The following is a 144179-nucleotide window of genomic DNA, read 5'->3' on the forward strand; positions in this document are numbered from 1 at the left end:
GTCAATATGACTTCAAAAACAGATCATCCCTTTTTGACCCAATTATTAGACTGGCAGAGGAAGTAAATGCGGTAATTTATCTAGATTCAAAGGATGTGGCAAAGTCTTTCATGTTATTTTTATGTAAAAGAAAGATGTGTCTTATGGTAGTAAAGTTAGGTGGATTCAGAATTAACTCTGTGACTAGACCTAAAGAGGGGTCATTACTGGTTTGATGTCATCTTAAGAAAAGGTCTCTGGTAAAATACCCAGGGAATTTAGGCCCTGTGGTGGTGGTGGTGGTTGTTCTTGTTTTAACACTTTTATCAGTGACTTTGACAAAGGAATATATAATATATTTATCATATTTGTCAGTGACATAAAACTAGTATGATACCTAACACTATGGCTAACAGTCAAGATGAAAAATATCTTGAAAGGTTAATAATAGGAAGAAACATAATAGGAATAAATGGAAAGAATTATACTTGGCTTAAAAATTACCTGCTGTACCAGGTGGAGGAGGCATGGCTGCAGAGTAGTTAATCTGGAAATATCTTAAGGGTTTTGTTGTGCTACAAGCTCAGTGTCAGTCAGTAGAATGACATGATACCCCAAAAAGCTAATTCAGTCTCAGGTTGCATTAAAAAAGCTATTATGGCCAGGACTAGGGAGGGCAGTGTTAGTTTTAACCTCATCAAACCATATCCAGAATATTCTATTCTGTGTTGGACACATTTCAGGAAGGACATCAACAAGATGGTGTGTGACCAGGTTGATAAATGGCTATAAAATCATGTAATATATAGAATGAAGTAACTGAGAATTATCTGTAGAAAATATGGGGGGAATGGTTGCCTAGACTGTACCTATCTTCAACATGGGAAAAGGGGATTAGACTTGAGACTTGTTCATCTTGGCCTTAGAAGGCTGAATTATGAACAATGAGAAGGAAGTTAGAAGCAAAATTTGGGCTTGATATAAGGAAAAACTGGAGCTATTAAAAAATGGAATAGAATGTCTCTTAAGGTATTATATTTCCCTTCAAGGGAGGTCTTTTATTTTTTAAGCTGGATGTTTATTTTTCAGGTATGTTGTAGAAAGGATTCTTATTTAGGAACAGTTTGGGCTAGATTAGATGGGCTCTAGGGGTTCCCTTCCCACTGAATTTCTGACTTTGAGTCACTCTACCTCTTCTAAAGACAAGCAGTGGATATGGAAATCACTACTTCCTGAGGCAGCATGCTCCACTGTTGGCCAGCTGTTAGAAAGTTGTTCTTTTTACTAAAACAAAGTCTCCTTTCCCTTAACTTCCACCTATTGCTGCTAGTTATGCCTTCTGAGATAGCATAGGATAACATACATATGCAATATGCTTAGGAAAAAAAATCTTAATTTGGATTTGCAAAGCATGCATAGACAATTACCTATTTTTAGTTCAATCATAGTTCTAAAAGGGACCTTAGAGTCAAGATACAGATTTTGGCTTGAGGTAAGGAAAAACTTCTTTAAAATTACAAAAATAGAATGATTTACCACAGGAGGTAGTAAATTCCTCAATCCTGGAGACCTTCGAGTACAAGTTAATCTTAGAGGTGGGTTAAACTAATTGACTTCTGATGTGGCTTCCAACTTTGAGATTCTATATTCTAAACTGTAAAGAGGTATGATTCCCCTATGACATTTCTAGTTTTACAAACACACGCGCATGCACATACACAAAGAGCTATTTTCTCCAAAGATACTAGCTGAAACTCTGATGAACAAAAATGGCAGACAACTCTTGAAAATTTTGAAACAATTTATTTTAAATGACCTTAAGGAACCAAGAGAGACAAGGGGGAAAATCAGTCATGTTTCATGACTCATGATATTAACTATTTAATAATGAATCAAATAAAACCAACTGAGCTTCAAAAGATAATGCACACAATGCTTCATCACATCACCACACTCAAACTTCTGATTTATACATATGTATTGCTAAAAGACATGCAAGAGGTAGGGGGTAGAAAAATCAGGGAAAGGAGGTATAAGAGAAACATTTTGTAGCAAGGTCAAGGAAAATTCATTTCAAACCCTGACCATTGTACAGGAATGTTATAAAGGTATTTATTGCCTCATGTACAGGTTATACTATCATGATCTCTATGAGGCCATTCTGACCCTGGGATTCTAAGATAGTATGTCTCAAATGCTGTTGAGGCAGTTTAACAACTTAGTGTAGCTTCAGATTAAAAACATATGCCTTTTAACAAGCTGGCCAATACATATGAATGGTTTGCTAAACCATCTTGGGTTGTTGGGAGGAAGAAGGAGAGAAGCCTGGCACACAGATGCAAAATACATATAAATGAACATTCAGGTTCCCATAATCTCTATTTTTTTTTATAAAACTACAGGGACATTGATGAGTAGGACTTACTATTGGTTGGGTCATGATCAACTGAGTCATCCTGACAGAGCCCTAGGGAAAAAGAAAAAAGAAAAATGAAAAACAGCACTTATGATCTCTGAGTTACTTCTAATCTGCCTTCAAACAGAAAATATTTAGTCACCTGCAAATCTAATGAATGTCAGTAATCCATTCAAGGCTGCTTATGTGTTACCAAAATCAATCTACCCTAAAAGATGTCATGATGGTATAGAAAGGACACTGGGCTTAGAGTTAGGAGCTGCTATCTGGAATCTTGGTTTCCAAATTGTATTAGTTATGTGACCTGGGATGAGTTACATCACCTCTCTGAAGCTCAGTACCTTTGATCTCTAAAATGGGGGCAATCATACTTACACTTCTTGCCTCACAAAGTTTTGAGAAAAGAATGTTGCATTTTCACCAGATTCCTCCATACCTGGAATTCTTGCCCTCCTCATCTTTGCCTCCAAGCTGCCCTGGCTTCTCAAGACTCAGCTGAAATTCTGCCTTCTCCAATAAGCCTTTCCCAGTACCCTTTAATGCAAATGGCCTTTCTTCTGAGACTACCACCAGTTTATACTACATATATCTTGTTTACACACAGTAGTTTGCATTTTGTCTCCCCCATTAGTATGAGCTCCTTGAAGGCAGGGATTACTTTTGTCTTTCTTTGCATCTCCAGCACTTAGTGCCTGGCACTTAATAAAGGCTTGAAGACAGGGCAGTGGAGAGAGCTCCAGCCTTGGAGTCAAGAGAACCTGGGTTCAAATGCAGCCTCAGACACTTGACACTTACTAGCAACAATGTGACCCTGGGCAAGTCACTTAACCCTGACTGCCTAAGCAAAGAGTTTAAAAAAAAAAAATTTAATTAAAAAAAATGCTTACTGACTTGACAAGTGTGAACTATTATTACTTTATAAACAACTTTTCTTATATTAAGTGTAGTATTCAAAATGATCATAGAAGTGTTGAAGAACATGTCTGGTATAACAAATTCAAGATACAGGTATCTCTTATCATATCAAAACAGAGATAGAATCAAGGGCATCAGGCTACTTAGAATACTGCAACTTCCCAAAAAGTCAGCTCAAGTGGCATCTCCTAGAAGAGGCCAAACTTGACCATGCAAGTTACTAATGCCTTTTCCCCTTCCAAAATTACTATGTACTTACTTATCTAGGTATATGTTGGACTGTTTTCTTTTGGGTCTTTGTATCCTCAGCAACTAATATAGTGCTTGGCACATTAATAGGTTCCTAATAAATGCTTGTTGGACAAATATCTTAGCAGTATGATCTGTATGTCTGAATAATCTAGGAGCTAGATAACGTATAAGCTATGATGAACATTTCTGGAGCCTTTCTTGATCTTCTGCCCCACCCCAGTTGAAAGTAACCTTACCTAAATAGAAGTATATTACTTGTTCATGGATAGGTCAAGTAAATACAATAAAAATGACAATACCATCTGAACCAATTTACTTACTCAGTGCCATACAAACTACCAAAGGATTAATATTATATATTGTTGTTTTTGTTGTTATTTAGTCATTTTCTGTAATGGCCAATTCTTTGTAACCTAATTTGGGATTTTCTTGGCAAAGATACTGGAGTGGTTTGCCATTTCCTTCTTTAGCTCATTTTACAGATAAGGAAACTGAGGCAAACAGGGTTAAGTGACTGCCTAGGGTCACACAGTTTAGTAAGTATCTGAGGCCAAATTTGAATTCATGAAGATGAATCTTCCCGACTTCAGGCCCAGCAATCTAGCCATTGTGCCACCTAGCTACATGGATGCATATAGATGTATGCATATATACACGCACATTCTCATACACACATATATGTATGCATATATAACAAAATTCATTTGGAGAAACTAAAAGTCAAGAATCTCAAGGGAAATAAATTTTTTTACAGGTAACAAAGGGGCTTACCAGTACCAGATCTCAAACTATACTACAAAGCAATAATCATCAAAATTATTTGGCATTAATTAAAAAAGAGAGGTCAATGAGTGGAACAGAATGAGGACACAGTATACAGAAGAAAACTAACCTAGTAGTCTAATGTTCAATAAATCCTGGGTCGTCTTCTCTTCTCCCTCTCTACTGCTTTACTTTGCAATCTTATCAGCTCTGAAGGATTTAATTATCATCTTTATGCTGATGATTAATAATCTACCTTCCCTGCCTGCCCCAGTCTCTCTCCAACTCCCATCTCACATTTCCAACTCATTTCAGACACCTACAATTAGATGTCCAATAGTTATCTTAAACTCAATATGTCCAAAACCAAACTCATTATCTTTCCCCCCAAACCATCCCCTCCCCCTAACTTCCTTATTAGAAGGCAACACTACCCCCTCCCAGCCCCTCAGGTTCACAACCTAGGAGTCATCCTGGGCTCCTCACTATCTCTCACCCTGTATCCCTATCCACGCTGTTGCCAAGGTCTGCTGACTTCACCTTTGCAGCATTTCTGGTATATGCCCCCTTCTCTCCTCTGACACTTCCACAATTCTAGCACAGCCCCTCATCATCTCACATCTTGATTACTGCAATAGTCTACTGGTGGGTCTACCTGCCTCAAGTCTTTCCCTACTCCAATCTATTCTCCATTTCAGCCACTAAAGTGATTTTCCTAAAACCCAGGTCTGATCATCAATTAATTCCAGAGGTTCCCTACTTCCTCCAAGAGCAAATATGAAGTACTGCATTTGGCATTCAAAGCCCTTCACATCCTAGCCCACTCCCACCTTTCCAGTGTTCTTACACTTTCACTCCTTAACATGCATTCTTCTGTCCAATACTGGCCTCCTGGTTGTTCCATGAATGAACAGGGCACTCCTTATCTCTCAACTCCAGGCATTTTCTTTGGCTGTCCCCATGCCTGGAATGCTCTCTCTCTTCTGTCTGTTCTGACTACTGACCTCCCTGACTTCCTTACTAAAATCCCGCGTTCTATAAGAAGTCTTCCCTGACCCCTCTTAATTCCAGTGCTTTCCTCTCTATTTATCCGGCACATAACTTGCTTTGTATATACAGTGTTTGCATATTGTCTCCCCCATTAGATTTTAAGCTCCTTGAGGAAAGGAGCTGTCTTTTCCCCTCTTTTTGTATTCACTGAGCTTGGTATAGTGCCTGGTACACAGTGGGAACCTAATAAATATTTAACTGGGAAGCTGGCCCAACCATTCTGAGAATCAATTTGGAATTATGCTCAAAATGTACTACTGTGCATATCCTTTAATGCAGCAAGACCACTACTAAGCCTATACATCAAGGAGATTCTAACAGGAAAAGGACCAATAGGGATAACAAATGTTTATAGTAGCTCTTTTATAGTGGGAAAGAACTGGAAACTAAAGAGGCACACATCAGCTGAAGAGTAGCAGAACAGATTACAGTCTATGATTGTAATTGAACATTAGAGTGTTCTAAGAAATGGTGAAAAGGATGGTTTTCAAAGAAAATTGGGAAGATTTGTATGAAGTGATGTAGGATAAAGTGAATAGAACCATGAGAACAATTTATATAAAAACAATAATTCTGTTAAGAATATTGATCAATGCAATAACCAAACATGATTACAGAGGACTGATGATGATATGTGATCCCCACCTCCTGACAGAGAGATGATAGACTCAAGATGCAGATGCAGAATGAGACATTCAGTTGTGAACATGGCCAATGTGGGAATTTGTTTTGCTTGACTATACATGTTTCTTACAAGGGGTTTTATCTATTCTACTTTTTCTATGGGGGAAAGGGAGAGAAAAGGTGAGAAGCAGAAAAAGAAATGCTTATTAATTTAAAAAAATTTTTGAAATTTTAAAAAAGTAATCTTTTCCTCCTCCTAAAGGAGAAAGAACTCCTAAAGCACTGGCACTGTATCCACATTGAGACACCAGCTGTGTGACACTGAGCAAGTCACCTAACCTCTGTCTGCCTCACTTTCCTCAACTATAAAATGGGGATAATAACAGCACCTACCTCTCCGGGCTTTTATGAGGATCAAATGAAATGATATCTGTAAAGCATCTTAGTACAGTGCATGGCACTATGGTAGGCACTTAAAAGTTTGTTCACTTCCCAATCAAATTCTATTTTGCATTCTACCCACCTTTATATGGTATGTTCCCACCATTAGATGATAAACTGCCAAGCACAGCAATTTTTTCATTTTTTATCTCTTTCTTCACCGCACCGGCAACAGTACTTCCCTGATCATAGTAGGCGTTTAATAAATACTTGTTAACATGAAATTGGTCAGACATACCCTGATCTGAAATGTTATGGTTTTGACAGATTTCTCCAAAAGTCAGGATATCCCAAGTTATGTAAGCTCCTTGAAGGCAGGGACTGTTTTGCTCATCTTTGTATTACCACCACCTAGAACAGTGCTTTGGCTCTTCTCCATTAAAAAACGCTTGCTGAATTAAACTGCTATGGTTCTACATCCAAAAAGTTACCTAAGTCTTTCTTGAACTGCTTTACATTTTCAGCTCATAAATTTCTTGAAGGTAACTAGTCTCACATGTTAGCAGCCCATGACATAAGTACTTCCTTTCATTTGATCTCAAACCATTTTCTTTCAGCTTTACTGGGTGGCCCTCCGAACTGAACATTCTGGGATTTCTGGAACCAGTTTGGGTTCATCCTTTTTAGGCCCCACTTTTTTTTTTTTTTTTTTGGACTCCATCTTCCTTTCAGTTCCATGCTTATTGTCAAGAATTCGGGAAGCCCAAAGGAGACTGGCAGAAAGTAATTACATTTGACTTACATATGGACTTACAAGCTTACATATGGACAACAGTAGGTCAAATGCAATATACCACAATCTAGCTCTTCTTCTTAACAAAACCACAGGCAGATGTTCAACAGCAGAAAGAACTTAAAACTTCAGTTACAAAATTACTTTAACTGCCAAAAGTTAAGTAATCATTATGTTCTAGTAGGTGGTGAGATTTTGGCAGGTGGATTCAATATTAAAAAAAACAAAATGCCAAAATCAAATGTCATTTGATTTATTGAAAGTAGAAGCCAAAACCTTATAAGATTTCCCAAAACAACATCATAAGGGCCACGGACAAATATCCTAAGCCATCAAATCAAAACATGAAATAATCTGAGTAACAATATTGTTACCTTAGAATTTCTGGTTAATCATTAAGTCAGAAAGGAATATAAACAGACTGTATACACCTTCTGCCCTAGACTATATATAGCTTCTGAAATGTAATAACTACTCACAAAATTGAAGGGGTTTTTAGACCTTTTTTTTTTTTTAAATTAACAAAGCTGGAAAAGACCCTAGGATCAAAATGCTGAAACTAGAAGAAAGCTTAGAGATCATCTAGTCCAATTCCCTTATTTGACAAATAAGGAAACTGAGGACCAGTTAGAGGAAGGGGCTTGCCCAAAGTCATCTAAGAAAGAAAATGGAACAAATGTCACCTCATTCCTTCAGGGCATTTTGCACAACACCAGGCTTTACCCCAGCAAAAGGTTCTAGCTTACCCCACTCAGCTGGCAAAGTTCCCTTTTCCTCCTGGGGCTAAGGGGGAGGTGCTCTACACCATTAAGTTCATACAATAGTAGCAGTAAACTTCTCTAGTATTTTCAGAGCACTGTCATCACAATTATCCTCTGAGACCCATAGTCCAAGCATCCTATTGAACAGATGAAGCTCAGAAAAAAACCTGATTTGCCCCCAAAATCTTTGCCCAAACAGCAAAGGAGCCAGGAATGGGAATCAGGTCATATTAAATGTCTTCACTCCATTTTGATTTTCATGACAACAAGGTAGGTCCTAATACAATTCAGCATCCACAAGTTCTTGAATACACAGCACCCACTAGTGATGACTTGGGGGGGGCGGGAAACGAAGTTCATTTGTTGTAAATGCTCTGGTTTCTTGAGTCCTTTTCTTTAAGTCAAAAGCAGAATCTGCCTCAGGTACACACTTCTCAGTTCACTGGGCAAGAAAGAACAGTCAGGGACTCCTGCTCCTGGGATTGGTTGTAGTGATTGTTGTAAAAAATTCAATTTTTTTTTTCCTACAACAGGTTTCATGGAGTGTCATGTCCCTCTTAAGTCAACATCTTAGGGCTATAAAGAGTACAGTTGTTCAGATGATTCTAACTGTAGACACTGCTTGAATGCACAACTGACTCGGAAAAAGTCATACCAATATGTTTTATTTCTACTTTTGTATTAGGGATGTTATTTATTAGGTTCTCTTGGGAGACAGTTAAATGACTGAATCAAACTATTTAGGTTCTGGGCCCAGTTCATTCATTAAGTCATTATATGACTACAGGCAAGTTGCCTTCCTTTTCTAGCCTTAAGTTTCATCTGAAGTGACTGAACCCCTTAGATAATCTTTAAATGTCCCCTTCAGCTATCGCTGTCTTTTTCAAATTATATATTCCAAGGTCCCTTCAAGAGACAACATTTTATATCTATGGGACCCTGCTCCTGACTGTTCTCTCCTCTCCACCTAGGATGAACCCTATTAAGACTAGAATTCTAAGAGGTTACTCCCCTTTATTACTCTCAGGGAAGAATTCCACCTCCTGATTCTCCAGACTTCTTTCTCTACCAATTCCAGCGGCCTTCTCACCCTGGAAAATCCCCTGCAACCCCTTCTTCAACTTGGCCAGTTCCTCCTGGAACCTCCATTTTAAGGAAGTACCTAGGTCAACTATATTCACTTTCATTCCTCTCTGGACTCTGCTCCTAATACTGGCCTTAGTTCTCCACTAAGCCCCTATGTAGGTGACTTCCTACTCCCCCCACCTTCCCTGTCCACTCCCCCTCAGCACTGTTTTATGTATGGTCTTCCCCCATTAGAATGTGAGCTCCTTGTGAGGAAAAAATGTCTCTTTTTGCTCTTATTTGTAACCCCCAGTGTTTAGCAAAGTCCCTGGAACATAGTAAGAGTTTAATAAATGCTTATTAACTTGTTGACTAGGATCACATTCCCACCCAAATTGAAATTCTAACTACAAAGTGGCTAAATGATCTCTTTCCTCATCTTGGGAAGGCAACATGAGCACAAGTCTTCCAAAATTATATAAACAGGGAAGGTGGAGGCACTGTGATTCTTCTCCATCAATTTCTCTGTAATGACATCTTCATTTGCCTAGAATACTGGGGAGGTCAAGTGATACAGGCAACATGGCAGAGTGGATAAAACAGGCATTAAGAAGAGCAGCAGTCTTGGGTTCATGACATATGCATAAATAATCATGTTTCAAAGGCAGATGGGACAGGAACCAAGGAGACAATCAAAGTTCAACAGGAAAATTAGAAGACATTACCTTTGGGGAAGGGAGTTGGAGCATCTGGAAAGACTAAGCTGGACACTATGTGATGAAAAGGATTTTTAACAGAGACACCTTTCCTTAAAACATTACTTTATCTTTGTTTTGTATATGCCTACATATGTATTTGTCTTCCTCAAGAAAATGTAAACATCTTAAGAACAGGGCACGTTTCACTTGTCTTCATATCTGAAACACCTAGCATGATACCTAGGCCCATAAAAGGCATTTAATAATCATTAATCAATTGAGAAGGGAATATGTTCCAACCTCCAAGAATAGTCTGAGAAAATGCAGGGGAATGATACAGACCTAAGCATTGGAAGATAGACCTGTGCATTTAATATCTAATTCCCTCATCTACAGATGAGGACAACTAATGTCCAGAGAAGTGAATGACGTCACAAAACTGGTCAAACAATCATGCGGTATTAAAGGACCGTTATAATAAACATCATTGAATGTTGTAGCTCAGAGACCCAAAAGATGCCCAACTTTCTTAAAAGGATATTTATCTGGTCCAAGTGCCTCCATTCCTACAATATTATGTGCCCCTCCCCTTTTCGCCTTCCAGACATTCACAACAATCTCAGTTGCCAGTTATAGCCAATTATGGGCTTTCAAGAATTCAGAGAAAAAGCTGTACCAGATCCTCTCCATTAAGACCAACTTGGCAGTGTTCACGGTCTTTGGCTGGAAAAGATTTTAACCTCAAAACAGAAATAGTGGAATAATAAAAGCAAGGCACCTGACTTACTTTATCAGCTGAACTCATAGGAACAAGGCAGTGGACTCCCTGGGGCCAACCTTATACACATGCAAAATCATCTCTGACTTGCAGATATGATGGGAGTAATTTTGCCATTTGCCGCCCTAGGAGAGAGATCCTTTGTTCCAGGGAGCAGCATAGGTAAAGAATTTCACTACCTTAGAATGGAACTGCAGGTGGGAAAAGGGGTTAAGAAGGTAATAAAACAAAACAAAACTAATCCTTTTGCTTGTTTGCTCTTTCAAGATCTTTACTAGAATTAATTCATCCTGGAAATGAAGTTCAAAATCATGTAATTTGGGGACTGAAAGGTCATCTAGGACCACGGGATTTAGACTGGACAGATTTTTCAAGATCTAGTCCAACCCCTTTACAATTGAGGAAACTGAGGCCCTGGAAGGTTAAGTGACTTGCACAGCTAGTAAGGTGCAATCAAGATTCAGATCTGAGTTTCATGTGGCCAAATTCAGAGCTTTTTCCACATCACATTATCTCCCTAGTCCAGACAGTTCTGAACCAGAATCTCCTCTATACCATCCCTTAATATCCAGGGATTAGAAGGGGAGGAAAAGAGAATAAGTATATAGTACCTACTATGTACCAGGCACTGTGCTAAGCGCTTTTTACAAACATTTTCTCATTTTATGGAAAACTCATTTCATTTCTCTGAATAAGTCTCTTTCCTCTCTGCATCTACTCTCTCCTCTGTAAAGGCGGTCTGAGTCCTAAATAGTAGCTCCAGTTCCTGCAGATGATCCTGGAGACTTGGTTTCAAGGTTCTTCACTATAAACCAAGATATTAAGAGACAGACAAACACACACACACACACACACCCCACACCCCCTCTGAAATAGTGGAGTACTGGTTTAATTTATTCATTTAGGGAAGGATGTTGGTGAGATAGCTTAGTATAGTGAAAAGAGCACTAGATTTGTGGTTAAAGGACTGAGGTATAAATCCTGGCTCTTCTATTTGCTGAGTGACTGGATCTGGGTAAGTCACTTAACTATTCTCGGCCTTCATTTGCTCATCTGTAAAATGAGAGGGTTAAACAAAAGATTTTTAAAATCTCCCAGAACTAACTCTTGTGATTCCACATAAAGTGACTAGGTCACATAGTTACATAAACTAAGAATTATCGGAGGCAGGTCTAGGGTCTTCAGATTCTGTCCCAATATCAGTTATCAGTGTATTTAATCTTACCCCTTCTACTAGAGTGTAAGTAAGCTCCCTGAGGGCACAGACTGCCAAATTTCATCTTATTCCCAGCCTGAGCACAAAGCCTTCCTGGCACACAGTAGGCTATTAAAAATGTTTGCTTAATCTCCGCTGAATTAAACTCCCATCAGCCTCCTACTAGTCCCTACAGTGAGTAGACTCTTAACGCCTTAATGACTCTTAATGCCATTAACTTTTGTTTTCCATTAGCCAACCTGACAAACAGCACTTTAAAAAGATCAGAAAATGCTTTTAAATGCAGGGACTCAAGGATCAGCCTGGCAGAGCTTCAAGCCACGTTTGACTTCTACCACCTACAAATGTCAAGGTCACATGTTTTGAAAGCCTTGACAAAAACAAGATGTCCTTTTTGTTGAGAACACTTATGTGGTTTTTTTCCCCTAATGCAGTCTTCTCAACTGGAAGATTGTGGGCAAAAGCAAGAGGCTTCTCCATTCTGTTCGCTATTATGTGCCACCAACTTGCTCAGCTTTTCGAGGCCTTTCTCTGAGAAGGGCCTTCATTTCTATAGAAACATTAATCACTGTTACATCACCAACCCACATCCCCCTTCATGCAGTTTTCATGGTCTACCAATTTTGTAGCCACAGCCTTGAAAACAGGTTCCTGGCAGAAAAGTCAGTCTAAGATGAAGGACCTCATTTCAAATTTTTATTAAGAGTAGGAATGCAGAGCAAAATTGCTCATAGCTACAAGGCTGGGGCAACAAAACCAGCAAGCACTGTGATAGAGGGCCTGGGGTAGAGAAGATGGAGTTCATTAATGTTTTTTCTATATAGCAGGAAAGAGGTACTTTTCAGAAAGCTAGGTAGGAAATTAAACCTATGACACTTTTGCATTTACATCCAATCTCTTCTTTCTTTGAAGAGGAAGTAGGAGGTTTTATTGTTGCTTTTTAATAGAAGTTTTAGAAATTTCAAATATGACATAAGAAAATATAAAGTTTCAAAATCTAGGTGTCACGTAGATCATAGAAGGGATCTAAGAACACAGACTGTTAGAGCTGAGAGGAACCAGGAGCCATTGTGTTCGGCCTGCTCATCTTACAAACGAGAAAATTGAGACCCAGAACAGGGTAGTGATTAGTTTAAAAGTTCATGGCAGGACTAGAACTAATGTTTACAGATTCCTAACTCAACGCTTCTTCCACTACACCAAATTAATTATTAAGCAGCAAAATTGACATTCACAAGACAGCTAGCTATAAAAGCAAAGCCAAAATATGATCTATTCAGAAGCTATAAAGTATTTGATCATGGGTACAAGGGTCTCAAGGGTGCCTAGAGATGTCTAAAAAACCCATTTCTATCATTTAAATTCCAAATATAAATCTCAACAAAGTAAGTGTTATAGGATACTTCAGGAAAAATGTGTCAGAATATCATTTCCATTCTTTTCCCCACAGGTCCTCTGACTTTAAATCCAATGTTATTTCCACTACACTAGGCAGCCCTCAGAGATCTCTTCCAATTCTGTTATTTCTATTATTTTGTGAAGAAAAACTAGGTAAGAAGAAAAGGTAACATGCTGTAGTAGAAAAGCACTGACTTAAGAGTCAGAGGATATGGGTTGGGAATCCTCGATCTAACACTAACCATGGAACCGTGAGCAAGGAATTTAACTGCTGAGCCAGTTTCCTAATCAATGAAATGGGAACAATTAGGCCTTCAGTATCTACCTCACTTGGCAGATGTGAGTAAAGTGTTTTATAAAACTTAAAGCATTACAGTAATGGAAATCTACGTAGCAGCAGCAACAAATAAAACAAATAGAACAATGAAGAAACTATGGATGCCAACAAAACCGTTATGGACCAAAAGTACTCAGTCAAGAAAATTTCCCCAGTTGTTAGGGGATTAGCGATTTTTCTCCTTATCATCCCAAACAGATGGTTTACCAGAACAGCTGAATCCAACACACTGGAAATCCATTAGCCAGGTGCTGACACAACGATTTTTAAAGAAAAGCCCCAGGTGACCAGCAGATCTGCCTCTCCATTCAATTCAAAAATATCCTACACAAAATGGTTTTCCTATTTTGTATAGTGGAAAGACATGAGATCAGAAGCCCTAGTTCTGTCATTTCCTAGCACTGTGATCTTGGACAAATCACTTGCCTTGATGGAGAGCCTTAGTTCATTTCTAAAATGGAGAGAACAATCTTTGCGACTAACCTCTTTCCTTCACAAGACTGTAATGAACAAAATATTTTGTAAACCTTAAAACTTTATATGTGGAAGAGACATTATCAGTAAGTAAAGCCCTGTGTAACCACCTCTCTATGGCCACCTTAAGAAATCAACTGTAGAGCAACAAAGAAATACTGCATCTATAACCCTCTACCCCAGGAGAATTAAGGCAGAAGCCAAACAAATTAATCACATTTCAATATTTCAAGAGATCCATGATCTCATCAGTGTGGCGATCCCCTTAGTCAGTACAAAGTGTGCCCCCCCCCCCATGCTTTTTCATCTCATGAAGATTTTTGGCTAGAACATAACCTCCATAAATTCACCCAAAGTGTTGGAGGGAGGTCTTCTAAGTCACCCAAACACTGTTCAAACAAGTTCAGTGCCTCCCTATCACCTCCAGGATAAAATATCAACTCAGTCTGGCACTTAAGACTATCTATAATCTGGCTCCAACCTACCTTTCCAATGTTATTTCACATTACTCCTCTCCTCACACACTCTCCATTTCAGCCAAATCTGACCAATCTTATACAATCTGTTGCTAAATCTTGTAATTTTTCTCTACAAGACTTCTCCAGTATATCTCTTAATCTCCCTTCACAAGTCACCACCCTTTTATACATGTTGTCTCTTCCATTAGAATGTGAACTCTGAGGGCAGGGATCATATTTTTCCTTTTCTTTTGTATTCTTAACACTTAGCATAGTGCCTGACACTCAGTAAGTGCTTAATAAATGCTTGTTAACTGACTGACCACTAACCTGAGTTACTGCAATTCCAAACTGGACTCCCTGCCTTAAATTTATCCCCAATCCATTCACCACACAGCTGCCAAAGTGATATTCCAAAAGCACAGGTCTGACTCTGATAACCTCAACCTTACCAAGCCACTTGATATACTGCAATGGTCCCCCCATTAACTCTAGGATCAACTATAAACTCCATTTGGCATATAGACTCTTCACAACCCCCTTCATACCTTTCCAGTCTTTTTATAAATTATTCCCTTCTACACACTGTTCTATTTTGGTCTATTTGCTGTGTCTCCTCACCTTTGCACTAACTTTACTCCATGTCTGGAATGTTCTTGCTTCTCAACTCTGCTTGCCAGAATTCCTGGCTTACTTGAATACTTAGCTCAAAAGCCAAATTCCGTAGGAGGCCTTTCCTGTTCTCCAAGCTGCTAGTCCTCTCTAAAGTACTATCTACTCTGTATGTGAAGGTACATGTTGTCTCCCCCATTAGAATGTAAGCTCCTGGAAGGCAGGAATTATTTTTGTTTTTCTTTCTATCACCAGTGCTTAGCACACAGTGCCTGGCATACAGTAAGCACTTAAAGGCTTCTGGTTATTTGATTATTCTGTTCTTTCTAGCCTCTATCCATTCACAAAGGCTTATTGGGAAAGCATTAGTCTATTACTAGTCCTTCCTTCCAGATCTAGCTCAGATACTACCAATTTTGTGAAGCATTGCATGAATCATGTGCCAAGTAAGTCAAATCACTGTCACCACTTCAGAATAGCTCAGGACCTTAAGCCCAAGAGTCCTAGGAAGAGTGTACTCCCTAAAACAGGCAGCTTCCAGCCTCCCCACCAAAGCCATCATAAAGAAGAACAACCCTTTTGGGAAAAAGGATCCACTGCCATTGCCACCATCAATTGCTGACCAGCTGCTACAGATGAGCACGTAAGCCCAAGAGCCTCAAGGATAGCAATGACCTCCAGATTACCAGCCTGGACCCCACCACCATTGTCCAGAGAAAGAATCCTTGTGGAAATGAGAACTGTAATTGTCTCTGAAAGGGCTGAATCCCTGGCCTCATCCACGTCCACAGGTACTCAAGATTGGGAAAAGAAAAGTTTTTTATACCAAAGTCTGACAGCATAAAATGGTTTAATGATGCATGGCCATCAGTTTTTGTTAATGCATCCTAAGGATCACTGGGGCTTTTCTACCTAACTTGCAGCTGGAAGCTCCTATATTTGTTGTCTCCCCCCATTAATTAGAATGTGAGCTCCTTGAGAACAAGGACTGTTTGCTTTATTGTTTAATATCTCCAGTGCTTAGCACAGAGTAATCATTTAAGAAATGCTTTTTCATTTATTCAATCACTGATCTCCCACAACTAAAAATTCTCTTTCCCTCTTCAGATTTTCCTAGAGAACTTAAAATGTCTCCTTTGCAACTAATCCCAATATTGTTTTATATTTATCTGTGGGGTACATGTCACATTCCTTTAGTACAATGTAAGCTCCTTAAGGGTAAAGCCAGATTGTATAATTTTTCATCTTTGTTTCTCCAGTCTTAAGCACGGTGTGTGACACCAAGTAAATACTATTTAATAGGCTGTATATTTTTAAAATTTTAATATTTTGTGGATAGCCACTCTGGCTATAGGGCTAAAATATCTTGTCCAGTCATATATGTTAAAAGGCAATGTTGTACAGTGGAAAGAACATTGGATTTAGAGACAGAGAATACAAGTTCTGCTGCCACTGTTTGACTTTGGTTAAGTCACTTATGCTTCCTAGACCCCACTTTCCTCATCATGAAAAATAAGAGGATTGCACTGGAAGATCCCCTAAGCTCCCTTCCAAATCTAAATTCTGTCTTGGATAAAATTGTTTACATCATTTTTTATTCACAAGTCACTGTTAATAATATTCCGCAGCCAGGCTACTTAAATCCATGCCTATGAAATAATCCCAAGATAGATAAAAAAAAAATGTATCTGACAGTAGCATGAAGTCAGGGACGGTATGATACAACAGGAAGAATACTGAATTTAAAGTTAGAGGACCTTGAGATTCAAAAATCCTGTTCCTGTTATTCACTAACTGTATGGCCCTGGGCAAACCACTTAACCTCTTGGGGCCTCAGTTTCCTCCTTTATAAAATGAGGTCAGACTAGATTGTGTAAGGTCACTTCAAGACTCAGTACTAAATCCTGATACTATAAAATATATCAAGGATGGAAGATTTTTTTTTTTGAGTCAAAATGTACAAATAAATTTCCATTTGCTTTTCTACATCCAACATCTAAATCTACTGATGCATCCAAAAGCACTTGGGTTTGTTATGAGTGATAGAATGTAAACACCTAGAGGGCAGATGCTGATTCATTTTTGTCTTTGTATCCTGAGTGTCTTAATAAAAAGCTTGTAGATTAAAAGCTTGTAGATTGATTGGTAATAGCACTGAATTTGGAGTAAACAAACAAAAAACAACCTTAGTGTTCAAGTTCTGTCCCAGACTCAAGCCTCAGGAACCCAGCTACAAATTAGCAAGTGAAAAGTGGAGTTAGAGCATATTCTTTAGAAGAATAAGGCACAAAACCTTAGCAGCTGACAGAAATGGAGGGCAACATCTAACTACCTAAGGTGTTAAGTTTTCGTTTTAACATCCCTGACAAGTGATCTTTTACTACAGCTTGAAGACCTCAGTGAAGATGAACTCACTAATCCTTCCTAGACAGCCCATTCCACTTTGGTACAACTCTCTCAGGGTCTCTTTCTAACCTAACCCCCTACCTCCTATCCCACAGCACCCAATTCTGTTTTGTGGAGCCAAGAAGAATAATTCTAATCCCTCTTTCAAGTGAATGGTCTTCAGAAGCCTACTGAATGGAGTATAAGCTCTGGAATCTGTTGATCAAGGCCCTACCAATCTAGAAGGCCCTAACAATCTAGTTCCAATCCACTTTTCCAGACCCTTCTCATACTATTCCCTCTCCTCTCATATGCTAACCAGACAAGTACCTTTCTCTTCAACCTTTCATGATTTTACCTTTGCCTACTAATAATGATCATCACAATCTACTCCATCCTTTTATCCTGATATCAAAGTATAGCCAAAATTTTTAAACAAAGGAAGTTTTCCCAAAATCAATTAAGATAGATTACAAGTATAAAAGTAATATAAGCAAGGAAGCAGCCATAGTATAGTGGAAGGAGTACTAGCTCTGTCCCTTATTACCTATGTGAATCCAAGCAAGCAATTTCCCCCTCTTTAAAAAGAGATGTTCAAATGACCTCAAGTACCTTCCCACTATCTAAAGAATGCTAAGAATTACAAGTTAAAATTGAAACAGACCTCAGAACAAAGAACTGTATAATTCACTATTAATATTAGTTTCAATGCTAATGCATTATACTTATTTCCACAATGCCATTACAGTGTATAAGAATTACCAAGCAGTCTCCTCCCAATATGGCAAAGGAAGTCTTGACAGAATGTTAAATTTTAGAACATGTAATATTTTGTTATTTACAAGCACTTACATCTATGATCTCATTTGATCCTCACAACAATGGTGGTGGTACAAGTGTCATTACACCCAAAGTGATTTGCCCAGGGTCATAGAGATTGTGAATGCTGCAAGCCTGAGGTTTGAATCCTGGTGTCTCCAATTCCAGTACCAGAGCATAGATCTAGGAGGCAAACCTCAGAACACAGAATGTCAGGGCTGAAAGGATTCTTAGAATACAGAAAGTTAGAGTTTAACTTTAGAAGTTAAGATGTTAAGACTAGATGACCTTGGAAGTCATCCAGTCTAACTTTACTCATTTTAACAAAAGAGAAGACTAAGGGAATGGCTCTCCATTTGCACCACTTTTTAGAAAGTGGTATCTATTCAACTGTTTGTATCACTTCTTTGTTAATTTATCCAGATCATTTTCAAAATAATTCTTATTTCAGGAAGCACTGTCTTGATTTAAATATATAACTGTTTTGAAAAAACTATGGTATTACTAGTCTAAGCCAGGCACACATATGGCATAGGGCCTTATTAAGCCATCACTCAGTGCAATCATTAAGATGTTTCCTTCTCTATGAAGCAGCCCTATTCATGTGAAAATTGACCTTGGGTCAACCATTCAGGCTTCAGATGACAGGACCAAAGTAGTAAATGACTCAGGCATGTTTATTAACAGCTACAAGACACTCTCCCAGGCCCACCCTACCCCCAAACAAATTTAAATTACAATTCTTCCTTTAAAGTAATAATAGCAGCTCACACTCAGATAGCACTTTGAAGGTTACAAAGGCTTTACACATGCATTATCTCATTTGATCCTATCCCCAGGGTAGCTCAAGTATTATCCTTATTTTTACAGATGGGGAAAATGAGTTAGAAAGAGGTAGAATGACTTGCCCAGGGTCCCACTAAGCTAGTAAATGTGGAGTCTAGAATCAAACTCAACCAAGTCTTCTAACTCCAAGGCCAGAGCTGTTTCTACCACAGCACAATTATCTCCATTTTACAGGAGAAAACTGAGACTGAGATAAAGGATCTTGCTAGGAAACAAGGTAGAATCAGGGTCAAATCCTGGTCCTCTGACACCAACAAAGTACCCTGCATTATAAAGACCTCCCCCCAGATGATGATTAGATCTTATATTCTACAAGCCCAGAAGAAGCACAAAAGACCTCCTGACCCTTACTAAACACCATTTCCAATCATGGGGGGGGGGGGGGGAGAAATAGGGGTTGGAATGTTAGCTTCTAGTTTTCCTTTCTTTTCATCATGGAATTTAAAAGGATATTGAGCAAGAGTTTAGGGTTTGGGCTCCCTGGGTGGAAGGCCATTGTTCAGTTAGTCATCTCTTTGATAAGCCTCACATTCTTGCCATCTTACAGTACAGTCTAGAGCATCTCCCCTCCTCCCTGCAATTTCCTCCAGGTTTATTACATGAAAGGAGTTAGATTAATCACTTTAAAGATAAAAAATCTTAAGACTGCCTTTCTTTCCTACTACCCATTGTGAATCTTCTCAGAGGCAGCCTATGATTACAAAACAAGTACTAGATTTGGAGTCAAAGAACCTGGGTTCAAATCCATGCTCCATTTTGTGATCTCAAGACAAAGCACTTCATCTCTACGGGTCTCAATTGTATAATCTGTAAAAAGAGGGGGAAAAGAAAAAATGAACCAAATTTCTAAAGTCCCTTCTAGATATAAATCCTAAGGATCTATGATTTTCTCTCCCAAATATATGGTAGAATAAGAAAGGTTTTTTTCTTGAAACTGTGGCCTATATATCCCCTTCACCCGCCTGACCACAAACTGGGGCCTAACCTGGAGCATCATTGTCCAGCAATTGAATGGGACCAACAAAGAAAACAAGACAATGAAGTCAAGAAATAGAAGGACTCACAAGTTTGCCAGCTAGACAGAAGGAGGTGAAAGGCCTGTTGAAATGTTCAATTCAATTTTGCAAAACTATGTTAAGTGTCTACCAGTGCTTTGTTCTGGTAATACAAAGATGACAGTTCTTGCCCTCAAGGATCTAATAGGGTGAATACTACAAGGACACAAATATGTATGAGACAAGGTAAAATATGACAGGAGCAAAGGGGAGGTATACAAAGGGTTGTAGGAAAACTCTTAGATAGGGCTAACATTTCTCCTGGGAGGGAACAAGGGGACCAGGGAAGGTGGCTCCTAAGCTGTTGACTAGGAAAAAGAAGAGATTTTTGGCAGGTAGAGATGATAAGGAAATGTGGTCTAGGCATGGGGGATGACCTGTAAGAATGTAAGGAGGCAGGAAAGAACAGGACCAGATTGGACAATATCAAGTAGTTTAGTTTGGCTGAAACGTACCATACATATGGCACCTACAAATCTTTGGCTGAAAGGATAATGCATAAATAGGAGTATGTGAAATAAGACTGCTAAGCACACTGGAATTAGATTGTGGAGGCACTTAAGTACCAGGCCAAGAAACATTTATTTTATCCTATGGCCAAAAGGAAAGCAATTTTCTTTTAATTAAAGCAAGGAAGTGACATATGTATTCTTGCATTACAGGATTGGAGAGTGGAAAGACTAGAGGCAGAAAAACCAGTTTTCACCAAATAATCTTCTCAGATTTCTATTTTGAACACAAACTACCACTCCCATCCACAATGCCTTCAGAATAAAATCTAAATTGAGCCTAGAATTCAAGGCCCACCATGGCCTTGTTTTATTTTAGTTCTCAGCACATACTCCATCGTCCATATTCTACTGCTCAGACAGCCTAAACTGCTAGCAGCTCCTGCTCTCTCCCACCTTGGTGGGATCACTTTTTGGTCTTAGGAAAGTCATTTAACTTCTCTGAGTCTTAGTTTCCTCATCTGTACAAATGATGGGGTTGTTCCAGTCTTAAATATATAACACTATAATTCCTCCATGAAGTCTTCCTTTCCTTGACATCCCCTAACTCTGACCCAGCTCAAGTGATCTCTCCCTTCCCAAATCTCACAAGCCAGTGGCCTAAAGCCTCCCCTTGGCATTCACACTTTCCCTCAGAATACAGTGATTTGTAATCTTTTTGATGGTGGAGGGTCTTGCCTCAATGTTTATGGCTGCTAACTGATTGGGGTGCTGGTTGCTGAAGGCTGGGGTGGCTGCAGCAGTTTCTTAAAATTAAGATAACATAGAGCACCAGCCCTGGAGTCAGGAGGACCTAAGTTCAAATCAGCCCTCAAGACAGACACTTACTAGCTGTGTGGCCCTGGGCAAGTCACTTAACCTCACTGCCTAGCCCAAGGGGGGAAAAAAGGAACAATGAAGTTTGAAGCATCAATTGACTCTTCCTTTTACAAAAGATTTTTCTGTAGCATGTGATGCTGCTTGATAACATTTTACCTACAGCAGAACTTCTTTCAAAATTAAAATCAATCCTCTCAAACCCCCTGCCACCACTTTATCAACTAAGTTTATGTAATATTCTTCAGTATTGTTATGTCTCAGGAAATAGAGAGGCCCATGGAGAGGGAGAGAAGACAGGGGAAATGCTATTTAGATGGAGTAGTCAGAATACACACATTTATCAATTAGGTTCACCATCTTATGTGGACCCAATGCATGGTGCCCCAAAACAATTACAATAGTAACATCAAAGATCATTGATCACAGATTACCATTAAACGATGATAATAATGAAAAAGTTTGAAATATTGTGAGAATTACCAAAATTCGACAGACATGATGTGAGCACATACTGTTGGAAAAATGGCTCCATAAACTTGCTTGATGTAACATTGCCACAAACCTTCAATTTGTAAGCAAAACAAAATGCAGTTATCTTCGAAGAACAATGAGGTCTGCCTGTATATATTATTGTTCCTCCCCCATTGGAATGTAGGTTCCGAGAGAGCAGATACAGTTTTACAGTTTTACGTAACTATAGACAGCTTCCTGCATATAATAAGCACTTCATGTTTATTCAGTTGAATTGAACATTACATGGATTATGAAGAAAGAGAGTTCTGGAAAAAAATCTACTTCTGCTTCATTGACTACAGTAAAACCTTTGTGTGGATAACAACAAAATGTGGCAAGTCCTCAAAAAGATGGGAGTACCAGCTCATGTTACTTGTCTCCTGAGGAACCTGTATGTGGGCCAAGAAGTAATGGTTAGAACCAAACATGGAACAACTGATTGGTTTAAGATTGGAAAAGAAGAATGACAAGGTTGTATATTGTCACATTATTTATTGCAAAGTGTATAATGAGAAATCCCAGGCTGGATGAATCAAAAATTGAAATTAAGGTTGCTGGGGAAAAATATCAAATTCTCAGATATGCAGGTGATATATACCACTCTGATGGCAGAAAGTGAAGAGGAATTAAAAAGCCTCTTGATGAGGGTGAAAGAGGAGGGTGAAAGAGGAGAGTGGAAAAGCTGGCTTGAAGCTTACCATCAAAAAAAAACTAAGATCTTGGCAATTTCCTGGAAAAGAGAGGGAGAAGAAATGGAAGCAGTATCAGATTTTATATTCTTGGGCTCAAAGATCAGTGTGGATGGCAACCACAGCCAAGAAATTAAAATATACTTGCTCCTTGGAAGGAAAGCTATGGCAAATCTAGATAGCATACTGAAAAAAAGCAGAGATATCACCTTGGTGACAAAGGTCCATACAGTCAAAGCTATGGCTTTTTCAGTTGCAATGTATGACTATAAGAGTTGGACTATCAGGAAAGCTCAGCATTGTAGAATCATGGTGCTGAAGAAGACCTTTGAGAGTCCCTTGGACAGTAAGGAGATCAAATCAATCAATATTTAAAGAAATTAATTCAGGAGCTTCTCTAGGTCAAATACTGAAGCTGAAGCTTACCTACTTTGGCTGCATAATGAAAAGTTGGGACTCATTGTAAAAGACACTGATGTTGGGAAAGATTGAGGGCAAAAAGGAAAGGGTACTGCAGGAGTGAAGTGAGCAGAACCAGGAGGATATTGTACACAGTTAACAGCTACACTGTGCGATGCCTAACTTTGATAGACTTAGCTCTTCTCAGTAACACAAGGATCTAAGACAACTCCAAAAGACTCATGATGGAAAATGCTATCCACATCCAGAAAAAAAAGAACTATGGCGTATGACTGCAGATCAAAGCATACTATTTGTGCTTTTTTTTTTTGTTTCTTCTCTCTCATGGTTTCTCCCATTGGTTTTAATTCTTCTTTACAACATGACTAATGTGAAAATGTTTAATATGAATGTATATGTAGAGCATATATCAGATTACATGTGTCTTGGGGAAGAGGGAGAAGAAGAAAATTTAGAACTCAGAATCTTAGGGAAGTGAATGTTGAAAACCAGAAATAAATAAATGAAGCAAAAAAAAAAGGGTACAGCAGAGAATGAGATGGATAGATAGTATCATGAAAACAACAAACATGAACTTGGGCAGACTTCAAGAGATAGTGTAGGATAGAACGGTCTGATCATATGGTCCACGTGGTCACTAAAAGTCAAATATGACTGAACAACAAAAATAAGAAAAATGAAATAGTAGGGCAGGAGCTCTTAAGCTGGGATCCATAAACTTTTTTTTTCCAGTATTTTGATAACTAATATAATTAGATTCCTTTATAATTCTGTGTAGTTTATTGTAAAATTTAAATGTGAAACAACAAAAAGGAGAAATGCATATGAAATCATAAACTTCTGTTACATATAGTTTGGGGAGGTTTTTTACCTATATATTAAATTTAAACTGGTAGTAACAAAATTTCTGTTTTCCTCCTCTCTTATTTTACTATCTTCTTCTGCATATTTACTATCTTAATCAAACTCTTTTCTTTCTTTCTGCATATCAATCACCACTCACCAACTTCCCCAATAGAAGAAGCCCTCCTTGTAACAAATAAGCACTAGTAATTAAAATAGATACATGGGCTGTTTCTAAAATGTCCCATATTCTGCATCCTCTGGTTCATCACCTCTCTGCCAAGAGGTGGGAGCAATACTTGGTTAATTGTCTTCTAAAGCCTTAACTGGTCACAGTTCTGTAGACCTTCTGTTTTCCTTTACAGCACTGTGGTCACAGTATAAATTATTCTGCTCACTTAACTAACTTTGTCAGTTTGTATAAATACTCCTAGGTTTCTCTGACTCCACCATATCTGTCACTTCTTACCACATGATAATTTTCCATTACATTCATATACCACAATTTCTTTAGCTATTTTTCAACTGATGAGCCCCTTTCTTTTCCAGATCCCATTTTTTTTGGTAGGCAATGGGGTTAAGTGACTTGACCAAGGTCACACAACTAGTAAGTGCTATGTGTCTGAGACTGGATTTGAACTCAGGTCCTCCTGACTCCAGGGCCACTACTCTATCCACTGCACCACCTAGCTGCCCCAGATCCCATATTTTTCAAAGATGTCACTTTTTATGCAAGTGAAGATAAGGAAGGTCTTCTTTTCAAATTGTTTTCAATTATTGTCTCTATCATTAAGACAAAATTCCAGTTATGTCTCTTGCAAAAATACTTGTACAGACTTTTAAGTACTACGTAAATGACACAGGCCTGTCTTTGGTTACTTTCCAAGTTCCTAGGTGCTAAGATTCTTCAAAATATAATAGTATAGAATGAAACCTGTCTCTACTAGTTATATGATGGTGGAAGAAAGCCCCTTCCCTTACTCCTCTATGAATCTCATCTGCAAAATGGGGAGAAAAAAATTAAGGATCATAGGATTTAGGGCTGGAAGGAACGGAAGGAGCCCCCTAAAGATCATCTAATCCAACTCACTCATTTTGCAGATGAGGACACTAGGACCCAGAGAAATTAAGGGACTTGTTTGAGGTCACAAATGTATATAGCAAGCAGCAGACCTTGCACTGGAATTCCAGTCTTCAGTCTCCAAAGTGTACAACCTCCTCCTTCAAGGCTTTTGTCAAGATTGAATGATCAAATGCGTGTGAAATGTAGTATAATGGAAAGGAACACCAACCTTAGAATCCCAAAGCCTGCATTAGGGTCTTGGCTCTATCATTTACTAGCAGTTGTGACTTTGGATAAGTCACTTAACCTCTCTGGGCCTCAGTTTCCTCAAGTGTAAAATGGGGGAGTTAAAATAGATCCCTAAGATCCCTTTCAGCTCTAAATCTTAATATCAACTATGATTCTTCTATTAATATTTCCCCTCTGATACCTTATCATGGTATGTAGAAGACCCTGCCTGAGCTTTTATAAATTTATGCTGGCAGACTACAAGCTCTGGCCAGTCCAACCAAGCCGAAAAGATTTTTGGAAGATAGAAGCCCGGCAATGGACTGCATCTGTTGAATAAGGACTAGCTTAGTTAAATCCTTAAAATCCAGAGGGTCCACATAAAGAGATGAATGTATGTTGGAGACCAATTAGCATCACATCAGTGGAAGGAATGCCCATCCTAATAAAAACACATATCCTTGTAATCTGAGGTATTATTACCATAACAAAATATACATTGAATATATACAAATATAGAGACAAGCAATAAATAAATTTCCCTTTCAAAGAAAAATGGCCTCTGAGGATTATCAAGGCTTTATCAGCTTCATTTAGAGTAAAAGATGGAAGACGGTACTTAATAAAAGACCTGACAAATGAATCTTAAACAAGATATCCATTCAGAAATGAAGCTTTATTTTTAAAAAAATCACCAGACTTGTTTGATCAGAAAAAAACTGGAAAGTTTAGACCTGAAATGCTCCTTAAGAAGGTTTATCAGATTACGAAGTACCCTCTTAGCACAGGTTCTTCCATGTAGAAGGGCCTTAAATGAATTGTTGAATTTAACATTGATTATCCTTCAGGCTCTATAGCATTACAAAGCATTGAGCTGGAGGGAATCTCATTGTCTTCCTTTACTCTAAATTTACCACAGAATATTCAGTTCAACATATCTTAAATCATTCAGAATGTAACATAGAACACAATGTGGGATTAAGAATTCAACTCGATTCAACATTTATTACATGCCTACTGTATATAGTGCAAGGGGTTAGGTGCTAGGGAAGCTGTAAAATTTAATTATATACAGAGTATATCAGTGTAGCAGGGGAATATAATATACACAGATAACTGCAATACACAAAAATAAGGGTACAAAGTGCTAATGTAAGCTCTGAGGGAGGGAAAAGATTATTGTGCTGAGTAGGCATTAAAAATGAGGGCAGGCTTTCTGGAGGAAAATACTCAAGATTTTAAAAGATGAATAGGAATCCTTATTAAGCACTTAACAAATGCTAGCTGACTACTTGAAAGAAGAGAACAATGGATATATGACATAAGAACAACATTAGCAAAAGCACAGAGGCAGTAGAAGACTCTTTTTATGGACACAAAGTAACCCTTTTTGGTTGAAGAACAAAATAGAAGGGGAGTAAGTAGAAAGAGGTAAGGCTGAAAGGTTAGTATACCAAGCTGTGCAGAGCCTTGAATGCCAGGAAGAAGAGGAGTTTGAATGTTATTTCACAGGACTGAAAGAGGCACTGAATATTTTTAAGCAGAGGAATTGGTATTATGTTGTGTTTTTAAAAAAAAATTTTTTTTTAATAATCTACCCACTACCAATAAGACAAAGTTTGCTACTTACTGGGTAATATGGAGGATAGACAGTATTATTCTTCATGTACAGATGAGGAAACAAGTTCAAAGAGAGATGTGACTTGGCAAAAGTCACACAGATATCAAGTACCAGAGATCTGAGCAGAATTGGAAGGGACCTCAGAATCATCTATAATAACCACCTAATTTTATAAATAAGGAAATTCAGGGCCCAATGTCAAACAGATAGTGGGCCAGGATTTAAACCTAGGTTTTTTTGTCTCCCAGTTCACTGCTATGCACTGTTTATGCAATCAGTTCTACTGAATTTCCTCTTTAGATAGGTTATAGACCCAAAAGCATGACAGAGCACTACAGTTGTCCTAACTATTTAGGCCTGTCCCAATATTATACCTGTGAATTTTAATGACAAAACTTCCTTTAATTTCTTTCTAAATAGTAAATATTTCCATGGGAAGAATATTTAAAGGTAAAAATGAATCACAATCTGCAAACAGAGAAAATCATACAATTCAATGTTGTTCAATAAGAATTTTTAATTCATCACTTTCTAATTCTATAAAAAATATAGGTGCCTTCTATGTGCAAGAAAATGTATATAGCCAAATGTTCAGTCTTTTAGTTAGATCCATTTGTCCTAAATCAGGTTGGTTTACATCCAGTGACCTGTTTAGAATTGCAAGGGAAAAAGGCAAAACCTACATATCTGAACTATGGGTATTCAGAGGGAATTGGTATTGTAGACGTGAGGTTCAAGGCCTAGTTCTTACACTCACACGTTGTCTGATCTCGGGCAAAAGTCATTTTTCCCCTCTCTAAGTCTCTACTTTCTCATTGGATCAATCTTTAAGGTCTCGTCTTGCTCTGGTGTTCTATGGCCTATGTATGCAAAGGAAAGAACCCTAAACTTGGCTTCAAGAGAAACTTGGGTTGGAATTCAAGCTCTGACACTTAACTGGCTCAGTGATTGTAGGTCCTTCAACATCTCTGCATCTCCATTTCCATATCTATAAAATAAGGGTGACCTGTACTACCTACTTCATAAGGTTCTTGTAAATAAATCACATTATAAATCTTAAGTAGCTACAGGTATGTGACTTATTATAAAATATCCTATAATCTAAGTTTCCTTCCATCTCTGATATTCAATGTTTCTATCCCCAAGAGGAACTTTATCATATTAGGGCCTCTTTCTAGTTGCTTCTTTGATCCATCTAAAAACTCATCTGAGAAGCTATCTTCCTATTTGCTCTGTTCACCCTACAAAAAACCTTTGCACTCTAAGCTTAGGGGGAAAAAAATATAACCACCATGATTGTAATAAGACCAATAAAAAATAAATTGGAGTACTTATAAATATTCCATAAATAAATAGAAGTATCATTTCCTTAATGATTAACTTAAGGCAAATAATAGGCAAAACTATAAGAACAATGGAATAACTTCAACTGCATTTAAGAGAAGCAATTTTGCCCTAAGGTAAATAATTAAAAAAGACAGTAATGGAAAATGTTTTTCATTGTTACTAACATTTAAAAAAAAAACAAAAACTGATTACTATTAAAACCATTTTTGATTAAAAAATTAAAAGATAAAATGCTAAGTCAATTTCTATCTAAAATTAGGAGGGGATTTTAATAATTCAAACTATAATATAGCTTAGATTCCATAATCTGACGTAGTTCTACCAGATTATCATGGTCCCCATTCGTTAACAAATGTAGCACAGTAAACAGTTAATTCATTCTAAATGTAATTGGGAAAAGATGAGCAGAAGGTAATAAAAAGGCTGCTTCCTTGATTTTTATTACACTTGAGATAACATCTGTTTCAGAAACTGCTAGCCCTAAAGACTCAGTGTTGTTTTTTTTTAAACTCTTTTACAACATTATCAAGTCAAGAGTCAAAGGAAGTGTTCAGCATGCTGTTAGAATTATTCTAATAGATGCTTTGCAGAGAGGTAGGAGGCAACAAAACTACAGTAACATTTATAACCTCTGGCATTTTAATAAGCCTTAAGAAAAGCCATGCATTAAGAAAAAAGGTAAGTCCAATAAAGAAAACAGCCCCATCTTTAAAGCAGTAAATTAAAAAACACATTCCTCAATGCAGGTGAACCAAAAATTGTTACATTTAAGAGAAGGAAGGCCATAGAATGGAATGGTACATATAACCATAGAAAATGGAATGTTCCATTATAAAGCATTTTGGAGGTCATCTAATCTGACTTTATTTTACAGACGAGGAAACTGAAGCTGATCAATATTTCCTGGTTTGTCCACCAAGGTCTAGCCAAAACATAAGCTTACCCTCTTCCCAGTGCAACACTTTTTAGCTCCACCATTCTTTATCCTATTTATGTCCTTTGAACTGCAGGGAAACCTGTCACGGAGCTTATCTACAGGAGAATTGTAGTCATTTTATAAGAGGCTAAGCAAACCCTAATAAGAAAAGACAGAGCACTCAAATGGGAGTGCAGAGATACAGGTTCTATCACCAGGTCTGCCAGTACCTAGCTTTAGGCCTTCAGGGAAGTAACTTTTATTATCTCTGGGATTCCATAGTCTCTAAGGTCCCTTCAAACCCTAAAATTCTAAGTTCCAAGGTCCCTTTCCTGGGCTAACCTATGATTCTATTTTATGAAATCAGAATTATTCTAGTTACCAAAAGTTGTAGTTACCAGAAGTACTCAATTGTGTAGAGAAAACCTTGAACCACTATTATCTGATTGATAATAGAAGCCTTGCAATTGTTGATATAAGAGTCAGGTTGGCATGCTGGAATGCAAGATAACACGTATTCTCTAGTGTCATAAATGTAATAAATCCCTTGTGGGTCAATAGTAAAGCAAACAGTATAAGTGAATGCTAAATACAGGTTCTTGTGAATTATTTGTTCACATAGGGTTTCCTCCCTTTAAAAAAAAGAATCAAAATTGGTATTACAAAGCTGTCTATATGAAATTTGTCAGATTACATTTTCTGATAGTAAAAATAACATATTTATACTGTACTTTAAGGTTTACAAAGTGCTTTCTTCAGTTCTAATTCCCGTTTTACAGATGAGGAAACAGGCGTGAGATGCAAAGTACACAGCTTATAAATGAGGGAGGGCTAAAACCTAGGTCTCTTGGCTTGAAATAATTTTTTTTTTTGCATTTTATCACAATACCTTCTTATAAAAAAGGTAAGGATTATTTGTCACAAAAAGAAATTCACAGAAATTTTAAGATGAGATTTGGAATTTTATCCTAAGTTACGCTATAGTATGCTTTAACATAGCAATACTATTTTAAGAGATAAAGAACGAGATCTTGGAGAGTTAACTGCCCTACTGGTGAAATCTCACTGGATACCTTTGGAAAAAAAACAAAAACAGAAGGCAACCTACTAGCTATCACCTCATTCAAGTTTAATAAGAAGCTATTACTGAATGTAAAGTGGTGGTTAGCATGAAAAGGGAGCCCCATTTGGTTTTTTAACACCTGAACTTCATTGTCAACTAGATAGAGTTAGAGTATAGGATCACAGATAAAGAGCTGAGACTTCTAAAGCCACCTCTAATTTTACAAATGAGGAAACTGAAATATAAAGTGATTTAAGTGACTGCTCAAAGCCATGTACACCACTATGTGAACAAGGTGTACCAAACCATACCATAACCTAATGACTCTTTCTCAAAATTGGTATTTTTTTGTCTCAGTTTTCAAAGTTTGTAATTAAGTTTAGTTGTTAATTCTTTTAGTTTAGCTAAGTGATCATTTCTTTGGTGTGATAAATAAAAATGTTACGATTGCATACTAAAACAATTTTCTCTGTGAAAAGTTGTTTCTTTGTTTTTTTTTTTAATTCCCTGAGAACATACCCTAATGAAATATAGTGTGTTCAACTATGGCAAGTAGTAGGAGTCCTATGAATACTGCAGCTATAAGGTGCCTAGAGTCTTGGAGCTGGAAAGAACTTTAGAAATATGACTGATAAGGAAACTGAAGTCCAAAAATATTTAAGTGCTTCTTTCTTTATGACATTCTGACTCTTGGTAGGTTTTGATCATGGAACCTATAAAAGTATCAGCTGAGTAACCTAAAAAAAAAAAAATCAAAAACAAACCTAAAACCAATTAATTATGAATTATTTGATTCCTTATTAGGGTATCAATAGTTGTCAAAGGTTAAACTGGAGGAAGAAAAAAAGAAATAAGGCATTCACAATAAATCCCAATAGGGTCAAAATGACTCACCTAAAAAAATTAATTCCATCCAACTTTAAACCTTTTGTAAGTATATGTTTGAAATGCCAAAGGTAGATAACAAATTGAATTATGTTTGCATAATTGTAGGTGGCCTTTTTTACACCTTAATAGAACCTCTTATTAATGATTTCAGATCATCAGTGTTCACTCAAGGCTAACGCTTAATGTTTCAGCAAACAGCATACCATTTTACCTAACCTCTTGCAATGAACAAATGTGATAAATTTACTTGAAGACAGCTTTTGTGATTCGGTTAGATTCAAGGTCATTCTAAGGCTTTTAATTACTAACTGGGATCTGAGGGCTCTGAAGCTCAGTGTATTTGAGAGAGAAGAGCAGCTGGCTCTCTCATTTTCTTATTAAAGAACATTATAAAACCCAGGAATTGGCTAATGGCAAGTTCTCTAACTATCCATGGGGAACACAAAGAACTGAAGAAGATAACCAAACATCTCTTTAGCTTTTCATCACCATTAATCTCAATGTTTAAAAGTCATTATTAAATGTGTGAATTCAGTGATCTCAGTTTTAAACTGAAATTTGCCCAAAAGCTAGAATTCCACAGTTTGAGATCTACTTTCACAGTTTCAAATTTTTCAGATTTGTACTCTAAAATAATCTCTTAAGATTCCTACCTCCTACTCTGGGATCCTATGGAACTGTGAAATAAGCCTTGGGTAAAAATTCTTGATGAGAGTGAACCCAAAATAACCATGACAGAGGTCATGTTGGGGTAGAACAAACTCTGAGTACATGTGTGCAGACTCTGAGTACATAACCCAAACATGGGTTATGCATAAATGAAAAGGTGCTCTTTGCCACTCCTCTTACCACCACCACCTGTCCTGGCCCCAGACTGGTACTGTAAAAAAGGGGACACAGAACCAGGAAATTCATGTTCTACTCCTGTTTTGACCACTAAGCAGCTGTGGGACTCTGGGCTAAGTCATTTCACTTCCCATCTCTCAATTTCTTCACATTAAAATGCAGATTGGATTAGGTGGGAGGTTCTTAACTGTTTTTGTGTCAAGGACCCCTTTTTGCAATCTAATGTAACATACTGAACCCCCCCTTCTGAAAATGTTTTAAAATTAATTTTTAAAATCCATATAATTACAAAGGGAACCAATCATGCTAACACAGCAAATATTTTTTTAAAAACAAGTTCATAGTCTCCAGCCTAAGAACCTCTAGACTAGGTAGATGCTCTCTAAGGTCTTTTCAAGATCTAACATTCTAGGTTTAAGGGATAAAATCAAATTAGCATGGATGCTATTTTAAAACCACAGTAAAACTAATTGAAAGGCAGCACCACAAAGTACAAAGAACACTGGATTAGAAATCTGAACACACGCGTTCATCTTAATTCTAACACTTACAGGCCAAGTGACTCTGGACAACTCACTTAACTTCCATGTCCTTATCTGTAGGTTTGGAGATAACATTAAATTTCCTTCCCTCAAAGGCTTGTGGTAATAGAGACACAGGGATGTGATTTAAACAACAACAAAGACCATGGATTCAGTCATAAGACTATAGCAATTGTCCTCTCTTTTCCACTTCTCAGCTAAACTTGAGAAAACAATCTACAGTAGATGCCTCCATTTGCTCACCCTTCTCATTCACTTTTTAACTCTCTGCATTCTGTACTCAAGTCTCCTCTACTGATTCAGCCCTCTCCAAAGTTATTAGTGACCTCTTACTCACCCAATCTAATGGCCTTTTCTCAATCCTAATGCTTCTTAATTTCTCTTCAGGATCGGAGCCTGGTGATCACCTCCTTCTCTTCCACTCTCTTTTCTCTCTCTGGCTTCTCTATACTGCTATTTATGGTTCTCCTATGTGTCCTATGGCTCTTTCTCCATCTTCTTTGCTTTAGGAGCTCCATGCTCCTTTTTTATCAGTGTCACACAACATCAGCATGGTATCCCCCAAAGTTCTGTCCTGGGCCTTCTTCTGTTTTTCCCTCAATAGTATCTCAATTGTTGATCTCATCACCTCCCATGATTCAGGTATCATGTAGAGGATTCCCAGACCTACATGTCTAGCCCTGGTGATCTCCAGAGCTGTAGTCTAGTAACACCTTTTGGACATCATGCATCCACCTCAAACTCAACATGTCCAAAACAGAACTTAGCTTTTCCCACAAAATCTTCCTACATTCCCAATTTCTGTCAAGGGCACAACCATTCCCTCAGTAACCCAGGCTCAAGAGCTCCTTAACTCCTCATTCTCACTCACCCCACATATTCAATCTGTTGCTGAATCATATCAATTTTCCCTGCCTATCTCTCCTCTGTGTCCCTTTCTCTCCACTCACACAGCTACCATCTTAGTACAGGCCCTCTATTTGGTGTACAGAATTTCCAACTCTGATAAAATCATAGGTTCCAAGGTAAAAGAGCTATATATACCCTTTGAGAAATATAATATTTGTTACTATTATTTTAAAAAATAGATCTTTATCCATATGTTTTGCTTTTATATTACCTATGGTTCCCCCCAAATCCCTTCCCAGAGGACCATCCCTTATAACAACAAAAAGAAAAAGAAAAATTTAATAAAACCAAACAAACACATGGAAAAAAAACTGATGTTGTATGAAATACTTCACATCCACAGACCCCTGCTTCTGCCAAGGGAGAAGGGTGTCTTCTCGTTTCCCTTCTTCAGAGCAAAGATTGGTCTTTACAATTTCACAACATTCAGTTTCAATTGTTTTGTACTTGGTTTTCTCTCCATTTACATTGCTGCAGTTAGTATGAATATTGTACTGGGCTGTGTTGACTTCACTCTACATGTGTTTATAGAAATCTCTACATGTATTCATCACACATATCATTTCTTACAGCATAGTAGCATCCCATTACATGACTAACTCAATTTGTTTAACAATACTACATTTTGTTTCTAGTTCTTTGCTATTACCAAAAAAATGCTGCTCTAAATATTTTGGTGTATATAGAAACCCTTCTTTTTGTCATAAATTCCTTGGAGCCTAAAAGTGGAATCTCTGTGTAAAAGGACTTAGACATTTTAGTCACTATTTGCATAATTCCAAATTGTTATCCAGAATGGTTGTACCATTTCATAGCAATGCATTAGTGTACCTGTCTCTCCACAGCCATCCAAATATTGACTATTACCTCTTTTGTCATCATTTCCAAATTAGTCCATGTGAGATGAAGCCTCAGTGTTTTGATTAGTATTTCTCTTATTATTAATGATTTGGAGCATTCTTTCATATGGTTAATAGTTTGAATTTTATTGAGAGTTGTTTGTTCACATCTTTTGACTGATTCTCTATTGAGGAATAGCTTTTGGTCTTAAATATTTCCATAGTCTATATGATTTGGATATCAAATCCTTTAAAATATTCCATACAAAGACTTTTTTCTCCCAGTCAATAGCTTCCTTTCTTATCTTTGATGCATTAATTTTGTTCATGCAAAAGGTTTTCCTATTTCATGTAACCAAAATTATCCATTTTATCTTTTGCAATTTCCCCCATCCCTTTTTTCTTCTGGATTCATCCCCTATCTGTGGCTATGAAAGGTATATAATCTGTTTCTTTTCAACTTTTTTAATATCTGTAAACCACCATTTGTTCAGGTATAGCCCCATGGGCACTCCTACAGATTCTAATTCTGTTTTTAATTTTGCCTTTTTAATTCCTCTCTTCAGGATCTATTCTCTCCATGGTATTACTCTGCCTTTTAAGCCCTTCTTTTCCATCGTCGTTTCCCTGTTGAATTTGATGCATTTCTACTCCAAACTATTTGTATGCATGTTCAATTCTCCTTTGCATATTTCAAATAAGAGCAAGAGTCATCTAATGCCCACTTCCCCTCCCTACTGTTCTCCCCAATAGTAAGAAATAGCAAGTTCTATCCACTTCTTCCTCAGTTTTTAGACTTGTATATTCCTTTTACTCTCTCTTCTTAAGAGCCAGTCCACCTCTAGGTCTTGTGTATTTCTTATTTAACTTCTTCAGTATCTTCTGAAGACATTAAGATTTTATAAAAACACATATTTCTTCTCCCCCATCAGAATGTTAGCATTACAGTATCACACAGCTCTTTCCAGTTACCCAAATAAACGTGCTTTTCTAGATTTCTCTTTACTCTTATGTTTGTATTTCAAAGTTCCTACAAAGCTTCAGTGTTAGAAATGCTTTAAAGTCTTCTATTCCACTAAAAATCCATTTTTTCCTCCTGTAGAGTTATATTTAGCTTTGCAGGGTAAACTGTTCTTGGTTATAATCCCTTATCATTTGTCTTTCAGAATACTGTATGCCAAGATCTCTCACTTAGAGTAGAAGCTTCAGGGTTTTCATATATCTTGACTATGGTTCCCTGGTACATGAAGTGCTTCTTTCTAGATGATTTTAGTATAATCTCTTGTAGTGGGGGCTCTGGACTTTTTGGCTAAGCCATTCCCGGTAATTTTCCTTTTGGGGTTCCTTTCAGGAGGTGACTAGTAAAGATTCCATCTTCCCTCTGGTTCTAATAGTTCTGGGCAATTTTCATTATTTCTCAAAACATTACTCAGAATCTTTATCCTTCTAAACATTGTTTCTTTAGGAAAATAAAACCCAAACAATCACCTTCTAAATCAGGGGTTCTTAACCTAGGGTGGGGAGCAAGGGTCTATGAACTACTTTTTAAAATATTCTGATAATTACATTTCAACAGTTTCCTTCGTATCTTATGTGTTTTATTTTATACATTTTAAAAACATTGTTCTGAGAAGGGGTCCATAGACTTTAGACTGCTCAAGAGGTCAACTAAACAAATAAGAAAGGTTAAGAGCCCCTATTCTAAATGAAGGTGAAATATAATTACTTTTTAAGTTGGATATTTCTTGTGTTGAACAGTTCTTAGTTTTGAGAAATTAGCTTTTCTCCCTTGGTGGATTGCCTATTTTAGGTGTTGGTAGACTTGTTTGTCACTTTGCAAACAGAATTCTGAAATAGAATTTTTAAATTCCCACTTCTAGATCAATTATTGATTCATGTATCCTTGCAGAATATTAGGTGTCTGAAGATGGATGAATTTAATCAATCTTTTCGTTTTTTGCACTTCCCATTACAGTATGCTTAAGCCTTTTATATTTACCTCCATCTTAACCAAGGCATTTATTTTGTTGGTTTGTATCTGGTATTTTACTTTACACATGGAGGCTGTAGCTAATTTGAAACACAACTTGTGTGAAGATGTTTTCTATGTGGGTGGGTAGAACACAATAATGGCCAAAATACTAGGCTAAAAATGAAAATTTCTCTCTGCTTCCCTCTTTCCACTGTAACTAGTTCTACAAAATATGAAATTGAAAGTAGAATGCCTCACCCTTTTTTGGTTAGGAGTCTACTGAGGATGGTTCAAACTTCTCTGCTTGGCACCTCATACCTGCTAAATTTTGAGGCAGTATTCCATGTTATTGTCTTTCATATGTTCTATTTTTCTGGCCAAACCAGACTATTTGTTGTTCTATATGTTCTTTGAATGGAAACTCATGATATTCCTTATTATTAGAATCCCATTCTCCCACATCCCTTCTTTTGAAATGCTACCTATCCTTTAAAACTCAGAAAATCTTTACAACCAACATTATAGGATGTCCCATATGGCATTGATCTTTCCCTGCCTTTAAGATCCCACGTAATACACAACCTGGTCCCAGCTACTTTTCCAGGCCCATAGGACATCATTCCCCCTTTCACACTCTGAGATACAGCCAGACTGATCTCTCTTTGTCCCTCTTTCACATCTTGGCTTTGCACTGGTCATCTTGGAATCTCTCCCTCCTTACTTCTTTACCTCAGAGAGTCCCTCTTTTCTTTAAGATGAAGCTCAGACACTACCTTCTGAATGAAACCTTTCCTGATCCCTCATCCAACCACAAATGTCCTCCTTTTCTCAGATTACCTTTATTTAACTTTGTATATATTTGTATTTATTAACTTTATACTTATGTTACACATGCTTATATATGTACTTGCTGTCTCCATTCGAATTTAAGTTTGAGTAGGATTGTTTTGGGTTTTGTTTTTTTTTTTTGGTATTTGTAGCCTCACAGCCTAACACAGTACCTGGCACACAATAGGTACCTCATTTCTTTCCACTTTTCCTTAGCCATTCTTTTCAAATAAGCAGTTCTTTTCTAGGTAATTAATGTTCTAGGGTTTGTCAAACACTGGGTAAAATTCCTCTTCTTTGTCTACCAGTCTGTTCCAATGATCTCCTTTAAAAAAACAAAAACAAAAACAAAACAAAACACTACCAAATGGTTTTGATGATTGCCAACTTTATAATAGTTTGAAATCCCTTCATTCCTCTTTTTCTTGAAACCCCATCATTTCCCTTCATAACCTGTATCTTCTGTTCTTCCAAATGAATTTTGTTATTATTTTGTCTAGTTCTATAAAGTATCCCTTTGGTAGTTTGGTATACTACTTCATCTGTAAATTAACTTTGGTAGTACTATCATCATATTGATACCACCTAGCCATGAGTACTGAATATTCCTACGACTTTCTAAGATGTTCTTTATTTTTTTTAAGAAGTCAGTCATCAGTAAGTCATCAACAATCATCTATTAAATGTTTACCATGTGCCAGGTATGGTGCTAAGTGCTGGGGATACAAAGAAAGACAAACATAGCACTTTGTAACTGAACCTACATAGGTAGTTAAGTGTGCTTTGCTAGATTAATTCCCAAATATTTTATGCATTTTGTAGTTATTTTGGATGGCACTTACCTTTCTGCTATTGGCTCCTTGATACTGTTATTATCACCTAGAAATATTGTTGATTCTTGGGTGTTTATTTTGTAGCCTGAAATTTTGCTGACTCTCTTGTTCTCTCAGTTTTCTGTGCGGATTCCCTATATTTTCTAAATAAAGCATATCATCAACAAATAAGTAAAATTTTGTTCTAGAAGGAAGAAGGAAGGGAAGTCCTGGGATCTCTGAAAAAAAGAGGGATGACTCCTGTTAAATATCTTCACCATCCATGATTCAAAAATAACCAAGAAGCTACCCCAGAGTAGAACAGGTTGCCACTGGGAATGATGGGACCTCACTAGAGATATTAAAGTAAGTCTGGACACACTTGACATTTAACCACACACACACACACACACACACACACACACACACACACACACACACTCTACATTCTAGGCAAAGTCGCCTTCTTGCCACCCCATCTCTGATCTCTGTGCTGAAATGCCCTCCTTCCTCTCCTCTACCTTGGAATCCCCTGTTTTCTTACAAAGCTCAGCTCAAAGTGCCACTTCCAATAGGAGATATTCCTGGATCCCTGCAGTGCATTTTCTCCACAATCATTCATATGTATATAGGTTGTCTCTCCCTGCCTTCCCTAACAGAATGTAAGATTCTTGAAGGCAGGGATCTTTGTGACCCCAGCCCCTAACAGTTCCTGGCACATAGCAGGTATTTAATACATGCTTGTTCATTGACAGATGGGCAGACACCTTGAAAGAAACCAAATAAGCTGTTCCATCCCAACTAGAAAGAAAAAGATCCAACCAGTGTGGGAGGGCTGGTTAAAGGAATAAGAGGAACTAAAGACAAAAGGCACATAAATTAGATCCACCAAGAGAATTAAAAAAGAAATAGGCCATCATATATCACAGAAACACTACACTGGCAGGTAAGAGACTTAGCCACTAACTTGTGGTGCGACCTTAGGTGAGTCATTTCCCAGCTCTGGGCCTGCATCCACATCTGTAAAATGGGGAGGGGAGTGTTGAAACACATGAGCTCTAACATTTATTTCATATTTTATGATACTCTGACATCCCCATACCTTTTTTTTAAACTACTGGGATGACTTTTACAATAAAGCTCAGTCTGTTGCATTTTATGACATTGCACATAAAAACATTTCACCTTTCCCAAATGTTAATTTTTTTTTTCCTATGGCACCTTCCAGAGCTGCGTGCAATTAGCCAGCTTTGAATTCCTGCCAAGCTAGATACCTCTCAGATTTGATGATCAGCATGAAAAGGAATTTTCTTGGGTGTTTGGGGGGGAAGCAACTGTAATTCTCCATTATGTGGCTGATTATGTTTTACTCTCTAAAAGGCTGATTGGTTTCCTGGTGCCAGTAAAATGATTGATGAATATTTTCAACCATGGCCCTTACTCTTCTCCAAGTCTCCCCTCCCCCCAAAAATATTTAAATCCACCTCTCTCCTGTGGTACTGTACCCTCCCCCATTCTTGTATCACCCCACTCTTGTCCTTCCTGCTGGGCTTCTCTTTTATTGACCTACAACATTTAAAAAGCTCTCCCTTCTGTTATTCAGGTTTTTTTTTTTTCTCATTAAATTGAATCTGGAATTCTCTAGTGTGGGTCATCTGGCCTAAATAGAATCTCTTCAAGATGCTGATGGAATGATGCCAGGTCCCAAAAACTCTGAATCAAAACTACTTTGCCAACAGGGACTGATTGTATCAAAAAAGAAATAAATTATAACAAAAGTAATATTAGTAGCCCCTTCTATAGCACTTTGTTTCACAAAGCATTTTCTTCACAATCATTCGGTATGATAGCTAAGTAGAATGATCTAATAAAAGAAATACTGGCTCTGGAGTCACGGAGGTCCTGGGTACAAATCCCACCTCTTAACTTTACTGTGTGAAATTGGGCCCCCCTTTCTAAAGTAAGAGGGTTGAACTACATGCCTCTGAGATCCCCTTTAAGCTCTAAATCTACAATCCTATGGCAGGACAAGGATTATTATCCCCATTTTACAGATGAGGAAGCTGAATAAAAGTTCAAGGAGATAAAACGATTTGTCCAAGATTATTCAACAAGTAACAAGATCAGGACTCAAATTCAGGCCCTCTAGCCTCAAGACCTAGTCATTGACAGAAAAGTCAACTATGGCAGAGGGAAAAAGCACATGATTTAGAATCATAGATCTGGGTCCCAAGTTCCTACTCTGTCACATAATAACCAGTATGACCTTGGAGAAGACCTTCCGAGCCATTCTTCTCTTGGTAAAATGAGGAGAGTGGATTAAATAAGTTCTAACATCTCCTCAAGGTCTAACTTCATCGGATATGCTTGAATACACCATCTCCTTACCAAATAGTGAGACCACAGCCATTTGATGGAAATGAATTGAGCCATGCACCCTTCTCAGCCTCCTTACAGAAACTAGCAAAAGCCTATTAACTATAATATCTTCTCTCTCTCCTTAAGCCCCCAATTTGCTAAGGACAAACTTAATGAGGCTTAAATTTATCAGACCCAATATCAGGGAATCTAGCAAAAGAAGATGAGGCTATATGAGTACATTTATGTCATAGGCAACCCTCTCTTTGGCCACAATCTGAGCTTCACATTTTGCCCTGAACCCTCCTTGGCAACTGAAAACCCCACTTTCTCAAATCTCACCTTTTATTCTTCCTTTTCCCTCATTCACCACTTTGAATTAACTGCCAACCCCAATTTTTTCTACTTTCTCTTACCTATTCCATCTTGTCATCTCCCACGGTAACCAATCTACTTCAAGCTTTCTCATTTCTTCCTGAGTCATTATTAGTTTTTTAATGGATCTTCCTCCTCCAACTTCTCTCTTCTACAATCTCTCCTTCTCAACATTCCCCAATAAAGTAATATTCCTAACACATCTCTAATTATGTTGCTCCTCTACTCAAGAATCTTCAGCAATTCTTCATCACCTATTGTATGGTAAGTGTTTGTAAAATGGTATAGTGGAAAACAGTGGAAGATAAAGATTTACATCCTGGCTCTGCCCTTACTAGCTGTGTAACCACGGAAAAATTATTAATTTTTCTAATCCTCACATTGCTGATCTATAAAGTGGCGATGACACTCATAATACCTACCACAAAGAGTTTCTGGAGAGCAAAGTGCTTTGCAAAACTTAAAGTGCCATAGAAATATGAGTTACCATCAAATAAAGAATACAATTTTGATAACAGCATTCAAAGCCAACTATATTGTGGGCCAACTAACCTGTCCAGCTCTCTCTTTTATCACTCCCCTTCATTCATTCTCCATTTGAAACAAATTTAATTACTCTCTAAGACATTACTCATGCTTGTTTTTTGGTGGGTTTTTTTGCGGGGGGGGGGGGCTAGGCAATGGGGTTAAGTGACTTGCCCAGGGTCACAGTTAGTCAAGTGTCTGAGGCTGGATTCGAACTCAGGTCCTCCTGACTCCAAGGCTGGTGCCCTATCCACTGCGCCACCTAACTGCCCCATATTACTCATGCTTGTTGTTGTTCAGTTGTGTCCAACTCTTCTTGATCCTGTGAACCATACTATCCATGGGGTTTTCTTGGCAAAGATGATGGAGTAGTTTGCCATTTCCTTCTCCAGTGGATTGAGGCAAACAGAGGTTAAGTGACTTGACCAGGGTCACACAGCTAGTGTCTGAAGTAGAATTTGAATTCAGGTCATCCTGAATCCAGGCCCAGTGCTCTATCCTACTCATGCTACTCCTCCACTGAAGTTCTTCCCTTCCTCCAAGATTCAGTTTTGATCTTCCAAGATGCCTTTGACCCTCCTCCAGAGGAAAGTGATCTCTTGATTGTTAAGTTACATTATACTTTGTTTAGTCTTTTCTGTATTTACCTCTCTTCACCCCTGTACCATCATCATTGGCATATAGTGTCCTCCACTTCTTAAAATTACAAGCTCCCCAAGAGCAGGACTTGCATCATAACTATATATCCCTAGCCCTGAGCTCTATGTAGTCATTAATAAATGTTTATAGATTTGAACTTCTCCTCTCCTACCAGCTAATTTAGGTTTTTCCCCTTTTGGCAGCCCAACATTTCCTGTTCTCAGAAACAAAATCTTTCAAATCCAGAAGAATGTTTTCCTAACATATGGTTTATTATTCTGCTGGAAAGTCATAATTTATTCATTTGAATCACAAATTTCTGTGCCCACAGATCATCCAGTACAGCCTTTCTATATTTTATTCAGATGTTAACTATGGTCCAGAGACTTAGGGTCAACAAAGAAAGGGCTCCATAGAACCCAACTGTTCTGACTCTTACCCTGGTGTCCTTGAACTAAAGTTCCTCTTATGAGCAATACCTTTGGGGAACAACCAAAGAATTGTTTATATTTGGCCTTGGGAGCAGAATACTTCAGAGGAGACATGGTAGCTATCTTCAGATATCTAAAGAACTTTTGACATAGAATCAGTCTTATTTTGATTGGTCCACAGGGAGAACCAGGAATGATGAGTTAAAGCTATAATGTGGCAGATTTTACTCGTAAAAGAATTCTGAATTAAGTGTTGTCAAACAACTGAATGGACTACTTCCAAAATCATCCAAAAGTTTATGATCCCAGCTTTTCCAGTTAACTAGCTACATAACCTTAAACAACTGGGTTTATCTTCTATGGGTTCAGTTTTGCCAACTGTAAAATGAGGCAGTTGGATTATTTCTCTAAGGCTGGTCTATATTCCAAGATCCCAGACAATGCCCAAACCTACATATCCATACCTATTCTCTTGCCTGGGATACTGAACCAACAACTGCCAATGGGATATGTCTCCCATGGATATCTCAAACTCAACACATCTTAAAGAGATATCACACCCCACCCCCCAACCAGCCCCGCTTCTTAACTTCCCTCTTTCTGTTGGTCACCAACACCCTTTCAACCATTCAGTTTTGAAATCTTAAAGAGTCATCCAACTCTTCCCTCAAATCCCACAGTCGATTAGTTACCAAGTCTTATGGATTCTACATCTGTGTTTTTGCACATCCTTTCCCCCTTGTTCTCCCCTGCCGCCTCCCCCCACCCCCAATCCAGAGTTTCTTTTCAAAATTCGTTTAAGTGGCATATCCTATAGGAAACCTATCTAGAATCTCCAAGCTGTAGTCCTCTTGACATCCTCCCTCCAATTACTGTGTCTATCTCTTATGTTTACTTTTCTGTGGACATGTTTCCAACTGAATGTAAACTCATTGAGGGCAAGGACTACTTTATTTTTGTCTTTGTATGCCCAACACCTAAAAGTGTCTGGCATCATCATTAAGAAATGTTTGTTGAGTGAATTCTATGAAAGGTAAGGTTAATTTATTCTCATGACTGAACTACGCCAACAATATAAAATAAAAACAGTTTGAGGATGTGCTCCATCCAGATGATATGGAACTCCCAAGAATGACTTCTTCTACCATCCCCCTCCCCCAAATACTTTCCTGGCCTTTAATCCCCACACCAAGCTTCAGTGGAAGTTCTGATCCTGTAACTCATTGTTATTCACATTGTTATGTGACATTTCTTCAGTTGGCTGGCTTACCACAGAATGTCTTCTACCTAGCAACTGCCCTAACCCCCTTAACAACAAAGTAATTGACTTACACTAAAATGTCATTCACACCAGAGACAGGGGCAGTCTCTGTCCCGGCACTGAAATTGAAATGCTGATTCTATACTGGCCTTCATTGTATTTTTTAAAAATTGCTAGTTGAGGGACATATAAATACAACAAACTAATTAATTCCTACTATGCACAGGGCACTGTGCCAGAGCTAGAAGCTATACAAAGCTTAACTGAGATTTGGTTTCTGTCCTCAAGGAGTCACAGCTTAGTAAAGGATAAGACAGAAACACTACATGATAAATACACTCAAGTTAAGCAAGTTTCAAAGGGATCAAGACATGAGAAAACCATTTGGGAAAGAAAACCAAGTTTTAAATGACTCAAATTCCCCAAACATTACAACTTAAAAAATCCAATGAACACCACATTGTGAAGCTGAGTTCTCAGACGATGCCACTGGAACATAAGCCCTGGCCAGTCCTATCAAACTGGAAAGGTTTTGATTACAGGTTCCAGAACAAGTCTCTGGTTTGCAGACTAGTCTCCTGAAAAGGTTCTTCATTTTCCAGCAGGTTAGTCACTGCGGATAATTTTTTTTTTCTCCTGCAACTATCTACTAAGATGGTTTGATTGAGAGACAACACACAGAAGAAATAAAATATCTTTAAATTTTTATATAATCCCTCAACCCTAATACTCTAAACAATGCCAGTGTATACTCCACTAGATTTGAAAATTCACTTGATTTGTCCATCCCACATCAGTACATCAGAAGTTTAACCATTAACTGTATAGTATGGAGAAGCAGCTGTGACATAGCACAAAGAAGCTGAGGTTTGAATCCCTAGTCTGACATGTTAAACCAGCCTCAGTTTCATCTGTAAGGATGACTCTTAGTTGTTGTGACAAAAGCACTAGAAGTATTATCACAACACTCACACTTAACAATACTATTATTTATCATTAATCCAAATTATGAGCCCACTATTGAGAAAAAGTAATTTCCTATTAGACTTGTGTAGCCACAACTAAGATAATAAAGGGTCAAGAAAGAAGTTTCCAATATCAGCTAACAAAAGATATCTGAGAACATGGTGAGGGCAGGGTATAATTAGGAAGAATGCCCCCCTTTGATTCTGTTCTAAATAAATAAGAGAGATAAAGAGAGCTGGTAATATCTAGCTCTTTCATTATAGAAATAAAAAAACACAACTACGAAGTACAGCAAAAGGGTTGATGGTCATTTTTTAAAATTAATTTAATACTGTCTCCTTTCTGTTTCTTTTCAAACTAGAGCTCATATTAAATCAATTCTATAGATTGACTGATAAGAATCATAAAATCTCAGTTTTGAAAGAAACACAGAATGTTAACAGCTTAGGTAGAGACAATCCTCCACCCCCTTACTGAGGAGAAATTAAGGTGAAAGAAAATGACCTACCCTCCAACACAGTAAGTTAGTGACAGAGCTGGGACTAAAGCCTTGTGATTTCTTCATTACTCTTTCCATTAATTATGTGACCCTGGGTAAGTCACTTCAATTTTTTGAGCCTTAAGTTTCTTATTTGTACAAATGAGGGATTTGGATTAGACAGCCTCAAGTTTCTTCCATTCCTTTGAGTCTGTGAATTACAGAATAAAGAAAAACCTAAAAAGCAAACAGATTTGAGGAGGAAATCATTTTTATTCTGAAGAATTAATTTTTCCACTTGGAAACTGATAATTCCTTGGTTGTTATACTATGACTAATTTTCATATTACTTATATTGTGCTCTAGGTTACAGAGAGATTTTTCATATATGATGAGGAATAAAAAAGAACAACTGAGAGATAGGGTAGTAGATGTATCAATCACTATGCCCACTTTACTGATGAGGCACAGTTATGGTAGTGACTTGTTCAGGAGTTACACAGCTAGTAAGAAGCAGAGACTGGGTTCTAACCCATAACTTCAAAAGCAGTTCTTTTACCACTACAAATCAGCTAAATTTAAACTGCCTCCAAGTGCAAATAATTAATTACCTGAATAGATAGCCCTTAGAGGCACCTTTTGAGGGAAATACCAATACATATCAAAAATATTAAATCATCTCCAGCACTTTTAACAAATTCACACTCAAAATTCCCTACAGTCATGAGAGTCACCATTTTAGCTGAAATCACCCACTAAGCAGATCTTTCCATCAAATTCCCTAATTTCTCCCAAGAAGACATAACGTTTTGCTGTCCTGGTATTGGATTTCAGAAACACTATACCTAGCAGCTGACATAGCAGTGGTGCATGGAGACAGATATGGGGACCATAACTGATACAGAAAAAGTGACAGGCATATACATACAATATACATGCAAACACATGCAAATATATATATATATGCATATATATAAATATATCAGCCTAGAAAAGAGAAAAATATACTACTACTGCCATCTGTGGTTTCTACTTGAATAGCTTTGCTGATATAAATTAACTAGAAGGAAACGTGACTAAGACCCAGTGATTTCGCCATTTGAAGACACTTTTATAAAGTAATTGAATCATGGTATTCCTATATATATATAGATATATAGATATATATAGATATATAGATATGTAGATATATATAGATAGATATATAGATATATATAGATAGATAAGAAATTGATTTTTAATTATTTTATTCTAGAATTATAAAATGGGACCTTAAAAGAATTTGAGTTAGAGATCATTTAGTCAACTGCCTTATTTTACAGTGAGTAAACTGAGGTCCAGGCAAATGATGCCACTTGCCTAAAAATTACACAACCAGTAAATAAAATAACTACTCATAACACATTTCCAAAGTGCTTCCATGAGGTGAGACTAATACTTACACATTGCCTTATAGATGAATAAAGAGACTTAAAGAAACATAGTGAACCTGCCCAAAGTAAAATCAGTGTTGGCCACAAATCTCCTGTATCCAAATCATTTGTCATTCATTAAACATTAATTAAGTGCCCACTATATGACACATGGGGGATTTAGAAACACAAGAGTCTCTGCCCTCGAGGACTCATTCTATTGGGTCCACTTCTTTTCCCACTGCTTCAGATTATCTCTCACATGGTTAAGAGAAACTAAATTTTCATATTGTTGGCAAAGGCAGATTTTGGGGTAAAAGGGAGGTAATTTCTTTCTCACACATAAAGCAAGCATTTTTTTTAAGAGCATGGTAACACCCTGGATGGGTTGATAAAACAAAGCAGTTCTTTTCAGAAATCATTTCATTGACAAAAAGTATATAACCAAGTACTTCTAACAGCACTTAGATGATTAAGACCTCAAGTTCTAAATCTGATGATCCTATGAAACATTCCTGAATTTGCTTGTATTTGACTGAACCTAAGTTTGCCCACGCAGTGTCTGTACCATATGTTTAAAATTCTGAGGGTTTCCCTCCAACAGAGGATGATTTAGGATTAAGTTAATATTCAATTTTTTTCCTTAGTCTTCAAATGCCAAAAATAGAGTACCTCCAAAGTTGGAGATTTTCAAAGCAATTTGGAGTTAACCTGCTCAAAGGCCAATCACTGTAGCCTGGGGATCAAAAGATACAGGGCAGCTGGAGATGGGAGGGTGGAGAACAATTTAACCCACCAGCCAGCAGCCCAGGGAAGCCTGATCCGTTCCCAAAGTAAATCACTGTTAATTAGAATTACCAGGTTACACTGAGGAAGCCAGATTTAAATAATCGTTGAATCAACAGGATAGACTCTTTCTTCTCCCAGGGAAGTGGTTAGAAGCTGCGATAAGACTCACACCTAATAAGGAATTTTGAAAGCCATCTTGGGTAGCCAAAAAATTCTCTTTGTAGCATAATTTATAAAAGACAGTGGGAGTGAGTGTCTAAGAGATCCTTCTCTCCACATTACCAGTCCTTCAACTTCTCTAGTGCAGGGGAGAGATTAGGCATACTATAATATGCCAGGCACAAAATACAAATTAACCCATGGGAAGGCAGCGGGAGTAGGGGACTGTATTTTAAATTTCCATCGAGAAGTATTCTTACCCTGGGGGAAGTCACTCCAAAGGAACTAGACAAACTGTAGTTGTTTTATATTCATGCACTAAGCACCCACTCACTGTGTGGAGAGCACTGTTCAAGATACCAGGTTCAGATAAGATCCAGTCCATGCTCTTAGAGGTTTACATAGATTTATATAGAGCTATGACATACGAGAAAACTGGAACAACAAATCCCGGGTCTATAGGTTTTAAGATTCATCAAAGCACTTTCTCCACAATACCCCTTTAGAGTTACTGCTTGCAGCATTATTATCTCCATTATACAGATGAGCAAACATGCTCAGAGAGCATAAAGTGACTTGCCCAGGGTCCCACACCTAGTAAAAACTATGACTCAAAACCAGGTCTCCTTACTCCAAGTCCACCCAAATTTTTGCAATCCTCCAATGTTCCTAAATCTCAGTTTCTAATTGAGGGAATACATTGAAACCTATATTTAATTCTGAAGTTGAGGAAAAGGAGAGAAAATGCCTGTTGTGACTTCATGGATACAAAAGTCAGGAAGGAAAAGGTTTCCATTCAAACCTGGTTGCTTGCAAATGAACTCACAACACAAGCTACAATTACTCCCATTGGCTACCTTGTTTTAAACATGTTCTTATAGTTCAAGAGCTATATGAATAAGAGTAAGAAAGACTAAATATCAGCAACTTTTCAGAAAACGAACACAAACACTGACGACTACTGGAGAAAAAAATGAACCCTGCAACAAAATCCGAATATTAAAGTTAACATACACTTTTTAAAAATCAATAATGTAAATCACGGTCTATCTACAATCATTTTAAATTTTGTTGCTGCTAATAACTAAGTGAAAATAATAATAATTTTGGGGGAAAAAACCTTACAAACTTTCCTGGAAACCAAGGGATCAATTGCTCCCCCTTTGTTCCCTTCCTACTCCACCCTCAACCAACCCCCAACCTTCATTCTCCAAAGTGTTTATCTGTTCTTGGTCAAGGAATTCTTTGATTTTTCCCTCCAACTTTGACACAGTTCCCACACAAAAGAGGGATATAGCTAAGTTCACAATAAAAGAAGGCACATTTGAATGCCTCAGGCTTTAAAAAATAAAAGAATCTTAATCAATATAAATATTACTCTTCAAAGGTAACTGGCCAAAAGCTTAGCTTTCATGACAATTATATACATTGGAAATAGTTAACAAAGGAAGGGTATTAAGCTCTGCTACAATGGAGAAAAAGGAGCAGTACAATTCTGGAGTAAATTTAAGAAAAGGAAACTGAAGACAAGACCACTGGTATCTAGATTAGTTTCTTAACAATGGAATTAAGAGAATCTTCCTCTAGAGGAGGGTTAGCCTTCCAACTGTTAAATATTTAAAGTTAGTAAACCCTAATATAAACCAATAAATACAATTTTAAAATTATGTGAAAGTATTAATCATTTATTCATACCAGCTGAATACTTCCTATCTGTGTGATTATGGGAAAGTTACAGTTTCTTCACCTGTAAAATGGAGATAATAAAAATCTTTAAGGTTTAATAAGCACCTGTCGCAAGGACTCTAAGAGGCAGATAGTGCAAGTATTCCAAGATTTTGAAGTAACTCCATAAATACAAGGTGTTACTCAGAAAAATACTAAGTTCCTACTGTGTCTATACTAAAAACTTGGAGTTGGAAAAGTATGGCTAAGATAGGACTCTTGACATCATGGAGCTCACAGTCTGGTTGGGAATTAAGACACATACACAGATCAATATAATAACTATCACTTTTAAGTCATTTCTTCACAACTTCTAGGTTGGGTGCATATTATCACCCCCATTTTACAGATGAGGAAACTGAGAATCAGAAAGGTTAGATGACAAACCAACCCAGAGTTACATGGCTAGTAAATTCTGGAGCCAGAATTTGAATTCATGCTCTTAGAAACTAAGACTAAGGTTCTTTCGACTACAGCATGTTGCCTTTCAATAGTGCACCAGAAAGAGGAAAAGTTGTTGGTGGATATCAAGGAAGGTGTCCTGGACACCTAGAAGTGTTGGTATTTTTAGAGAGCCTGAAAGCATTAGTAAGAATTCAACAAGGGACCTAAGTAGGTCTGAGTATTAATTGCCCCTACACTCAGTACTATCCTAGATTTCTGAAACTAAAATGGTAAGTGTACAGTGGGCAAATCCCCCTCCCACTAGGTTTTCTACAGACTAGTTTTGGGGTAGGGGACAAAGGGAATGGTGGTAGAGTAGGCACTGAGTTTGTTCTCCTTAATTGTCACAACAAAAGAATAGTACCTTAAAGCAGGACAAAACTGAAGTTGAATGTCCTGACATGCAAATCTGAGCATTCCTACTTTCATTTAAACCTTCAGCCTCACCGTGAGCACCATTTTCCTCAACAACTGTTAGCCAAAATAGATCAAATTCTCCAAAATTTTCTAAATTTTAAAATATCTTAATTCTGATTCCCACCTTCCCCTCTAGCAGTTTCCTGGATATGTTAATTCCACTGCTTTAAGGCCCTCCACAATCTGATGCCATTCCCTACCTTTTCTGGCCTCTCTTCCTCCACATAATTCAAAGTCCAAGGCAAACTGGACTACTCTCAATTCCATAATAAGCTCCCCATTCTCACACCTCAATACCTTTGCTTCCAGTTCTCCAGTTTACCAGAAATGCTCTCCCCTTCTTCCTCTCCATCTAGTGAATTTCTAATGACCCTTTCAACCCTAAATCAAATGGCCTCTCCCTCCCTGAAGTCTCTCCTGATCCCACCAGAATGTAACAAGTCCCCTAATTATATAGCACTTACCTTTCCACCTCTCTAAAGAACTTAACTATGATGCTGAATATTACATATGTGAACATTTATCTTCCTTAAAAAAAAAAAAAAGCAAGCTCCAAGAGGACAAGAGCCATATCTTATCTAAACTTTATCCGCGCGCCCCCACCCTCTCACTGTGGTGCTCTGCATACAATAACAGATGTTTAATTTATTGAACTGAATCACAGAAATTTTAAGTTGAAAGAACCTCAGGTCATCTGGTCCAAGTTATTATTCAAAGTACATGGTGTACCAAAAGTCTAGATTCAGTTTTAAGCTGTTAAAGCTAAGATAGCTTTAATTAAACTAAATTTTAAAAGACCATTAAAACTGCACTAAGTCTTTTGGGCCATCTTATATGAGCATTATAGTTACATAAGTTGGTCACACATTAGCAGTTAATATATTATAACTAAACCATATTTTCCATTTATTACATTGTTCTTGTAAAAACAAATGCTCTCTAATGTCTTTTCCCCCAGTGATCTGTTTTTGAAAACCCGATTAACTCTTGTTAAGCAGTATGTATGTCCACACTTGCAAATGTGCTACCTATTCTTCTCAAATAAAATGAATCCCCGTTGGCATCCCCAAATCATTCCTTTCTTCTGAAAGCCCTTCTATAGTCCCCCTCAGTTATAACTACAGTTGAGCAAATGTGTTTGTTGTAAAAGACCCTCTGAAACAGCAATAGAAAAATATCTTGCCCACTCAGCACAAAGAATTTCTGGAAGGGTTGGGGCTGCTTGCATCAAAGACAGGCTGTCCTGTTACCAACTAGAACAGAACAGAAAAACCATTTAGAAGACTGTAAATTCAGCATCCCCAGGAATTTCTCCAGGAAAACATTTCTAAAATTCCATTTGCGAGTTTTATTGTTTCCATACTTACATCACTATTAAGCATTTTTATTTTATCTACTACAGTTCTATTTTACACAAACTCAAAATTCCCCCAAAGCTTATAAACCTCAGGACATAGCCCTTTTTTTCACAATGAAGGAAATCTGTTACTAGGGCAAAAAGTGAAAAGAATTCAGCTCCTCCAACTAGTACTTAAGGAGAAATGAGGGGGTTGGATTAGATACTTTCTAAGGTTCCCTCCAGAGCAACCATTCTTTATTCCAGGATTTTAGATCTTCATTTGGTCTAGAGAAGGATGTAACTAGGAAGCAAAAGAAAATTTTAAAAAATGTTTAGGTAGAATGCCACTCATTTTCATTAGCATACTGTGGTTCTCTTGGGAGCTCCAATTCAAGCTTTAATACAAAGAGAGAACAAAAGATAGGGGCAAAAAAAATCAACTGTCAGATATTTCATCCTCCCAGTTCAAATATGATGATACCATTTCCATTAAATAACTATTTGCTAGGCTTAATGTCCCAATTTCCCATGTGTTTATAGCAACACAGAGATAGCTTTCATTTACACAGAAGAATTCGGCAACCCTAAAAAAGACAAATGTCAAATACTGAAGTGATGCTGTTTTCCACAGGATGGCTAGAACTCTGCCATTTCAAACTGGCTCTGGCCAATTCAGGAAGATGAATAGGAAATTTGGGTGAGTTAAAATCACCATTAAAGTTCTTTAAAATGTACCAATGAATAATTGATAGCCAAGGCAATTCCTAGCCTCCCCTTAACTACTATATTGCTTTTAAGTAGACAAAAGTAATCAGTCTGTTCTAAGATTTGTCATCTTTGTGGATGTAAAGTCTTACGCAATAGATGGCATATTTTATCTTATACATGCTTCACAGGACTTGCTGGGAAGAGCCCAAATCACAGTCTAACTTTTTCAGAGGGGCTTAACAATATTCACAGATTAATAAATAAACTAAATTATCAAAAAGACTATAGAGGAAAAAGTCCAATGAATTAAATAGATGGGCTTTGTTCTACAAGACTCTCCCTATCCTAACTGGATCCCAGGTTCCCTCTCTTTGTGCCACAGGAAATTTTATTGATTTCAAACATGTTCACAATTCAGAAGTCAATCACCAAAGACACCATCACACATGACACCCAAATATCAGTGAAGCACTCCTTTTATGCACATTCCCCACATCTTAATCTAGGGCAAATCAAATCTGGTTCAACTTTTAAAACTTCTTTCCACCTGCAACTTGTGCTTTATTCAAATATTAAAATAACACAAACCCATCTGAATTTATTTCATAAAGCAGCAAGGTCAGCAAGGATTTCAGGTCACAAATTCAGTAGATTCCCTCAAAGTCAAATATATACCTCCCAATTCTAAACCAGGTTTAAAAGACATCTCTGCAATACTGTGGTCAGTTATTTTTCAGTCAAACACTTTACTTGGAAGTTAGCTGGAACACCCAAAACATTCTTTGTTCTTAGATCCCTTCCAGCTCTAAGTTCTAACAAACTATATTCTACAGTCCCTCCCAGTTTTAACATTGTTATCTTTATCTTAAAATTCTATTGTGACTTTCAACTTTAACATTTTTCGCCTAAAGTTAGAAGGCTCAATTTATATAATTCCATGACTAAGTCTATCTAAACAATTGCAAATATCTAAGAAGAGTAAAACCTTAGCCACTCTCTTCTTTACTCTGAAATGCATAGATGTGTAAAAGGTGGAAGCCACAGCAAATAAATAAAGAGGTTTTGCCACTTCAGCATTTGCTATTGCAGGTCCCCCAGCACCCTTTGTAATTCACAACTCCCGGTGCTATTGCTCCAGCAGCTAATTGCTCCAGGGCGCTTTCCAAGTTCAAAAGTTCACCTTTTACGACCTCACAAAGGCTTCTTACACTTTACTAATAAACACATACCCAAGGCAAACACTGAAGGGAACTATATGAAACATACAAATAAACCTTCAGTTCAAGGAGTACACACACACCCCCCTCCAAAAAAAAAAAAAAGTCAGGGCAGTCAGGGACCCAAGAGGCCTGAATAAAAGGGTGATATGCTACCTAAGCTGGATGCCCACCTTCACCATCTTGCTTTCCAAAGCCTTCATTCTGGGCCTCACAGTTCTCTTCAAACCTCCTATGAGCCAACCGGGACAAAGCCCTGGAAGGGCCAATTCCTCAAGCAGGGCTCTCTAAGGCTCTAGTGGGGGTGAATCAGGGTACCAGGCAGCGGCGGGGCCAATGGGGGACGGACCATTCTCTTAAAACCCTGCACTCAAAGAGAATAACTTGAGAGGCAGGATGAGAATTGGGGAGAAGAGGTGGGAAAACGAGAACCTGTGGTCACTATAGGCTGCTAGATTAAGAATAAGAACCAAAGTCAGAGACCATGGGCAGAAAAGAGACACAGGAAGAGGGGTGGGGGTGGAAAGAAGTCCACAGGGGAAACGAATTCCAAGAGCCCCTGGAAAGTGGGGCTAGCTCTTGAGGAAAGACCCTGTGGGGGAGAGGGGTGAATGTGAAAGCTGACTGAGAGGGGAAACGCTGGGACTGCGAAGTACAGGGGTTCGGGCCCCCAGGTAAAATGATTCAGAGATTTAAAGACCTGCAGAAAGAATCCAGGAGGAAAAAGTGTAGAAGGAACTGGAAGGAGATGGGACTGGGCAACATCGATGGATAGAGGGAACTACGAAATAGGGAAGGAGAGTTAAGGGATCGAAAAGGGCCGGGAAAACTAAAGAGGGAGTGAGAAACACCCAAGATCCTAGGAACACCCGTACTTGTGGAATCAAAGGGAATTAATTCATAGAACCCCGAAAAGGTGAGACAGGGTTCAGAAAATGGGGGCGGGAAAGAATATGTCTAAGAAAGGTGAGACTAGAGAAGACTTGAAAAGACTGGGAAAAGCAGGCTGAGGGCAGAAAAGATACAGAGGAGGGGAGGCAGGGACCTGTACTTGGGGAGTCCTGAAAATAGGGACGAAGGCGGAGATGAGGCTTCTAAAATAAGGAGTCTGCTACAGACGAGGGTGAGGGAGAGGTTGTCCCGGGAATTTGAAATTAGAAGAATGGGGTGGGGGCAGCCGGAAGAAGGTGGAGGGATCTGGAAAACTGGAGAGGATGTGAGGTCCAGAAGAGCAGAAGGGATGGGGGGGAAGACGTGGAGGTGGGGAGAGAAGGGGGAGAAATGAGTAAAAACCCCTCAGGAGAAGGGGAGGGGAGGGAGGAGAGAAAAGGGCAAGGAAAAGGGAGAAGGGATCCGGGGAGCAAGAGGGGTCCGAAGGAGGGGGGAGGGAGGGAAGGGAACGAGAAGGGGAAAATGGGAGAAGGGGGTCCGGGTTATGGGGGAGGGGAGAAGGGTCCCAAAAATAGAGGGAAGAGAAGATCCAGAAATTGTGGTGAAGAGGTTGGAGAACTAAGGAACTCAAGTACTGGAGAGGGAGGGATGGTCTGGAGAATGGGAAGGGGGGAGGAAGGGGGGGGGCCGGAGGATGGGCGGGGGGGAGAAGGGGGGAAGAGGCCTAGGGGAGAAGAGTTCCAGTGCGGGTGGACGGGAAGTGGGACTGAGGTCCAGAGATTGGGGAAAGGAAGGAGGTGAGGGTAGGTTCGGATATGGGGGGGTGGGGGAAGGGAGAGGCTGGAAGAGGGAATTTGGATAGAAGAGAGAGTATGAAAGGAGTGGGATGGGGGTGGGGTTCCAAGAGAAGGGGGAAGTGTCCGGGGATGGAGGTAGGGAGCAGGGTGGGAAGCGTGGGAGGTCAGGGGGTATGGAAAGGATGGGGGACCGGGATGGATGCTGGGGACGACCAGAAGAGGGGGAGCCGGATAGTGCGGGATGGCGGTCGAAGAGGGAAGCCAGGGGCAGCCCGGGGCTTGGAGTAAGGTGCAGGACGCGGGTGCAGGGTACCTACCGTTGCGCGGTGCTGGGGCTGCTGCTGGAGCCGCCGCCGCCGCCGGGGCCGGGGCCGGGGGCGGCTCTGGAGAAGTGGAGGAGCCTCCGGCGCCGCTGTGCGGCCGCTCGTCCCGCTCCATGGGCGCGCTTAGGGCCAGCGCGGGGCCCGCAGCTCCGCCAGGGGCGGCTCCCCAGAGGCGGAGGCTGTCATGGCCCGGGACGGGCCGGGCCGGGACAAGCTGGGCTAGGCTAAGCTGCTCGGCGTTGGGCTGGGAGTTGCACTGGGTTCCCGAGGCTCCGGCGCTGACTGAAACTCCCCGGCCGAGCCCCGGGCCCGGCCCCTCAGCACTGGCCAGCTCCCTCCCCCGACGTCACCGCGCCCAACTCACTGGGCTTCGCGGGGCACGCCGGGAAATGGAGTCCTCCCTGCGGCACCGCCCCGTATCGGGACATACCAAAACCACCCTCATCATGGGGAGAGGCGAAAGGAAGAGTCCCCCTTTAAAAGGGGACGTGACATCACAGATAAGAATGATCCCGAGAACCCCCTCTATTTTAAAGTTATAATCAATAATCCCTTACATATTGTGCCTTTGCATTTATTTTTTTACAATCACTAGACTTTGTGATGCTGCAGTTTCCCCTTTACTAAAGAATAAACTTCTCCAAAAGAGCAGCTCCTCGGATTAAGGCCAGCCCCTTCCTTCCTGTAGGCTACAGACGCCTAAGAGAGCACGTGCTACAAGGACCGCCCCCAGGGGGTGGGGCACCAGGGGGGGCGGGGTCCTCGAGAGCCTTTTTTTAGTTTCTGCAGGACAAATAGTTCCCTGGGATTAAATGGCAGGAATTACGGTTCCCTTACTATTGTCATCCTGCTCGTTGGATCATAATAACACATTTATAATGCATTACAAAACTCCTCCACAACATTCCCATGAGGTAGGCTGTTCAAAAAGAATCCCATCTTTCAGATGGGGAAATTAAAGCTCAGAAAAATTGCCAAGGGTTGCTAAGTAGCAAATTTCGAATCTGGGATTTGAACACGTCTCGCCTGACCCCAAGTTCAGCACTTTATATCACGACACCAGTGGAACTCAGTTTCTTCTTATGAAAAATGAGGGAATTGAAGGTGATCTCTCAAGTTCTACATCACATAACCCTACACTACTTAGCCTTTTCCTCACCTACACTATCAATGAACCCTAGTGACCAAGGAATACAACCCTATCGTTTTACAGATAGGGAAACTGAGACCCAAAGAGGTGAACAGTGACTTGCCAAAGGCTGCATAAATGTAATGGAATCTCGGGATTGGAATGAACATCAGGAGAATAGGAAGTCCAATCCTCACATGAGCAAGAATTAATCTCCTCTATTAAATACCTGACTATTAGTATCTACCGACAGCCAATTCCGCTTTTGGATCCTCTAATTATTTTTCTAGAGCAGCTAGATGGCGCAGTGTATAGAGCACCGAACCAGAAGAGTTCAAATCTGGCCTCTGACATTTACTAGCTGTGTTTCGCTGGGCAAGTCACTTAACCCTGTTTGCCTCCGTTTCCTCATCTGTAAAAATGAGCTAGAGAAGGAAATGATAAACCACTCCAGTATCTTTGCCAAGAAAACCCCAAATGGGGTCACGAAGAGTCGGACACGACTGAAAAAATTGTTTTTCTAGCTGCTGAGCCACCTTTGGCCAGGAGATGGCGCGCAACTACTACCAATGCTGCTGGGTTAAAGCCCAGGGGTCAAACCCAAGACCCCTGCAAGAAATTTATGGATTGGCGGCTTTCTCATTACGGACACGTCATGGGTTAAGGCCTGGGATGATGGACAAAATAGTCAGGGAAAGACATCCAATCACTGTTCTTTATTCCGCCCTCAGCACTCCCTCCCCCTCACACCCTAATCTCTCACCAAACTTTTGCAAAAATTGAGTTTTTTAAGCTCCCCTTATCTTGGCCCCACCCCTTCCCCTCTTCCCCAATTCCCCACACTAGGTTCTGCATTTGACAAGTGCTAAGTAAATGTTTGATGGATGAATTCCATCTGCTACCCGTATTATGGTGGGCAATTCAATTCAATTCAACCAAGATCTATTGCTCTTAGTAGCCAACTACATGTAAATCACCATGTTAGGCATTGGGAATACAAAGATTAAAAAGAAAAAAAACTTTGAGCCCTTGCTGTCCAGAAACTTACGTTTTAGGTGTGGGAGGGTGGGGATGGGGGGGAGAGCAGGCAGGGTATAGGTCATGAACACACATAAGAATAATTGGAGTAGTGCATGATGGGATGGAGAGCCAAACAAATGCTGAGGAAAATTCTATGAAGAGAAAACTTTCAGTTCAAGAGATTATGGAATGCTTTAACAAAGAGGTACTGCTACTTGAGCTGGAAAAGAAAGATTCTGAAAGGCAGAGGTGAGGAGGGAGTACATCCCAGACAAGGGAGAATGGCTTATTAAATTTGAAGAATAGCTATCAGTCCGGTATGGTTGGAGTTTAGAATGCACAATACCAAATAAGGCTGGAAAGGCAGGCTGCAATCTAAAAAGTATTTATTAAATTCTTACTGTGTGAAGACGCTATGCCAAATATTAAGGACACAAAATGAGCAAAGAAAAAAACATTATTGTCCTCAAGAAGCCTATATTTTACTGAAAATATAAAACATGTAAACAGATAAATATATGCAGGATCATTTGCAAAGGGGAAATAATGAGGGAGTACTCACAACTAAGGGTATCTGAAAAAGTTTCTGATGAGAAATGGCCCATAAACTGAGCCATTAGAGGGGGTTAGGGAGGAGGTAGATTTTGAAAGGCTTTAATAACAATAATGTCTAACTTTGGTGTGGCATTTTTATCCACTTTACGTATGTTATCTCCCTTGATCCTCACAACAACATTGTAAGGTAGGTTTTGAAATCACGCTTGTTGGGCTGAGCTTAATTCGGGGGTTGTAAACTAAGGTATGACTTTGTTTCTGAACCCCTAGGTGGACCAATGTGAATGGCTGCCACAGAGGATTCTGGGGCAGGAAACCCCATTCCCTTTGGAGTCCAAATAAAAACAGAATCAGGCCTAGGAAAATTGAAAAGCATGACGTATACTGAACCTGGGAAATCTGAGCTGAAGATAAAGTTAGTTAGCAAACGTAACTTGCTGGAATAGGCTGGATAAAAGTGTGCCACAGAGATGCTCTGATGAGGAAGCAACAAAAAGGAGGGGAGAGGACAAGCATTTAGTTCTGACATACTTGATTCTCTATAGCCATGCTCTTAATATTGTTGAATGTATCACTTTCCCCAAGATATACTTGTGGCCTAGAGTCCATAGGCAACCAAGGGAAGAGAGACAGCATGGTGTGATTGGTTGAGATTCAGACCACCTGGGTTGGAATTCCACCTCTTTCTCTTACCACCTGTTGTGGCTTTGGGCAAATCACACCATCTCTAGGCCCCAGCTTCTGGTATTCTGGTATTCCACCCACTGTTTCAGAGAGGCAGGGAGATTCTCAAAAGGAACTTGAGCCTCCCCATGCAACTTGAGTGGTTTCTGTCTTTCAGAAAAGGGAATTCCTCTCAAGATTTAACCAGATGGGATCTCAAAGGGCTCTTGGAAGCCATCTAGTTCAACCCTCTAGTCTGACAGATAGAATTCTGACTCAGGAGATGAAGGCACAGATGGAAAACATCCAGGTGAGATCTGATTGAACCCAGCCTCTCAGCCTCCAGAACCATTACTCTTTCCACTGGACTATACTGCCACTGCCTCCTATTCATCCACTCTCTCCTCCCCTCCCTGTTGCTTTTGACCTCCTCTCCCCTCCCCAATCCCTCTTCCCCCAATTTCCCAATCTCTGGGATTTAAGACTTCAGGGCCACCTTATTTCTGTCCTCAACCTCCCCACCCCCATCCAATCAGTTGCCTAGGACCAAGCCCTAAACCCAAATTACTCACTCTCACTGATTGGCCAACAATAGGTCCCAGACCAAACCCCACTTGGTCATTGTTTGGGCCCGGATTGACTCAAAGTGAATGTAAATTAGAATTGTTTCTGTTTTGGCCAGAAACTCTGAGGGTCTTCCCCTTCCAGTTTGATTTTTTTTTCTGGACTAGATTAAAGAGGCTATTCTTTGCCTCATTTTTACCTTGCCTTAATCATGGAATGGGAATTGCCTCAGTCAAACTGAGACCTGCTAAAGACCATAGTTTTAAAAGACCTAGGTCTTACACAGCATCTGGGGCCTTCTCCAGTTGCCCTGATATATATGTAGCCACTGACCCAGATGGCTTCGGAAGAGAAAGTGAGGCTGGTGACTTTGCACAGCCCTTTCTCACTTAAATCCAATTCACTTGCATGTTATGGCATCATCTCCTTGATGTCTTGGTCCTCTTCCAGCACTAAAAACAAACAACAAGGTAGGTAACTCTCATTATCCCCCTTCTATAGATGAGGAAACACTTTGAAAGAGGTTAGATGACTTGCCCAGGATGAGACAGCCAGTATGTATCTAAGCAGGATGTGAACTCGGGTCTTCTTGACTGCAAATCCAACACTATCCACTGTCGCCTAGCTGCTTTAAGTGTCAGATTAAGGAGTCTGCATTTTATCTTACAGGCAACAGAGAACCAGTTATAGTTTTTGAGCAGTGGAGTAACCTGTTCATTTGGAAAATTATGGAGGTTGTGACTTGACCAAGGTAACACAGTTTAGCAGCTGAGTAAAATCTGAACTGAAAAGGGACCAGGATAAAAGCAGGGAGGCCATTTAAGACATTATTTTTGAAATCCAGGCAATAGGTGATGATCTGGGTCACAGCTTTCTTATTTAAAACATATTGGGATGGAGCTGGGTGATCTCTAAGGTCCCTTCCAGCTTGAACATTCTACATTCCAGTAATCACTCAGAAGAGTTTGGCTGGATCATCCATACAGAAAAGACCAAATAGATGAAGAATGTTTATTATGCAGATTATGGCATGGAGATGAAAGGATAACCTGTATAACTTACCCAAAAATATTTCAATCTGGAATAAATAGTACAAATGGACAAAAAGTTGAGCTTCCAATTAAACTCCTCATTTCAAAATGGTAGTAAGCCAGGCTCCTTTATACCCCCACCCTGCAGAGTAGACATGACTGTTCATTTCACTCACAGGAACTAGAAGTCACCAACTATGATAGGGAGGACTAGTAAGACAGAAGACAACCGTCTTGCCATTTGCCTTACCACTTGGGCCTAAAGTCCTCAGAGTCTTATCATTTGCCTTCACAGCATGCCCTCCAGATCCCATCTGTCAGGTGGATTCACCCTAAGGAGTCCTGAGCCTTGCTATCCACTCTGCAGCAGAGCCCTCCTGCACCCAATTAGTGTGTGAGGTCCCTGAGAATAGGGACCATTTCGAGCTTTTGTATTTGTATCAATCAACAAGCAACTACTATATGCCAAGCAATGGCGATACAAGCACAAAGAATGAAACAAACCCTACTCACAGGGGACTTTCCTTCTAATGGGGGAAGCAACAAATACATATATACGTGTATGCATACACACAATATACATGTATATTTATTGCATGTGTTTATATACATGTGTACATATATATCATTTAGTGTGTGTGTATATATCTACATACACGCCATAAATATAAGGTGAATAAATATAAAGTAATTGGGGAGGGGAGAGCACTAGCATTTGGGGAAAATCGTGAAAGTTTTCATGTAGAAGATGATGCTTGACTTGTGTCTTAAAGGAAAAGAGGGATTTTATGAGGTGGGGGTAGGAAGGAAATACATTCCAAGCATGGGTGATGGCCAAAGGCACAGAATCCAGGACATGGAATATCATGAGAAAAGAACAACGGGAAAGCCAGTTTGGCTTATTATGAAATTCGGGAAAGGGAGTCATATACAATGAGGTTGGGAAGGTAGGTTGAGGCTAATCAGTGCGTCAGGTTAACTGTAATGGTGAGCGACTTGAGACAAGAAGCCCAATTAAGAGACTAGTATGGGGGCAGCTAGGTGGCACAGTGGATAGAGCACCGGCCCTGAAGTCAGGAGGACCTGAGTTCAAATCCGGCCTCAGACCAAACACTTGATACTTACTAGCTGTGTGACCCTGGGCAAGTCACTTAACCCCAATTGCCCAAAAAGAGAGAGAGAGAGAGAGAGACTATTATAATAATAATCTAGGCAAGAAGCAATGAGAGCTGGAACAAAGACAGTATCAGCATTTGCGGGAAGAAGGGGTCGGATGCAAGAGATGTCACGGAAGTATAAATGGCAAGACTTGGCAACTGGAGGGATACATGGGGTGAGAAAGAATGAGGAGTTAAGGATAATGCCTAGGTTAAAAACCTGAGAGACTAGAAGGATGGTGGTACCTTTGGTAGGAATAGGGAGATTTGGAAGAAAGGAAGGATTTTTTTTTGGGGGTGGAGATAATGAATTCAGTTTAGGATATGTGGAGTTTGGGATGCTTCTAGGACATCCAGTTTGAAATAACCAATAGGCAATTGGTGATGAGGGACTGAAGCTCAAGGGGAGAGCCTGGGGTTAGTCCCTGATATGTGTGTATGTGTGTGTATGTATATATACACACATTTATATGAGTGTAGATATACACATGTATGTGTGCATGTGTGTATACATATATCACATCTCTATATATGTATGATATATTGTATACACACATAGCACATTGTATAGATATATACATGTGTTTCACCTCTACATATGTGTGGCATGTGTATATATAAATGTACACATGGATATTATATAGCTATACATGTATATATATTATATATACATATGGTATTTATTAGATATGCATATACATATGTCACATATTTCATGTGGTATGTGTGCATGACACACATAACATACACCTGTATGATCTCTGTGTGTACATATATATTATACATATAAATACAAGTCTGTGTGTATATACATATATATGTGTGTATATACACATGGATGTCTGTGTGTCATTTGTATAAAGATGATAGTAAATCCATGGGAGCTGAGGACATTCCAGGAGAAGAGAAGAGGGCCAAGGACAGAACCTTGGGGAATGGTCATAATTAGGGAGCGTGATATGAATGATGACTCAGCAAAGGTGACTGAGAAGGAAAGCTCAGATAAGCAGGAGAACTAGGAGAAAGCATCATGACAAAAACCCATAGAGGAGAGTGTAGCCAGGAAAAGAGAGTGGTCAACCACATCAGATGTAGCAGATAGGTCGAAAAAGCTTCAGCGTGAGAAAAGACCACCAGAATTAACAATAAAGAGATCATGGTAACTTTAAAGGGGGAAGTTTCAGTTGAGTGATGAGGTCACAAGCCACTTTAGATTGCTAAATTGAGGGGTAAGTGAGAAGAAAGGCATAAGTGTTTGTTAACTGTTGAATGAGGAAGTGGAGGCAGCAAGTATAGAGAGCCTTTTCAGGGAGTATGGCTAAGAAAGGGAGGAGGGTTATTAAGCTATTATTCCTTGCTTTCGCTACATGAATGCTTCTCTCCCTCTCCCTCTCCCTCTCTCCTCCTCTCCCCCTCTCCCCCTTTCTCCATCTCCCCCTCTCTCCCCTCATACCTTTCTTGTCATCTCCCATAAACCTTCCCTCCTTCCTAATTTCGCTATTACTGTTGAGAGTACTACCATCCTTCCAGTCACTCATGCTAGAAACCTAGATGTCATGCACAACTTCTCACTCTCTCTCACCTCCCATATGCAGTCTGTTGCCAAGTCTTCCTGATGCTACGTTCTCATCAGCTCTCGTACATGCCACCTTCTCTACTCTGACATTGCCATCACCCTGATACAGGCTTTTAGTCTCTCTCCCTGCTTCAAGTCTTTCCCCATTACAATCCAATCCTCCACTCAGCTGTCAAATTAATCTTCCTAATGCACAGATCTGAACCTGTCATCCCCAAATTCAATAAACTCTAATGTCTTCCTATCATCTCCAGGATAAAATATAAAATCCTCTGCTTGGCATTCAAAACCCTTCATAACCTGGTCCCCTCCCACCTTTCTAGTCTTCTTACACTTTACTTACCCCAACATATTCTGTGATCTTGTGACACAGACCTCCTTGCTGTTTCTCAAACATGATACTGCATCTCCCAACTCAAGACATTTTCACTGGCTGTCCTCTATGCTTAAAATTCTCTCCCTCATCAGTTCTTCCTCCTGGCAGAGTCCCAGCTAAAATCCCGCCTCCTACAAGAAGGGTTTTCCAATTCCCCTTAATGTTATACCTTCCATTTGCCAGTTATTTCCAATTCACCCTGGATATATTGTGTTTGTTCATTGTTGTTTTCATGTTGTCTCCTTGAGAACAAGGACTGTTTTTGTTGTTGTTGTTGTTGTTTGCTTATTTGTTTGTATAGCACTTAGCACAGTGCCTGGCACATGGTAGATGCTTAATATATGCTTGTTGACTAATATCTTTGACACCTCTTCTTTGGTGCAAGTCATCATGGGTTTAAAAAAAAAAAGGCTTGATCCTACAGTTAAATAATTCAATTATACCTTTAACCTTGAATCCCTTGCCTTCTTGTTCTATAGCTACTCATATCTTGCCAACCCCCACCCCTGAATTATCTTGAACTCAACATACCAAAAATAGAATTCTTGAACATGGCGTATCTTAAAAATTTTTTAAAGATGTGAAAAAAGTTACATGTTGAATTTGTTATACACTTTAAAAGAAAAAACAAGCATTATATAATAGAGATTCACAGTTTCAAGCACAATGCTATTTTTCTGTTCTAAATAATTTTTTGAAAAATCCTATGGGAGTAAAAATAAATAAGTACACAGAACAAAAAGAAGTTTGAGAGCAAAGAAAGATAAGAGGGAGAGCTTTGGAACTAACCTGATGAAAGTATTATATAACTTTAAAAATCTCAAGTTGTAGGGACAACTATGTGGTGCAATGAATAGCATACTGGCCCTGGAGTCAGGAGGACCTGAGTTCAAATCCAGCCTCAGACACATAACACTTACTAGTTGTGTGACTGTGGGCAAGTCACTTAACCTCAATTGCCTTTGCAAAAAAAAAAAAAAAATCCATTTGAGGCAGCTAGGTGGCGCAGTGGATAGAGCACTTGTGGCTTCATGTACAATCTTCTTTTACTATTTTTTTTCTCTAGGGAAATATTCATATTTGCTGGTATTTGTCAGGTTCAGGATAACAAAAAAATTTAATTATGTTAAAGATAGAAGCCATTTTCTTCTTCCTTAAACCTGTCCTTCCTCCAAACTTCCCAATTTCAATTGAAGATAACCCCAGCTATTTCGACAACTCAGGTGGTCAAGCTCACAACTTAGATTTCATCTTTGACTCTTCCCTCTCCCTCATCCCCCATATCTAATCAACTACCAAATCATGTCAGTTCTACCTCTTTAATGACTCTTATATCCCCATTAATACTTCAATAGCTTCCTAGATTGGTTTTCCAGCCTCACGTCTGGAAAAGTGACTATGTCACTTCCCTGTTTGAGAAGCTCCAATAAATTCCTATTGACCCTATGCTAAAATACAACCTCTTGGCTTGGTATTTAAAGTCCCTCCCAGTCTCTTCTTGCCTCCCTTTCCAGACTTGTTTCACATTTCTCCCTTTCACCGTTATACTGTCCAATTAAATGGGTCTTCTTCTTCTTCTTCTTCTTTTTTTACAGATGAGGAAATTGAGGCCCCTGGAGGTTCTTATTTTTTACATGTAATTTATTTATTTTTAGCTTTCAACATTCATTTCCATGAGTTTTTGAGTTTTTAATTTTCTTTCCCTCCCTCTCCTCCCCCCTCCCCAAGACAGCGTGCAATCTGATATAGGCTTTACTGATACGTTCATACTAAACATATTTTCACATTAGTCATAATGTAAAGAAGAATTAGAACTAATGGGAGGAACCACAAGAAAGAAGAAACAAAATTAAACAACAAAACAAGAGGAGAGCAAATAGTATGCTTCCATCAGCATCCAGACTTCTAAGTTCTTTCTCTGGACGAGGATAGCACATTCCATCTTGAGTCTTTCAGAGTTGTCTTAGATCCTCGAATTGCTGAGAAGAGCTAAGTCTATCAAAGTCAGTTATCACACAATGTGGCTGTTACTATGTACAATGTTCTCCTGGTTCTGCTCATTTCACTCTGCATCAGTTCATATATGTTTTCCCAGGTTTTTCTGAAGTCCACCTGCTCATCATTTCTTATAGCACAACAGTATTCCATTATATTCATATACCACAATTTGTTCAGCCATTCCCCAATTGATGGGCATCCCCCTCAGTTTCCAATTCTTTGCCACCACAAAAAGGGCTGCTATAAATAGTTTTGTAGAGGTGAGTCCTTTCCCTATATTTATAATCTCTTTGGGATATAGACCTAGAAGTGGTATTGCTGGGCCAAAGGATATGCAGTTTTATAGCCCTTTGGGCATAGTTCCAAATTGCTCTCCAGAATGGTTGGATCAGGTCACAACTCCACCAACAATGCATTAATGTTCCAATTTTCCTACCTCTTCTCCAACATTTATCATTTTCCTGTTTTGTCATGCTAGCCAATCTGATAGGTGTGATGTGGTTCCTCGGTGTTGTTTTGGTTTGCATTTCTCTAATCAACAGTGATTTACAGCATTTTTTCATTTGACTATAGATAGCTTTAATTTATTCCTCGGAGAACTGCCTGTTTATATCCTGTGATCATTTATCAACTGGGGAATCAAATGAGTCTTCTTACACAGATGAGACATCGTCTCCTGTCTCTTCTACTTTGCCCAGGCTGTTCCTCAGGTCTGGAATGCCTTCCTTTCTCATCCCTGACTCTTAGAATCCCTTCAAAGCCCTGCTCAATAGACACTTCTCCATGATATCTTTCCCGAGCTCTCTCAGCTCCCCTCAAATTCCTTTCTTCCTATCCCAGATTCTTATATTTATTTTATATATTTTAAAAGTATATTTACATATCTACATGTTAAATTCTCAGACAGAATGCAAGATCCTTGAGGTCAGAGGTTGTTTTATTCATTGTCTATAGTGCCCAACATAGAGTAGGTATTTATTTTTTTCTATGAATGACATTTTATTTATGAGGGGAATATGATAATTCATAGTCACAAAAACCTGGTTGAGCAAGAAGGAGGAAAAGAAGAACATATCAATTTAGACATTCTGCTCTAGCAATTAATCTGTGAAAAATTATTTATTTGTCTCCTATAAGTGTGTTCAACAAGATCAGAGCTACAAAGAAATGCAACATACTCCCTGTCCACAGAGCAGTCAATGTCTATTTGAAGAAACAAAATAAATATACATGAAACAATTAGAGGACTGTTAATTTGAGTTCAGTATGTCTTGAATGAATAAAGGATTATCCATAGAGTCCATATATAATATGTGCAATAGGAATTTTAAGAAAGGAAAAACATGTATAGTCTAAAACAATTGGAATTCAATTCAATTCAATATGCAACAATTGTGCACAAGACATTGACTTAGTTTCTAGAGACACAAAGCCAAAAAGAAGAAGATAAAAAGAAGAAGAAAAGAAAAAGAAACAGTCCCTGCCCTTAGAACACTTACGTTCTATTAGTAGGAAATAATTCATGGAAGAAATACCGCACAGGAATATTGTACATCACCACTGTAAAAAGAGCTGCTCATTATTTCAACTGTACTAGGTTCTAAGAATACAATGACAAGAACAAAATAAGATTGGCTTCAAGGAGCTTACATATGATTGAACTTACATATGATTGATTATATCTGATTAAGGGAAAACAAAATGGAGAAAATTAACATTTAAAAATAGATACAAATATAGAATATACAAAATTATTTCTTGTATAAGCAACTAACAATGGAGAAAATTAGCATAGGCTTTTGATATGAAGTGGCACTTGACCAGAGCTTTGAAAGAAGCTAGGAAATCCCCATTTAAACACTGAACTGGAAATCCTATTTATGCTTCTGTTGGGTCTTGATATTGGAGGTCAAAATTTTTGTTTAGTTCTAGTCTTTTTATGAAAGCTTGAAATCCTGTTTCATAGAATGAACATTTTTTCCCTTGATATATTATGCTTAATTTTGTTGGGTAAGCGATTCTTGTTTGCAGTTTTAGCTCTTTTGCCTTCTGTGATATCATGTTCCATGACCTCTGATACTTTAATGTTGCAGCTGCCCAGTCCTGTGTAATCCTGATTGTGATTCCCCGATATTTGAGTTATTCCTTTTTGGCTACTTGTATTTTTTCCTTGACCTGTTCTTTCTAAAATTTGGCTATAATATTCCTTGGAATTTTTATTTTGGGATGTCTTTCCCTATGTGATCAGTGGATTCTTTCAATGTCTATTTTGTCCTCTGGTTCCAGGACAACAGAGCAGTTTTCCTTGATAATTTCTTGAAAGATTCTGCCTACGTCCTCATTTTGATTATGGCTTTCAGGTAGTCCAATGATTCTGACATTGTCTCTTCTGCATCTATTTTCCAGGTCAGTTGTTTTTCCCATGATGTTTTTTTTTCCTTATCTTCCATTCCTACTATTAAAATAGATGATTTCAGTTGTTTTTCAGTTGGTGATGATCATAAAAGCGATTGAATGTGAAAATCTAAACTGCTTATTGAACATATCATGAGATTCTTTTACAAACCAGGGATATCCATTTTGAATAAAATCTCACCCAACATTTCTTTCTATCCCCCAGTCCTAACCTCCATCCCATGAACTGATGCTGAAGTGAGCAGAATCAGGAGAATACTGTATATAGTAACAGCAACATTATGCGATGACCAACTTTGATAGACTTAGCTCTTCTCAGAAATACAATGATCTAAGACAACTCCAAAAGACTCAAGATGGAAAATGCTATCCACATCCAGAGAAATAACTATGGAGTCTGAATGCACATTGAAGCACACTATTTTCTCTTTTTTTTTATTTCTTGTGGTTTTTCCCTTCTGTTCTGATTCTTCTTTTACAACATGACTAATGTGGAAATATATTTAATATGATTATACATGTACAGTCTATATCAGATTGCATGCTGTCTTGGGGAGAGTGAAGAGGAGGGAGGGAGAAAAAAATTTGGAACTCAAAATCTTATAAAAGTGAAAGTTGAAAACTAAAAAGAAATAAAAATTTAAAAGTTAATAAATAAATAAATAAATAAATAAATAAATGCTTGTTGATTGCTTGATTGATTATTGAGTCCCCTAATTGTTTGTTCTCTCACCTCCTCAAATTATATCATGTTTGTTTATCTGTGTAAGTGTTGTATGTCTGCCACCTCTCACCTAGTGCAGGACAGTTACTGTTATTATTTGTCTTTATACGCCCAGCACAGTGCCAGGAAATAGTAGGTGCTGAATAAATGCATGTTAAAATAAACCAAATATAGTTTATACCACTTTTTCCATCTAGATTTTCAATGGAAATATACTTTAGCCTATTCACAACTACCATACAACTTGTCACTGACCTTTGGGTGACCTGAAATTCTGATTCTTTAGAGACTGTGGTGTTCAGGTGACCTGGGCAGCAGGAGAGGCAGAGGCTCTAAGAAGCAATTTTGACTCTTGATTTAGCTTTTGGGACTCTTGGTTTAAAGACAGCGGTAGCAAAGTGAAAAGAGCATTGGACTTCACTGTCAGAATACCTATGTGCAAGTACCAACTCTTTTACTTACTACCTATGTAATCTTGGTCAAGGCAGTTTTCCTGGACCTCAGTTTCCTCATCCATGAAATGGGTCAATTCATGTCTACACAGCTGACCTCGCAGGTATTAAAAAAAAAAAAGCTTTCAAAAGTTTACTGTAATTCTTATTTTCTTGGCACCCTGCGTGGTTACTGATTGATTCACCAGAAAAACACCAGGTGGCAGGCAGGAGCTGAGTTAAACTTGGAAAGCATCCACAGGAAGACTGCAGTGACAGGATTTGGGATACTGCAGTTGGCCACCATTCAGAGAGAAGGCTGGACTAGCCCCATAGCTTCCACCACATCTTTCATTCAGCCTTCCTCTGCTATGATCTCCCCTATAACTGAGATCTCCCACTACCACTATACTCTGAACACTTCCAGGATAATACAACAATGTATCCAGGTTGGAGCTCAATTAAATAAATTGGGGTGAAGAGAGGCCCTGACTCTGATTTAAGTAGTGTAAGAAACTCCCTTTGAGGAAACTTCATGCATCAATGCAAGTCTGCACCTATTTTGCAATTTATAATTTTAGAAAGTTGCCTCAGGCACTGAGAGGTTTTGTGACCCAGTCACACACCAGTATGTGGCAAAGAAAGGACTCACACTCAGGTGTTCCTAAATCTGAGGTCAGCTCTAACCATTATACCATGTTGCCTTTCAATAAATGTGTGCTTCCATACTTCAATGATGCATGATTTCACCAACAGAGGAAAATGAATTTCAGAGAGACACGAAATGATCAATTCTTGATTCTTTCCTACCAAAATAAAAATAAATTTGTTCTTTGTATAGCACTTGAAGTTTTACAGAACACTTTATCTAGACCATCTCATCTGATCCTAGCAACAACCCTGATATTTTCATCTTTCGGGTGAAGGAACTGAGCTCAGAGAGGTTGCATTGCTTGCCTAGGGTCACACAGTTATTAAGTACCTGAAAGAAGATTCAAAACTAGGTCTTCCAGACTCAGTTCAACACTCCATGCACCACCCTAGGATTCTTGTTCAGATATCAATTGGACTAGATCAGTCATTCCCAACTGTAGGCCCTCCTTTGAAGGGGAAGTGGGGCTCAGAGTTTTTTTTGTTTGTTTGGTGAGGCAATTGAGGTTAAGTGACTTGCTCAGGGTCACACAGCTAGTAAGTGTCATGTGTCTGAAGCTGGATTTGAACTCAGCCCCTCCTGAATCCAAGGCCAGAGCTTTATCCACTGTGCCACCTAGCTGCCCCTAGGGCTCAGAGTTTTTGCACGGGTTCCAGAACTCCATATGCCCACCAACCATTGTCCTTTTTATTTTTATTTGGCTCCAGTGAAATATGTAGCATGATTCAATACAATAAGCAAGCATACCCTCTGCAGATTGAATAAACTATCTTACACACATATTTTCTGTTTTTAATTGAATTTAGATGATGTGATTAAGAAAACACAAATTTATTTACAATGCTTCTGAATTCATACTAACTTTTTGTCATGTATTTTCTCAATGGATATTAATGGTACTACTAAGTGGGGGGGGAGATTTACAATTTAAACATTTTTTTTTGTTGTTGTTTTAAAAGAGATCCTCATATTCTAAAAGACCGGGAACCTTTGGGCTAGTTGACCTCTGAGGACTTTCCCAGCTCTGAGATTCTGAAGCTCTGTTAGTCGGTGTGGACGGATGGGGGAGGTTGCTCGGAGAGTGCTGAAGGATAGAATACAGGGAAAGAGGTAAGGGGGAAATATCCTTGAAGGCATTGAGAAAGCGATTGGTGACCTCTCTGCCATTTTCTATCGTAATTCTACCTTTTTTTCTCTCCTTTTTCCTGCTTTCTCCCAGAAAGTAATGGAATAGATCATCTTTTATGATTTACAAAGCACTTACCTCACGATGGCTCTGTGCAGTATCCTTAACCCCATTTTATAGAAAGAGGAAACTGTTGCCCAAGGTTATACAGCTGCAAATGGCAGGGCCAAGAGTCTAATCTACATCCTCGGCCTTGTAGTCCAAAGACTTTTCTGCTTAGTACCTGCCTGGCACGCAGTTCAATCAAATTAAACTTTTACTAAGTCATGTAAATAATACAATAACTATTGAATGCAAGGCTGTATGCCTGGAAGTGTGAGTATATAAAGTAATCGCCCCTGCCCTCAAGGAGCTTACGTCCTTGATCCCGGTGGAACATTGTGAGTGTCGAAAGAATGAATGGAAATTGGGTGGTTCTAGAGTGGGAAATGCGGGCGGCTAGGTAGCAGATAGAGTGGATAGAGAGCCCAGCCTGGAGTCAGGAAGGCTCATCTTCCTGGGTCATTTACTAGCTATGTGATCCCGGGGAAATCACTTAACCCCGTTTGCCTCAGTTTGCTCATCAGTAAAATGAACAGCTGAAGAAGGAAATGCAAACCACTCCAGTATCTTTGCCAAGCAAACCCCAAATGGGGTCACGAGGAGTCGGACACGACTGAAAAAGTGGGAAACTGAGCTAACGTGTTTGGTTAGAGAAAGTGGAATTGAGGGTCAGCGCATAGAAATCTTTGCTCTGGACTAAAGAAGCGACAAGTCTACGAAGAGGAGGAAGAGAAAAACAGAGACACAGAAAGACGTAGTGAATTGAGTCCAAGCAAACAAGAAGAAAGCGAGAAAAAGAAGTTGAGACAAAGAAGACTGAGATAGAGAGGAAAAGCAAAGAGGTTACAAAAGCAGAAAAAAAGGCGGGGGGGGGGGGGAAGAGAAGACAGATGCAGGAGATTAGAGAGAGAAAAATAGAGGGAAGAAAAGACTGGGAGAGTACTTTAAGTAGACAAGATACGGGTCCGGAGAAGTGGAAAAAGGAAGAGAGCTAGGAAAAAGCCGAAGAGAAATGAGAAGAGACCCTTCATAATCCCAGTTTTGACACCCCACCCCAGTGTCTCCAGTTGTCTCCAGGTTGTGAAATTCTCCAAACCAAATGCTTTTAATACACTTCAATTTTTTTTCTTTAAATAAACACGTGCTCAGTTGGGGAAACGCAAGTTCAAACAAACCACTCTGCGCATGGGAAAGTCCCAGGACCGAGGATTGGGGGCCGGAGGGATAGGCGGGGCGGGGCGGCGGCCGGGGCCCAACCCACGGTCCCAGGGGTAAGTGAATGAGGGGGGTGGGGCTGGCCACTTCGGCCCCACCCCCTGGTCCAGACCCTACACAAGCCTGGCAGGCTAGGGCGGGGCGGTCAGAAAGAGCGGCGGGAGCTTCAGGGACTTAACTGCGAGTTGAGCCCAGCCCAGCCGCTCGTCCCTCTTGTCCAGCCTGTCCAGCCCTAGCCATGGCCCGACGCGGACTGCTCTGGTTGCCACTGGTGCTCTACGTCGCCTCAGTTAGGGCCAACAGCAAGGTAAGTCCTAGGGAGCCCAGGGGAAGTGACTCCTTTGCTCACACCGGCTCCCTTCATCCTTGTGTCTTTAGAACCCTAGGATGTCAAGACTTGAAAGGATCTTGGAACGTAGAATGTCAGGGTTGGAAGGAACCTTAGAACACAGAATGTCAGAGTTAAGTGAGACCCTGGGACTTAGAATGTTAGAACATAGAATGTCAGAGCTTGAAAAGACCTTAGAAGGCAACACTGTATTGCTCCAGTTTTAAAGATGAGGAAACTAAGGTTCAGAAAGGGAAAATGACTTGCCTTAGTACTGTGCTAAAGCCCTATGGCCCTGGAACGACTCTTTTCTACTGGTACTCTGCTAAGAGATCTCTTGCCAGTTATCCCCAGGGGGGGAACTAACCCTGTGGCTTCTTAGTGTTGAATTGGGGTGGTGCTGTGACCGGGAGAAGGAATGCTATGGTCCTGGCAGAGGGAGAGTATTCTTGGGAGGGAGTACTCTTGGCTGGGGCCTGGGAAAGGGGGTAGAACCCTGGAAAGGGGACATTTTGACCAGTGCTTTTTCTGCTTAGTATCACCCTGCCCAGCACACCTCAATCAATTTAAACTCTTACTAAGTTAATGTAAATAATACAACATTAGGATGCGTTCAGGGTCTGAGACCAGAGCTGTTTTTCCTTCCAATCTATAAAATAAGGAACTTGGATCAGATGACCTCCAAGATCCTTTCTAACTCAAATATTCTTTGTCCTAAGTTCTTACATTCTATGTTAGAACATTTTGCATTTTAAGAACTTTTCCAGCTCTCTTACATTCTGATTCTGCAAGACCCTTCTTAAGCTACTAGATCTCCAATAGAAGGGGGTGGAGGGAGAAAGATCCATCTATTGACCCTGGTAATTCAGTGAAAGGGAATGAGGCAGGAAAGGGCAAAAACATTGTCTGAGCATAGAAAGAAAAAGGAGGCAGGACTGTCTTCCGCAATTGCAGCTAGTTCACCTAAAGCCTCTGGTGGGGTTTTCACCAGGAAAGTGTAACTTATAAAAAGTGGTACAAATGCCTGCCTGCAGTGAATGATAACCTGCAGTGAAGTATCTCTTTTTCATTGACCATGGAGCCATTCCTGGGGGAGGAGGGAAAAAGACTTCCAGATGGGACTGGAGTCCCCTGTGCTTTTTCTTACATATCTTTCCTCTGACTCCTAGATGCCAGGTGAGTTAGCTCAGGTCCCCCGAAAATATCAATTTCACTTAATTTCCAGAAGAGTTGAAAAGGAACCTAGAATATAATAATAGTTAACATTCATATAGTACTTTAAAAATTCTTACAAATATTACTGCATTTTATCCTCACAGCTACCCTGGGAGGGAAATGCTATTATTATTTCTATTTTACAGGTGAGGAAACTGAGGCAGATAGTAATCAAGACACTTGTCCAAGTTCACATAACTAGTAAGCATCTGAGGCAGGATTTGCACTTAGATGTTCCTAACTCCAGATCCAGTGCTCTGTCCTCTATACTACCCAGCTGCCCCTAATGTTAGGACATAGACCGAAAACCATGAGTGCTAGAATGTTAAGTATCAAAGAATCTCAGGATGGGAAGGGACCTCAGGGGTCATCTAGTCCAGCTTTTATCTGACTAAGAATCTCCTTTAAAACACCTTCAACAAGTAGTTGTCCACCCTTCCATTGATGTCTTCTAGTCAGACAGCCCCTTTTATTGTCCTAAAGATCAAGTTGTTGAATGTCAGTTTAAATCTGTCTCTTCCAAATTCCTGCCCTTTCCTGTTCTGGCTACCTAGGCTAAGCAGAAGAGAAACGGAGGTCTTTGAGCTAGGTTGAACTTGGAGGGTTGGTTGGATTTGGAGGAGGAAAACATGGTTTCTATATATGAGGGTAAAAAAAAAAAACCCTTCCCAGATCTACCATTAACTTGCTAGGTGACTCTGGACAAATCATTTCACTTCTCTCTACCTCAGTTTTCCCAACTGTAAAATAATAAGAATGGACTAGAATGTTCAGTGTCCTAACATTCTATAGTCTAAGGTCTCTTTTAAATCTTTCTGAGTCTGTGCCTTGCCCTTGGTTAGTGGCCATATCCAGGTCTCCTGAATCAGCTATTTCTACTAATTCACTTTGTCATAGATACAGGAAGCAAATATCATCTTGTTATTTTTTTCTCCTTCATCCTCTAAGGTCTCTCTAAACAGAGCAGGAGGTTGTGTGGGCTTGTGGCAGAAGAATTTAAATTGAAAGCAGAAAAGATGAAAATCCAAATATGCTGTGTTAGCTAAATATCACTTTCTTTTTAAAAAAAAAATTAAGAAATCACAAACAAAACAGCTTGGTCCCAGGTGGACGATTTTTGTGGCTGAAGCTGCTGTGGTGAGTGAGTGTTTGGGGAGCCAGGCATCTCTACCATCTAAAGACAGGAATCTTCACTCCATAGGAAGAGGCACTCTGGTTACCATGATCCAAATCTGTCCTTGCTGGGAAAAATACAAGTTGAGTTTCCAATTTGTCTTTCTTTTTTTGCTGAAAGCCCTAGGGGATAGGACGGGGGGGGGGGGGGGGGGGGGGGGGGGGGGGGGGGGGGGGGGGGGGGGGGGGGGGGGGGGGGACCTGCAGCCTCCAGGCCACATGTGGGTTAAAGAAACCTAGGTACAGATCTCGGCTCTGCTATTTATTTGTTGTGAAATAACCATTAACAAGTCACTTTCACCTCTTTCACCTGTTTCTTTGTCTGCAAAATAACAGGGTCGGACTAAGAAATCTCTAAGGTTCCTTCAACTCAACTCTAAATCCAAAGGTGTGTTCAACTAGATGGGAGCAGCTAGGTGGTGCAGTGGATAGAGTGCTGGTCTTAGAGTCAGGAAAACCCATCTTTTGAGTTCAAATGTGGCCTCCGACAATTACTAGCTGTATGACCCTGAGCAAGTCCCTTAACCCTGTTTGCCTCATTTTCCTCACCTGTAAAAATGAGCTGGAGAAGGAAATGTCACACCTCTCTAGTATCTTTGCCAAGAAAACCCCAAATGGAGTCAGAGTCCCTTTTGGTGTTGTTCTGTGTTCTATAACATTTTGTGTTGTGAGGTCATTTCCAGCTTTAACATTTTACATTCTAACATTCTCTGCTCTAAAAGCATATCATGAAAGGCACATTGAATTTAGCATCAGACAGTCCCGGGTTCAAATCCTTGTTCTGCCACTTACTACCTATGTGATATTGGGAAAGTCACTTGACCTCTCTAGTTTTCTCATCTCTAAATTGAGGGGGTTGGTCTGAATGGCCTCTGAGGCCTCTTCCAGCTCTTACTCTGTGATCCCATGATTTCTCATAGCCTTCATCTCCTATGAATCTAGTCTCCTCTGCAGATTAGACTCCTAGCAGGTGCTAGCAGGTGTAGGTTTCTGCGTGGGTTAGGGGTTGGGGTAGGGCAGGGAGCTGTGGCTGATCCGTGTCCTCTGTTAGACCAATGAACTGGGGTTAGGGGTGGAGGAAGCCTCCTTTTAGCTGGTGATAACTGGGTGTGAGAGGCCTGAGGAAGGAGGCCCCTACTGAAATAACCAACAGCACACTGGGGGTGGGAGAGAAGGAAGCAGCTGGTAACAAGGCAGGGGAGCTCTCAGCCCCAGGCATGCCAGGCTTCATTCAATTCCAGGCTGACCCTGGGGTCCCTGGGGAGCAGGTGGGGCTGGGGAGGAAGCTGGCAGGAGGTGGCCCTGGCTCAGACCCTTCCCCCATCATCGGGTAGGGCTGATTCTGCTCACATGTTTCAGGCCCTGATGGCCTCCTGGGCTTAGGTGGCTCTTCTTTGACTTGTGGAGTTTCCGCCCGGGGGTGTAATTGGAAACAGGACGAGCTGGAGCAGGAAAAGCTCTTTGCAGCTGTCACCCCTCACCCCCCTCAACCACTTCCCCCCACACTTCTGACCATGAGTGCCAGGGCCAGAGTTAGGGCAGGCTCAGAGCATGTGGGATCTTCTTGTGGGATCTCTTACCTCTACCCCAGGGAGGTGGTGCCCCTTTTCACCCCGAATAGTGACCCTCTCCTCCAAGACCCCCTTTATGAGGCCACCTTTGCTTCAGGAATACCTATCACTCTGCCTGTTAATTCCTCTGAGGTTCCTCTTCCACCTACCCCTAGGGACCCTTCTACCTCTCCTTCCCACACCAATAGGGGCCTTCTTTGCTCTGGGAGCCTCTCTTTGGGGTTTCTCCCAGGGCTCCACTGAGGAGTTTCTTAGTCTAGGGATTCCTTTCTTTCTAACAACTCCCACCATTAGGTCTTTGCCCCCTACTGGAAACCTTGCCTCTGAAAACACTTCTGGGATTCCTCCATACACCAAAGGAATAGTCCCATTTTTCAGTTTCTCTCTCTCTGATAATCTTTCTGGGTCTCTCTACCTCTGGAAGGCTTCTCCCCACTGTTGGCTTCTGTTCTTCTTAGGTTCACCTCTCATTTAGTCTTTTTCCCCACTTCTCCCTCACACTGTGAAGTAGTTAGTAGGAGCATTGGGTTTAGAGTCAGAAGCCTGGGTTTAAATGTTGATTGTGCCATTTATACTACCTTTGTGATCATGGTCAAGTCCTCCTCCCCTCTAGACCACAGTTTCCTGATCCTTAAAATGAGGGGCTGGATTAGATGATCTCTAAATTCCCTCTCAACTCGAAATCCTTTGATCCTGAGAACCTAGTCATACTTCTAGCAAGGTCTTCCTAACCCTGTACTCCTCAAAGCCCCTGAAGCCCTGCACATGCCCCAGCCTAAAGAGGAATGGGGACTAGATGTGGTTTATTGGCCACAAATGTGTACTATGTGACCCTCATGTGAGATTGAAGATTTCAGAATGTGGGAAATGATGGGGGTGGAGGTGAGGGTAGAGACAGAGGAGGAATAGGATAAAGAGAGGGAGAGAAAAGAAAGAAGGGGAGGAGAGAGACTGGAAAGATGGAGATGCCAGGGAGACAGGAAGAGAGGGAAACCTGAAAAAGAAGCAAGCCAGGAAAGAGATAGAAAAGACAATAAAGGGCAGACAGCCAGTTAGACTGAGAAAGTTGGAAGTTCTTTCATGCAGAGGTGGGAAGGAAGGAGGAATTGATTGGTTGGGGGGAGGGGTCACAGAGCCTAAATTCGAGTTTTTGGCAGACAATAAGATTGACCCTGATTTCCAGTCTGGAAAAACTTTGCCCTGGGAGGGTAGTTGAAGGTGAGGATGAAGATAAAGTAGGGGACAGACACCCTGGCTGCCGGCAAACTCCAGATACTGGCTCCAGTTGAGGAGGAGCCATATAGCTCAGCATTTCCTTTGACTGACAGACAGACATTATACTCCTCCATCAAACGCTGTTAGGAAATAGCTTTGATTCTGACTTTGCTTCAAAGGAAGAGAACTAAATGTGTTCGTATCAGCCAGCAACTAAGACCTGGAGATTTTCAAGTCCTACAGGCTTGACAGGAGAACCCAACCAGTAATTTTCCCATTCTAAGTGGATCTAGCCTGACACAGGAGATGGGTGAGGATATCTTTGTGCTTAATGTATTGTAACATGGATTGAACTTTGACAATCAATCATCCAATAGCATTTATAGATTGCACACTAGGTCTATTTCAGGTCTGTCCCTCTCGTCATGGAGCTTATAATCTACAGACAGGACAAAGAAAATCACGGGAGCTAGAAAAGATTATAGAGATCATTTAATCCTCCACATGGGGAAACTGAGGCCCAAAGAGGGAAGTGATTTCCCCAACATTACACAACTAGTAAATAATAGAGCTGGGGTTTGAATCCAGGTCCAATGCTCTTTCCATTATTCTCTAATTTATATCACTCCTCAATTAGAATGTAAGCCCAATGAGGACAGCGATAGAGTTAACCTAAACTTTGTCTCTTCTTCATCCACTGAGAGCAGTGCTCTGTATAGAGCAGAGAGAAAGATTTGTTTGTTGAGTTTTAAGTGCCAACTGAATGACACAGACCAGCTGTGTCACATAGGAGTGTAGAGAAAGGACAAAATCCTGTGAGCTATAGTCGTTAGAGAAAGTTTCCTGGAGGAAGGGAGGTAATTGAATGAGTTGAAAGATGGCTAGGATTCCGATAAGCAAAAGAAGAAAATGGCAGGCATTTTTGGGAATAAACACTGGGTACCAAAATGGAGAGGCATTTTTTCCGTGACAGAATTGTAGAATCTCAGCATTAGAAGGAACTTTAGAGACCAATCAGTCTCATCTCTAGCTGTCCAGGAATCCCTCATACAATGTCCAACAAGTATTCATCCAGGTTTGACCTAAAGACCTCTAGTGACAGACCTCTGGCTATCTCCCAAGGTAGGCCATTCCATTTGAGGTTGGCTGTAATTTTTTTCAAACATTTTTATTGATATTTTTTGTTTTTTACATCAGATACATTTCCAAATGTATCCTTTCCCCTTTTGTCTTCCAAAAGAAGGATCCCTAACAACAAAGAATAACAGAAAGAGAAAGAGGAAAAAAACGGGTCAGTGAAACTAAGCAACCCATCCAAACGGTCTTGAGCTGTCTGTAGGGCCCCAGACCCATAGCTCCTCACCTCTGCACTGGGGGAGTGAGGTGCCTTCTCAAGCTTTGCTAGTAGGGATTCTTTCTTTAAACGTATTTATATCGCTAGTGCCTAGCACAGTAGTTACTGATCAATCAATCAGTAAGCATTTATGAAGTATTTACTATGTGCTAGGCACTGTGTTAACTGTAACTTATTAAGAAACTTTTTCTTACATCAAGCCCAAAACTGCCTGTCTACAACATTGCTCCTAGTTCAGCCAGTTGAGGTTAAGAGCATGTGTAATCCGGGGGTGGGGAACCTTCAGCCTTGAGGCCACATGTGGCCCTCTAGGTCCTTAAGTGGGTCCCTTTGACTGAACCCAAACTTCACAGAACAAATCCCTTTTCTAAAAAGATTTGTTCTGTATAAGTTGGACTCAGTCAAAAAGCCTCACCCGAGGACCTAGAAGGACACGTGTGGCCTCAAGGCCACAGGTTCCCCACCCCTGGACTCTCTCTTCCATTTGACAGCCTGTCAAATACTTAACGTTACCTATCTTGCCAACTCTTCTCTTCTCTAGACTCAATATCTTCAGTTCACTCAATGTCATTCCTTCTATGACATGGTCAAAAGGTTCCTCACCCTCCTGGTTTCACTACTCTGCAACTTCTCCAGGTCAGTGAAGTAGTTTCTTAAATGTAGTACCCAGAACTGAATATACTACTTTAGAAGTGATCTGACCGAGGCAAAGAATTTGGCCTTTTCCCAATTTATGGACAAGATACTTCAAAAACAGCTTGATAAAGCCCAAGATCTCATTGCTTTTTTGGCTGACATGTTGTACTGCTGACTCACATTGAATTTGCAATCCATTAAAACCCCCAGACCTTTTTCACTGTTGTCTAACCACCATATGTCCCCTGCTATATATGTGGATTTCTGGAATTGATTTTTTAAAAATTCCAAGTGGGGAACTTTGTATTTATTTTATTAAATTTCATCTTATGGAGGTCTTTTTAGATTTTGGTTCTGTCATCCAATATATTGGCTATCTTGCCAAGGTTTGTGTCATATGCAGATTTTATTAGCATGCCATCTATGCTGTCATCCAAGTTGTTTATAGTAATATTAAACAGCATAGGGCCCAGGATAGGCCTGTGGGGTATTACATGAGGGACCTCCTTTCAAATTGACATCTACCCATGAATGAAGACTCTTTAAGACCAGTCATTGAACCAGCTCTGAATCCATCTAACTGTACTCTCCTCTAGCCTATATCTCTGCATCTTGTCTATAAGGATAGCATGAGAGACATTGTCAAGTGCACTGTTGAAATCTAGCAAAAAAAAAAAAATTGTTGCCATAATACCCTGATCTAGCAGTCTTTGAACCCAGTAAAAAAAAAAAAAGAAATGAGATTTGTATGTCATGACCTTTTTTTTAAAGAGCATGGCCATCATTGTTTCCCTTCCTAGATGTTAACAAATCATCCTTTCAATAATATGTTCTAGAATTTTTCCAGGAATTGAAATCAAGCTTCAGTTATCTGTAGGGTCCAAGACTTACGGCTCCCCACCTCTGCACAGAAAAGAGGTGCGATTCTATAGTTTTCAGACTCTACTGTCTTCCCTTTTTTAGAAAATTAGAGCAGTGTTTGCCCTTCTCTAGTCCTGTGGGACCTATCCCATTTTCCACAGTCTTTCAAAGATCACTGACAATTACTCAATAGTGGCATCTGATTGTTCTTTTAGTAGTTTGGGATCTACTTCATTCAAGTCAGGTGACTGGTACTCATCAAGCTTAACTATCTCCTCATTTATCTTAGGTTCAACTCCCTGTTAACCATTTTTGTTCTCCTTGGCAGAGAAAATAAGGAAAATATTGACTGGACTGGATAGTTCATTTAGACTGGAGAAGTAATGGGAAATAAGGCTAGAGATTTGGGTGGACAGCATTCTATAATGGGCTGAGGTGTGTGGGCAGTGAGGAGGCATGGGGTTTTTTAAAAGCATAGTCAGCTCTGTGCCTTGAGCCTGGAAGCAGTGTGGTATAATGAAAAGAGGACTGGATTTAGAGCCAGAAGACTCGGAGACTGGTTCTATTACTTAAAGCTGTATGAAGAATGAATTGAAAGAATAAAGAGGGAGATCACTTTGTTATAATAACATAAATCTAGACCAGAAAGGGATCTCAGAGATCATCACATCTACCCATCATTTTACAGATCAGGAAACTGAGGCTCAAGGAGCTTAAGTCATTTGCCCAAAGTCATCCAAGTAGTATTGTCAGAAATGGGATTTGAACCCGTTTTCTGATTTCAGAGTCGCTGCTCTTTCCACTATGGCAGAACTTGGGTTATAATAGTGGAAGTAAAGAAGAGGAGAAAAAGGGTTAGAAGAGATTTTTTTGAAGGAACCTTCAAGATGGGTTGGCACCTGATTGAATGTGGAGGCATGAGGTGGGGAAAAGTCAACATGAAGGTTTCTAGCCTGAGTGACCAAATACAGGTGGTGCTGTCGTGAATAGAAATAGAGAAGTCATGGGGAGAAACAGATGAGAGGGGACAGGAAATGATGAAATCAGGTGGAAATATGTTAAGTTTGAAGTGCCAGTAGGACAATTAGTTGGATATATTCAGCAATCAGTTCAACACATAGATGTAAGTCTCAGAAAGGACATCAAGACCAGAAATATAAAACTGGAACTAATTTAAATAGAAGCAATCATTGAACCCATGGAAGTGAATTAGACTACAAAGGGAGAGAGTATAGAGAAAGAAGAGAGTCTGAGAGAGTGTTAGGGCTCAGCAGGGTGCAATCGATCAACAAGTGTTTATTAAACACCTGCTGTGTGCCAGGCACTCTGCTAAGCGTTCCTCCAGGAGCTTATTCCAGAGGTGGGAGACAACTTGACTTATATAAGCATATCCAAAATATATTCAAAATGAATATGTTGTATAATAACGTAGTTCGGGGAAGGATACCTCTAGCAGTTTAGGGATGAGGAAAGGATTCTCGTAGAAGGTTGCATTTGAGATCGCTGGATTGGAGTCAGAGAATCTGGGTTCAAATCACAGATCTGTCCCTTACCTTGGAAATCACTTAACCCCTCTCAGCCTCAGCTTCCTCATCTATAAAATGAGGGGAAGGACTTAGATGACCTTTAAGTTCCCTTCCAGTTCCAAAGCTATGGAACTGTGAACTTGTACTTAGGAAGCAGGAGAAAGAAAAGGAATTGGTGAAGTAGATTGAAGAGTGGTTGGAAGGTAGATATTTGGAGCATTGAGAGTAGATGAGATCTCCCAGGGAGTAGTAATAGGGGGAGGAATGTGGGGGAATAGGGGTGGTGAAGAGTAGGAACAGTAGTATTAATAGGAGTAGGGAGTGGAGGAGGAAGCAGAAGAATAGAAGGAGGAGAAGGAATAGTAGTAGGAGTAATAGGAGGAGGAGGAGAAGGAAGAGTAGTAAGAGAAGTGATAGGAAGACTAAAAGACTGAGAGTTGGAAAGAACCTTAGAGATCCTCTAGTCCAGGGTTATTAACCTATTTGTGTCATGTATTCCTTTGCCAGTCTGGTAAAGCCTGTGGACCCTTTCTCAGAATAGTGTTTTTAAATGCATAAAATAAAGTGGACGGGAGTAAGCATTTATTAAGAGCCAATCATGTGCCAGTCACTGTGCTAAATTTACAAATGTTATCTCATTTGGTTAAAAAAAATAGAAATTTAAGAATAAATAAAACACAGAATTACAAAGGAAACCAAGTATACATATATGTATATATATATATATTTAATTTGGTTAAGCAGTGGGGTTAAGTGACTTGCCCCAGGTCACACAGTTAGTAAGTGTTATGTATCTGAGGCCAGATTTGAACTCAGGTCCTCCTGACTCCAGGGCCTGTCCTCTATCCACTTAGCCACCTAGCTGCCCCCCGAAACCAAGTATATTGAAATATGGTTATCAAAATATAAAAAATAAGTTCAGAGGACCCAGGTTAATAACTCTTAACCTTAGTCCAACCACATCACTTTACAGAGAGTGCACATTTCTGTAGTGTTGTAAGATGTACAAAACATTTTTTCCCAGCATCCCTCTGAGGTAGGTAGGAAGTAAAGATTATTTTCTCTACTTTGCAGATGAGGAAACTGAGGGTCAAAGAGGTTACATGAATTGCTGAGCTAGTAAGTATGAGGGTTAGGACTCATGCCAACTGACCCCAAATTTAGCATGCAGCGGGTGGAGTGAGAGAGACAAGACCAAAAAGACTGGAACTGACTGGGGAGGTATGTCCACAATTAGGTGATTTGCATTATATGTAAATTAGGCCCCATTGCTTAATGTTAAAGTAACTATACTGTCTCAAGTAAGAGCTCCAGAGGCCAGATTTTCAGGCTTTTAGAAGGACAGAATCACCTTCCAAGTAGGTGGCAGGCTATCCTAATGGAAGGAGGTGAGGGGTTGGAGAAGAAATACAAAGGGATAGAAAGGGAGAATAGCAACTTTCTTTGGCACTAATGGTCCGTGCAGAATTTGATCCATCTTAGAATCTAATTGACTCATTTTCAGTAAAACCACTAATTTTCCCCCTGATGGTTTTTGGATTCTATTGTGAACTACTTGTAAGCATTCAGAGTCATGTTTATATAAAAACTACCAAGAAAATGAGGACAGCAGCCGTCTATGTGGGCAGTGAGGAGTTTTGTTTCAGAGGTAGCAGAAGGGTGGGAGTAAAAGAGGAGAGTGGGAACCAGGGAGATCAGGACTTGAAGAAACATATTTTCCAGGTTTGCCTAGGGGGAGGACAGGATTAAGAAAAACAGCCAGTTGTAAAGAGTCACCAAAAGACTCCCCAGGATGTCTGGAACACAGTCATTTAAAAGCTCTCTTGGCCCTTTACAGAGTGGTGTCGGGAATGAGCCCTGATATGAGAGGCAAGAGAACTGGGTTCTAATCTTAGCTCTGCCTCGGTTCGGCTCTAACTTTGGGAAAGTTGCTTTCTCTCTCTGGGTCTCTCTCTTCTTTAAAATAAAGGGGTTGGACAAAGAAGATAGACCCCTAAGGTCACTGCCAACTCACACTCTTTGTTCTAGAGTCTAACATTCTATGTTCTGAGGTTCCTTCCAGCCCCTCTATGTTCTGTGTTCCAACATTCTATGTTTTGAGATTCCATCGAGTTCTAACATTCAGTTATTAGGAATCTTCCTTCATTGTGTAAGTTAGTGGAGGAGAGGAAGGAATTCAGAGTCAGCTCCACCTCCAAGTATGCACAGGGTTTTGTCTTTAGAAAAGTGAAAAGATGGGTGGTAGGAGGGAACAGGAGTTGGGTGGGGGATGGGAGGCAGGAGCCAGCTGGGTAGGACTTGGCTTGGGGTGGGGTGAGGAGGGGCTCCCCTCCTGGACCAAACCCAGGATTGTTGCCAAAGGCTATTTCCAGGCCAGCTTGAAAACTGACCCACCAGTGGGCCTGAGTAAGCTTTGCCAACCTCCCTGCACCACATAGGACGTTGCACCTCATCACTGAGGGAAAGAATGTAGCAGATGGTCGCTGCTTGGGCAGATGAGCTAAACAGCTTTTCCTGCCCAGTAATGGGGGAGGCTCCAGTTAAGTCCCCCACACCCAATTTCTGTCAGCTCCCCTTTTGCTAGGGCACCATCAGACCAGGCCAGAGAAGCACAGGCTGGGATTGTGAGTGGGCAGAAGCAGGGAACCTAGAGGCCAGCAGGACACGAACTCTCTGAGAGTCTGGAGACCCTTGGGGGTGATTTTCCAGGGTTGAGAAGCAGCCCCATTTAGTGCAGAGAGCTAGAGGCAAAGGACCTGGATTCTGGTCTGGCTGTGCCACTAATCATCCGTGTGATGTGGGCAGGATTCATAGCCCTCACAGGGCCTCATTTTACTGATTTCTGTTTTCTTAACTCAAATTAGGGGGTTAAACTAGTGAAGTCTAAGGTCTCTATCAACTCTGCTCTAATATTTTGTGTTCTAATATATTTTCTAGCTCTAACATTGTGTGTTTTAAAGACCCCTTCCATTTCTGACCCTCAGTGTTCAAAGGCCCTATCTAAGATTCTGTGTCTAAGGTCCCTTTTCATTCTAATATTCGAACTTCTTTGTTTTAACAATCCATGTTCTAATGTCGCTTCCAACCCAGGTAGCATATACGATTTTATGATTGATTAGATGGAATTAGCATTTGGAAACTCCTCCCACAAATGGCATGGGGCTGTGGAATGCAGCAAACACCAAGCCCTCATCCTGGCCTGGTGTTAACCATTAACAGGTAGGAGATAATTACCTGGCAACTTCAAAAGTAAGTTTTGCCAGGAAAGTGTCCTTGTTACCAAAAACTTCCTCCAGCAGTCCCAGAGCTCCCTGCTCAGGACTGGTCTGTCTTCTCCACAGGATTGTGAGGTTAGAGTTGGACCTTTATTGCTGGCCTTCCCTTTCAAAAACCCCCAGAAAAGGGAAAGAGAAGACTCAAGTTCAGGGATCAAGATTCTGAAGAAATAAGACTATAAGAAAAGCAGTTTTTTAAAAGATGAACGCTAACCTAATCACCACCACTACAAAATTGGAAATCCAAAACAAATCATGAAAGCAATAAGCCCATATTTCTGTATTTGATTACAAAGTACTCTTTTTATAGTAACTTTTATGAGGTAGGCAATGCAAATATTATTGTCCCCATTTTGCAGATGAAGAACTAAAGATGGAAAGTGGAAGTGATTTTCCTGTTAATAGCTCACATTTCTCTAGTCCTTTACAGTTCACAGAATCATAGGATTTAGAGCTGGAAAAGATCTTAGAGAGATCTAGCCCAACCCTCTGATTTTACAGAAGGGGAAACTGAGGCCCAGAGAAGGCAAGTATCACTCAGGTAACAGAGCTGGGATTCAAATCCAGTGTACTTTTCATTTCAACACGTTGCCTCCTAACTTTACAGAGTACTTTTTTCATAGCAACCCGGTAATAAGAGGTATGAGGATTATTATTCCCATTTATCTAAAGATGAACCTAAGACCCAGAAGGGTTAAGGCACCAGCACTGCTTTTGGAGTCAAAGGGTCTGAGTTCAAATCCTGACTCTACTGCTTACTGCCTCTGGCCTTGGGATTCCTCATCTTTAAATGGAGAAGGACAGACTAGGAGGTGGGGAACCTTTGGCTTCAAGGCCACATGTGGCTCTCTAGGTCCTCAAGTGAGGTCCTTTGACTGAATTCAGGCCACAGGTTCCTCACCTCTGAGAGAACCTTTAAGGACCCTCCCAGTTCTTACTTCTATTACTTGTACAAGACCACAACTACTATGTATCAGAACCAGGGCTCAACACCATGCCTCCTGAATCTCATTGCAGGGCCCTTCTCTTTATTCCTTTATGTCTTCTTATCTGGGAATGCTCAGATTACTTGTAGTTATTCTCATTTTGTGATAGTATAAAGCAGAAGTCTAATCTTTCTTCCATATGACACTTTATTTAAAGGTAACTATCATGGTCCTCCTCTCAGTCCTTCAAATCTTCTCCAAGCTAAATGTTTTGGTTCCTTCCAACATTCTTCACATAGCATGATCCTGAAGTTCCTCACCATCCAGATTGCCTTCCTCTGGGCCCTCTCTAGCTCATTACTCTCCTTTCTCTTTCTCTTTCTCACGTTTTTTCTGCTAGGCAATGGGGTTATTACTCTCCTTTTTCAAACATGGTAGGCAGAACTAAGCACAACCTTCCAGATGGGTTCTGATCAAGGTAAAGAACAACAGTAAAGTTGTCATTGCCAAAATCATCCAACCTAAGGTTGAATTAAATTTTCTGACTGTCATGTTGAACTGAACTTGCAGTCCACTAAGACCTCCAGATCTTCACAAGAACCAGGACTTTTTTTTGTTAACCTGAGTGTTAACCTGAGAGGACTTTATACTTACCACTATTAAATTTCATCTTATTTGACTCACTCAATTTTTCTAGCCCATGGAGGTCTTTTGGGATCCTGGCTCCATCATTCAGTTAGCTATCCCCACAAGTTTTATTCCATATGCAAATCTGATACCATTATCTAAGTTATTTATAACAAGATCAAATAAGCACAAAACCCAGAACAGAACTTTGGGGTAGTCTTCACTGAAGACCTTCTTCCAAGTTGATATCTACCTTGGGACAGCTAGGTAGATCAATGGATAGAGTGATGAGCTTAGAGTCAGGGAGGCCTGAGTGCAAATCCAGCCTCAGACAGATACTTAGCTGTGTGATTCTGGGCAAATCACTTAAGCACTGTCTGCCTCAGTTTCCTCAGCTGTAAAATGGGAATAATAACTACCTACCTCACAAAATTAAGAGGATCAAATGAAATAATATTTGTAAAGTACTTAGCTCAGAGCCTTGCACCCTTCCCTCTCCTACCTCTGAAATCTTTAGGACTTATTCAACTACATCTGAATCCACCAGACTGTTCTCTTGTATAGCCCACAAGTCTTCATCTTGTCCACAAGGTTAGCATGAGAGACATTGCCAAATGCTTGCTGAAATCAAGTCTACAATGTCTACAACATTTCCATAATGTATCAATCAAGCAACCCTGTCCAAAAAAAAAAAAAAGAAAAAGGAGGGATCATAGGAAGAAAGCAAGTATTTATTAAGTCCCTGCTATGTGCCAGGCACTATGCTAAGTGCTTTACAAATATTGTTTCATGTGATTCCCACAATGACTATAGGAGTTAGGTGCTATTATGTTCTCCATTTTACAGTTGAGAAAACTGAGGCAAACATAAGGTACATGACTTGCTCAGGGTCAAACAGTCAGTGAGCCTCTGAGGCTAGATTTGAATTCAAGTCTTCCTGACTGTAGACTCGGTGTTCTATCTACTGCACCACCTAGCTGCCTGCTATAATCACAGGATCATAGGTTTAAAGCAGGAAGAAACCTCAGCCATCAACCACTCCCTCATTTTACAGAAGAGAAAACTGCTCCCATTCATTCCAGTAGACAACGGCAGATCTTGTGCTTTCCCTCTGTACTATGCTGTTAGCATATGAGTCTGGTCGGCTGAGACTTGTTCTTGGGGAATTCACACAGTCTCATTCTCATCACTGCTTCCCTTTCCAGATGTTCACAACCCTTCCCTTTAATGTATGTTCTAGGATTTTTCCAGGAACTGAAGTCAAGCTCAGTGCCCTATAAATGACAAACTCTGCTTTTTTCCTGGTTTTAGAAATGGGAATATTTGCCCATATTCAGTCCTGAAGCATGGATCCTGTTCTCCACAGCCTCTCAAAGATCTCTGCAACTGGCTCAATAATTATACCTGCTTCTTCCTTCGGTCCCCTGGGATATAGTTCATTCAGGTCTAGTGACTCAAATTCATCAAGGGCAGTCAAGCATTCTCTTGCTATCTCCTTCCTTAACATGGGCTCCAATCTCTAATTAATCATTTTCTAGTCCAGGATCGTTTTTTCTTAGCAGAGAAAAGAGAAGTGAAATGAGTTGAGTAGTTCTGCCTTTTCTTCATTATCCTTTATCTTTGTTCCAACCCTCTTGATGAAAAGCTGTCCTAATTTTTGTGTGTGTGTGTGAAACAATTGGGGATTAAGTGACTTGCCCAGGGCCACAGAGCTAATAAGTATCAAGTGTCTGAAGCCAGATTTGAACTCAGGTCTTCCTGATGCCAGAGCTGGTGCTGTATCCACTGCACCATCTAGCTGCCCCAGTCTTCCTCTCTCTTTTGCCCAATAGAACTAAAATGCCCTACTCATGGTCAATGTCAGCTTGATCTGAACTTTTATATTCTTGACACTCTTCTTACAAGACCCTGGAGCACTTTGGTTCTATTACCTATCCTTGGTCCTACCACCTTTATATCCTTCTTAAAGTCTACATTGATCTCTATAGACCATCACTTCTTAAACTGTGGATTGCGACCCAACATGGGTTTGCGTAACTGAATATGAGGGTCACCAAAAATTTGGCAACAGTAAAAGGTTTCTGAACGCACATTGACCAAAAATTAATTCAAAATCAAATGTGTAATGAATCTGAGGTGTTTCCGGCAGCGCTTGACTGTGTTGCATCATGCAACTTCACTGCAGCCTTGGTTCTGAACACACAACATGCACACTTTGCACTGTGCATGCCGTCACACTACACAATGCAACAGGAATGCTGCCAGAAACACCTCGGCTCAGGTTCAAGACTATTGTATGTTATGAACTGCAGTATTTTTAGTGTGCCTACAAAATCGTTAACTGAATTTTGGCTTGGGATTAGGACAGAATTTGCAGCAATTTCTGAAATGACCCTAAACATACTTCTGCCATTTTGTACTATGTATTTATGTGAAGTGGCGTTATCAACATTGATGATTATAAAATCAAAATATCAATCAACTTTGAAAAACATTGAAGATGTTCTACATCCTTCAGTATAAAATATTCCACCAAGATTTAATTATTTATGTAAAAATAAACAAGCATATCCATCTCATTAATATGTAAATTTGCTTTCATCTTTGATAAATGGTAAAATTATATATATATCAAAGAATCATGATTTGTATACTTATTTTATGTATCTGTATACCTGGGGACATGTAAAAATTTCTCGGGCAAAAAAAAAAAATTTCTCAGGCAAAAAGGGGTTGTAAATGGAAAAAGTTTAAGAAAGCCTGCTATAGACAACACCCTCTTTCCTTCCTCATTGGAGTTGTTTTTGTTTGTTTCTGTTTTCAGAACTTCATTCTTGAGAGCTTCCCATCCCCTTTGGACTGACTTCCCCTGTAGAATTTTTGGCAGTGGGCTCCTACCTAGCTTTCTCCAAATGCTTTGAAATCTATTCTCTGAAAATCTAGAATGCCTGTCAGACTATCCTTGCATCTCCTCTCTTCCTCTCTCAGAGATTTTAAGATGAAGTGAGTGGTGACTTCCCTACAAGGTGGTCAATATTTCTAATTTGGCAGCCAATTCCTTCTTGTTGGTGAGAATCAGGTCCAGAATAGGTGTAGTTGTTACTTCCTTCACTTCCCATAAAAGGGAAATTTTTCCACTTAAGAGAGGAAGAAGCCTTCAACTTCAGTAATGTTGGTGGTCCCTATTACTCATGTGCCTACTCTGCCTATCAGTTAAATGGGCACTTCTCTCCCAGTGCCCACTCTATCTTTGGACCTTCTCTCCAGGAACTTCTGTTCTGCTACTCCCCCCGCCCAGGTATTTGGTGATACTGAACAGGTTCAGATGACGTCTGAGGGCTCTGACTGCCGCTGCAAGTGCATCCTGAGACCCCTGAGCAAAGACGCCTGCAGCCGCGTCCGCAGTGGGAGTATGAGAGTGGAGGATTTCTACACAGTGGAAACTGTGAGTTCTGGGACTGATTGCCGCTGCTCCTGTACTGCACCACCTTCCTCTCTCAACCCCTGCGAGAATGAATGGAAGATGGAAAAGATCAAGAAACAGGCACCAGAACTCTTCAAGGTATGTGGGGTAGGGCTGAGCAGATACTTTCCCTTTCCAGAGAAAGGGAAGCAGCCACAGTGGCTGGTGGTGGAAAGGGTGGAAGGGAGGCAGGCCCAGGGGCCAGATTCAGGAGATTACAGGACCTGTAAAGGGAACCCCCAAATACTCAGCAGTAAGTCATCACAAAAAACATGACTTCTCGTACTCAATCAAAATGGCAAGTCACTGTTCCAGTGTAAAGTCACAATCTCAATAAATTCCCTAATCTCTAATCTCAGTAAATTGTAGAATCAATCCCCACTGTGATTTCAATATATCACAGGTTGGCATAAGAAATTAAATGGGAATTTTTTAGGAGTTTGGCGGAAGCTTCAGACAATACACGAAGGCCAGCAAATGACACAGAAAAAGTTTAGAAACTCGGAAATGCATAAAATACATGTATGGTATTGTAGAATATCAACCCAAATTTTACAAGAGGGTACTGTAAATACCCCATAAAAGAAGAAGAAAAAATTCAGGTTTCTTTTCTGGTACAAAGGGAGGGCCAAAAAATTTTACACAGATTTTCCAGATCGTGGGGGTGCTGTGTCCCTAACCCTCACAATATGGAGTGGATAACCATAATGAAAACTGAAATGGACCTTGACTGCAGAATGTTAAACTTGGAATAAGACTATAGAACATGGAATGTTAGGAAATAAAACATGGAATAGGACCTTAAAACATAGAATGGAACTCTAGGGGTTACCTAATCTTACTCCTTCATTTTACAGATAAAGAAACTGAGGCCCAGAGAGAGGAAGAGATTTGTCCAGAGCTGTACAGTTAATTAAGATTGGGGATCAGAATACAGGCCTTCTTACTCCTAGTACATTGTCCTTTCTGCTCTATCTACTAACAGCACATGGGTTTCAATGTCTGTCCGAGAAATTCCAGGGAGTCACTTGTGCATTCTTTTTGTTTAGGGTTTTGGCAGAATTCCGTTTTTCACTTCTGTCTTCCTTCCAGACTCTTAGTAAGGGTGTTTCTCCAGGTCCTAGATCTCAGGCCCTCTTTTTAGGGGTGGGGGGGGAGGGATGAGTCAGATTGTAGCTTCAGAAAACTGAGCCAGGGAGCTGAGGATCAGCTCTGTCCCTTTGGGCCTAAGTATAAGAGTCAAACCCATGTTTCCTGTGTGGATTGGTTGAGGGGAGGGATAAATGTTATTGAGGTTGGAGATTTAGGAGACTTCCAGAGAAGGGCAGCCTTACCAAGACTTTGGAAGGGGAAACAAATGTCACGAGATGGCAGATATTAGTGAGGGTAGAGTTCGAAGGACTGAGGAACAATCGTTGCCCGCATGGTTCTTTGGAGAAATGGTAGGATGGGGTAGGTATACATCAAGGAAGGTGGAAGGACGGGTGGGAACCCATTGGAAAATACGGGAGAGCTGGGGAAATGGAATATTTGCAGGGATGGGGGCAGAGGAGAGAGGAGAGGAGTTAGGAGCTACTCTTTCTGCAGTCATGGCCTTTGATGTCCCTCCCCCCAACAAGAGCTGTTTTGTGTGATAACCTCCCCCTACAAGTCCTTTGGCTTCTCATGCCAGCCCTTCCACCCCCTTCTAAGGGAGCAGTGATTTCAGTTAAAGGTCAATCAGGACAATGTCCTGGGTGTGTGCTTTTTGTCTCAATCATTTTTCCAGTTTGGTGTGGGGAGGAGACCTGAGACATGGAGTCAATGAGGGAAAGGGTGTGGGCTCTGTTTCCCTTTTTACTCCCAGACCAAGCAAAGTTAACATCAAACACATATGGGAAGGAGCCAGCTTTCCAGGCAGGAAGGGGGCATAGGACCAAGAGAAGGGAGGGGAATTGAAAGTAGTAAGAGTCCCCAGCAACGGTCCCAAGGCCTCAAGGCAGGGGGTGGGCTCTGAGGAGGGTACCCCAGCCCACCAAGTATAGGAAACTCCCAGATTTAGGCTCTTGCGAAGGATTGTTGTTTTTTTTTTTTTACTCTCATGCACTGTTGGCCAAAAGAAACCTTAGAATGTGGACTTTCAGTACTAGAATAGTTCTTAGAACATAGAATGCAATGACTAGAAAGGACCTTAAAACAGAATTTTAAGGTTGGAAGGAAACAACATAGAATGTTAGGGCATAAAGGACTATAGAACATCAATTGTTAGAACTGGGAGGACTTTTGAGACATCGACCATCAGGGCTAGCAGGAGGCTTAGAGCTAGAAGGTATCCTAAAACAGGAATTGTTAGACTTGGAAGGAACCCCAGAATGGAACTTGTTAAAGGTGAAAGAAGGTTGAAAGGGGCCTTAGAACCCAAACTATGAAGACTGAAGGAACTTGAGAACATAGACCGTGAGCTAGAAGGCCCCTTAGAACACAGAATGTGAGGGCTAGAAGGGACCTTAAAATTTAGAAATTGTTAATGCTGGAAAGGTCCTTAGAATATAGAATATAGTCCTTAGATCATAGAATGTGAGCATTGGAGGGGACCTTAGAACGTAGAATGTCAGGGCTGGAGGGGACCTTAGAACATAAAGTATAATAGCTTTAAGTTAATAAGAAGAGACCTTAGAAGAATGTTAGGATTGAACAGTGCTTTAGAACATAGTACTTGAAGGGACCTTGCCAAAACTGGAAGGAACTTTAGTCTAATAATGTAATTTTATAGAGAAGGAAACTATGGTTCAAGGATGGAGGAATGACTTGCTCAGGGTCACACTGTGAGTTGGTGGCAAACTCCAGACTGGAACCCAGTTTTGCCGAGTCCTGGTCCAATGTTCTTTCCACTAGATCAATTTTTCTGGAAAACACAGTATCAAAGAGACCAAGAATGGGAAGTGTAGACCTCAGAAGTCATCTAGCCCAATCCCCTACCCAATGTATATCTCTCTGTTACAAAATCTAGCCTGTGCTTGAATCCCCAGTGATGAGGAACTCATTGTCTTTTGAGGCAAGCCTTTCCAATGTTGGAGAGTTCTAATTGTTAGGAAGTTCTTTCCTATTTCATACTGAACTCCGCCTCCTTATAATTTCCTCCAATTGCTTCCAGTCCAGCACCTGGAGCTAACCAGAATAAATCAAATCCCTCTTTCCCATGACAGCTGTTCAGCTAGTTGAAGTAGATTCTTGATGGAAACTAATCCTAGTTCAACAGCAATGGAGCCCCAGTTGCCAAGAAGTTGAAACTGATGGAAATACTTAGTAGAGCTCTCCCTTGTTGCTGTCAGAGCTTCCTGAGTCATAGGCCATCTGGTCCAACCCCTCGCTGGAGTGTGAATCCTCTCTAAACCATCCCCAACAAATGTTCATCCAACTTCTGCTCACATACTTCCATTGACAGGGAGCTTACTATCTTCCGACACAGTCTGGGGCCCCAGGTAGGGACCTGGGATGTGAAGTCTGGAGATTTGGAGGAAAACTGTGGCCTTTTTTCTTTATAGCTCCAGTCCATGGTCGACCTCCTGGAAGGGACATTATACAGTATGGACCTGATGAAAGTCCATGCCTACATCAACAAAGTGGCCTCTCAGATGAACACACTGGAAGAGGTGAGAGGGTCTGACTCCTCCAAGATGGTAACAGGGTTTGGGACTAATGACTGGAGTAGAAGCAAAATTCGATATTGGTTCAAATATAGGGCACACTCTCCCCCTAAATCTTGTTTGTATGAAATCTGGAGTCTGGGAACCCCAGGCTACCAGGGAAAAAAAGGCTGTGTTCCCTTCCATACCTTCTCCTTTTTAGGGCATCTAGAGCAAAAGGAAGGAACCAGCAACAGCTCCATCTCTACCATTTAGGGGTCCAAACAAATGGAACCAAGCCCTTCCTGGGCCAGCCTTAATCCTTTCAGAACCAAAATGGAGATTTGGTGGAAAGAGGGAGTGCCTTAGAGTCAAGAGACTTAACTTTGCTTCCCTAGCATAGTACCTGGCATGTAAAAAGTGCTTAATAAATGTTTGTTGAGTGAATGAATGAATTCAAATCCCAACTCTGTCATTTCCTAGCTGTGTGACCTTGGACAAGTCACTTCCTTTCCTTGAGCCTCAGTTTCTTCATCTGGAAAATGGTAATAACAATCCTTGCCCTCTCTACCTTATGCTATTTGACTGTTCAAGTGTGACAGAAATATGAGTTGTTCTAACTCCTCTTTGCTTCATTACCCCAAAAGCTGCCTCCAGTCTAGGCAGCCTCCTGACCTAGAGGAAATTATGAGGCAAAGAACATCCGTAGACAGCTCTTCATTAATATTGTTGTTAGAGACTGCCTGGAGGAATGAAAAGAGAACTGAACTTCGAGTCTGGAGTCCTGGTTTATGAGCCTAGATCTAATACTTACTTGCAGCATGACTTTGATATTCCTCTCTATGGGCCTTAATTTCCTCAAACTGGGCTCAATGATGCCTGAACCTCCAGATGTAGCTTTGAGGTTAAGGTGAGAGAAGGTGAATAAAAGGCTCTGTAAATAGTAAACAATAACCAAACCAACAATTATAGCATTTGTATAGGGCTTTGTAAAGCACCCTGTGTATGTGGATTTGTATTACTGGCGTTGAGCCCAAGGCTCGTTTCACAATAGTGAATAGTTAATAAGTATTTGTAAGTGAATGTAATTGAGCCTCATTTTCCTCACCCGTACAGTGTGTGTAGTCAACCTTGCACTCCCCTGGACCATGGAGATGAAAGCACTCTGTAAATATAAAACATGAGCAGTTATTATTGTCTTTTGTCTTTACTGGCTGGGTCTCTAGGCCCCTTCTACCCGTACCTACCCCCCCCCAGAGCTTTGGCTGGGAAAAGGCCCCTGTCTCTTCAGGCTTCCTGCTCCTGCCTCCAGTCTGTGTCCCGCCTTCCTTGTCTCTCAACTCCCTCAGACTCTTCCGGCTTCGGTGTGGATACCTTTCACCTTCCCCTTTGGTGCATCTGAGAGAGAAGCTGGATTTTTCAATAATTAATAATGATTAGCATGCATATTTACATATTTCCCATCTCACATCTCATTTGAGCCTTGAAACAACTCTGTGAAGTATACCAGTATTGCAGGTCTCATTGTCCCCGTTTAGCAGATGAAGAAACTGAAATCCAGAGTGTGGCAAAGCTGGTGGAATGTCCACTTTGGGATTATTAATAGTAATCTTATAATAATAGCTGGGCAGCTAGGTGGTGCAATGGATAGAGCACCAGCCTGGAGTCAGAAAGACTTATATTTGTGAGTTTTAAAGTCCAGCTTTAAACACTTCCTAGCTCTGTGACCCTGGGCAAATCAGTTTTCTCATCTGCAAAATGAGCTGGAGGAGGAAGTGGCAAACCATTGCAGTATCTTAACCAAGAAAACCCCAGAAGGGGTCATGAAGAGTCAGACATGACTCAACAACAACATAGTGCTTTAGAGTTTGCAAAGCACATTACAAATATTTTATTTTATCTTCAAAATAACCCTGGGAGGCAGGTGCTATTATTGTCCCCAATTTACATATGGGGAAACAGAGGCAGATAGATTAAGTCATTTGCTAAGATTTAATAGACTAGTATCTGGGGTAGCATTTGAACTCAGGACCTCTTAATTCCAAGTCTAGTGTTCTATCCACTGCACCGCCCAGCTGCCTCCAGCTAGGTGTTAGGCCCAGCTGAGAACCTAGGCTTCCTGATTATCAAGTCAAGGCCCTTAACTACATTTTTTAGCTATGAAAAAGATCACATGCTGTTATTTAAAAAAAAAGAAGGAAAGAAAAGAGGGGGGAAGGAAGGAGGGAAGGAGAGAAGAAGGAAGGAAGGAAGGAAGGAAGGAAGGAAAGATTTCATATGGTTGAGGGACTATCTAAACTTACATCTTAATAATATAATGTGAACAATAGTGGTGGCTGACACGTGGTACTTTATGAGAGAACTACAGACATAGAACTGAGAGGGAACTTAGGGGTCATCTAGTCTAAAGAGGTCAACCTCTCATTTTTTAGATGAATAAACCAAATTTTAAGGAAGTTAAATGACTTACCCAAGGTCACAAAGATGCTAAGTCACCTAGGAGGAATTTGAACCCAAGTCCTCTGACTCCAAATCTGACGGTCACCCCTCAGCTCCCTGCTGCTTCTGGTGATGCTTCCTAGCCTCCAGCCATGGAATATGATGGTCTACAAAGAATCAACATTGACTTTATCCAGGCTATTAGCAAAAAAAGCACATATTAATGACTGCATGGAATCCTTACAACAACCTCAGGAAGTAGAAACTCAGAAAACCTGGAATGAGTCCAAACTCTGCCACTAACTTGTGTGATCCTGGGCAAATCACTTTGGTACTGCTCACTTAATCTCAGTATCCCCATCTGTAAAGTGAAGAGAATGAAATACTCACTGCTTTTCTCGTACAGTCAGCTGAGGTAGTACATATGTGGAAAGCAGCCCATGGAAATATCATTTTTCCCATTTTTCAGATGAGGAAAATGAGGCTCAGAGCAGTAAAGTGACTTTCCTAAGGTTACATGGCTAGTAAGTGACAAGGTGAAGACTTGAACTCAGGTTTTACAACCTTACTCCAGTTCCTGTGCTTTCTCTACTACACAACAGCCTGCAGTGGTGGACAGGAGGAAAGGGGATGAGGAGTAAAGAGTGGCAGGAGAGATGCTGGGATGTAATGATAATAATTACAATACTACTAGAGAGCTTTGTTGCTGTTGTTTAGTCATGTCCTACTCTTCATGACCCCATCTGGGGTTTTCTTGGCAGAGACACTACAGTGATTTGCCCTTTGCTTCTCCAGTTCATTTTACAGATGAGGAAACCGAGGCAAAAAGAGTTAAGCGACTTGTTCAGGATCACGCAGCTAGTAAGTGTCTGAGGTTGGATTTTAATTCAGATCCTACTGACTCCAGGCACTCTATCCATTGGGTAACCTAGGACTTACAAATATCACTTTCCTCACAATAGTCCTGGGAGAGAGAAAGTATAAGGATTACTATTTCCATTATACAGATAGATAAACTGAGGTTCAGAAGGGAAATGACCTGCCCATGGTCATGCAGCTACTACCAGATCTAGGACTTGAATGCAGAAGTTTCTACCCAAAAGTTCAGTGTTCTTTCTACTAAGCGTTATGCTTCTTGTCCCTGTCCCTTGCAGACCATTAAGACAAACCTTAGCCGGGAGAATGATTTCATGAAAGAAAGCGTGGCCCACTTGACCCACCAGATGAAGCGTTATGAGAACTACTCAGACATCATGATGAGTATTAAGAAGGAGATTTCCAGCCTGGGCTACCAGTTGCTACAGAAGGATGCAGCTGCTGGTCCTGAGAGCAAAGCCCAGGTAAGCAAGAGCCGTGGATTATGTTAATCATGAGAATAGCCCATGTTGCTAGAACACTCTCCAGTTTGCAAGTTGATTCCTTACAAAAACCCCATGAGGTAAGTCATGCAAATGTGTTATTAACCCTGTTTTACAAATGAGGAAACTGAGGAAGTCACTTGCCTAAGTCACACAGCCAGAAAAAAGAATGAGGCATCTCTTCTTAGCTACTCCCCGAACTTTTGGTGCCAGTTAGAGTCTCCACAGGTGACTGACTACTTCTCTCACAAGGTTCTAGGGGTGACTCTGAGGGGTTATGCATCTAGTACCATTGCTCCTGAGCCCCCACCATTCTCTTTCCTATTAACAATCAGGGGCAGCTAGGTGGCGCAGTGGATAAAGTTCTGGCCTTGGAGTCAGGAGAACCCGAGTTCAAATCTGCCCTCAGACACCTGACACTTACTAGCTATATGACCCTGGGCAAGTCACTTAACCCCAATTGCCTAACCACCCCCCCCCCAAAAAAAACAACAAACTCCCTATAGGAGCAGCTAGGTGGTGCAGTGGATAGAGCACCGGCCCTGAAGTCAGGAGGACCTGAGTTCAAATCCAGCCTCAGATCAAACACTTGACACTTATTAGCTGTGTGACCCTGGGTAAGTCATTTAACCCCGATTGCCTAAAAAAAAAATCGACCAAACATGATTAATTAGCTTTAATCAAAAGCATCTACTAGGATGCCATAAGAACAGTTGGTATAAAAGATTGTTCCCCAAAGCACACTCTCTCACAGATTCAGGACCATGGGAAGGAGAAGCTCACATTGAGAGGCCAATGGGAGTCAGGCACACATGGACCGGCTGATCCCTAAGGTACAAAAGTGCCAAAGGGGTGACTCCTAACTTCTGGTGCTTTGTGACTGGAAGTCCTTTCTTTAGTCCATAGCCAGCGTTCATCTTTGGTACAAGGAATCGTGCTCCTCGAAGCTTCCTTCTTTCTCTGGTGCCCATCTTTCCACATCTGCTTTTCCTCAATAGGTCACTCAGTGGGTTGCGTTGTCTCCTACCAGTCCAGTATCTCTGATCCTAGCTGGACACATCGATTGCTACTGCTCCAATCTCTCTAATTAAAATGGTGGGAGGGGAAGAGAAGACTCTTTTCTTCCCCCAACCCCAAGACTGATTCCCTCTCAGGGGCTTGGCTCTGGAACTGGAATCCTCAGCTCCATAATTTGAAATCCTCCACCACTGAACTGGCCTTCTACTGTATGATGCACAGGGGAAGGGAAGGGTATAAACATTTGCACAGTATGTTCTACTGGCCAGGCACAGTGCTAAGTGCTTTACAAATTACAACAATATTGCAAGGTGCTGTTATCCCCATTTTCTGACTCACTGTGACCTCCATTGGGATTTTCTTGGCAAAGATAGTAGAGTGGTTTGCTATTTCCTTTTCCAGCTCACTTTGTAGATGAGCAACTGAGGCAAATGGGTAAGTGACTTGCCCAGGATCACACACCTAGTATGTGTCTAAGATTGGATTTGAATTCAGGAAGGTGAGTCTTCCTGACTCCAGGCCAGGCACTCTATCCACTGTACCACCTAGATGTCCTATGCATATGTGTGTATACGTATATATGTGTGTTGATAGATAGACAGATAGATAGATAGATGAGTCTTCCTGATACAGCAATTTTTGAGATGCTGTTATCCCTATTTACACTTGAGCAAACTAAGGCAAATAGAAATTAAGTGACTTTCCCAGGGTCACACAGCTCGTAAGTATCTGAGGCTGGATTTGAATTCAGGTCTTCTTGACTCCAAGCCCAGAACTCTATCCATTGAGCTGCCTCTGAGCATAGCCTCAGAGACATGTCTGATTCTTTCAGCCATTCACAAGATATTTCCTATGTGGCTTCATCTGCCTTCATCCAATGGCCAAAGGTCTATAATCCTGTCAAGTCGATTAAAAGACTTATTTGCACATTGTGGTAAAGTCTTAGAAAAATTCCTTAACAATTAGTTTGCTCTGTTGGTTGGTTGACTGATTCAGGTTGAAAGACTAGATAAAGAGGACATTTCTCCTTAGGTTGAAATTAGACTAGATGCTTTAACAGGGTTTTTCCAACTCTGGAATTCTGGGATTATTAGTCGTATCATTAATGACAATGATGTATTACATATGAAATGTGGACATTTAAAATAAACATCAAATGAAAGCTACACATTGCCTTGGAAAAAAAAGACAACTGACATGACTGGGAATTGGATTATATATGTAGTATTTGTCATATCACCAAGAGTTTTCGTAGATTGTAAATTGTGGGATCTAAAAACATTGAATATCTGAGTTGGAGTGGACCCTTTAGAAGATCATAGAATGTTAGGAGTGGAATTAGCTTAGGGATAAGCTAGTCCAAATTCTTCCATTTAAAAAAAAATTCTTAATTCAAGTTTTATTTAGGACTTCCTTAAAGGAATGGCAGAGAAGCTTGGTTTCTCCTCTGTGGCAAATGATTTGATAAAAGCCACCCAAAGAATTAATGACATAGCCAGGACTTGAACCCAGATCTTTGGACTCCCAATTGAGTGTGCTTTCTACTGTGATTCTTCCCTGATCTGCTTCAACAATAGATTACATAATGGACTTGGCCAAAAGGGCCCCCATGCTGTTATAGTGAGTTAACACCAGAGTCATCTGAGCAGTAATAAAAATAACATTATTCATCCTCATAATAATAATAGGGAACAAGCTCTCCAAATGCCTATATACTAGAAACTACTCCTAGGAATGGAATAATGAGGTCATGTTGTTCAGTTGTTTGAGTTATATCGGACTCTTCATGACTCCATTTGGGGTTTTCTTGGCAATGATACTGGAATGGTTTGCCATTTCCTTCTCCAGCTCTTTTTTAATAGATGAGGAAATGGAGGCAAAAAGGGTTAAGTGACTTGCCCAGGGTCACATGGCTAGACAGTGTCTGAAGCTGGATTTGAACTGAGGAAGATGGGTCTTCCCAACTCCAGGGTCGGCACTCTATCCACCGTGGCACCTGGCTGCCACCAATGAGGTTATAATAACCAGTAAAAGGTTGAGCTTGGAGAGTGAAAAATTCATAGAATGTCAGACTTAGAAGGAATTTTGGATTATAGAATGTAAGCTGGTGGTGCAGCTAAGTGGCACAGTGGATAAAGTGCCCGGCCCTGGAGTCAGGAGGACCTGAGTTTAAATCTGGCCTCAGACACTTGACACTTACTTGTGTGAACCAGGGCAAGTCACTTAACCCCATTGTTTAGCCAAAAAAAAAAAAAATGCAAGCTGGTATCTAACTTTGAAGTATAGAATGACCTGGAAGGGACATTAGAACATAGAACATAGGATGTTAGAGCTGGAAGAGACTTTAGAGGTCATCTTAAACCAACCCTATAATTTTACAGATAAAGAAACTGAGGGCCAGAGAGAAGTGACTTACCTACGATCATACAGCTAGCAAATTACACAACCAGGTCTCCTGATTTCCACATCCAGTTACTCTTTGTACTCCTCCAGGGACAATGGGAATTGTTACCTGGGCATTGACTTGACAACTAGAAACCTATTCCCCCAATTCTAAACCCCAAATAGCGTCACAGGTGCCCCCCAGCAGGTCTAGGAGTCTTTTTTCCTCTTTCTTTCCTAGGAGACAGCTGGTGGAAAAGGCAGAGAAGCCAGCAAATATTCTGGAGTCAAGAAAAACTTTGGGGACAAGGCTGTCCCAAGGCCTCCCAAAGACAAGCTTCTGAAGGTGGAGAAGGTGAGAAAAGACACTGTGAAGGGCAAAGCCCTGCAGGCCACAGCTAGGCCCCGGGTCCTCCCACACCAGCAAGCAGTAATCCGGGGCATCACCTACTACAAATCCACAAAGCAGGAAGAGGTGGAAGATGCAGCTGGTAAGTATCTTGAGAAGGAGGATTCAGATTTTTCTCTGATACAAGTAACAATAACATTAGGAGACTAGTGAGCTGTCCTTGAATGTTGGAGCTTCTAGGGATGGGGGTGGGGACAGGATGGCAAGGGAAATAAAACATGGAATGTGAGATCATATAACATAGAATGACAGAGTGGAAAGCGAACTTTAGAAAATAGGATGTTAGGGGGCAGCTAGGTGGTGCAATGGATAGAGCACTGGCATGGAGTCAGGAGGACCTGAGTTCAAATCCAGCCTCAGACACTTACTAGCTTTGTGACCCTGGGGAAGTCACTTAACTCCAATAGCCTAAAAAGGAAAAAAAAAAAAAAACAGATAAAGAAAGAAAATAGGATGTTAGAACTGGAAGGGACCTGAGAACATAGAATTTGATCATATATACTACAGAATGTTCAAGAACAGGCCTTAAATTGTCAATGTTTAAACTGAGCCTGTGGTCAAGAGACCAGATAGAATGTCTGAGGATTTCTCTGCTGCTGCTCCTACCACACATAATTCATATGATGGCAGGACTTCCTCAGCATCAGGTGCTCCCTTCTGCCCAGCTCAACCAAGGAAGAGCCACGACCTGGCTCCGTTTCCCCATATTTATTCCTTCCCAGACTTTGCCCAAAAAAAGGCACACAGCAGACAAACAGCTGCAGGAATCTGACTTTGCCAACAAGACCTGTGGGAACCAAGGCTTTCTCTCTGGCAAGCCGCCCAAGACCCATCCACCCTCTCCCTCTTGTGTTGCCGGCTGGCCAGGCCAATGGCAAGGACTCTGAAAAGGGATGCAAGGCCCTAATGTCCCCCTTCCCCTTCTGGCTGGGAGCAGTTCCAGGGCCAGGCCTGATGTGTGAACAGGAAGAAGGCAAGGAAATGCTGATGTGCCCTTGATAGCACATCAAAGGCAGGGGAGGCTAGGGGAAGAACCTGGTCTAGACAAGGTCTGATTCCCCCTTCCCCTCTGTCACCCCAGCACCCCTGGATCCAGACCTTGTTTCTGCTGTAAAATGAAGGGTGAGACTAAGTGATTTCTAAGGTCCCTTTGAGCTTTCACATTCTACATTCCAGCATTTTGTATTCTTGAGGTATAATGGAAAATATTCTGGATTTAGGACTAGCAGACTAAGGTTCCTATCCTGGCTCTGGGGCAAGATACTACAACTCTCAGCCTCAGTTTCCTCTTCAGTTAAATAAGGATAATAATACTTGTATTGTCTCACTCATGTTGTTTTGAGAAAAGTTCTTGGTAAAGTTTAAGGTATTAGCTTGATACACATATGTATGTGTGTATATATGCACATATATACACACATATATATTTAGATATACATATATTTGTTGTTTAGTCATTTCAGTCATGTCCAACTCTTCATGACCCAATTTGAGGGTTTTTTTTGGCAAAGATACTGGAGTGGTTTGCCATTTCTTTAGATAAGGAAACTGAGGCAAACAGTTGACTTTGTGAGGGTCACGTGGCTAGTGTCTAAGGCTAGATTTGAGCGCAGTAAGATAAGTCTTCCTGTGTATGTATATATGTGTACGTAATTTATTGTTCCGATGTCCTTTCCATCACTGAGATTCTATATTCTAACGCTATCCTTCTATCATTCTACATTTTATTCACTTGGTTTAAGGTGAATCACCATAATTCACCCTTGCCTCCCTTCCCAAAGGTGAGCTGGGTACAAGATGGTGACTTTAGAGTGGGAAGACACCTCAGAAGCCATCTAGACAGGGGCATGCTGCTGAACGTTTAGCAACAGTGGTGGGAGGTGGATGGGGAGGAGGGGAATATGTGTACAGGACACACTTTTACGTTTGTCTGCATTATTAACACTTTCTTAAGTCTAGATAATCAACAAAGCAATAAATCAAACCTTGATTGGTAGTGGTTTGCAAGTTTTGATCTCCTAGGTGTAAATGTTCCCGGTGAAAATCACCTATATGTTTCAAGCTGCCTCCAACTGGCCCAACCCCCTCATTTTTTAGTTAAGGAAACTGAAGCTAGAGAAGTTAAGTGGCTTGCCAAGGTCACAAAAGTAATAAATGGGAGAGCTGGTATTTTAATTCAATTATGGGTTTCTAAGAGACAGATTCAACTGATTGTAAACCACTTAATCCCTCTGAGACTCAATTTCCTAACCCATAAAATGGGAATAACATATTATACTATTTTCCTCACAGGGATGTTGTGGGGGGGAAAAGTGCCATGTAGATTTTAAAGTCCTACAGAAATGTTATTATTATCCCTTAGTAGGTATCCAGCTGCTTACAGCTGTGCCTCTGAATTGAAGATTTGCAGAATTGTGGGGGAGAAGTTATAGGTGAGGAATGTGGGGATGGGATAAAAGGGGATGCTGTGGTTAGCTTCATGTGGTGTTTGACCATCACTCTGACAGCCTGGTGGGGAGAAGGGGTTAAGTTAGTACTTAGACGCCAAGATTGGTTTGTTTCTGTGGTTTGGGGCCACAGCCCAGGGATAAAGAGGGATGCTGTGGTCACTTTGTATGTTGTTTGACCCCATCACCGTGACAGCCTGTGGAGAGAAAGGGTAAAAGATTATTGCTTGGAGACCAAGGCTGGTTTGACTCTGTAGGTTTTGGCTACAGCCCAAGGAAAAGTCAGCCAGATTCTAGGCTGATTGGGATTACACTGGGGGTTTGAACTCTGCCATAAATGAATTGCAAAAGGCCCCCCCCCAAACAAAAGAAAGAAAGAAAAGAAAAGAAAATGTGAGGGGACCTCTCCTTTCTAGAACCAGGCTAGTCTTGCAGGTAAGCAAGGATTAAAATTTTTCAAAGCCAAATCAGATGGCTGGAGGAGATAATCCCCAGGGAGAAATTAAGTAGGATAGTGTAGTGGAAGCAACATTGGACTGGTACTCAATTCATGAAGTACAGGATCCAGCCACTTCTGCTATCTAAATTGTCCAATGAAAAGGCTGGATTACATGACCTCTAAAGTCCTTCCTAACTGTAACATTCTATGTTCTTTCCAACCTTAAGATTCTATATTCTAACTTTCTATGTTTTGAGTCTTTTACTGCCCTAACATTCTGTATTCCAGGGTCCATTCCAGAGCTGATATTTTATGTCCCAAAGTCCCTTCCAGTTCTAACATTCTCTGAGTTTGTGAGTCATTGTCCTAAGTGACCCCCTTCATTTTCCCCGTATATTTTTCTGTTACCTGCCCACAGCTATAGGATTGAGAGGCAGGGCCAGTAAGGAGCCTTTGTCCTGCTGCCAAGTTGTCTCAAGCAACCTTTTTAGTGAGAGGAAGTGGATGTCTTGACTCTTAGGGAGAGGGACCAATGTGATTGATGTCTGGTGGCAGGGTCGGGAACAATATTGTCTGCCTTTGAGCCAGGGTACAGAGCAGGTGGCTTTGGCACCTTTAACCCCCATAACAAACAAAGTCAAGGCAACAAAAAGGAAGCATGGAGAGGGAAAGAAGTAGAACAAAAGGGAGAAGAAATGAAGGGGAAGTGGGAGAGTGTAAAGATGGAATCAGGCTCTGTACCCTGAGGATCAGAGAGTGTTAGACCCTAGAACGTAGAATGTCAGAGGCAGAAGGGACCTGAGAGCAGAGGATGTCAGAGCTGGAAGGGACATAAGACTATAACATGGTGAAACATAAAGCCTGGATTATTAGAGCCAGGAGGGACCCTAGAGATCACCTTTCATTTTGCAGATAAGAAAACTGGAACCCAGAGAGAGAAAGTGAGTTGTAAAATGTCACATAAAGTCCATGGTTGAGCCAGGACTAAAACCCAGGTCTCTTCCACAGTTCTTTCTACTCCCATGTTCCTTTAGTCCAAACCAAAATGAAGTACCCCTCTCAGAAAAGATTCAGTTTACCTCAAAGTCAGTATGTTCCAAACAGTCTTGATAACCTTCTCCCAAGGCTGCATCTTCTCTTGACTTCTCGCTTTCTGTCTGGACTCCTATCACTCATCCATCCTCTTGCATTTGAAACCTGTTGGTTATCTACTTTTTTCTTCACCTCTCAAGTCCAATTACTTCCTAAAGCACTTCAGTTCTAATTCCATAACATCTCTCTCTTCCTAGTTGAGGAAAGACTCAGAGATGGGGAAAAGTAGGGCACATTTGGGGCAAAACAAGCAGGTCAGGTGGGTTAGAATGTAGAGTAAACATGAGAGGAATGAGAGGAGGGAATAAGCATTTATATCACACCTACTGTGTCAGGCACTGTGCTAAGCACTTTACAAGTATTATCTCATTTGATTTCCCTCCCCCCCTTCCCCAGAAACTCTGGGAGATAGATACTATTGTTATTCCCATTTTGCAGTTGAGGAAGCTAAGTCAAATAGAGGTTAAATGACTTGCCTGGTTTCAAATAGTTAGTATCTGATGCAAACTTAGGTCTTCCTGACTCCAGGCCCAGTATACCACCTAGCTGTTTCTGTGTACATGAAAGAGAAGGCTGTAACTTGAGGCTGAAAAGGTAGGTATAGGATAGCTTATAGAGAGCCTTGAAATTCAGTCTATAGGCAGGTTTTAACCTCTCTGCTAAGGATTTTTAACCTGTCAGGGACCCTTTTGGCAATCTGGTGAAGCCTATAGACCCCTTCTCAGAATAATTTTTAATGCATAAAATAAAATACATAGGATTACAAGGGAAACCAATTATATTGAAATAAAGATGTAATTGCTTTTTCCCATCCAAGTTCATGGACCATGTGAAATCTATCCAAAGACCCCCAGGTTTCGAACCCCTGTTCTAAGTAATGAGGAACTACTGAAGGTTTTCATGCAAAGGGGAAGGAGACCTTGATCAAAGCATCAGGGGCATTATCCACACCAGTGAGGTCACTCTGGATTGGGGAGAGGAAAGACTGGAGGCAAAGAAAGCAGGGAGGCAGTTACAACAGGCCAGGCAAGAGGGAAGGAGGGCTAGACTTGGGAGGGTGCAGAGGCAATGGAAAAGAGGAAATGCATTCAAGAACTAATCATTGCATTTTGCATTTCTAGAGAGAGCACTTATAAATTTACCGAGTGCTTTCTTCACAGTGGCCCTGTCACTTCAGACTGTAGATTGAGCGTTGTAAAGGACCCTGTAGAGGATGTCTAGCCCATCTCCCTCATTTAACAGATGTGGAAACCGAGGCTAAGAGAAGTGTGATTCCCTAGACCACACAGGCAGTAAGTGGAGTAACTGGGACCTGAGTGGAGGTTGCCTGATTCCAGACGGGGAGTGTTTTCCACTGACTCACATGCAGTACAAGTGTGAGGAGCCTCCCACATTGGACGAAGAACCCAGGACTCGGAGGGCTGATGTGATTGGCCCACGATTACCCCCCACAGGGCAGAAACAGCACTTTCTTCCTGCAAGTCCAGCACTTTTTCACTATGATGATCAACATCTAGGGCTAGGCTATATGACCCTGGTCAAGTCTCTTCACCTTTCATGAAATGTTAAAGTTGAAGGAGCCTTAATGGACTTTATTAGTCCAGGCTTCTTATTTTATACCTGAGGAGCATGAGGCTCCACCAAGGAAACAGATTTACCTGTCCAACCCAATCCAATCCAGGAAGCATTTATTAAGCACCAGCTATGTGCAAAGCACTGTCCTAGGTGCCAGGAACACAGAGACGATGGATGAAACAATCTTTACTCTTGTGGAGTTGGCATTCTACCGAAAATCTACAGTTTGTAAAGAGAGAACTACGTATGATTGTTTGAGGAAGACAAAGGCACTTGTAGGAGTAAGAGATCAAGAAAGGCTTCCTGTAGGAGGTGGCACATTAACTGAACCTTCAAGGGAGTCAGGTGACATAGGTCATTAGTAACAGGCAGAAGATCTGAACCCAGGACTTCTGGTCCCCTATCAAATGCTCTTTCCATAATGACGGGCTGGCTCCCCTAATTGGTGTTGCTTTCTTTAGAAACATGGTCTTTGGGGAAGGGGACAGCCTCAGCCCAGTTAAAAAACAAAAACCAAAACCCCCACCTGCTGATAAGGGGCCCACAGGCTGCTTGAGATATGTGCTCTCAGAATACTTAATGGCCCCAGGCGGGCTTCAAACATCAGGAGGCTGCCATGACAAACAAGGCTGGAGGAATCCGTTTCCTTCCTGTAGATGTTTCTGTGGCCTCCCTCTATCAGAAGAGGGTGGCTGGGGAGAGAGGGCTCCGGCACAAGGCCTAGTTTGTTTCCTGCCTCCCTCGCCTGCCCTGCCAAGGGCTGAGTGAATCTGCATGTCTAGCCCCAGGGTATCTCCACCTTCCCACAGTTTGTAATATGCTCAGGAGGAATTCAGAAGAGAATGAGAGGCAGGGGTGGAGAAAGAGGAAGGGTGGAAGAGAAAAAGAGGGTGGGCCAACCCCTCCATTCCCCCAAGGACTTGGACCTCCATGCATCCAGAGCTTCTTCTCCTGAGGAAAGGGTCTAGGACAAGGGTGGGGAACTTGCAGCCTCAAGGCCACATGTGGCCCTCTAGGTGCTCAAGTTCGGGCCCTTTGACTGAATCCAAACTTGATCCCCTTCATAAAAGGATTTGTCTGTAAAACTTGGACTCAGTCATCCCAAGACCTAGAAGGCCACATGTGGCTTTGAGGGCACAGGTTCCCCACCCCTGGTCTACAAGTTCAAAGTCCTGGGTTTGAATCATTGCTTACTAGTTGTGAGACGTTGGGCAGGTCATTTGATTTCTCTGCAAAGCGAAGGGATTGTATTATATCACTTCTGTTTAAACTACCTATATTATGGTGCCTTTGTGAGGATCAAATGATACCATATTCCAAAGTGCTTGACAGTAGTAAATGACTCTATAAGTGTGAGTTATTATTATTGTTATTATTTTCTTACCTCTGCCTCATAGAATGCCTTATTGCCTTCGGGACTCAACTCAAGCAGTACCTTTTACATGAAGCCTTTCCTGATCTCCCCTCAACTTCTAACACCTTAAATCGCATTTATTTGGTATTTATTCTAACTATACTTATATGTGTACAAGTTGCCTCCCCCTTTCAAAACAATGTAAGACCCTTGAGAACAGCAACTTTTTTTGGGGGGGAAGGCAATTGGTGTTAAGTGACTTGCTATGGGTCACACAGCTAACAAGTGTCTGAGGCGGGATTTGAACTTAGGTCCTACTGAGTCCAGGCTAGTGCTCTACCCATTGGAGAACAGGATCTATTTAGTTTTTGTCTTATTATCTGCCTAGTACAGTGCCTGGCATATAGAAGATAATTTGACATATGTTTATTGGTTGATTATTATTGTTATAATTCATAGAAAACACCCTCAAGGGAGTAACGGGACTGGAGCAGCAGGAAATCAAGCTAGAAGGAAGACACCTGGAACCCAACTCTGATGAGCAGGAGGAAGTGGGGGCTACAGATGAAGGAGACCCCACCCCTGGTCCTCCCACAAGCACTACCCCTCTTCCCACCACCATGGTTCCAACCACCACCACCACCACCACTACTACCAACAATCCTCTGGTCACCATACTGTCCATTGGATACAATGCTGCAGGCCCCAATGGGTCAGAAAGTCCTAACCAAGGTATGATATCAGGCTTTAAAATGTCAGGGACAATGGAATGAGCACTGGGATCTGGGTTCTAGTCCTACTTCTGCCATGAGTGATATGAGTGACAGGAAAGTCACTTAATCTCTTTGTGACTTATGTTCCTCTTCTGTAAATGAGGGAGCCAAAGCACATCATCTCTGAGGCTATTTGAGAGCTAGCACTCTTTTTCTCTAAGATTCTGTGCCCAAGGTCCCTTCTAGTTCTAATATTCTAGATCTCTTGTATCTCAAACACAGGGGCTGTGTCCACTCTCATCCGAGTTGAACTAGAGGACCTCCAAGACACATTATTATATCATATTATATCATATAGTATTATATCATATCATATCATATCATATCATACCATATCATATCATATTGTTATATTATATTTATTATATTATATTATATTTATTATATTATATCAGATCATAATGGGGGGTAGGTATTTGGGAGTAACATCGCACCAACTTTCTTACAGCTCTAACATTTTACATTCTCTGTTGGCTATTCCATGTACTAAGTTCCCTCCCAGATCTAACATTCTATGTTCTAAGATCCTTTCAAGCCAGGGGTGTGCTGGAGCCAGCTCCAACTGATTCACAAGAGTCTATGGTTAAATTTTCAGTGTGAGCGTTTCCACCTTAGAAATCAGCAAACACTACAATTCAGTGTTTGATTTATTGTTTTGTTGACTATCTAGACTTTAAGAAGTGATAGAGAAAATGTTAATAATGCAGATTAAACTTAAAAGTGTGTTGTATGTATTTTTTTCTTCTCCTAGAGAGCCAGTTGTTAAACATTCACTAACACACCCTGGACCCCAGCTCTAACATCTTACATTCTTTGCCCTAATATTCTATATTCTAAGCCCTCACAGATCTAACTTTCTACAAATCTATGATCATCACTAAAAACTGCATTATGCAACATTTGTACAGAGCTATTATTCTTCACACACTATTATATGGTCTCATTTTTCTCCATTCATCTATTCAGTAAGCATTTATTAAGAACCAATGTTGTGAAAGGCATGGCGCTAAGCAATGGCATCCCTGCTCTCAAACAACTTACATTCAACAAGGGGGAAACAACATATATACAGATAAAAAACAATACAAAATATATTAAAGATGAAATAATTTGGCAGGCCCAGGGTACTTGCTGGCATGATCAATATGACGTAAGGTGGGAAGTGGCCTTTGTGTTGAGTCTTGAAGGAAGTTCAGGAGTCTAAGAGGCAAAGATTAAAAGGGAGAGCATTCCAGGTATGGAAAAGAGCCTTTGCAGAGGCACGGAGATGTGATGTCATATGCAGGAAATAGTAAAGAGGCCAGTTTGGCTGGAATGTAGAATATATGCGGGGGAGGGATATGGAGTCAGTCGGAGAAGAGAAGTCAGAAACATATTGTAGAGGGCTTCAAATGCTCAACAGAGAAGTTGGTACTTATGCTCGAGGTAATAGGGAATCACTGAAGTTTATTGAGGAGAGGAGTGACACGGTCAGAATTTTGCTTTGGTCATAATTTGGCAGCTATGTGGCAGATGTATTTGGAGTGGAGACTTTCAGAAAGAAAGCAGTCAGGACACTATTGCAGCAGTCCAGGTGAGGAGTGAAGGGGCCCTGAAGTAAGTGGAAGACTTGACAAAACTTGGCAACTGATGGCATATGGGGTGAGGGAGACAGAGTTGCTAAGGATAACCCTGAGGTTGTAAACCTGAGTGACCAGAAGGTTGGTGGTGCCCTTAAGAGAAATGAGGAAATTCAGGTAAAGGCTGGGTTTGGAGTGAAAGGCAGTGCTGATTTTGAGATGCCTAAAGGACATCCTCTTGGGAAGGTCCAATAGGCAGTCAGTGATGTGGGATGGAGCTCAGGAAGGAGACCAGGGCTAGAGAGAAAAACCTGGGAGTTGTCTGTGTAAAGATGGTAACTGATCCCAGGAGAGGTTATAAATAAGGTCATCAAGAAAGAATGTAGAGGGGCAGCTAGGTGGCACAGTGGATAGAGCACTGGCCCTGAAGTCAGGAGGACCTGAGTTCAAATCTGGCCTCAGACCAAACACTTGACACTTAATAGCTGTGTGACCCTGGGCAAGTCACTTAACCCCAATTGTCTAAAAAACAAAACAAAACAAAACAAAAAGAAAGAATGTAGAATGAGAGAAGAGGGGACCCAGGACAGACAGAGCCTTGGAGTACATCCACAGTTAAAGTGTGGGATGTGAATGAAAACAACAATTTGAAAGTCATTATCAAGCACCTCTTCTCTGTAATTTGTTTTGTCATTGCATATTAGGCAGTGAAGTCTGGAGAAGTGCCTTGCTAAGTCACACAGGTTGTGAGAGCCCTGGGACGTGCAATATATGGATTTATCTAATACTTAGATGATAGAACACACAATAACAATAATGCAGAATAGAATGTGGATAAGAGAATAAGAGAAGGGCTAAGTGTAATGTGAGGTTCAGGGAAAGAAATAGCATTTGTGACTAAGGAGGATGTGAGAGAAGGCTTCCTAGAAGTGACATTTTGTCTAGGCCTTTTAGACAAGAATAGCATCTGCAGTTCTTGGAGACCTTCAAGAACAGGTGTGACTATTTCCTTTGAGCTGGGGGAGAGGATGATGCTGTCCAAAGGCAGGAGAAAGGCTGAGATGATCTGGGTTTACTTGGGATCGTTGAATTTAGAGCTGGAAATGACCATAGAGAGCATCTAGTCTGACCTGTTCATTTTACAAAGGAGGAAACTGAGGCTTATAGTGGCTTGCCCAAGGTCACATTGGTAGCAGGTCCTTTGACTTTTACTTTTGTGATTTGGAAGCTTCATTAATGTATCTCCTTTCTTCCTACAGTCAAAGAAGTGGGGTGTGAAGGCACCATCAAGTCTGTTGACCCCCCTATGAAGCAGCACAGCTATGGGCGGAATGAGGGGGCTTGGATGAAGGACCCTACAGCCCGGGATGACAAGATCTATGTCACCAACTACTACTATGGGAATAGTCTGGTGGAGTTCCGTAACCTGGACAATTTCCAACAAGGTCAGGAATCGTAGGGAAATTCGTGGAGAGGGGCTGGGTCAAAAAGTGGAAACCTTGGCCTTCCACTGGGTACATGGCAAGGACCAATTCTTCAGAACCAGATTTCACAAGGATGTGAGGAGTATTTATGGAGGCCCATGGGACATATGATCTAGGGAAACCTGATAGTCTGTTTGGGAAGGGAATAGTCCCTTCCCTTGACCTGACTGCTAGTAGTTAGGCATCTTTCCCCCGTCCCTGAAGTTTCCTCTCCTGTTCCATGTCTTTATGTTTATGAATTATAAAATAGTAGAATTCCAAGGGACCTCAAAATATGGAATATTAGAATATAGCAAATAGAATGTTAGGAGTGGCAGGGACCTTAGTACACAGAATGTTATGATATAAAACCCAGAATGTCAAACCTGGAATGAGAGACCCCAAAGCAGAGACTGATAGAAGAATCCCAGCATCTCAGAATCCATAAGGGACCTTAGAAGTCAATTAGTCCAACTCAATACTTGGTCCATTTTGGGAAGTGCACCCTATTCTGCCAGGGAAGCAGTTTGGTTATAGTGGAGAGAACACTTGAGAATAGATTTTGTTAGACATAGTAACAGCACACTATGATGAAAAGAGCAATGTAGTAGTATTTGTACAACTCAAATTTTATTCCAGGTTCTGTCAAAATCTTGCTCTCTGGGCCTCAGTTTTATACATGTAAAATGAAGGCATGGACCTAAATGATATCTAATGTCCCTTCTGGGGGTAGCTAGGTGGTGCAGGGGATAAAGCAGTAGGCTTGGAATCAGGAAGACTCATCTTTTTGAGTTCATATCTGGCCTCAGACACTAGCTATGTGACCCTAGACAAATCACTTAGGTCCTGTTGGCCTCAGTTTCCTCATCTGTAAAATGAACTGGAGAAGGAACTGGCAAACCACTCTAGTATCTTTGCCAGGAAAACCCCAAATGGGGTCATGGATGGTTGGACAAGACTGAAATGATTGAACAACAACGTAAATGTCCCTTCCAGTCCCACCATTCCATGTTCTGAGATCTCTGATTCTAGCTCTCCTGTCTGGGATGGGGGCCTGGGTGCCAGCAAGGAAAATCTGCCCTCATTTTTTAATTAGGAAAGATGACCTATATAAATGGGCCAAAAGGGGCCCCTGAGCATCAGGCTACAAGAGGTCAAGTAGCTGCAGGGGGCAAGGAGGAGAGAGCTGGAATGTGCCTAATGCAGTCCATGTGTTTAAACAAGATAAAAGATCAGTGGGTGCTTTTCATGAGCTCAGGAGCTGAGAACCCTCCAGGATTTCCTGAGGTTGGATTGGTGCCCAGCAGAAACAGGACAGTGTTGGAACCTGAATGCAGGCTTACATAATCAAAGAGAAGATGCCGGAAATGGTTGGTTTTCATTGACATGGAAATGACATGCCAGAGGTTCAGAACCTGGGAGAAATATCTGGGGCTGCCTCCACCTTTGTCACCCTTCTGTGCTCTCTCCTTCCTGTTCCTTAAACCATAAGATGTTGTGGTTGGAAGGGAACTTAGAACAGGGAATGTTAGAGTTGGAAGAGACTTGGTACAATGGAGAGAACCCTGAATTTGGAGTCAGAAGACCCTGGTTCAGATCCTGGGTCTGCCATTTGCCACCTGTATGACTTCAAGCAAGTCATACTAACTTCTTGGGCCTTCATTTCCTTATCTTTAAAAGAATGAGCTGGACTACATAGCTGGGGTTCTTTTCTAGTTCTAATTCCTAGGACCCTACAACCTTGGGCAAGGCACTAGAGTATAACTGGAAGGAATCTTAGGAGCCATTTATTATGCCCTCTTCGAGGATGCTGAAGACCAAGTAGGTTAGATAACTTGCCCAGAGTTGAACAAGTGGTAGGCTTCAGAGGCAGGATTCGAACCCAGATCCTTTAACTCCAAAGCCAGTGCTTTCATCTCTCTACACCACGTTACCTCCACTGAACCCATTGAGTCTTTTTTTTCCTTATCTGTAAAAAGATTGTTCTGAGGTCCCTTTCAGCTCCATTCTCTTATGATTTTGCTGGGCTAGGTCCAAGAGCCCTGAAACATTTTTGGTGTGGGGGTCATTAACTGGACCTTCTAATCTCTCCCACTGTCCCTGCAGGCCGCTGGAGTAACATGTATAAACTTCCGTATAACTGGATTGGGACGGGCCACGTGGTGTTCCAGGGTGCTTTCTATTACAACCGCGCCTTCACCAAAAATATCATCAAATACGATCTCCGGCAGCGCTATGTGGCAGCCTGGACCCTGCTCCCAGATGTGGTATATGAGGACACTACCCCATGGAAGTGGCGAGGCCACTCTGACATTGACTTTGCTGTGGATGAGAGTGGCCTATGGGTCATTTACCCGTCAGTGGACGAGGGCGGCTTCTCCCAGCAGGAGGTGATTGTGCTGAGCCGGCTGGACCCTGGTGACCTGTCTGTGAGGCGGGAGACCACCTGGAAAACCCGACTGAGGCGCAACTCCTACGGGAATTGCTTTCTAGTCTGCGGGATCCTGTATGCAGTGGATGTCTACAACCAAAGGGAAGGGCAGATCTCCTATGCCTTCGACACACACACCAACACTGATGCCTACCCCAAGCTGCCGTTCCTCAATGAGCACTCTTTCACCACCCAGATTGACTACAATCCCAAGGAGAGGGTCCTCTATGCCTGGGACAATGGCCACCAGGTTACCTACACTCTCCATTTTGTGGTCTGAGAGAAGTCGGGGTCCTCTCTCCCACCACAGTGGGAAGCACTTTTTGACCACCACCACCACCACCACCACCCCCGAAGGCATAAAGGAGGAGGCCACAGGTGAACAGTGCTCCCCTCTGAGATTACTCATGATAGCCCCCATGCTCACAGAGCACGGGTGTATTGGGAACATTTCTGGGGTGGCCCAGACTGGAGTGGTGTTACTGGAGGCAGGGAGAGAGAGACAGAGCAGAGAGAGGGGCATACTTTATAGAAGACTTGGAATAGGCTTTACCTATCCCTAAATGCTTTCTCGAGCTAGACCCCCATCCTCTCTCCCTCCTTTCCTCTTTCTCCCTTCTACTGTCTCTTCATTCTTGAAATAAAATTCAATTGCCCTTGTGTTCCCAGGGGACTTCTTGCAGCCAGAACCAGAAGACAGGCCACTGTAGCACGGAGAATGAGAGAATCCTAGAACCTCTGGGTTGAAAGGAACCTTTGAGGTCATCTAATCCAAACTGACCCTTTACTGAGAGGCCTCTGAGGACTGAAATATTTTGCCCTCTTTAATAGAAATCGGGGTCAACATAATTTCCTACCAGAATAAATGCATATGACTATATAATATAGAAAGATTACATATATAACACAGTACTTCAAAGACCTGAGATGCTCTTGGTATGGCTGCTCTTTCTCCCAGTGCAGGTTCTAACTAGCACCAGGCCCCCACCCCCAAGTGAGTGGTTTCATGGGTTTCTGGAGCCAAAAAAATTCATCCCCTGGTGGCCATCCTTCAATGGAGGAGCCCTCTGCACTTTGCTAGGCTGGCTGGTCTCCGTGTCACTACTAGAGCATGGCTTCACTGGCATGGCCTAGGAGAACCAGGGGTCCCCTCTAGACCGTGAGGATGTATCAGTGGGAAAAATATCAGTGAGGTTACAACTATATATATGTATATGTTTGTGTGTACCAAATACATGTATGTATATATACACATGTATATGCATGATATACATATGTGTGTCTGTTTTTATATACATACATGTACACATATACCTATATGTGCATGTGTGTGTACATAGCTTAATGGCAAAACAGAGGTAATGAGAAAGCACTCTTGGTTTGTCTTTTTCTCCCTGTTTGTCTGTCCAAGAAACAGTCATTTCCCTGGGTTTAATTTAATTTAATTTAGTGCAGTATAGCCGAGTAGAAAGAGCGCTACTTATGGAATAAAAAAAGCCTAAGTCTCACAAATGGCTCTGATACTTGATCCGTGAAAGACCTTGGGCAAATCAGGTCCCCTCTCCTCTCTTGGGGCCTCCATTTCCTCTTCTGTAAAACAAAAGAGTTGAACTGGAGAACCTCTAAGTCTTGTCCTGGCTCTAAATCTATGATCTATTGAACTGAGAAGAAAGGTGTGGACTAGGTGCAAGGGGGATCTGTTCTTGCCTCAGCTGGGGGTCCTGGGTTCAAATCCTGACTTTGCGAGTGACTGCCAGTGCCCGCTTGGACAAATCCCTTCATGTCTGCCAGCTTCAGTTTCCTTCTTTGTGAAAATAAGGGAATCAGATTAGATGACCTCTCAAGTCCCTTCCAACTTTAAATCCTGTGGTCCTACGGACTTATTCCAGTTCAACAAATGTTAAGTGTCTTCTGTATGCAAGAGAGCCCTGGTTTAGGGGACATTTTCCGTTGCTTGGTAAACCTGGGCTGTATTTAGCCTCAGGCCTCTTCAGGCTGCTCTGATCCAAATTCAGGCCCGTGGCTTCCTCATCTCTTGGGATGCTGTTGTACACTGTCCGACACACATTCCATCCCTCCACAGTCACCCACGAGCCGGCCTGAAATCAAATACCAAGAAAACATGAGAACTTGTTCCAAGGTCCTCTCCCTTTCTTCTACACTGATTTTTCTTTTGTAATTCATAAATGTTGTCATCTATTTCTGCAGTTGGGGCCCAAGAATGCTGTAAGTGCCTGTGTGCCAGGAAATGTTGGGAGGGGAGCACTGTTTCCATCAGGTCGTCCACCTCCTCTCCCACCCCCCCCCACAGTTCTGGCCCAGCCTGAGGCTCCCTCCCACTGCAGAAATGCTTGCTTTGGCCAAATGCCTGATATCTTTGCCCTCCACCCCACTCCCCACCCCCACTCCCATATTGGTATCATGCAATAGATGATCTTGGCAGCTTTCACAGTATCCCCAAACTGAGGTTCCCAGAGTGCACCTGCTAAAGGCGTATGACCTTTAACAAGTCATTTCTCTAGGCCCCAGTTTCCTCATCTGTAAAATAAGGGATTTAGACTATGTGATCTCTAAGCTCCCTTCTAGTTCTGAATCCTATCACAATGGGCATTTTAAACATGCTTCCTACATACTCAGGGAAACTTTCATCAGACTAATCACTTGTCCCAAACCATACTGCGAATCACCACCTTTGCTATTTGCCAGGCTATGGAATTCAGTATTGTTCTAAATATAGGCTGACCATTCCCCAAATACAGACTACATTCTTAAAATCAGATATTTTTGGAAGAAGAAAGAGCAATGAACAGTGGGTAGAAGTTATGGAAACAGCTCAACAGAAGGAAAACCTCTTCCCAGTTAGAAATAGCTAAGAGTGGAACGGGCTGCTTTTATGAGGTCGTAAGGGCCTCATTGCTAGAGGGCTTCGGGTAAAGGCCAGTCGTCAGAGATACAGGACAAGGGATTCCTGCTCAGGTACCTGTTGGACCAGGTGACGTGCAAGGACCCTTCCAGCTCTGAAATTCTGTAATTTGATAGAGGAGCTTGATAGAGCACTGGATTCTAGGTTAAAGAAGTCCACTTTGCTTCCTGGCTCTGCTACTTGTCCCTGTGTGACCTTGGGCAAATCATTTGACCTCTTTGGGCCTCAGGTTCCTCCTCTGTCAAATAAGGGGGATATCTAAGGTCCCTTGCAGCTCTAAGGTTCTGTGATTCTTAGAAAAACAACCTACGGACTTAAGCTGAACAATGGTACCCATTATGGGCTGAACTGGGAGTAGTTTCGAAGGGGAGGATGAGAATAGTATGGCCTATACTCAGACCAGTATTGTGCGTGCAAAGAGCAGCTTCTTCCATCCTTCCTTTTGAACTCCCACCCTAGTTCTGCTGGATCCAGTCCAAACTATCAGCATTGGGACATCCTATGTAATTTGTATCTTGATGGCTGGGGGCCCAGACAGCAGGAGTCCTGAAATCTTCTAGCCTGGGAGGAGCTTTGTATCTGGTTTGTGGCTGGCAAAGGCTTTCCCAAGGAGAGAGGAGACCTGTTACTGACCAGAGACAGCTAGGGGTTGTGAGAAAGAAAAAAATCAGGGAAGGTTGTGAGGAAGAAGGGACCAGGCTTTTCTGAAAGCCTACAAGCCCTAAAGGCTTTCCTTCAATGGGAGAAGCACAGTCAGGTCTGAATGAAGCCATGGAGTGGGGAGGGCAAACAGTCTTGGATTGGACATGGAGGTACCTGAATTTGAGTGCTGAGGCTGCTAGTAATTCACCATGTAACCTTGAACAAACCCTAACCTCCTAATTTTTTGTCCTCTTCAATTGGAGGATTAGATCATCTTTAAAGTCCTTTTCAATTTTAATATTTTGTTTTATGATCCAGTGTTACATGTTCTAATAATCTATCTTCTAAGGTTCCTTCTAGTTATCATGTTCTATGTTCTAGGACAGGGGTGGGGAACCTGAGGCATGGAGGCCACATGTGGCCCTCAAGGTACTCAAATGCATCCCTTTGACTGAATCCAAACTTCACAGAACAAATCCCCTTAATAAAAGGATTTGTTCTATAAAACTTAGACTCAGTCAAAAGGATGCATCCGAGGACCTAGAGGGCCACATGTGGCCTTGAAGTGGCAGGTTCCCCACCCCTGTATCTAGGAGCTCTAACATGCTGATGTGAAATCTTGGCATGAAATCTGTCTTACATGTCTGCCTCTCTGCACTCGCATAGCTACTGCTCTAGTTCAGGCCCTAATCATCTCTTGCCTGGAGAATTGCAATAATTTATTATTCCTCCTTGCCTTAACTCTCTCTCCAGTGCAATCTATCCTCTACCCAGCCACCAAAAGTGGTTTTCCTAAAGCTCAAATCTGGCCTTGTCGTCCGTCCCCCAAACCCCCCCCTTCCCTTACCCCGCAACAAACTCCAGTGATTCCCTATTAGCACAAGGAGGAAATATAAATTACACTAAGTTACATTTGGGCATCCAGGTGGTGCAGTGGTTAGAGTAGTGGGCCTGGAGTCAGGAAAACCTGAGTTCAAATCCAGCCTCAGACACTTACTAACTGTGGGACCCTGGGCAAGTCACTTAATCCTGTTTGGCTCAGTTTCCTCATCTATTAAATGAGATAGAGAAGGAAACGGCAAACCACTCCAGGATCTTTGCCAAGAAAACCTCAAATGGGAGTTGAAAAGTCAGACATGACTCAACAACAAAATTTGCATTTACAGCTCTTCATAACCTGGCCCTTCCTACCTTTGCAGTCATCTTATACTCACCTCTGTGCTCCTTACAATGAATGCACACTGGCTTGCTTGCTTTTCCTTGCTCACAACACTCCATCTCTGTGGCTCTCATCTGCCTGGAATGCTGTCTCTCACTGCTGCTTACTAGCTTCCATAAAGACTCAGCTCAGATTGGACTGTCTGCCAGAGGCCTTTCCTGGCCCCCTCAGCGGCTCGTGCCTTCCCCTCTGAGATTACCTTCCATCTACACTGTATAGACCTTGTACATATCTAGTTATTGTCACATCTCCCCCTTTAGAATATATGTTCCTTGAGGGCAGGGACTTGTTTTGCCTGGCATGTAGTAAGTGCTTAATAAATGCTTCTTGACTGACTGACTGGCATGCTACAATTCTGTCTTCTAGGTCCCATCCATCCCTGACATTCTATATATATTCAGAGGTCATTCCAGCTCTAATACCGTTCGTTCTAAGGACCCCATTAGCTCCTTCCATTCTCAAGGCAACATCCATCCCAGTGGTTAGGGCCCTTGATACCAGTGGGCTCAGGATAGTCAGGCATGGTTCGTGCCCCTGACAAGACCCCAACCCCAGTGCTTGTTGTGAAGGAGTGTGTATAGCCATTCTTAACCTGCCTCTCAGATAGGCAAAAGTATTTCCTACAATTTCCTTTACAGTATGGCCTTCTTTTAGGAATCTCTTCATGGCCTTATCTTCCTCCCACCTGACTCTCTCCAGGAAGGTGTGAACTTTGTGGTACCCTCCCTCTTCCAATCCTTCAGGAGACCCATTTTAACATCTGTCTGAAGATGGGTCTTCTTCTCCCAATCTGTAAGCACATTTCCTTGTGAATACAGCTTCTCATATAGAGAATAGTTAAGAGTATAGCCAGATATCACAGAATTATTGACTCTGGGATCAGGAGGGAGTTGTATTTACATACAGTCATCAAAAAAACTTTAGAGGCGGAAGAGACCATGAGTGTCTGCTTTGGGGGTTGGAGGACCTAGATTCAAATCCTGACTTTTCTATCCTGCCAATATGACCTGAGACAATGCCCTTAATTTCTCTTGACCTCAGTTTCTCTCTATAAAATGAGACGATTGGCTACTTGATCTCTCAGGTCCCTTCTAGCTCTGACATTCTATGATAACAAATCCCATTTCTATAGTGCCTTAAGGTTGATAAATTATCTTTTTTTGATAAATCATTTTCTTAACAACAACCATGTGAGTTATGCAGGGCTAGGATTATTACCCTGTTTCCCATGACAGTATCAAAAAGTCCCTCACTGGAAGGAGGTGGCCCAATGCCATCGCTCATTTAGTCTGAAGGGCCCATCCCGGTATCATTATTTATGGACACAGGGGTAAGCTGTAAAGCCCTATCTGCTACATTCAGGGCTGTTCTGAGGGTCTTTAAGGAGAGGGGAAGAAATGGGTTCCACTCCATCATGTGTCAATACGTGGGTTTCAGAATTGGCTCCTTCAGTCCCTGTAGTCCAAGTGTTGTCAAACTAAGTCCTGCATATTTGCCCTACTGTCTATTTCTGTCCTGCTATGAGCTAAGGATGGTTTGGACATTTAAAAATAATGTCTCATTGTATTTAAAGTAAAAATGGGCCTTGGCATCTGCCAAACCCAACTCCAACCCAAACTTCTCCTGTACCCCTTGTGAAGGCCTAACTGAGAACAGTTTCACCTCATAAAGCAAGGTATACAAATGTGCATCCTGTAGAATCAGCCATGCATCCACATTGGTTGGCAACTTTTTTTTCAAACATGTAACAAGTCTTTGAAATAAAAGAAAACTATGATCCCAAATAAAGGATTGCTTCATTTCAAATAAATATTATTTGAAGATTAGGACAAAGAATTCTGGGGAGTAAAATCTATCCCAACCCTATGATTCAGCTTCAATTGTCTGTGTGATAATTATGTCATCTTCCACTAGTATTGATGCAGTAGAAAGAGTACTGATCCAGGGGTCACAGATTTGTTCAGTCGTTTTTCAGGTGTGTCTGACTTTTCGTGGCCCTATTTGGGGTTTTCTGAGCAAAGATGCAGGAGTGGTTTGTCATTTCCTTCTCCAGCTCATTTGACAGATGAGAAAACTGAGGCAAACAATTGTAAGTTACTTGCCCCGGGGTCACACAGCTAGGAAATGTCAGAGGCCAGATTTGAACTCAGAAGATGAGTCTTTCTGACTCCAGGCCTGGTACTCTACCCACTGCCCTACTTAGAGGACCTAGATTCAAAGCCTGGCTCTTACACTCACTACCTACATGACCTGGGGCACACCTCTCTGGACCCCAGAGTCCTCATCTATCAAATGAGGGGGGTTGGGCTAGATAGCCCAGATGGCTCTGGGGTCCCTTCCAGCTCTAAATCTGTGATACTGTGACCCTCATTGTGGCATGGAGATGATACTGAGTTCTCAACAGCAATCCAGGTTCTGGCCAGGCTTGTTAAACCGGAGAGTCTTCCAAGGACCTGCCCAGTTTGAGATCCAACCACCATCAACTACAGGGAAGCTTATCTCCAGGTGATAAATTTTCTTGGCCACAAGAACTCCGGAAGAATTATCTTGCTTGGCGTAGTGGAAAAGGACACTGAATTTGAAATCAGAAGACCTGAGTCTGGGTCTTAGCTCTGTCACTTATGAACAATCATAGCCTTGGGAAAGTCACCTCTTGGCATCTCTAAAGCCTCTGTTTCACCACCTGATCAGGAGGAAAATAAACTGTGCCCTCCCAAGGGTGGGTTATAAGGCACAAATGAGATCATGCGTATAAAGTGCTTTGTAAATGCTAAAGGCAATAGAAACACCAGTTATTATTACTAAGGCATGGGGGAAAGCAGAGGAAATCTCAGCTCTTTTGAAGTTTTGAAGTCATTTTCCCACAGTGAAAGTGGCGTTTGTTTTGCTGACCCTCTGGTTTATTTTACAAGACTCTGTGTCCCATGATGTCACAACTTAACCATGTGAGAGGATTTACTATTTAAAAAAAAAGGTCATAAAAATGAGACTTCAAACTAGCTGCATTTGGAGAATAAAGATACAACAACATAGGATCAATTTAAACAGCAGGACTGGAATTTAAGAATACCTTGAAGGGGGCAGTGGATTTTTTTTTAATCCATAAGGAAAAGAAATCAGAGATAGTAAGAGGAACATTTTTATTTCAGAGTAAAATTATAATTTCTGCTTGCAATTATTTTGATTTGAGGTGCATTTGCACAGAGAGGAGAAATTATAATAAAATGACCAAAAAATTGTGCCTCAGTTTATACACCTGCTCCTTCTAGTGTAAAATAAAATCAGGCAAGGGAGAGGAGGGTCAATGTAAATACACACCACCTTCACTCACTGTGTCCAGGGAACTGGACACAAATGTAGCACTTAGATAGATCCCTCCTCTCATGGAACTCATGGTCTGGTAAGTGATTAGGACACCAACATGGGTAAGCAGAGTGGGAAAAGAATGAGATTTAGAATGAGAACTGTTTGAATCCCAGCTGTGACACTTGTTAATGACTTTGGACAAGTGCTCTCTCCTCTTCTCTTTCCAATTCAAGTTTCCTCAGTTTCCAGCGTCCAATGGAATGGTTAGCCTAGCTGAACTTCTTGACTTCTTTTGTGTCAAGGACCCCTTTGGCAGTCGGGTGAAACCTATGGATTCTTTAGAATAATGTTTTTAAATGAATAAAATAAGTGCATAGGATTTCCAGGGAAACCGATCATATTAAAATACATCATATATATATATATACACACATATATATGTATACACACATATATGTATACACACATATGTATACACACATATATGTATACATGCATATGTACACACATGTAAACATATGCATAGGGCAGCTAGGTGGCACAGTGGATAGAGTGCTGGACCTGAAGTCAGGAAGACTTATCTTCCTGAGTTCAAATCTGGCCTCAGACATATACTAGCTGTGTGATCCTGGACAAGTCAGTTAACCCTGTTTGCCTTAGTTTCCTCATCTGTAAAATGACCTAGAGAAGGAAATGGCAAACCACTCCAGTATCTTTACCAAGAAAACCCCAAATAGGGTCATGAAGAGTCAGACATGACTGAAATGACTGAACAACAAATATATGTATGCTTATATCTATATATATGTAAATGTGGAGAGAGAGAGAGAGAGAGAGAGAGAATGAGAAAGAAACCCCTAGGTCACTAGATGATTTCTTAGTTCCCTTCTAGCCCCAAACTATAAGCCAGAGACCCAGGAGTCAGAATCTAGGAGAAATAATTCTTGATGCCCAGCCTGTTTGGTGAGCTTTTATTTTAGGTGCTCCTCTTAGGAGAACTGACCTCAGCAAGCTGGCTTCCTTTCCCCGGAGACCAAGGGTTCAATTTTACGTTGGGACTCCACAGTGAAACTGCAACAGCCTGATCCAATCACCAGCTGTAGGAGATTTTACTGGGCTTGGACAGTTCCCACTTGACCTCTGGTTTTGAAAGGACCCCGTAAGCTCAATCACAGAATGTCTGAGCAGGAGGAGAACTTAAAACATAGAAAGTTAGAACACAAATCTCAAAATATGAGAACGTCAAGATACGTTAGACATAATATCAAACAATATTAGAATGCAGGGCCTCTTAGAATATAAGAGCTAGAGGAGATCTCAAAGATCATGGAACCTATACTCTTGTTGGTTATTGTTGTTGAGTCAGTTTTTAGTCGTGTCCGACTCTTTGTGACCCCATTTGGAGTCTTCTTGGCAAAGATCCTGGAGTGGTTTGCCGTTTCCTTCTCCTGCTCATTTTTACAGATGAGGAAACTGAGGCAAGCAGGGTTAAGTGACTTGCCTAGGACCACACAGCTAGTAAATGTCTGAGGCCAGATTTGAACTTAGGAAAATGAATGTTCCTGACTCCAAGCCTGGCACTCTATCCACTGTGCCACCTTGATGCCCCTAAACTCTTGTTTACAAAGGAGGAAATTGAGGCCCAAACAAGGAAATGACTCAGGTAAGGTCACAGAGCTAGTGGCAGCAGAGCCAGAATTCAAATTCAGGTCTTTGATTCTTCCTACCACACTTTCAGCACTACTTCCTTGGACTAGAAGAAACAAAGAGAGGGTCATTTGATCCTGTCCTCTGCCTTTACTCGGAATGAAATCACATCCACATGAAGAAGTCCAATGACAAGGCCAGCCCCAGAGTCAATGACTCTTGCTTCCACTTTGCTTAGACCTAGAGCCCTTCCCATCCCTACTCACAAATACCGTACAGAACAAGAGATCCTAATTAGCCCTGTCCTAGGCTTTCCAGACTGTTTTGTCATGAGTTTATTTTTTGAAAAAGCACTGGAGAATATGGGCAGAAGTACAAAAAGATTGTGGCATATTATAGGGCACTTTTTCAGGGGTGATAGGGAAGAAAAATGAATGGGGGATAAATACTGATAAACTACTTCTCAAGGCAACTCTTGTTGACCATTCTTGTGTGCTAGCCTTGATAATCTTGAATAACCTAGTTAGTTCACTTCACTTACAAAATGGTTATGAGAAGGCTCTTTTGTAGAGCTAACATTGTAATTCAGATCACCCATTTCTTTATGCAAATCCTCTTTGCCTTGCAAGCCAGTGGCACTGTTGAGACCTCCCTAGCCCCTCTTCTGTATTTGTAGAGGCAACAAATAATATGCATTCACATATACCAGGTTTTACATGGAAGAAGACTCTTGGGCTACAGGAATTTTCATGTGGGAATCTATAGAATATTAGATTGAACTGGATGTGGCCTTCACAAAATCACAGCATCTCAAAACTGGAAGGAGTCTCAGGGGTTCCCTCGTATTGATGTGTACCTCAACAGAATCCCCTCCTGACAAGTGATCTCTCAGTCTTCAATTGAAGGCCTCCAGTGGTAGGAAATTCGCTGTCTCTTGAGAAAGCCCATTCCATTGGACAGTTCTGATTGTCCTTAGAGCATAGAAGGTTAGCACTTAGAAATGAAAAGCATTCTGGAGAGGGGGTAGGTGGGGAGGTAAGAGGGAACGGAACAGTGGAAATGGATGCTGGCACTCAAATGAGGCTATGAATCACTGTTCGAGATGAGGCAGAAGAGATTATAGAACAAGACTAGAAGGCATTAAGTAGATCATACAGGTCTGGGCAGAGCCAAACAGCTCTCCTCTGGATATTGCCAGTTGGAAGTTAGAAGGTCACCAAGCAGCAGTTGGGAACAGGAGGCCCAAGAGAGAGAAGGAGCCATTCAGGGTCAAAGCATCCCAGCTGGACTGTGTAGCCAGGCAGGTGTCGCCCATCTCCCCACTCCTTCCTCAGTGCCCTGTGGTCTGGCCTGATCTCCGTCCTTGCAGCCAGCCTGTTTTTCTATTTCCTGTCCCCACTCCTGCCTTTCGACCTCCACAAGCAGAGCTGGGGAACATACCCATGATCCTCAGTGTGGCTCACCAGCCCCCTGGATTGGAAGGAAGTCACTGCAAAGGCTGTCTTGAGAAACACTGGACTTTTAAATAGAAGCCTAATAGCAACCTACAGTGTTGGGTCATGGGAAAACTTAGAGATAGGAAGCTGAGCCTCGTTCAAGTCTTACCCCCTTACTTCTCATCTGTTGCCCTGTCCTTCAAGGCCCAGCAAAAGTGCTGCCATCTCCATGAAGCCTCAGCCGAAAGCCTTCTTTTCTTCCTCAGCTTTTCCTAGGACACTGTCCTGGGCTTGGAGTCAGAAAGTTGTTGTTATTGTTCATTCGCTTCAGTCATGTCTAGCTCTTTGTGACCGTGTTCGGGGTTTTCTTGGCAAAGATACTGGAGTGGTTTACCATTTTCTTCTCCAGCTCATTTTATAGATGAGGAAACTGAGGCTAATGGGGTTAAGTGACTTGTTCAGGGTCACACAGCTAGTAAGTGTCGGAGGCTGAATTTGAAGTCATGAAGATGGGTCTGATTCCAAGCCCAGAGTCAGGAATATCTGAGTTTAAATCCTCCCTCAGACACTTACTAGCTGTATGACCCTGGGCAAGTCATTTAACCCCTGTTTGCCTCAGTTGCTTCATCTGTAAAATGGGGATGATAATAGTACCTCCTCTCAGAGTTGTTGTGAGCATCAAATCTAAAGTACTTAGCCTGGCACATAGTAAGTACTATGTAAATGTTAGCTATTGTTATTATGCCACACATCATATTTCTTCATACTATACACACACACACACACACACACACACACATACACATACACATACACACATACTATTAGACTATAAGCTCCTTGAGGGCAGAGACTGTCCTTTTTCCATCTTTTTCTCCCCAGTGCTGTGCAAAGGACCTTATACACAGGTGCTATTATAAATGTTTGTCAGTCAACAAGCATTTATTAAGTGCTTACTGTGTGCCTGGCCCTGTGCTCAGCTCTGGAGATGTAAAGAAAGGCAAAAGGACAGTACCTGACCTCAAGGAGCTTACATTCTAAAACACGCAAGAAATTGTACATACAAAATCCATACAATATAAGTGCAAATAACTTTCTGAGGAAGGGAATTTCAGAGGGAGGGCACTACCTGGAGGAAGCATGCACCAAAGCTTTGAGTTTAATTGGTTGAACTACAGTGAAAACATGTACACAAATCACTTTAGTAGAAAATGGAATACAAGTACATACAAGAGGTACAGGGGCTTCAAAGAGCTCATAGGTGGGAGAGTTGTTTCCTTCCTCCCTTGGGAACCAAGGAAGGCTTAATGCAGGAGGTGGCACTGGAGCTGGGCCTTGAAGGCTAGAGAGACTTTCAATACATAGAAAATAAGGGTAGGAAAGGGCATTCCCAATAGAGGGGACAGTATGAGCAAAGTCAAGGAGTCAAGAAAAAAAAAAGAACAAATTCAGGGAAACACAGAGCCTGGTTTGGTGGGTTTTAGAATGCATAATGTGGCTCAGATAAGGCTGAAAAGGTTTTGAATGCCAGCCAAAGGAGTTTGTAGTTTTTGTGATGGGCAAAAGGGAATCCCCAGTGGCACTTGACTAGAGGAGCAATAAGGTCAGGCCATATTGTAGAATTCAGGAATCTTTAGGAAGATTCCTCTGGCATTGGTGCGAAGGATGGGTTGGAGAGGGAAGGAGGCAGGGAGACTAGGTAGGAGGCTGTTCAAATAACCCAAGGGAGAGGCAATGAGATCAGGTGCAGTGAGAGTGTAAAAGAGAAGATGGATGGGAGAGAGATTTCAAAGGTAGAATCAGCAGGACTTGGCCACTAGCTGAATGTGAGAAGTGAAGGAGAGGTGAGAGTCAAAGATGATCCCTGGATCATGAGCCTGGGGGACCAGAAGGTGCCATTGAGAGAAACAGGGAAATTGGGAGAAAGGGTAGGTTTCAGAGGAAGAATCAAGAGTATAATTTGGTGTATGTTGTTTGACATGCAGGGGGGTTAGTCAAATCAATTCAGCAGTATGATATAGCAGAAAGGAAAGGAAGAGAAAAGGCATTTATATGGCACCTACTATGTGCCAGACTCTGCTAAGCTCTTTACAAATATTTGATCTTCACCATACCTCTAGCCACCAGCTGCCTCCAATGCTTTTTTTAGGTGGCGTAGTGAATAGAGTGCTGGATCTGGAGTCAGAAAGACTTGAGCTCTAATCCAGCCTTAGATACTTACTAGCTGTGTGACCCTGGGCATGTCACTGAACCTCTGATTGGATCCAAACAAAATGGATCCATTGGAGAAGGAAACATCAAGCCACTCCAGTATCTTTGCCAAGAAAATCCCAAATGAGATCACAAAGGGTCGGACACAACCAAAAAAAAACTGAACAAAACAACAAAAAGTCATGTGACCTGGCAAGGAATTTACCTCTACCTGCCTTAGTTTTCTCAGTAGTGAAATAGGGATAATAATAGCACCTATCTCCCAAGGTTGTGAGGAAAAAATAAGATATTTGTCAAGGGATTTGCAAACCTTGGAGCACTATAAAGTTGCTAGCTATCATTATTATTTGGAATTGTAATCCTGGTTCTGCCACACTTCAGGCAAGCCTCTTTGGGCTTCCATTTGTCTGTGCAAAATGAGGGGATCAGACCAGAAGGTCTCTAGGCTTCCTTCTAGTTCTGAATCCTATGATCTTACATTTAGAGAGAGCCTCCTGTATTATAAAGCTTATCTCTTAGGATTCTGAGCTATAGCTATAGGTCACTGGGAGTTGAGATTGTGAGCAGAGAGATGTGACATAACCAGATCTATGCATAAGGAATATGAATCAATCATTGGAGGTGAGGGAAAGTGGAGGCAGGAACACAGGGAAAGATTCTATTGAGACAGATAGTCTAGGCAAGTGGTATTGAGAGCCTTTACCAGTGTAGGCTGGCTGCGGGAATAAAAAAAGGAAGAGATATCCACAAGATCATACAATCAACCACCAAAAGTTTATGAAGCCCCTGTTCTGTGCCAGACACAGTGGTAGGTGCTACAAAGAGAATAAATGAAACAAGATGGAACAGAGACAGAATCACCAGGATGTCCTAGCTGATTGACTATAGGAGGTGAGGGAGAGGGAAGAGTCAGGGATTACCCCAAGGTTTTGAACATAGGAAACTGATATCCAGTCGGAGAACTATTTGAACACGCTCCAAACATTAGCTAATGGCAAAGATCTTGCCCCAGCTTGAGTGTTCTGATTATCAAGGAAAAACAGGCTGCAGGCACGTGGACCCCCAGATGTTCTGCCCTAATCCCCGAAGTGATTGTAGAGTTCAAGGGAGATGCCTCTGAAGGACAAGGAAGGAAAGAAAAAACGTCAGAAGATCCCAGGGCTGGAGAATGGCCCTTGACCTTTGAGGCAGGGCTGCCAGCATAGGGCTGAGTGACCCTGAAGGGAATTCTTCAGTCCAGGCGCCTGTCCTTTGTGATATGCAGAATCACATCATCTCCCCATTGGACAGGAGCTCTGAGTCATTTGTTCAACCTATAACTCTATAAGAATCCCCTACAACATCCCTGACAAATGATCACTCAACCTCTGCTTAAATATCTCCAGTGAGGGAGAACCTTACCTCACAAGGCAGCTTATTCCACTTTTAGAAGGCTCTGTTAGGATATTTCTACTTACATTAGGCCTAAATCTGTCTCTCTGCATCTTGGATTCATTGTTCCTACTTCTACCCTCAAGGCCACACAAAACAAGTCTAATCCTTTGTCTAAATGACTGCCTTTCATAACTCATTTTATGGCTAGTATTTATACAGCATTTTAATGTTTGCCAAGTGCTTTACAAATATCATCTCATTTTATCCTCACAACAATCCTGGGGAGTAGGTGCTATTATTACCCCTATTTTACAGATGAGGAAACTGAGGCCAAATGGTTCATTGACTTGCCAGTGTCACACAGCTAGTAAGTGTCTTAGGCCGAATTTGAGCTTGTGTCTTCCTGACTCTGGGTCCAGTACTCTCTATACATTGTGCGCCTTAGCTGCCTTGAACTTCTTCTCATCCTCCTTCTCATGTGTGGTTGAGGGAAGTATCCAACCCCAGGGAAATTAGAGATCCTAGAATAATAATTTCATCTTACTAGATTTGCCCCATTTTAACCTGCCCAGATCATTTTGTATGCTGGCTCTGTTTGCTTTTCCTCCCACCCAGTTTCCTGATGTCTGATACTTGATAAGCATGCCATCTAGTAAATATGTAACAATTAAATGCAAGATGATTTTGAAGGAGAGGACATTAGAAGTTGAGGTAAATCCTAGGGAGTTGCCTAAGGAGAGAGGTTAAGTTGACCTGCCCAGGTGTCACATCGCTAGAAAATGTCAAAAAAAAAAAAAAAGAGAGAAGAAAATGTCAGAGGGGAGATTTGAACCCTGGTTTTCTTAATCCAAGCCTAGCATCTTTCCATGATGCCATACTGCCTCTTCAGTAACCAGTCTAGTATTCTATCAATATGCTGTCTCTTTATGATCACTGGTGACTTTTCTACATGCCCATAAATCAGTCCTTTAATATGATGTCCTCCAATTTTGCTAAGACTCAAAATCAGCTTCCCTGCTGTACAGGTTGCAGAGCCCACCCTTTTTCCTTTTTTGAAAATTGGAACATAGTCCTGGAGCACTTGTCTTGGGTTCCATAATCTTCCAAAGACCAGAAGAATGGCCCAGAAATTACATCTGCCAATTCGTTCATTGCCCTAGGACATAATTCATAGAAATATAGATTTAGAGTTGGAAGGGACCTTACAAGAGTATATCCTTCCAAGCCCTCATTTAATGGATGAGGAATCCAAGATCAGAATGATTAAGTGACTTGCCCAAAGTCACCCAGCTAGTAAGTGTCAGGACTGAGATTTGAAAAGTGTTCAAATAGAACACTTTCCCCATTGGACCAGGGCCTAGTAAGTGGAACTCATTGAGAGTGGCTAGGGTGTTCTCAGGGGCAGCTAAGTGGTGCAGTGGATAGAATACCAGGCCTGGAGTCAGAAAGACTCATCTTCATGAGTTCAGGCACTTACTAGCTGTGTGACCCTAAGCAAGTCACTTAACTCTATTTGCCTCAGTTTTCTCATCTATAAAATGAGCTGGAGAAGGATATGGCAAACTGCTCCAGTGTCTTTGCCAAGAAAACCCCAAAAAGGGGTCACGAAGAGTCAGACATAACTGAAAAAATGACTAGACAAACTGACATTTACTAGTTATATAACCTTGACAAATCACCAATCTGGTTTTGTGGCAGACTGAGTTACCTAACCTTTCTTACTATCTCTACTCTAGACATGCTCCCTCTCCTGCCAGGTATCCCTGTCATGTTTCTTCTCTGGATCCTTCCATATCTGTAACCATCCCTACTGGAAACTTCCAGCCTTATTAATGGGCACATTCTGGCCTTTGATGTCAGAGGTGAGAAACCAATTAGATATTCCTGAGCACGCCCTCCCCTCCCATAAGATGTAGTGAAGGTTGAATCATGGGCCCTCAGAGTTGGAATTGACTCAATTGGATATGGCCAGGGGGCATGGGGAAGATCTTCAACGTCAGGCCAAGAAGTTCAAGGTTTTGTTGCTGAACGATAAGAAGCCACAGAAGCTTTTTTGTAGAGGAGTCATATGAGCAGAGCAGAGCATCCAGAGGATTATCTTTGGCAGAAGACAGCATGGCATGGCAGTGCATTGGATTTGGAGACAGAATCAGTTTCAAGTCCCAACTCTGCTCCTTATTACCTCTATCATCTTAGGCAAAGCATTTCAGTTTTCTAGGCCTCTGTTTCTTTTTCTGCAAAATGAGTCAGTTGACTGAGGTCACCCCTAAGATCCCTTCCAGGGCTGAATTCTATGGCCCCAAGTTCTACAGAAAGGGGAAAAAAGTAGCCTAGACCAAAGTAGGGTTTGAGAGTCTCAGATAAAGAAGGCCAAAATGCGGCTGGTTTCTCTTCAGAGGGCACACGCTAGTTGGAGCGTGCTCAGACTCAAGGGCAGTCAGGACAGCTGTAGGTGGCAAAACAGTGAAGGCAGACGATGATTCCCCATGCATTGCTATGGAACTCCCCCAGCACTGTGGTAGAAGGGGACTGCAGCAGGACGTCATCTCATTCCCAATGAGATAGGCCCAGGACCACTTAGAGGGAAGCTGCCTTGGGACAAAGCTTCGGGGCAGCAAGGGAACTGTGCAGGGAAACAGTGGGGGAAAACCCCAGTTGGGCCTAGGCCACTCAGCCCAAGAAGGAAGCTTTGCTTGAGCTTGTTCTGTGAGAGAGTGGCTGGTGGCTTATGCCCTGCCTTTCACTTTGGGGAGCCAAGTTTTAAGACTTGGAGCATGCTACCACATAAGCTGGTTCTCCCAGGGACAGGGAGTGGAGGGAGGGAGCCAGAAGTCAGGCTCCAAGAATCACCAGGTTATTGAAACAAAGGTCTAGAGCTGGAGGGACTTTTAGCCATCCAGTACAACCCCCTCCTTTTACAGATGAGGAAACTGAGGTCCAGGGAGGTTAAGTGACAAGAAGAGCCTGTACTTAGAGAATCAAAGAACTGAAGACCTGAAAGGAAACTTACAACACAAATCATTAGTTAGAAGAGACCTCAGAAAATAGAGTGTTAGAACTGGAAAGGGATACTTTAGAACATAGAATGTGAGAACCTGGAATGGTAGAGAAACTTTGCAACATTGAATATTAGCATTGGAAAGGATCTTGGAGATTGTCTAAACCAGTGCCTTCATTTTATAAAGGAGGACAATAAATCTCAGAGAGGAAAAATTACTTTCCCTGGGTCACACAAGTATTAAATGGAATATGTTAGAATCTGGGTAGTACCTAACTTCAAGATAGCTACAAGTGTGTTGCAAAGCTAGAAATATAGAGAGCTATTATATTCCTCATCTCATTCTGTTCTATTTGTGTTCCCATGAGTCATAGATACCTTTAGACAGAGCAGGATAAGGAAGTAAAAAGCATTCAGTGGTATCAGACAGCAAATAAAGGGTGTGAGTAGAGAGATTTGCAAAATGTCAGGAGTATATGGAACAAGGTAATGAAACAAAAATCTCTTGGAGAAAAAACTGGAAAGAAACTTAACAGATTAGAATAGAAAGTCATAAACCCTGCCTGTGTAATAATAGAGTCCCTGAAAACTAGAATAGATAAAAGAGAAATCAATGACTCCATGAAACAAGAAATATTAGACCAAAATCTAAAGACTGAAAAAGTAGAAATAAATATAAGATATCCGATGTCAAAAACAACTGATCTGGAAAACAAGTCAAGAAGAGCTGATTTAGAAATAAACAAATATCCTGAAAACCAGGATTAAAAAAACAAACAAACAAACTTGGACACTATATTTCAAGAAATCATAAATGAAAACTATCCAGATCTTTTAGAACCAGAAGACAAAGTGAAGATAGAAAGAACCATTGATCACCCCCTGAAATAAACACCAAAAGGGAAAGTCCCAAGAATGGCACAGCCAAAATCCATAGTCCACATATCAAAGAAAAAATATTTCAAGCACCAAGAAAGAATCAGGAGAAGCACCAAGGAAAACATAGTCAAGATCACACAAGACCTGATAGCTTTTCTTAAAAATTAGAGGAGATCTTGGAATACTGTATTCCAAAAGGCAAAATACTAAAGACTTATAAATAAGAATAATTTACCCTGCAAGACTGAATATAATCCTACTGGGGAGAGGGGCGAATGGACTTCTAATGGAATAAAGAACTTTCAAGCACTTCTGATGAAAAGACCAGAGTGAAGTAGGAACTTTGAAATGCAAACACAATTGTCAAGAAAAAACTAAAAAGGAAGGGGTGGAGGAAAGAGGCATCTTATACCATATAACAAGATAAATTCCAAATGGATATGTGACCTAGATGTAAAAGGTAACATCACAAGTAAATTAGAGGGGCAGAGAAGGATATACTTTTCACAACTGTGAGTAGAAGAGTTCTTGGACAAGCAAAAGATTAGGAGGATCACAGGCAACAAAGTGGGTAGTTTTGATTACATGAAGTTGAAATGTTTTTGCACAAACAAGATAATGAGTTAGAATTAGAAAGGAAATAGTTAACTGGGGAAGGGTGGGATCTTTCTCTAATAAAGGTCAACATCCAAGATATATGGAAAATTGATTCAAATGTGTAAGCACAAGAGCCATTCCCTAGGAGTTAGATCCTCAAAGGATATGAACAGGTAATCCTCAAAAGAAAAAAAATAGCCAACAACAACTGTATAAAAATGTTCCAAGTCATTGATAATATGAGAAATGCAAATTAACGTAATTATAAAGTTCTATCTCATATCCATCAGATTGACAAAGATGACAAAAGCAGAAAACACAGTCATTAAAGGGGATGGTAGAAAGGGGCAGGCATACTAATGGATTGTTAGTAGAACTGTTTATTGGTCCAGATTTTCTGCAAAGCAATTTAGAACTATATCCCAAAAGTTACTAAATGGTGCATACCCTTTAATTCAGTGACATCATTGCTAGGTTTATATCACAAGAGAAAAGAAAGAGGAAAGGAATCCATATGTACAAAAATATTTATAATAGCACTTTTCACTGTAGCAAAGAACTAGAATAAGTGAATGCCCATCAGCTGGATAATGGCTGAACAAATTATTGTATATGAATGTATAAAAGGGACAGATTATGAAACATTTGGGAGGATTCATATGAACAGATGCAGAATGAAGCAAACAGAACCAGGAGAAAGAACAATTTATCCAGTGACAACAACTTTGAAAAATTTAAGAATTATGACCAAAGCAGTGACCAGCCACAACTCCAGAGGACTGTTGAAACGTGCTTCCCACCTCTTGACAGGAGTATACAATGATACTGCTTTTAGACACGGCCACTGTGTAGCTTTGCTTTGTGGGTTGCATTCTTTGTTTTTTGAAAAGTTCTTGAATGGGAGGGAATTTGAAGGGGAGAGAGGCTGGTGATTGAAATGCAAAAATAAAAGAGTATCATAGGGCAGTGGATAGAATGCTAGGCCTGAAGTCAAGAAGATCTGAATTCAAATCAAGCAAGTCACTTAACCACTGTTTGCCTAAGTTTCCTCATCTGTAAAATGGGGATAATAATGGCACCTACTTTGCAGGGTTATGAAGATCAAATGAGATAATAATTATAAAGAACTTAATACATTGCATGGCACATAGTAAGCACTTTTTAAATGTTAGTGATGATTATTATAAGAGCATCGATGAAGCATTTTCTAAATGCACAGAAGGGAACAGAAGGAGGTTCGGAGGGAAACACAGACAAGTGGGACAGCTTTGTAACTAATGTGCTCACTTTGTTATATGTTTCAAAAAACAAGCTGTATATGCTGGCTTTGGCAGCATTCATACTAAAGCTGGAATGATGTGGACAAGACAAGTATGACCTCTGTGTGGGGATGACATGAAAAATTTGTGGTGTTACATTTGTTTTAGAAAAACATGCTCTATGTAACAGAATTTCATGGTTTCATGTACTATCCTCTTTTTTCTGTTCTTTGTATATGGAAATGTTTCATGCTTGTTAGTGTTTGTCAAATGAAGAATAATAAAATATTAAAATTTTATTTTTTTAAAAAAGGCTATCAAGATCCAACGCACAGATACAAAAGAAATCGTCAGGGTTAGAACTGGATTATTAATCTTGCTGAACTAAAGCATGGATACTACAAGGTAAGCCAGGCTCTCCCAACCTGCTGGAGGAAGGGGGATAGACCTGAAGCTATGGAAGAAATTCTGAACTAAGAGAGGTAGAAGGAGTAAGAAGGCCCAGGTTCAAGACTCATCTGTGCCACTAACTCACTGTGTAACCTCAGGAGATTCATGTCCTTTCTCTGGGCCTCATTTGTTTCATCTGGAAAAGGAAGAGCTTGTATTATACAACCTTCCAGCTCTAGCATTCAATTAATCTATGCTGACTATAAGGGGAAATGCATTGGATTTGGAGTCCCAGTCACTTAGCTGTGGGACCTGGGGCAAATCCTTTTCTTAATCTGGGCCTCAGTTTCCACATCTGTAAAATTTAGGACCCTGGACTAGATATTATCTAAGGTTCCTTCCAGTCCTAAAATTCTGTGATTCTGTGAATTGTTACCCTTGGCAAAGGAAAGCACAAATAAAAAGATCTGGGGTCAGAGAAGAACCAACATGTCTTAACTTTTTTCAAGATATTTCAGAGGGAAGAAAGGTTTCTTGGGGGTGTCATATCTAAACAATGTGGTCTGCACAATGACTTTGAAGCCAAAGCTGTCTTGGAGACTGTGTAAAGCCCTCAAATGTACCCCTTCAGTTGGTTGGGGGTTGGTTGAGGGGGAAGAATGGCTTTGTTTCATCCACGGTCTTCTCTCTGCTTTTGTGGGCACCTCAGGTATGAGGCAGACAGGTTCAGTCCAACTGGGGCCTGCCTTGCCTGACATGTCATCACATCAGACTCTTTCAAAGAGCACATCTCAAAGCATCATTTTCCATCCTGAGTGTGTCATCTAGGAAGAATATTGATAAACTGGAGTGCCCAAATGAGGGCGACCAAGATATCGAAGGACCTTGAGATTGTGAGGATGTGAGGCTGAAGGAACTAGGGATGTTTAGGCTGAAGAAGTGAATAATTGGGATGGGGGGTGGGGATGATAGCTATGCTCGTGTTTGAAGAGCTGTCTGATGGAAGCAGGGTTAGATCTGTTTAGCTTGCCCCTGGAAGGGAGAACTAGGAGCAATTCAATGATTCAACAAGCGTTTCAGTAAATATGCACCAGGCACTATGGTAGGTGTGGAAGATGCAAAGAAAGATTAAAAACATGTTCCCTTCCCGTAAGAAGCTCACATTTTCATGGGAGGAAATAGCATGTATACAAATCACAATAAATAGAAAATAGAACCAAAATAAGGACAAAATAATTGAAGGGGAGGACTGAGTAATAAGAGAATCAGGAAAGGTTTTTTGTTGGAAGTGGCACCTGGGCTAAGCCTTGAAAGGAATGCAGGGGGTATGGGAGAACAATCCAGATCTGGAGGTGAGGGAGGGAATTTAATCATGGATGTGGAAGTTAAAGTAGGCCCGTGTGGAAGAACGGAGTATGAGGGAAGTGATGTGGAACCAGTCTGGAAAGACAGACTGGGTGGAGGTCATACAGGGGAAGGTTTTGGCTTCATGTAGAGAAAAAGTGCCTGGCACCATGGCTGGTGCAGAGTGGTTCAGTTGTTCCAATCGTGTCTGACCTTCATGAACCCATGTGGGGTTTTCTTGGTAAATATACTGTAGTAGTTTACAATTTCCATCTCCAGCTCATTTTACAGATAAGGAAACTGGAGGCAAACAGGGTTAAGTGACTTGTTCTGGGTCACACAGCTAGTAAGTGGCGGAGGTTGGATTTGAATTCAGGACTTTCTGATTTCAGGCTCAGAGCTCTATCCACTGCACCATTTAGCTGACCTCTGGTACATAGTAGGTGCTTAATAAATGTTTATTGACTAACTGAAAAACTTCCTAACCATTAGGGATATCTAAAAAAAAAAATGAAGTCATTTCTTTTGTGTAACCCCAGCCCCAAAGTTCATTGGTATAAAACTCTCTCCTTATTGGTGGAGAACAATTCCCTGCACTTGTGTAATGCTTGGGGTGAAGTTGGCGAGAAGGGGAGAGTTCCAGGCTCTTCAGTCTCTTTATCTCTCTTCAACCTCTTCTTCCAGGCACTGGATCTCTTTGTATTTGGGGGGCTTCTGGCTTCAAACTTTGAGAGAGAAAATAGAGGAGGACAATTTCACTTCAGGTTGTGGAAAGAAAAGCCTTGGGGAAGACATAAGAGGGGCTGGTAGTCTCCATCATGTCCCGATCCTCAGCTTACTACACTAGAGACTTCAAGGAAGCTCCTGGTGGGTGAAATCTAGGACTCTGCTTCTAGGCTGAGCCAAGCTACCTCATTCCCAGTGGGTAAGCTCCTTCACTCTATTATCTGATGTATGTTTTCCTCTGTGTGTACCTACTCTGATTTCTGTTTTGCTACCAATTTAGATAAATGAGTCTTCTTGGCTAAGTGCTGTTTGTGTTTATTGTGGAGCCGGTATCTGGTGGGAAAAGGGCCTTGGACATAAAGCTTGGGTCGTGCTTGCCACCAATAATGAACAGCAATCAGAAGTTGAATTGAATCTGAAAATCACATCTCCTAGACTAATAATATTTAAGGGAGCCAATAGATGTTTCTGGTCTAGTACTCCTTCTCCTCGAGGAGAGTAGAACCCTCTAGGCCCAACCTCCTGCTCCCCTACCAGGCAGAGCCATTCTCCAACTGATAAATGGTCAAAGGATATGAACAGACCGTTTTCAGAGGAAGAACTTCAAGCTATCCCTAGTCAGATTTAAAAAAAAAGATGCTCCAAGAAGCCAGTGTGGTAAAGTCATAGGAAGTCACCACAAAACTCCAAACAGACCTAGAAAAGGCACCAGATAGAATCCTAGAGGGGAAAGCCATAAAAAGTCACAATGAGTCATTTGTCCAGCCCAGGTCAGCATAGGGAAACAGATGGAGAGATCTGGGGACACTAAGGATGGGGTCAATCCAGGAATACACTGTGCTCAAATCACTCCAGCACCTAGGGTAAGAGGAAGTCCCAGACCCATGCCAGACACCCCCCCCCCCAGCCATATTGGGGTGCTATGAAAATGAAAGTTTCTAAGTGGTAGCTTTCTTGACTACTACTCACCTCCTGATGGAAATATGAAGGGCTCAGGATGAGGCAAATATTTTTTTGGACATGGCCAATGGGGAAATTTGTTTTGACTGACTTTACATGTTTGTATCAGGTTTTGTTTTTCTTTAGTTCTCAATGAGGAAAAGGGGGAGATTTGAGGCAGGAAGGCAAGAAGGCAGATTTTTGCTAATTTAAAAAATATAATTTTTTAAAAATGCTCCAGATAATTAATAATTCGAGAAAATGCAAATTAAAGCACCTCTGAGGTTCTACATCCCACTCATTATATTAGCAAAGTTGGTGAAAAAGATAAATGACAAATGCTGGAGGGGCTACAGGAAAACAGGCACATTAAAGCATTGTTGATGGAGCTGAGGACTGGTCCAGCCATTCTGGAAAACAATTTGGAACTCTGCCCCAAAAGTTACCAAACTGTGCCTGCTCTTTGTCCCTGCAATATCACTACTAAGCCTTTTCCCCAAAGACAGCAAAAAAAGAGGAAAAGGACCAGCAGATTCACATATTCTTTAAGTCTTTAAATAAAAATGTTTATAGCAGCTCTTCTTTTGTGTGGCAAAGTACTGGAAGCTAAGGAGGTATCTGTCAATTGGGGGATGGCTAAACAAATCGTGGTATATAGTTATAATTGAATACAACTAGGTTGCAATTAATGTGAATTTGAATAACATAAATTTCAATTTAGTGCTAATTATAAAATGATACCAGGTCACATTTAATGTGAGCCTAAATTCAATCAATGCAATGCATGTGAGCTGGTTGCAGGTTTCAATATGCTGCTAAATTATCAGTCTGCATTTGTCTATTTTCCTATGTGGACATCCTGTGCTCCTGCATACCATATTACCATAGTTGTACTAATTTAAAAAAAAAAACAACTCAACAAAGTGGACAAAGAGAAGAATACTTTGGATGGAAACATACCAGTGCAAGAAAGAAGAGGCTTGTTATTACATTGGAGCAAAAAGTTAATGTAATTGAATGGCATGAATATGGTCATAGTAATTCTAAAAGAGGACAAGAAGTCAAAATGCCCAATTATGGCATGGAATATTATAAAACACAGGGACAAAATAACAGAAAAAGGCAAAGTTAGGTCAACTTTTTGTGATCTGCAAACGACTAGAAGGAATAGAGGTATCACAATGATGGAAATGGATCTGTCTTTTAGCCATAAAAATTCAAGATTGCCATCACAAATGCCTTTCTCTTAGCAGAGCAACCATTCAGACAAAAGCTTCAGATTTATTTGAGGTAATGAAAAAAATAGAAAGAAAGTAGATAGTAAAGAAACATTTACTTTAATGTTGGTTAGTTTGATCACTTTAAAATTTCAGTTGCATAATGTTAAAATTCCAGGGCGGTGGCCAATGAAGATGAAGACGTGGAGGTGTAGAATTGTAATTTGCTACATGTGCAAGTAGCAATTTTGAAGATTTTCACTTTCAGAGGCAGGCTGTTAGAAAAGAAATAACAAATGTTGGAAGAAAGCTTGGTTTTGATGAACTGGAAAATGATGATGCCTGTGAATTTTTCAATTCACACTTGGAAGAATTGACTGATGATGATCTTCATTTAGATCCATGAAAAGTGTTTAAAGAAATAGACGATGATGCCAAAGAAGTAGAAAATGTGCAAGTGAAACAATCTCGAAGAATTTGCAGATATCTATCCAGCTGTAGAAGCCGTGAAGCAGAAAATTAGATGCTGATGATGTATGCAAATTCACCAAGATGTAGCTCTCTGCATCTATGAGCATACATATGAAGATTTAAAGAGAGAAAAGACAGTTTAGTCCACACTGCTAAAACATTTTAAATTAAAATAACTTTTTTTGTTGTATCACTGGTGTAGGTTAGTCTTTATGTATAACATTCAGTAATTTTTTAACTTTTAAAAATTTGCTCAATATAACTACTCTAATACTTTGTAATAAATTTCAATCAGAAACATATTTTCTTATCCTTTGCTGTTACTAATAAACAGATAAAAAACTCATTTAAATTTTTATTACATATTCACATTGGGCTAGAACCAATTACCCTATTTTACACATAATTATAACTTGAAAAGTATAAGTTCTAATAAATGTGATCATTTCACAGGATACATTATTTATCCTAATTGTGCTATAAGAAGTGATGAAAGGGATGATTTTAAAGAAACCTAAGAAAACTTATATGAACTGATACAGAGTGAAGTAAAAAGAGCTAGGGAAACAATTTATACAATAATAACAACACTGGAAAGACAAACAACTTTGAAACACTTAAAACTCTGATCAATTCCAGAGGACCATTGATGAAGCATGCTACTCATCTCCTGAGAGGAAGGCAATGGATCTAGGATGCAGATTGAGACATCCGCCAATGAGGGGAATTGTATTGCTTGATTTATTTCATGGGTTTTGTTTTTCTTTTTTCATTAAGGGAAGGGAGGATAGAGAAAAATAGACTTTTGTTCATTGAAAAATTAAATTAAAAAAATTAAGTGAGGATAAGTTACTAAGGTGCATCAATGAATGGAATGATAAAATACTGAAATATCAAATATTACTACCTTCTAGGGCAGTATTTTTGAAGATAGCTCTAATTATTAATAAGTTCTTTCTCATTAATTTGTCAAAATCTGTCTCTATAACTTGGGAGGGAAGGGAAGCTTCATTGTCTTCAAATATCAAAGACCCACCCCTCCCCCAGTTAGAGATTATCTAGTTTAATGACTCAAAAACAAAAAAATTTAGTACCACCACCACCTGAAGAAACTGAGGTCCAAAGCAGTAAGTCAAGAAAGGAAGCAAACATTTATTATGTATCTACTATGTAGCAGGCACTAGAGATACAAAGCAAAAAGTAAAATAATCCTTTCCTCCAAGGAGTTTACCATCTAAAGGAGACAGCCTATATATATATATACATATATATATATATATGTATATATGTATGTATGTATGTATATCTATATCTATATATATGGGTGTACAGAACCCATATAAAGCAAATATAATGTAACCTTGGAGGGAGAATCATCAGCCCTAGGGGAAGGGGGAACAGGACTAGGGAAGGCCAATATGCAGAGCTTGAGATGAATCTTGAAGGAAACCAGGAATTCCAGGAGGTGGAGAGGAGGAGCTGAGAGCATTCAAGTCATGGAGGACAGACAGGACAAAAGCACAGAGATGGGAGATAGAGTAGCATGTGGGAGTTATGTTAAGTAGGATGGTATGGCTGGACTATAATGTGGGGAAGAAAGTAATGGATCAGAGAGTTGGAAAAGTGGGATGGAGTCAAGTTGTGAAGAGCTTCAAATGACAAATAGAAGAGTTTATAATTGATCCCAAAGATTAGAGGGAGCCACTGGAGTTTGAATAAGGAGGTGACACAGTCCTGCATTTCAGGGAAATCATTTCTGCAGCTGGATAGAAGATGGCTTGGTGTGCGGGCTAGACTTAAAGCAGGGAGACCAACCAGGAGGTTCTTGCAATAGTCCAGGTGCGAAGTGATGAGGGCTTGCACTAAGATGGTGGCCACATGAAAAACGGGCAGATATGAGAGATGCTATGAAGGTAGAAATGATAAGATTTGGCAACTGATTATAGGCTGAGGAAGAAAGGAGTTGATGATGGACCCCAAGTTTGTAAACCTGGGTGTCTTGCCCAAGGTTTTTACGTGGCAAGGCCAAGATTCAGACTCAAGTTCTTTGACTCTAGATGTTCTGGGGCTCATTTCCCTGCTCCCAGGTGACAGCTGAGGTTGCTTCCAATTCTGAGAGACTATCCTGCCATGAGTTTCCTCAGCATGTTGTACATTCACTCTTTCTGACCTATGGGGCAGTCTTCTGGTATTGGTCTTGGCTCTGTCCCATCCCAGCCAAAGAAGTCTGAACTCTGGAGAATGTCTAGCCTCCTACTTTCCAAGCACAAACCCAGCAGCCACGCACATTCTTATAGAGGCCTTGTATGGCTGGAACAGAAGGGGCTTTCATGAGAACCTCCTCACAGCACGATGACTATCTCTGAGGAATTATCTCCCATTAATGTAGCCGTTTGGAGGGGGCGGATATAGCCTGAACTGGGGCCACAGGGGTCTCCAATCACACATCTTCATCTTTAAGTCAGACACGCGCATGTAAATATTTCACATTCAAAGGTTAGGCAGCCTTTTTGCCATGACTACTTGGCTCTCAAACCCTCATTGCCAATTGTGTAGCTACAGAAACTTCATTCTCTTTCTCAGCAAGGAACTGCTACCTCCTCCCCATCTGTCTCCACTCAGAAGCAGCCAACTCCCTAGAGAGCTAGAACAGCTTGAGCAAAAGACTTGGGCCCCAGGTTGCCTCTTCCTTCTCCTTTGATAGGGATCAAGGTGATAGAAGACAGGTTGTCCCAAAAAGTCCATCCTTTTAATGAACATAAAGATGTCAAGGAGATGTTATGGTTTAATGAACATGAAGATGTTATGGAGATGGGGTGCTGATAAATTGGAGTCCATACTCACCAATTATGGTATATAAATGTAATGGAATACTATTATGGTATAAGAAATGATGAAAGGGATGGCTTCAAAGAAACCTGAGAAGATTTGTGTGAACCGATAAAGAGCAAAGGGAGCAGAACCAGCAGAAAAATTTATATCATAATAATAATAATAATAATAACATAAAGACGAATAACTTTGAAAAACATGAGAACCCTGATTGATGCAATGACTAACAATAGTTCCAAAGACTCCATGATGAAACATACTACCCACATCCAGATAGAGGGGTGGTGGACTTAGGGTGCAGATTGAGATAATATATATACATGTGTATATATGTGTATATATATATATATATACATTTGGATACAGCCAGTTTTACTTGATTATGCATATTTGTTACAAGGGTTTTCTTTTTTCAATGGGAGAAGGAGGTTGGGAAGGAGAGAATTTTATTAATTGAAATGTTTTAAATTAAATTTTAGAAAGAAAGTCTTGAAAAAAATTGTTATAGAGATGAGAAAGTAGTCATGTGGGTTGCCAGTCAGCATTTTAAAAATAATAACATCTGTGATCTTTCCACCATTCTTTTTAGAACCTTCCTCTTACTTGTGATATAGTAAAAACTTACCTCTGAGTGCCTTCAAAGTTGAATCATCTATAATATAGATTTCTTTTTTTGTTTTTTTATTAATTTATTTTGATTTATCAACAATCACTTCCATAAGCTTTTGAGTTTAAAATTTTTCTTTCTCTCCCTCTCCATCTCCCTCCCCAAGACAGTGCGCAATCTGATATTGGCTTTACATATGCATTCCTATTAAATATATTTTCACATTAATCATGTTATAAGGAAGAATTAGAATCAATAGGAGGAACCACAAGAAAGAGGAAAAAAACAAAACAGAAGAAAAAAATGGGAAATAGTATGCTTTGATCTGCATTCAAACTCCATAGTTCTTTCTTTGGATGTGGATAGCATTTTCCATGATGAGACTTTTGAAGATGTCTTAGATACTTGCATTGCTGAGAAGGGCTAAATCTATCAAAGTTAGTCATCACACAACGTGGCTGTTTCTGTGTGCAACATTCTCCTGGTTCTGCTCACTTCACTCAGCATCAGTCCATACAAGTCTTTCCAGGTTTTTCTGAAGTCCACCTGCTCATCATTTCTTATAGCATAATAGTATTCCATTACATTCATTTACCACAACTTGTTCAGCCATTCCCCAATTGGTGGGCATTCCCCCAATTTCCAATTCTTTACAATACAGATTTCTTATGGGCACCTTTGGTCATGTCCAGGTGCTCTTCCTGATTCCATCTTCTTAAATGCTATTTCCTCTACCTCATAGAGCATATTGGATACCAAGCTTTTCAAATGAGGTGATTTCACTGTCATAGATGATGAAACTAGAGCATTTGTTGTTTTTGTTTGTCCTTTGTTTTCAAAGAGGACTGATGACATCATGGGATGATGTTGAGTATGAATTGGACTTAAGTGAGGCAGAGTTGCACAAAGTCATTGGCCTC

At 40.8% G+C, this 144179-nt stretch overlaps 1 protein-coding gene across 1 annotated transcript; it reads left to right on the plus strand.

The window, feature by feature from the left end:
• The first annotated feature begins 71895 nt into the window (after positions 1–71895).
• On the plus strand, positions 71896–118216 carry LOC114047378 (olfactomedin-like protein 2A). Its single transcript, XM_027868203.1, has 8 exons — positions 71896–72036; positions 89735–89998; positions 93424–93531; positions 97098–97283; positions 100942–101191; positions 108476–108748; positions 111608–111793; positions 113918–118216. The coding sequence occupies exons 1-8, from the start codon at positions 71968–71970 to the stop codon at positions 114520–114522; spliced, it is 1941 nt and encodes a 646-aa protein (XP_027724004.1). The 5' UTR covers positions 71896–71967; the 3' UTR covers positions 114523–118216.
• Positions 118217–144179: the final 25963 nt, after the last annotated feature.

This window comes from Vombatus ursinus, unplaced genomic scaffold, assembly GCF_900497805.2.
Source record: "Vombatus ursinus unplaced genomic scaffold, bare-nosed wombat genome assembly UNPS02014786.1, whole genome shotgun sequence".
Lineage (NCBI taxonomy): Eukaryota > Metazoa > Chordata > Mammalia > Diprotodontia > Vombatidae > Vombatus > Vombatus ursinus.

What these genes read in the sequence shown, in the direction of transcription:
- LOC114047378 (XM_027868203.1), top strand. Translation starts at nt 71,968, where the DNA reads ATGGCCCGACGCGGACTGCTCTGGTTGCCACTGGTGCTCTACGTCGCC. An exon ending in AGAGGTGGAAGATGCAGCTG is followed by an intron (nt 101,192 to 108,475) that starts GTAAGTATCTTG and finishes TATAATTCATAG; the next exon opens with AAAACACCCTCAAGGGAGTA. An exon ending in GTCAGAAAGTCCTAACCAAG is followed by an intron (nt 108,749 to 111,607) that starts GTATGATATCAG and finishes TTCTTCCTACAG; the next exon opens with TCAAAGAAGTGGGGTGTGAA.